This window comes from Neomonachus schauinslandi, chromosome 6 (assembly GCF_002201575.2).
Source record: "Neomonachus schauinslandi chromosome 6, ASM220157v2, whole genome shotgun sequence".
NCBI lineage: Eukaryota > Metazoa > Chordata > Mammalia > Carnivora > Phocidae > Neomonachus > Neomonachus schauinslandi.
The window spans coordinates 120,207,312-120,348,552 of NC_058408.1; the positions used below are offsets into that span (position 1 = coordinate 120,207,312).

Here is a 141,241-nt window from a genome sequence, read left to right on the forward strand (position 1 = left end):
TTCCAACATCAGTCTGTTGAAATCACTCTATAACCAGGTGATATGTCAAACTATGCATTTAGAAGCTCAGATAATGTTCTTCAAGGAAGGATCCAGGCTCCTCCTGCCTGTCCTCCTTACTTATACTGGCTTTGTCCTCATACTTGTCATCCCATGGACAGTTTGTGTCTCCAGGAAAATGGGGGCAGGAGGAAGGGGGAAGAAGGGGTAAAGAAATTTCTTGTACTAAGTCTTTGCTATTTTATTCTGGACGGGAAGCCCTCCGGGTGGTTTTTACCTACCTCTCATTGGCCATCTGCAGCTACAAGAGGACAGAGATCAAGCCTGTAGCTTTTACAGCTTCTATGATAGAGCTTAGAGATGGGAGAGATGAAAGCTGAAAACTGCCTATCAAGTATTTCAGACTTAGGAATAAATGTAAGTTACATTATTATACCTGTATATTTCCTAAAATCTTGTGAGAGTATCTTAAGCTAATTTGCTCATACTGATGTCAATTTCTAGTTGCATAGTTTTTGGAGCGATCATATTTCCAAAATGTCCCCTCTATATATTCCCATATTTTTTTATTTTCAGTCTTGATGTCAGTTTATATGGTCTATTTTATCAAAGTGAACTCGGACAGGGTAGAAAATATTTCCAGATGCTAGCTCAGGTAGTTGGGGGGAATAAGATATATTTTTAGCCACATGTTATTTATTTTTTATTTTTTATTTTTTAAAAGATTTTATATATTTATTTATTCATGAGAGACAGAGAGAGAGAGAGAGAGAGAAGCAGAGGGAGAAGCAGGCTCCCAAGGAGCAGGGAGCCCGATGCGGGACTCGATCCCAGCACCCTGGGATCATGACCTGAGCCGAACGCAGACGCTTAACCGTCTGAGCCACCCAGGCGCCCGACATGTTATTTTTTAAATTGGTTCCTGGAAATTTCCCAGTGGTGGCAGGAATATCTGTGGTTGGCAAGCAACAGTATCATGGATAATTTTACCTATCTTCCCACATGTTTGCCCTGCTTTGTACATGACATAAATTGGAGTTGGTACAGATGTAAAGTCAGAGAATGGGTTTTTTTTTTTTTTCAAGCATCTGTTTTGTGGTTGAAGATTTTATTTATTTATTTGACAGAGAGAGAGCGCGCGTGAGAGCAGGGGGAGCGGGAGAAGCAGGCTCCCCACTGAGCAGGGAGCCCGAGGCGGGACTCGATCCCAGGACCCTAAGCCGAAGGCAGACGCTTAAGGACTGAGCCACTCAGGTGCCCCAGAGAATGGATTTTGTTTGTATGGAGCCTTTTCCACAGAGAAGTGCTTTGTCTCCATCTGGCGGACAAGCTCATCTTTGCAATGTCAGCGGTGGTCCTCAGGCCTGGCTGCACCTCAGGATCACCAGTGGTGCCTGGAAACAATCTGGATACCCAGGCCCCTCCCCAGACCCTTTCAATCAGGTCTGGGAAAGGATCCAGGCAGCAGTACTTTTTAAGGATATGTAGGTGGGGTCTCTGGCTGACTCATTAGGTAGAGCATGTGACTCTTGATCTCAGGGTCATGAATTCAAGTTCCATGTTGGGTGTAGAGATTAGAAGAAAAATAAAATCTGGGGCACCTGGGTGACTCAGTCGGTTAAGTGACTGCCTTTGGCTCGGGTAATAATCTCAGGGTCCTGGAATCGAGCCCCAAGCCGGGCTCATGGCTCAGCAGGGGAGTCTGCTTCTCCCCCTCCCCCTGCTCATGCTCTCTCTCTCTTGCTCACTCTCTTTCAAATAAATAAATAAAATCTTTTTAAAAAAATCTTAAAAAATAAATAATATGTAGGTACTTTCAATGTGCAACTAAAGAGCAAGAGAAGCTCTAAATTGGTGAATTTTGGACAATCATTCCTCCTGTAAGATTTCCATAAAGGAAGAAGAGCAATCTATTCAGGTAAATTCTATAATCATCCTGAGGCTTCTCCCTACCGTCCAGAGGGGAAATTGGCAAGTGTTGCTAAGAATATAAGAAATCTAAATTACTTCCTGCGTGACTCTGTGTAAGAGGCTGGGTGTGCTGAGCAAAGATACACACACACACACACACACACACACACACAAGATCAGACTCGTTCCTGGTAGTTTCGATCTGCTTTTGATGTTATGTATTTGCTGAAAACTTTCTTACATATTTTCTCATTTCATTATCTCAAGAACTGGTTAAAATGAGTAATTTTTCTTCCCACAAGTGATAATAGCCCCTGAGAACACAGAGCCCTACAGTATCCTAGGTGCCCCCTCAGACCCTGCTTTTCCTTTCATCTTTTTGCTAGATACATTGCCAGAATCAGCTTCCTTTTCAGCTTGTGATCTTTGAAAAAGCTTCTCAAACTAATTCCCACGGACAATGGCTCAGCCTTCATCATGCTACATGCATTACTGATATAAAATTCAGTTATTAGAAAGAGGAAGTTCTGGGGCATCTGGCTGGCTCAGTCAGAAGAGCATGAGACTCTTCCCAGTGATTCTTTTTTTTTTTTTTTTAAATAAAGCTGAGGAACCCCTCCTGATTTTTTTTTTTTAAGATTTTTAAATTTATTTATTCATGACAGACAGAGAGAGAGAGAGAGAGGCAGAGGGAGAAGCAGGCTCCCAAGGAGCAGAGAGCCCGATGCGGGACTCGATCCCAGGACCCTGGGATCATGACCTGAGCTGAAGGCAGACGCTCAACCATCCGAGCCACCCAGGCGCCCTTCCCAGTGATTCTTATGAACAGACACGTTTGAGAAGCCCTGGACTAAATGAGTCCCAAGTTCTCTTCTTAAAGGTGTAATGTTTCTAATCCCTGGCTTTGCTGAATCATTGGGAGGATCTTTACAAATACCATCACCTGGACCCCATCTGTAGAGTCTGGGATGTGTGTAACTGGTCATTCTAATGTGCATCCAGAGTTGAGGGCCACTATTTGTAGCCCATCATTCAAAGTCTCAAGCCTATTTGAGGAGAGTTGCACCCTCTGAGATCAAAGGGAAAACCCTTGACCCCAAGTTACCACCAGGACGTGGATGTTGGGAGATATTGGTAGTGTTGTGGCTTCTAAGGTATACCTGATTCTTAGTCTTTATTTATTTATTTTTTTAAATTTTTAAAAAAGATTTTATTTATTATTTGACAGAGAGAGACATAGTGAGAGAGGGAACACAAGCAGGGGGAGTAGGAGAGGGAGAAGCAGGCTTCCCCGCAGTGCAGGGAGCCTGATGTGGGGCTCGATCCCAGGACCCTGGTATCATGAGCTGAGCCGAAGGCAGACGCTTAACGACTGAGCCACCCAGGCGCCCCAGTTCTTAGTCTTTATTAAGAGAAGTTTCTAGCACACTAGGAACCAACCTCTAAATGCTTTTTTAGTATCTTCCAGCCTGTAGTAATCACTTCTTGATTTTATTTGATCAAGCTATTTAATCATTTAGATTGCATCTATCTATGACATAGCAATTTCACTCCTAGGTACACCTACAGAAATGCATGCAAGTGTGTACCCAAGGCATGTTTAAAGAATGTTTGTACCCATGTTATTTATAAGTAACCCCAAACTGGAAACCTAAATGTCCTTCAATAGAATGGATAAGTAAATTATGATATCTTCATACAATGGAATACTATATTACAATAAAAGTGGGGGGAAAAACGATGGCTACACATAATAGATGCATAAACCTGACCAATGCAATATTGTACAAAGTCAGACACAGTGCATTAAATTTTTTTATTTATGTAAATAAAGCTCAAAGCAAGCAAAACTAATCCATGCTGTTAGAAGTCAAGATAGTTGTTACTTTAGGTAATAGTGACTGCAAAGGGGAAAGAAGAGATAATGATTTATTTATTAATTGCTCTGACTTGTCATTACATAGATGTGTTCACTTCGTGATAATTCATTGAACTATATACCATTTTGTGCAATTCAATAAAAAAGTTAAAAACAAAACAGGATATTTAAAAATAGTTTTGTAAAAATTAAGTCTCCCTTGTATTTTTCACCTTCGTGGGAGAGTTTTAATTGATGAGAGGTAACGGGCAGTGCTCCTCAAAATTCATTGTACATATAATTCACCTGGGCTTCTTGTTAAGAGGCAGATTTGCTCCAGTATTCTGGGGTAGGACCCAAGATCCTTGCATTTTTAGCAAATTCCCAGGTGATGCCCATATTTTGAGTAGCAAGGACCTAGGGCAGTGCTTCCCAAAACATTTTCCACAAATAGTAATATTTTGAATTGTTAATAGATGTAACCATCGGGAGGGATAGACAACTTTAGGGGATAATGCCAAACAGTTCTCCAAAGTGGTTGCACCAACTTACACTTTACCAGCCAGGTATGAGCATTGCAGCTGCTTACCGTCACTTGGTATTGTTAGTCTTTCCGTTTGGGCCGTTCTGATGGGTGTGGAAGGTGCGTGCACTGCAGCTTTAATTTTTATTGCTTCTCTTGCTCTTAACTTTAGTTGCACATTGAAAGTACCTACATATCTTATTTTTTTTTTAAGATTTTATTTTTAAGTATTCTAATCTCTCCACTGAACGTGGAACTTGAACTCACGACCCTGAGATCAAGAGTCACATGTTCTACCTACTGAGTCAGCCAGAGACCACACCTACATATAAAATAAGTTTTTTAGAACCAAACGACCAAACTGACCAAGCTTTTAACTAACTCTTAATTAGGTTAGGCTATGCTAGCTCAAGCCTTAGGTTCAGAAAGCCATAATGAGGGCTCACATTTAAGCAAGTTTAGCCTCTTTGGCCGTGAAACAATCTAAGCAAAGCCCAAATTTCTTTAATGAGTTCCATGTTTTGGGAAATTAGGGACTTTACTGTGTGTGAAACTTTGAGACAGAGTTCAGATACTGGTTCAAAACTGGTGCTAGTCACCTGTAATAAATTAAAGGCTTTGAAGAATCAGATTAGCCAGTAAAATTCATTTGTCACCATTCTGGTCACTTTTGGGGATTTGGCCAAGGGTGACATACTGACAGCCTCTATGCCTTACAAAACACACAGAGGGGCGCCTGGGGGGCTCAGCTGGTTAAGCATCTGACTCTTGGTTTTTGGCTCAGGTCATGATCTCCAGGTGTGAGAGCCCCGCATGGGGCTCCACGCTGGGCATGGAGCCTGCTTGGTATTCTCTCCCTCCATCCCTCCCTCTCTAAAAAAAAAAAAAAAAAGAGAGAAAGGAAGGGAAATGACCATCATTTGGGGGGGGGGGGGGGGGGGGAGAGGGAGGAAGAGAACTTAAGCAGGCTCCATGCCCAGCACAGAGCCCCACAGGGGCTTGATCTCACAACCCTGAGATCATGACCCGAGCAGAAATCAAGAGTCCGATGCTAAACTGACTGAGCCACCCAGGCGCCCTGGGAAATGGCCATCTTGATTAAACTGTGATTCTTATATATAAGTCCTTTGTCTAATTTAAGTGTTGCAGGTATTTTCTCCAAGTCAGCAGCTTTTTTTCTTTATGGGTATCTTTTATTTTTTAAAGATTTTATTTATTTAGACCGAGAGAGAGAGAGAACACAAGCAGGGGAAGCAGCAGAGGGAGAGGGAGAAAGAGACTCCACACTGAGTCTCTTGATTACTACAGTTTTATATAAGATTTGCTATCAGAGAGGGTTCTGGGATTGAGCCCTGTGTCAGGCTCCCTGCTCAGCTGGAAGCCTGCTTCTCCCTCTCCCACCCCCCCTGCTTGTGTTCCTGCTCTCTCTCTCTGTCAAATAAATAAAATCTTTAAAAAAAAATAAAATAAAAAATAAAAAGATTTACCCCTAATTTTTGGTGTTATGGAAAATTATATTTGAATTTCGTTGACAGTATACAGAGATGCAATTGATTTAATGTTGATTTATCTCCTGCAACCTTGTTAATTATTAGTAGTAGCATTTTTTTTTTTTTAGTTCTTAGGATATTTTTTGTATGTGCTCATGTCATTTGTGAATAGACAGTTGTACTTCACCCTTTCTAATCTACTGCACCGACTAGGACCTCAAATACAAGTCTGAATAGTGGTAAAGGCATACATTCTCATTTCAGTGATCTTGGGGGGGGGAAGTGTTCAACAGTATATCCTTAAATTTATGTTACCACTAGGTATTTTATAAATTCCCTTTATTATGTTGAAAAAGTTCCCTTCTATTCATTTGCTGAGAGCTTTTATGAACCTTGTAAAATGCTTTTAGTGAACTTTGTAAAGTGATCACGTGGTTTCTCAATTTTGTTATCATGGTAAATAATACTAATTGATTTTCAAATATTATACCAACCTTGCATTCCTGAGAAAACCCCACTTTGTCATCAAGTTTTATACATTGCTGGATTCAAATTGCTAATATTTTGTTAATAGAGTTCCCTCCTGTTTTCTAAAATATTACATAAGATGGTATAATTTCATACTTAAATGTATGATAGAATTTTACCAGTGAAGCCATCTGGGCCTAGAATTTTCTTTGTGGGAGGAACAGTAATTCAATTTCTTAAACAGATACAGGAATATTCAAACTCTATTTCTTTTCATGTCTGTTTTGGTAATTTGTGTCTTTCAATAAAGTTATCTATCTCATTTGTCAAATTTACCAGTATATCGTATCTAAACAAAGACAAAGGGGACAAAGGCTGGTCCTTCCTTTGGGTGAGGCCAAATTCCTTACCGCACATTGCCTTTGTTATTAGGAGAGCCTTCCGAGATCAGACAAGATCGGGCACGCTAAGGGTGGGATGGCCATAGACTGTTATTAGGAGAGCCTTGGTAACGAATGTCGGGGTGAGGAGTCATGATGTCTGCGACCGACTTAAAAGAGGAAGAGAGCAATATGTAGCAGACATAAAACCAGTGAAGACATATGGAAATTTATTATACTACTTCCACAACTTTTCTATAGATGTAAAATTTTTGAAAAAGGTTAAGTGATATATTCATATTCTATAACCCAGCAATTTAAAAATAGAAATAACCAGAAAATCACACACATATTCAGCACAAGGAGCTTTATCACGCATCAAAGTTTGAAAACAACCTAAACATCCTACAAAGAGGATCTGATAAACAAACGACAGTACATGACACCAAACACCCAACAACAAAAACGAAATCACATTTTTTCCTCAAGAGTATCTACGTGGAAAAATTTCAGTATAGACGATTGAAGGAAAAGGCTGCAACACTGAATCTATGACCCCATCCTGTTTGCATAGGAAAAAAACTGCAAAACAGCCCCGTGAGCTAAATGTGGTTGTCTCTGAGGGCTGGTGTCACAGGTGAACTGGACTCTTCCTCCCACTCCTTTCCTCGATTTCTTAAAGGATCCCAGAGACTCTCATCACTCCAGCAGCACCAGAAAGGAGAGCCTGCATTTACTTAAGGGTTTAGTAGGCCAGGAGGCATGGTCTGGATTAACCCGAGTACAGGGAAGTTCTAACTGGCCACTAGACAGCCCAGCAGAGCAGAAACCACCACGGACTGGACAGACGCCTCCACTGTGAGATCTGGTCTCACTCCCTCCAAGACAGGCAAAGGTTGGGAGACTAAGATGGTACATATGAAAATGGTGAAGTTTCATACAAATGCAAAAGCAAATGCTTTTGTACTTTGTTCCACGAGTACATTCATGGACTTGGTAGCTCTTATTATAGGAAATCCACATGGAACGATGAGGTCTCGAGTTTAGAGATCAGAGTGCAGATTTCATTTTTTTTTTTTTTAAAGATTTTATTTATTTATTTGAGACAGAGAGAATGAGATACAGAGAGCATGAGAGGGAGGAGGGTCAGAGGGAGAAGCAGACTCCCTGCCGAGCAGGGAGCCCGATGCAGGACTCGATCCAGGGACTCCAGGATCATGACCTGAGCCGAAGGCAGTCGCTTAACCAACTGAGCCACCCAGGCGCCCCAGAGTGGAGATTTCAATCTGTGCTTCCTGCACGGTCCTGGGCCAAAGGTTTAGCCTTTCTGAGCCTATTCCCACCCCTGAAAAACTGGCATGATGAAGATAATTTGTAATCACTGTCCTTCCGTATCAAAAGATTTTTGTGGAAGAAGTCTGTGAGGGCGGTCTGCAATCTATGAAGTACTTTGTGAGGTTAATGTTCTTTTAGGGCATGAGTGGTCCAAAATGCCATAATATCTTTGAAGAGCTGGCCTTGGGTGAGAATAGCATTTCAGGACACCAACGGGCGCTGACACAAGAAACCTCGGGGCGGACAGTGTTCAGGTTGACAAGGACAATCGACTTCATTTGACAGGCAGCATGGAGTACCTGGGATCCAGAGCCGACTGGTCAAAGGCCCTGCCAGGGAAAGATTAGGAGGGTAGGAACCACCCCTACAAAGAGGAGGTGAGTATGTGAGAATCCTTTGTTTTCACCATAGACCTAAACATTCTGCGAAGCTGTATTAGAGAATATGGTAAGGAGCTCACACGATACCCTCCATGCACCGTGCGAGGGGAACACTGCCCCACGCCCTAAAACCTGGGGCTGCCCTGGGCCTCCGGAGAGGGCTGCTGCATCATCCCTGAGCACAGTGCTGACTGTGTGGGTTGCACCATTGTCTAGGCTGCAAAGTGAGGAATGAGCGCATTTCCTCTTGAAATGCCCACGTAAGCCAGCTGGCAACCACGTTAGTAGCAAGATGATCTTGGCAGGGCGTCAGAGGCCAGTAATTGGACAAAATATCTGCCTAACCTGCTGCTGGACATGTGGCAAGAAGATGCAAAACTAGCTGTAGAGGAAATATTTTTGTTTTTCTCTACCCTTTTTTTTCTCTCCCTGGAATGCCAAGGACAAGTCTTTCTGGGTTTGGGGTCAGTGACAATACACACAGCAAGGAGCTCAGCCTCTCACACCAAGATTCCTTTGACAAAAGTGATCTACTCTTATGAGTGTGAAATCGAACCATTTATTTGACTAAATCACTGTCACCCAGATACACTAAAAAAAAAAAAAATTTTTTTTCCCCCCCAAAAAACCAATTCACTGCTTTCTGCATTAGGAATAATGAAAGCAAGAAATATTGTCAAATCGGGATGTTGAGAGGTAGGCTGGCCACTAAATCTGTAAAAATAATACAAATGCAAACGCCAGAGGTTAAATTCAGGCAATTTATTGTAAACAGGATTACCCTAGCACTCCACCATACTGGCTGTGTCACATGCTCTCCCTTCCACATCAACTAGGCGAAAAGAAGACTTTTTTAAAAAGTCGTAAGTAATAACTTAGTTTGTTTCCCACAAATCTCATTTACTAAGCACTGAGTAAACAGCAGTATCCGGGATAGTCTGTTATTGCTCATGGACTGCAGCTTGGACCCATTTCAATGAATCCACTGGTATGCCTGAGTGATCCAACAGCAGCTCGAGATCCGATGTGGCAACCGGACGATGCTGGAACACCTTGCACAACAATCCAGGTTCCTGGAAGACTACATGAGATTCCTTTCAGATTTCTTCATGTGACTTTCTCATAAAAATGACACTGTTAAATTCCACCCATTTTTTTTTTTAAAGAGCTAAAAATTACTCCATAGCACATAATTCTCCACAGAAAAGGTAGGTGGATTATTTACTCTTACAGTGGTGGATTTAAACACTCAGGGCTAATTTTAGATCCCTCTTGTATATATTTGCAGTTTGATGAAAAGCTGCATAGTCTACAAATGCTTAAAACCAGAAGGAAGTGATGGCTCACGCACCTTCTGATGGACAAAGACAGGCTTCCCACAAGGAAGCTCCTGCAGGTAGGGGTAAAAAGACGGGTACAGCACCACGTTTATCTGACAGTGGAAATGGAGCCCCGCTTTCGAAAGCAGCCTCCACAGGTGTGATTCTATCATTCTTGCCCCAAATGTAGATTATCCGGGAAATGGCAAATGTGAAAACCTAAGGTGTGAAAAGACATGACTCTACAGAAAGAAGTCCTGGCCAATCACTCCCGTAGAGGTAAGATGTCATCGCAGAATGCCATCCTGTTCTTTGCCTGAGTTAGTGGACAATGGGGCCACGTACTGTTACTAGTGCCTGGGTGTGGAAGGATATTCACAATTTCTCTTGAAGCAAGGTTGAACAACAGTAAATATTTCAAAACAGCTGTTAAATCTACAGTAACAATTTCATCTAAAATAGTATCTCATGAAAAAAATAGTTTTTAAAAGTCCACTCCAGTCTTCATCTCTGTTTGCATGTTTATATTTATATATTCAAAAAATAACTTAACACTTAAGGCAATATTAGACTGGTAGCAAAAAGGGATTTTAGAGTCTTCTGGAGATGACACTATTTAAGAATCAAGGCTTTATTTTTTTATACCTTCAAAAAGGTGGCTTTGTACTTGTTGTCTTTTAAATTCATAATGGGGCAAATATTTCGGTTCATACACCGACTGCAATATCATGGCAGTAAAAAGTTACAAGTGTTTATAATAGCTGATGTTGGAAAAGCATGTCACACACTCAGTGGGATCTGAAGTTGACCCTATTTGTACTCATTAAATAAATACAATAAATGTTTTTGATGGGAAAAGGTAAAACTGATGGAACACTGCAAACCAACTATGAATAAGAATGTCAAAATAATTCAATCAGAAAGAAACAAATCACAGTAATCCTGAGAAATTCAGTTTGGGACAAAATTGATGTAAGGTAAGTCTATATTTCTAATGTTGTAAATAAGTAGGGTGTTCTAGGGTTTTCCAGCATTTTACTAGTTTGAATAAAAAACATGTTCAAATTTTATAAAAAGATTAAAACCATGCCTTATGTAATCAGCAATTTCACTTATAATAAAAGAAAATTATTTTAGCTTTGTTCATTATTTGCCCAATGTTAATGTTCTCCATTGATTTACATGAAACCACCAAGTAGAAAGCAAATTTGAGGATCAGTTTTTAAAAAGGTATTACACCTTTCTAAAGGTTTTAAAGCCTTTTCTGTCAACCTAGGAGGCTTTTAGGGAAAAAAAAAAAACCTAACATATTGTCTTCTGACAAGTGACTATTTTACGGAATAGGGAAGGGAAGATTCTATAGGAATATCATTCATCATTTTAAGTACTGTTATAGAAGGGAAATTTCTCTTAGTAATGGAAAGAAAAATTTTAAAATATTTAAGAGGCATGTATTTAAAAAATATTCTACATCTATAAGATTTTGTAATTTAATTACTTTGGATTTTTACTATTTCTACATAATGACATTTGACAAACTCCTTTTTTTTTTTTTCTGTTTGTCTCTCGAATAGTGAACCAGAAACTATTAAAGTGGCCGAGGTTGTTTTCCTAGCCCCTGGAAGGCTCAGGGATGCATCCTTCTGCACTTTCCCACCCTTGAGGAATCTTCAGAGTTTTGCAGCCATGAAGTTAATATGTGGTTTCACAAGGGGAAACAGTGGCAAACCACGCTTGAACTCAGTCATGTTCTGAATCACTTCAGGCTGCAAAGAAAAAAAGTTCTCTTAGTGTTTATAGTCTAAAAAAGCAGACTTACTAGGACATCAACTTTTTTTTTTTTTTTTTTTTTTTTTTTTACATACACACTAGTTTCTACCCCACATACTATGATCTGATCTTCCTCGATCAGTAGGGCTGGAGGGTCTATGCAAACCTACGGTGAGCGTCCCCAGTGGGACCCAGGGCCAGAAAGAAGACGCTTGGCTTTCCTCTGGGCACACAAGGTTAGGACACAAGAGCTGGCACTCAAATCTCCAGCAGGATGCAGGGGCTGGTGTACCTACTCAGCAAGGGCCTGGTCACACTGCCAATTTCCTCCTCCTACCAGTAAATGCCAACCTTTCCAGATGATTAAAATATGATGGCACCATGGAAGGGGCTAGGTACCGACATGGCTGAAGATAACTCTCTGGAGAGCAACATAACTGTTCAAACTAGAAGCAAAGGTAAACAAGTTCAGAGGCCCAGTCTGTCTGCAGATGACAAAGGCATGACCCCTGGAAGCTGTCAGAATGGTGACCCGGCCTTTAAGGGGAATGTAGAGGCTCAAACGCCTGGTGACCGGAAACCTCTCGTCTTAGGTGTCCTGATGAAAAAGCTCCTTCTAAGTAGGAAGTCCTCTAACCATGTAATCTAACATGACATTTGCATTTCTTACTTGTGGCAAGGCTGGTGCTTGTGACAAATTTATATCATTTTGACATGGGAACTCTCCAACCACAGGACCTAGAAGAAAATGAAAGGTTTACTGCTTGCTTAATAAATACTGGCATACAAGGGCAACTTGAAAAAAAAAATTGAAACCGGACTTGGCTCATTAAGAAACTGTACCAGGCCCATGTCCTCTCAGGCTTCCTGCTCCCTAACACCTTGACTGCTTGTCCTACTTCCTACCCAGACTGTCCCCAGTGATGGTTCATGATGTTACTGTGGCTATAAAGCCTTGCCCACAGCAACTTTGGTGCCCATATCTGGCCTCACCGGACCCTGAGGCTCTGACCACCAGGAAGGATCCAGTAAAACAACTCAGAAGGCCAGGGGAGCTAATGGTTGTGGGGTAAACCTCAGCCACTCAGAGACAGAAGATGGGAAGGATGGAGCAGATAAACTGCATGCAGTGGTCCCACACAGTTTCTGCAAAGATATCCTGTGTTTTCTTGAAAAGCTGTGACCAGCTTGGCCACCTACTGCTGGCTCTCTCCTTCACTGCCTCATTTCCCTTTGCCCCTTATTTTTGCTTTGATAGGGCAGACCCTGCCTCCAGTTAGTCCCCTTCTCTACCTCTTTACTCTCTGATGCTCTATTAAGGGATGTGCCAATGGCAAGGGACAACCATCATGTACCTAAAAATATACTTTAAAAAAAGTCAACATTCAATACTTACAAGAATCCATTTCCCTGGCAAGAACATGGACGGACACCTTATGTCTCCTTGGGGCATCTACTGCCAACATTTCCTAGGGAGAAAGAACAGCAGGTGACACTTCTGCCCCACTAAGGAACTTAAAATGAAGTACTCTATTACGAATATCAAGAATCAGCTCTCTCACATAGCCAGAAACAGAAAAGATGTTTCCCCCCACTTAAGAGTATTTTCTTTAGGGGCGCCTGGGTGGCTCAGTTGTTAAGCATCTGCCTTTGGCTCAGGTCATGATCCCAGGGTCTTGGGATTGATGGCTCCCTGTTCGGCAGGAAGCCTGCTTCTCCCTCTCCCACTCCCCCTGCTTGTGTTCCTGCTCTCGCTGTCTCTCTCTGTCAAATAAGTAAAATCTTAAAAAAAAAAAAAAAAAAAAAGAGTATTTCCTTTAAACTCTACAAAGATTAGGTACAGTAGGCAAGAATTATTATTAACCCCATTTTACAAATGAGAAAATGGAGCCCACAGAGATTAAGTGATATACTCAAACTCCTGTAGTTAATAAGTACCTGGGCTGGAATTGAAAACATAGCCTAGTACTCATCGGGGTGTGCCGCAGGGCACAAAGTGATCTTTTAAAAAATTTTTTATTGTTATGTTAATCACCATACATTACATCATTAGTTTTTGATGTAGTGTTCCATGATTCATTGTTTGTGCATAACACCCAGGGCTCCATGCAGAACGTGCCCTCCTCAATACCCACCACCAGGCTAACCCATCCTCCCACCCCCCTCCCCTCTAGAACCCTCAGTTTGTTTTTCAGAGTCCATCGTCTCTCATGGTTCGTCTACCCCTCCGATTTCCCCCCTTCATTCCTCCTCTCCTGCTATCTTCTTCTTTTTTTTTCTTAACATATATTGCATTGTTTCAGAGGTACAGATCTGTGATTCAACAGTCTTGCACAATTCACAGCGCTCACCATAGCACATACCCTCCCCAGGGTCTATCACCCAGTCACCCCATCCCTCCCACCCCACCCCCCACTCCAGCAACCCTCAGTTTGTTTCCTGAGATTAAGAATTCCTCATACCAGTGAGGTCATATGATACATGTCTTTCTCTGATTGACTTATTTCACTCAGCATAACACCCTCCAGTTCCATCCACATCGTTGCAAATGTGTATCTAGTGATCTTAATGACTCCAGAGGCAATGGCCTGAGCTGTCAAGGGACAAGCACAACCTGCTCCTCTAAGAACCTTCTTAGATTCTGCACCAGGGCACTACCATGGTTCCTCATCTACCAAAAGAGAAAGGAAACTAACATTTCTCGAGTCCTACCTTGCATCAGGCCCTCTCCTGCATTAGCACACTTGATTCTCTGTAGGCTAAGTGTCACGATGGTCTGATTTTAGAGACACAGACTCTGAGACACAGGGCGGTATGATGACTTGCTTCACGTAGCTCACAGTGATGGTATGAGAGAAGCAAGCTGGTTCTCTCCACTCCACCAGGCTGCTTTGAAGGACTGCCCTAGGTCCTACCATGAACACCAGGACTAGTGAGTTGGTAGATCTTGTGGGAAAGTGTCTCTTGACCTTGTCCTTAATCTGGACCATTATCGGTTTTTTCCAAAGGGAAAAACAAGTTGTGATGAAGCTTTCCCTGATTACAGCCTCAGAGGGAGAGGTCGTGGACAAAGCCACAGCAGCTCACTCACTGTTTACGGAGCAGTTACGACAAGTCCTGTGCAGTTGCAGTGGAAACCCGGCTGCCGGTGCACAGCAAATGCGCCCGTGGCTCCCTCCCGTGGCTCCCTCCCGTGGCTCCCTCTCACGCCCACAGACCTGCCCTGACCCCTGCAGCCTCTTTTAGGAGCTTGGCCCAGGTTTGCCTCCAGTAACACACAGTACCTCACCTAAGATTGTCTCACCTACTGAGTAAAAGGTTTGCTTCCAAAGATCTAGTCACCATCCCTTTTCACCCAAACCTTCACTGCCCTCTTATCAACCTTTATCAGTGGAGCGTTAACACCCTTTTCAGTTTCAGACTAGTCTCAATTTCCCGACCAACGCTAGACTATCTCCATCTATCTTTCTATCTTCCTTCCTTCCTTCTCTCTAAGATTTTATTTATTTATTTATTTATTTATATGAGAGAGTGCGAGCCCAAGAGCAGGGTGAGGGGCAGAGGGAGGAGCAGACTCCCCATGGAGCAGGGAGCCTGACAATGTGGGGACTTGATCCCAGGACCCTGGGATCATGACCTGAGCAGAAGGCAGACGCTTAACCAACTGAGCCACCCAGGTGCCCTAATCTCCATCTTTTTAAACACAAACCAACCAATAAACAAATTGCATTTTCTTGCAAACTGTATTCTAAGGAACAGTGGAGTCCCAGGAGATACTTAGAGGTATTTTGTGGGGAGGGGAAAAAAAAAAGAAAAAAAGATGCATGATGAATCAATTTAGGAAGTTTCGTGAGTCAGGGGCGCCTGGGTGGCTCAGTCGGTGAAGAGTCTGACTCTTGGGTTTCGGCTCAGGTTATGATCTCAGAGTTGTGAGATCGAGCCCACGTTGAGCCCTGTGCTCAGTCAGCTTGGGATTTTCTCTCTCTCCCTCTGCCCCTTCCCCGGCTCACACTCTCTCTCTCTCTCCAACAAATAAATAAATAAAATCTTTAAAAAAAAAAAAAAAGTTTTGTTAGTCAAAATTAAACGCTAGGCTAAAGAAATCTTTATTGTGGGGTTTCTTAGAACTTTTAAAATGCTAACACACTCTGTGACTCTCCAAAAACAAGAATAAAGAGTATAGTCTTTCCCAAACTTACATGGTCAAGAAACCCTTTTGTGTAGGGGCCCCTACTAATATCTTGCGGAACACTAGTGTACCATGGAACACAGCTAGGGAAATGATGTTCTAGACTTAGCTTAAGCTTGGTAATTAAACTCTCATTTTTTAAGACAAAGAGTCTTATAACTGCTACTCTTACAAATTCAGTAATTAGGTACTACTTGTAATTTCAAATGAACAATAGAATTTGTGGCGGGAAAGAGAAAAATCTTCATTGCTTGTGGAAACAGTAGAGTAAGTTATATTAGGACATCACTCTTTTTAAACACCCACAACTATTAATGCCTTAAATGAATGCTTTAGAAACCAAAAAGAGCTGAACATGATCACCTCTTATAAGCCACTGGGAACAGAAACCTAACTTCACAAAGCAAACAGTCTGAAGCAATAAACACAACTAAAACTTATTTTATAATATCAACGAGGAAAACATTCTGATTTAAAGCATTCTGATTAAAACACTTAAAAAACTCAGGCTGAGAATTACTACTGAAGAGCTAACAGCAACAGAGACCATTTATTTTTTATTTTTTTTAAAGATTTTATTTATTTATTTGACAGAGAGAGAGAGAGAGAGAGAGAGACAGCGAGAGAGGGAACACAAGCAGGGGGAGTGGGAGAGGGAGAAGCAGGCTTCCCGCAGAGCAGGGAGCCCGACGTGGGGCCCGATCCCAGGACCCTGGGATCATGACCTGAGCCGAAGGCAGACGCTTAACGACTGAGCCACCCAGGGAGCCAACAGAGACCATTTATTAAATGCTAAGTGCCAATCACTTCACGCACCTCATTTCAATTAACACTCCTATTAATCTCTATTTTGTAAATAAGGAAACTGAAGCTCAGAAGCTCTAGTCCCTGGGTTTTCATTCAGAAGCCACACATGCTCCTGCCGCTGCTTCATGGGTAAAAGAGCTTCAGAGAAGGTGAGCTGACCGAAGCTGCAGCTCTAAGCAGGGCAGTAGGTTCAAAGCAGTAACATACAACACGGCACAAATAACAGTTGCTTATGAGTCAAAATCTAAACATGTAAGTTCAACTTACCTTGTAGAATTTGATGATATCTTCCTTGGTAAGTGTTTTTAAATATGCAACTTCTGTATTATCTGAAAAAGCATTCAAACAATAATTTACTAATATTTCCATCTTAAGTAGCCCAGAATACTACATTAAATGACAATATGCTTCACTCCAGTGCTCTTAGGTATCCCTATTTTTAAGCGATCACCTGCTCCTGCAAGTAGTAAGGAGATAAATATCAATGAAGAGTAAGAAGATATCCTGGCTCTCTACCTAGGAGCTACTGGATCTGTAGGCTGGTCACATCAACTTTTCTGAGCCTCAGTTTCCTCATCTGGAAATTGGGGATAATAACTACTTAAAGGGGCTGTTGTGAGAACAAAGGAAAAGGATGAATGACGGTAACACGATGCTACCCCCATGGCAAAGGCTCAAGAAACGGGAGGTACCATTACCAATGGCTAAAACAATGACAGGTAAGGAAACGGAGGCCCAAAAAAAGGTGTCTTGGCCAAGATCTTCAGCTTGCTGGTGTCAGAATGAGAACACAACCCAACCCCTGACTTCCAGGGCAGCTTAGCACCCCACACTGTTAATCTCTGCTGTAGAAGAAGGAAGCCGATGAGTGGGAGACTTCAGGGAGCACGGCGGTCCCAAATGTAAAGACACTGACACACTTTTGGAGATCCCTGCAGGCAAATGTTTAAACCCCTGTGCCCCAGGGCAGCACTTATCTTAGGAGAGTTCAATCTGCACATTTTCCTTTTTCTTTTTTTAGTGTTATGGGAAATAGATAACTATGTATCTGTGCTCAGCGCCTCAGGGCACACTAACTGAACACAACAAAGTGAAATTAGATTTATTATTACTGCATTATTATGAGATACAGGTAGATCCAGCTCTAGTTTTAGAGAAGAAAAAAAGATAGTTTCTAATAAAAACTGTTATTTACGTTAAAAAATGGTTCTTTATGAACCATGAGAGACGATGGACTCTGAAGAACAAACTGAGGGTTCTAGAGGGGAGGGGGGTGGGAGGATGGGTTAGCCTGGTGATGGGTATTGAGGAGGGCACGTTCTGCATGAAGCACTGGGTGTCATATGCAAACAATGAATCATGGAACACTACATCAAAAACTAATGATGTAATGTATGGTGATTAACGTAACAATAAAAAAATTTTAAAAAATGGTTCTTTAGAAGCGCTATGCTCCACACCCCCACCAAATTAGCACTGGAACATCACCTACAAGACGAGTACCATTTTGTAGAACGGCTTCCATGTCCTCAAACGTTACACTTATATGCCATAAATGTCGGGGCCCTAATTTTTCCTTACCTCTGTCAAAATTGTATTGCTGAGAGATGATTTCCCCCCAATATTTAGCACACTCTGCGGATAGTTTCTTTGGTTTGTCTAGTCGACGAATTGCTAATGCTTGAATGTGTTTCTGAAAAGCCTCTTCTGTCATGTCCTCTATGGACTTCTCCATGGTGATTAGGAAAGCTTCCACTCTGCTCTCTAGGTAGTGAGGCGGCTTTTCTGACTGGATGATGAATCGTAAGCCCTGAATGCCGTTGGCTCGACGTGGCCCACTGAAGACAATGTAGCCTGAAACACAAACACCAGCCAGTCAGGACCCTGGCATTTGAGCTTGGGTCACTTTTAATCCTTCAAAACTTCTATCAGAGCAGTAAAATCTTTCAGGCTTTATTTTTTCCACCTCTGAAGAAATATAAACAACTAGGATATTCTAAGTTCCTAAGGATAGAGCAAAAGAGCTCTCTGAAGAACAGTTAGAAAGTTGGGAGAGAATTCTTTCTTCCTAAAAAAAAAAAAAAGAAAGAAAAGAAAAAACCCTCCTCATTATTCAGTCTCACATCCCACAACTCCTCACTGTGTGCTAGCTAATCATCCTCAATCTATGTTAAAGCCATTCCCATTCCTAGGATAGACTAAACTCATTTTCCTCCCCTAACCATGATTCCACCTGTTTCCTTTCACATCCAAGTTCCTTATGTGAATCCATTCCTGGACCAACTCTATTTGGACTAAAAATTTCAAGAGACCAAGTAACAGAAGGTCACACTTCCGCTGTCATCTTGTGAGTTCACGCACAACCACTCTTCCATGTCTTTCTAAAACTGGGCTTGTGGCTTGTGTAACTCAGCTGCTCTGCCCTGAACCACATCTCTGACAGCTGTGGTGTCTTCAGGTCCCACTTCTGAGGAAGTCACTATCTTCAGCATGACCTTCAGACTGAAGACTCTTGGCAACATTTACCACACTGCATGGTAACTCTTCCTTTATAGTTTGTTCATGGTCTGTCTCCCCTGCCATAATGTCAGCTCAGAGAGGGCACGGACTTCACTTCTGTTCACTGCTGATCGACAGTGAGCTCCTTGAAGGGAAGGGCCATCCATAGCTTATCCATTTTCCTTGACCAGCATCTAGTGTGGTGGTTGTTTAAAAAATGAAAATACTCGGAAAGACTCACTCAAATCCTCTTTCATTGGTTCTTCCCAGTCATTACTGGGGCTTCATTCTTTTCTCATTGATTAAACCTGCCAGGATCTCCAGGATTTGTAATAGTGCCTAAAACTCTGCCTGAAATATTTTCTCAACAAACACTTAATGAGTACCTTCTATATGCCCCAGGCTTGGGATAAAAAGATGGATAAGAGGTAATACCTGCCCTCAGGGAACCCAAAGTTTCATGAATCTAAGCTTCTCTACATGGCTTGCTTTCCATAATAAATAATCTGCCGTTAGCATCCTCTCTCCCTACCCAAAATGTCCTTTATTGATATGTATGTACCCTAAACACATGGTCTTCTCCTTAAGAACTGCTTTAATGTCCATAAGATGTTAGTTGCTTATTTTTTAGAAGTAGATTCCCCATAAACAAAGTTTTCACAAGCCTTTCTCAATACAGCAAGCCTGCAGCACCATGCAAGGGGACTGTACATATGGAGAATGTTTTCTGAGGACAACGGTTGCTCAAAGTCTACGGTATCCCACTAGTCTCCGCTTCCCTCTCACCTAGCTGCTCCTTGGTGCGCAGGGTGTTGAAGCAAGGTTCAGAGATGATTTGACAGAAGAGCTCTAGAAACATATTCTCTGAGGTGCTCTGCATGTCTGTCTGGTAGTATATCTCGATGCCACAGTTATTGTGAACTTCATTCCTCTGCTGATACACAAACCATCCTCCTAGGAAGTTTCAAAAAGAGAACAGGTTCAAAAACTTATTCAGGGTTTAATAAAGCCAATGTTTTGTCTGGCTTTTTAAAGTTGTTCTATTTGGTTGGTGTTTTTCAGCAATTCCAAACTGCAATTAATTTATTAAGAATGTGAAACTCAACTAACTTACCTAAGGGAATCCTTAGGTAAATATAGCGATTTGAACTTGGTAGGCCCCTCAATAAACATTCATCGAATTTAAGGGGCAAAGAACTTACAAAAGACCCATTTTATGGCTAAGTATTAATTATTAATTAAGATCCACAGTTAATACAATGTACAAGTTAGTGTATGTACTAGATTAGAAGTAGCTAATACAGGGAGCCTGGGTGGCTCAGTTGGTTAAGCGACTGCCTTCGGCTCAGGTCATGATCCTGGAGTCCCGGGATCGAGTCCCGCATCAGGCTCCTTGCTCAGCAGGGAGTCTGCTTCTCCCTCTCCCGCTCCCCCCTCTTGTGCTCTTTCTCTCTCTCACTCTCTCTCTCAAATAAATAAACAAAATCTTAAAAAAAAAAAAAAGAAGTAGCTAATACAGATAAAAACCTCAACGGAAATACCACTTATGTTTTAAGTTTTATGTTTAACAAAACCAATTCTTTTAAAATTACTAGTTGTGCCTTTAGTATTTATTATTATTATTACTGCATTTCAATTTAGTATTTTATTCTCAATATCAACACCCACACTAAAGATCATTTCACAAATTCACACAAATGTGTACAATGCTTGGAGATAACTTAGCCTGATAGCTCCCTGTAGAGAGAGAAAACTAGGACCCCGAGAAGCGGGGGGACGTGTCTAAGGACACCACACTGGAATGGTGGAGAAGAGCAAAGACTAAAACTCAGACGTGTTGTCAAATACCTCACCAGAGTTACGAAGAGATGATCATGCTTTAGGATTTAATAACTTTACTTCATGAGCCGTCAGTGAGCATATATAGTGTTTAGTACTCAGTATAAGACTCCCAAAGAAAACTTCTCAGAGTAGTAATGATGTTTGCTCACTTACAGATGGTGATTCAGACATCAACAGTGAAGGGAGGCACACAAGCTGAAGTCGTATTTCACTGATTTCATTTTTCTGACCAGATCCAAGTTTGACCCACAGTCACACTTTCTGATCGTATACCGACGGCACAAAGTCTCCTCTCATCACAAGTCACTACTCCCAATTTCTAGCCTTTTCACATATATCCCAAACTGTCTCCTCCTTCACAACGCCTGAAAATTTTCTTTTTAAATTATAAATATTGTCTTCTGGAGCGTTAACTGAAGGGCTGTGTAAGACAGTCACACCTGGTCAACTGGCTAAATTAGAATGATTTCCTAACACCTAGCATTTGGAGAACGGGATGTGAACTGAGCTATTTCTGAGCATGAAACAACTGGCGAGTGCACCTGGAAAGCAAAAGAGATAAAGCCCTAGAAGAGGAAAGAGAAAGCAGGAGGTGTGATAAAAAGAGGTGTGAAAGACTGCTTTCAATTTGAACATCTGTTTCTGGACTGGCCTCCCTTTGCCCGACGCCCAAGTGCCATGGTTTCTGAGTGGCAGATCTTGATTCTTCTTGTCTGCCTCGCGGCGGTGAGAGAGAACAGACCAGCACAGGTTTGACACGAACCGTTACCAGGTCTGTGATGATGCAGAAGAGTAGAGCTGTGTTCAAGGTATCTCTGCGTGTTCAACAACAATATCCTGAGGTAACACCGTGTTGGAGTAGCTTTAGCAGCTTCTCAAAGGATCCAGACACAGTCCCCGACCTTAAGAATTGTATAGTCCAACAATAGAGATGGACATGCACCTCAATCCCAATGCAAGAGAAGTACTCAGTAGCTTCAACAAGGAAAACTTCAGAAAACCTGTGCTGGGAGGTCTGAAGAGGAGGACTACTTCCAGCTGGGAGTTTGGGGAAAAGTTTAGTGGAATGGGTGGTTTGTAAGATGGGGCCTGGAAGGAAGAATAGGGTACAGATGTCTATAAGGAAGAGAGAAGGAAAGGGAGCACAATTTCAGGCAGATGAAATAGTGTGAGTGTAAAGTGTGTGTTTGTGTGTGTGTGTGTGTGTAGAGGGGGCCGGCTCAGAGCACACACCACACATGCATGGGGAACAGCCAACAATCACATTTAGCTAAAAACAACAACAAAGGGAACAAAAAAAAAACAATGCTTCTCATCCTCGGTCTAATTTACTACCTATTATATAATTTTGAACAATAACTGAAAATAATGCTTAATGAGTTTTTCTATGAAAAGAAACCATTGTTAATACAAAAGTAATCCAACACTGCAAACTCCAGTACATTAATTATTACCCATTCTTTTATGCTAATTCCTTATGAAATATGCATGTAACGAATACATGGTGTTGTCTGCACCTGTGAGTTTCCTAAAACTATTTCTGCCAAAGACTCCTATGGGCTTCCAATTCAGTATGATGATTCTAGTGTCCATTTTTCATAAATAGATTTTATTTCATGCTTCACAGTCAACATTTCTTTAGCTTTGTACCTTTTTTACTTCCTAACTCTTCTACATTCAACTACCAGTCAATCCCAATGTCATTCTCTTCAAAATAATTGCCTACCTCCAATTTCATCTCTTTGGCCTTCCTACAGAGAATCTTCTGGCAGAATTACTTCTCTTTAACCATACTTCTATAAATCATAGAGGATCCCAGTAGATCTTTACCATAAAACCATACATTATCATCCAAGTGACTTCAACCCACCTGTAATCACCCACAACATTATGTCAAAGTAGTCCGTTACCAAAGTTAATAAGACATTCCAACTTACTGTCAGGGAGCTGAACTTCTCTATACCGAACCAGCTGACTTGGAAGGAGAGGTTTTGTATGAGCATGTTCAATGAGGGTGTCTTCAACCATCTGCATAATTCCTAGTGCAGCCTGTGGGAAAAGGGCATAGCACATTACAAAACTACAAATGTTATCTTGTCTGTGAAAATAAAAATAGTATACTGGGTGGTGGCCCATGCAATATGAAAACAACATGCTTGTGAAATACACTAGTTTATCATAAAAGTGGATTTTTAAGCCTTAAATATATTTGATCCTATTCAAATGGATAAACATTGAATTTGTCAACTGGCAATACAGTCAATATGGTAGAGGTGAAGAAAAACAGAGACCCAGACCAGCATCGACAATGATCTCAATGCTGCGGGAAAAGGTACCGCCAAAGCTGGAGGGGTACTGGTGATGGAAAGTTGGTCCCAAGTGAATGACCCTGACAATAGACACTTGGGGTTATAGCAAAGCAAAGGAAGTGAGTGAGCATAAGGCTTTTAAAAAACATAAAACTGGGGTGCCTAGATGGCTCAGTCGGTTGAGCGTCCGACTCTTGGTTTCAGCTCAGGTTATGATCTCAGGGTTATGAGATCGAGCCCCGCATTTGGCTCTGTGCTCAGCGGGGAGTCTGCTTGAGATTCTCTCTCCCTGCGCCCCCCATCTCCACTCACGTGCACTCTCTATCTCTCAAATTAATAAATAAAATCTTTAATAAATAAATCTGACCTTAGTAAAAAAATCCTGTCTCTGCCACTTATTAGCATCTGACCCTGGGCATACTGTTTTGGAGGCAGGATAGCAGAGTAGTAGGGAAAGTGTGGGGTCTTTTTTTTTTTTTTAAGATTTTATTTATTTGTCAGAGAAAGAGAGAGAGCGAGCACAAGCAGGGAGAGTGGCAGGCAGAGGGACAAGCAGGCTCCCCGCTGAGCAAGGAGCCTGATGCGGGACTCGATCCCAGGACCCTGGGATCACGACCTGAACCGAAGGCATACACCTAACTGACTGAGCCACCCAGGCATCCCGAGAATGTGGGGGCTTGAGAGAGGCTGCCAGAATTCCAGAATGGGAATTCCAGAAAGCCTTCCATATGCTAAACATTTGGCATGTATCATTTAATTTAATCTTTAAACTCTAATTTACAGATTAAAAAAACTGAGTACTGAGAGGTTAACACACTTCGGAAGAATAAATATCTAGTATGTGGCAGAGTCAGGATTTAAATGCAGGCTGATTCCACACCATGTGCTCTTATCCACTACACAGTCCTGCTGTCCTACACAGAGAAGGGATAATTATTTCCATTTCCTCCTGTGATTGCACAAGGCAGGCAAGAGCAGAGGAGGCAGCCATGAAAGTAGGTCCACAGTTAGCCACCATCATTCTACTCCCTCATACACTGTCCTATCTTCCTCCATAGAGCAGAGAAGTCAACACTAATGTGCTTACAATCACACTGTGGTGGTGCATAGTCTTAGGCCAGGGTAAAGAAAATCTCTTACACTGATCCATAAAAGTCTGCTAAAACCCCAACCACGCACCTGCTTTGTTATGTTTCCATGGAGAAGGGCTTCGATGTGCAGCCGTGACAGGAGCTGAGGTATGAAGGCCTTAAGGCGAGGAAGGGTGACATCTATGAAGGTGTAAAAAATAGTGAGCTCGACCTATGAGTTTTCAAAGGAAACCACCCTGAGCTAATTGAAGATTTAGAGAAGAATTACAAAAACAGTAGAGAGTTCCATATACCCTTTACCCAGTTTCCCCGAAGATTAGTATCTTTCCATAGCACAACGGTCAAAACTAAGAAATTAACACTGCTACAATACTAGTCACTAACACAGTTTTTATTTGATTTTAGTTTTTCCTAATATTCCTTTTCTGTTCCACGATTTAACCCATGATTCCACCTTGCATTTAGTTATGTGTCCTTAGTGCTGTAGGTTTCCTCTAATCCATGACAGTTTCCATCTTTCCTTGTCTTTTATGACCCTAAAATTTTTGAAGAGTACTGTTCAGTTACTTTATGGAAAGCCCTGTGAGTCTGTCCAGTGTTTTCCCATGACTAAACTGAGCTTAACTACTCAACTACTAGGAAGAATACCACAGAGGTAATGTGCCCTTATCAATGCATCACATCAGGGGAACATTATGTTGATATGCTGTCGTCCTGGTGATGTTAACACTGACCACTTGGTTACGGTGCTGTCTGCCAGAGGTCTTTACTGTAAGTGCACTGTTTTTATCTTTCAGTTATAACAGAGTAACTCATGTATGTTCTACAAGCAATTAGGTAAAGCCATCTGCCCATCAATGCTGACTTTTCCGATTGTGATTAATAAATATTTGGGGGAAAATATATTTTGAGACTATACAAATATCCTGTTTTCCCTTACTCATTAATTTTAGCATCCAATGGTGCACTGTATCAATTAGTATTATGGCACCATAATAGTGATTTTTCTGTTCCCCTCATTCCTTTTCCATGAATTGATTTGGCTCTTCAATAAGAAAAAGTTGTTCCTTCTCCATTAGGACATCATACTAGTAACTGCTGCCATGGATGCTAAAAACAGTAACTAAAATTCAAAGAGAGACATGGGAAGGGAGTTAACCTTACTTACTTACTCTGGGTCTGTCACTTTATACGTGTTATCTTATAAACCTCAAAGTATGCACTACTATCACAATTTTAAAGGTGAGAGAACAGGGCGCCTGGGTGGCTCAGTTGGTTAAGCGACTGCCTTCGGCTCGGGTCATGATCCTGGAGTCCCGGGATCGAGTCCCACATCGGGCTCCCTGCTCGGCGGGGAGTCTGCTTCTCCCTCTGACCCTCCCCACTCTCATGTGCTCTCTCTCTCTCATTCTCTCTCTCTCAAATAAATAAATAAAATCTTTAAAAAAATAAAAATAAAGGTGAGAGAACCAAAGTGAAGGAAATTTAAGTTTCTTTCCAAAGGCATCAAGCTAGTAAGTTAAGTTGCAGAGCTGGCACTTGACCCCTGGTCTGACTAATCTTGAAGTGCATGCTTGCTCTCCAGACCCCGTGAGCTCTCTCTGCAGATCTCTACCACAACACCTACTCTCTTTGCCTGTACTGAAATGATCTGTTTACATTCAGGTGTGGCCACTAGACTGGAACTCCTTGATCCAAGAAACCCCATCTATAATGGATCACTGTTTATCTCAAGCAACTGAAGTCTAGGGCCTGGTGCACAGCAGGTGGTCAGTAAATGCGGTCAGAACCAAACTGGACTCTGAGGTTCCTGCTACCCTGGCACCTGGACAGCCGACTGACTGGCAGCCACGAGGGAGCCAGCCTCTCACATTGAAGTGTTGCCACATGAAGCCACGTCGACATTACTGGATTATTCTATGTGTATATACATACACCGCAGTAGAAGGATTATTTATTTGAGCAGAGAATGTCAACCAAAAAAGCACTTTCTCTATAAAAAACACATTTTAGATTTCATATGCCTATGATATACTTTATCATTTAAGCTTATTTTGCTTAAAATTTATATACCATCTGACCCCGAATCTAACAAAGGGGGGAAAAAATGAAAAACTTTTGCTTTTTGATTATGCTGAGTACAGGTTCAAGTTTTAAAATAGTTTTTAAACCAATTATGTGATTTTTAAAAAAAGGTAAAATTCTTGCTGTTAACTAGACGTGACTCAAACATTTTGCAAAGTCTATTAACTGTCTGGATTAAAAATGCATTAGTTCTGGGGCACTTGGGTGGCTCACTCGTTAAGCGTCTGCCTTCGGTTCAGGTCATGATCCCAGGTCCTGGGATTGAGCCCCGCATCGGGCTCCCTGCCCGGCAGGAAGCCTGCTTCTCCCTTTCCCACTCCCCCTGCTTGTGCTCCCTCTCTTGCTGTGTCTCTGTCAAATAAATAAATAAAATCTTTAAAAGAAAAATTCATTAGTTCTAGCTAATGAATTTTATAATCTATATGCCTACCCAATGTCTGAGGCAACCAATAAAATGTCAATACTCTGCTCGATTTGTCACTGAAGACATCAAAAGTATTATACTTACACAGTAAGCATAAGGACTTGTCATAAAATGTCATTAAAAATTCAACAGTATTCTTTTACTGCTGAGCATGTGGGGGAAAAGATTAGTTGGTAAAGTAATGCTGAGAAGGGAGACAGATAAAACAATAAAGGGTACTATCAGTCTACATTCTTTCTAATAAAACAATCCTGAAGTAATTTCATTCCATTCAGTAGGCATTCATTAGATGCATACTGAGGACATACTTTATACTGGATAACAAATAAAGAGAATAAAAAGAAGGCATAATCACTGCCCTCAAGGAATTTAGGACTTTCAAGCAAAACTTCTGATTAGAAAAAAAGCAACAAAGAATGACTCTTGAAGCTTTACACATTTTCCAGTTTTTAACTGAACAAATCCAAAGATGCCTGAGCATGCTTCCTATATAAGACTTTCAAGCTCAGCCCTTTTATCCTCTTCTGAAAACTTCAATATTAACAAGGTAAGTGTTTTGGTCAAAACCTTTAGTCAGCCACAGAAATCTATGAACAGCAATAACTACCTGCTATGGGTCCAGGTTGAAAGCAGCAAATGTGGCTACACTGCCTGAATACCAAAGCCACTTCGAAGGCCACACTGTTTTTATATTTGAAAAAAAAAAAAAAAGTATGCACAGCTGTTTTTTTTTTTTTTTTTAAGATTTTATTTATTTATTTGACAGAGAGAGACAGCGAGAGAGGGAACACAAGCAGGGGGAGTGGGAGAGGGAGAAGCAGGCCTCCCGCCGAGCAGGGAGCCCGACGTGGGACTCGATCCCAGGACCCTGGGATCATGACCTGAGCCGAAGGCAGACGCTTAACGACTGAGCCACCCAGGTGCCCCAATGCACAGCTGGCTTTAATAAAACTACAAGTTACTAGAAAGCATAAACACTAGATACCAGGATAAATCATAATGATTTTAGAAAAAAATGAAGAGTGTTATAAGTAGAAAACGAGCCTTACCATCCAGGGCTTCTTTTAATTCATCTTTAGTCCAGGCCACTTCAGTCATCAGCAGGCGGAGGTAGTACATGGCGTGCTGGTGAGGCTGCTCAGCTCGGAAATTGTTAAGAGATCGCATATACTAGTAAAGGGAGGAACAGGTTCATTAATTTTATAAGTCCTTTTAAAATCATTTAAAAAAGATCAACTATGGGGCGCCTAGGTGGCTCAGATGGTTAAGCGTCTGCCTTGGGCTCAGGTCATGATCCTAGGGTCCTGGGATCGAGTCCTGCATCGGGCTCCCTGCTAGGCGGGGAGCCTACTTCTCCCTCTGCCTCTGCCTCTCTCTCTCTCTCTCTCTCTCTGACTCTCATGAATAAATAAATAAAACATTTAAAAAAAAAAAAAGATCAACTATAATCAAACTTCATTCTGCATAAATCCTGTGTTACTGGGATGCAGGAATATCTGTTTCTTTCTCCTTTTTGAAGTGAGGTAATTTAGAATGGGGCTTACTCTAATATTCTCTGATTCTTAAAGAGCGTGCTTTTTCTTTGTCTGGGCTGCTGCTTTATCTCCAGCGTCTGACATGTATTCTAAGTGTCCTCACTATGAGACGTCTTTCACTCCTCAGAAAGTCATCCCCAGTTTTCAGGGCCTGCCCTATTGTGACAAGGTTCTCATGGCAGGCAGACCTCAGTCACAGAATCATGTGTCCTTCTGAAGTGGAGGGTGGATGAAACTTTCAAGGAGTCCCTCACAGGTACTAGGTCTACCTCAGGCTTCTCTCTGAAAGTCAGTGCTGCAACCTGCCCAGCTCTTGAGGGTCAGGTGTCCCCAAGTCACCTAGGGTCACTTTCTGAGGAGAGCATAGGACTTAGCAAAGACAGGGTGAGAGGACTACCATAGGAGTAGTAGTGCTTCTCCTCCTCTCAAGAATGTTCACAATAGGGCGCCTGGGTGGCTCAGTTGTTAAGCGTCTGCCTTCGGCTCAGGTCATGATCCCGGGATCCCGGGATCGAGTCCCACATCGGGCTCCCTGCTCGGCGGGAAGCCTGCTTCTCCCTCTCCCACTCCCCCTGCTTGTGTTCCTGCTCTCGCTATCTCTCTCTCTGTCAAATAAATAAATAAAATCTTTAAAAAAAAAAAAAAAAAGAATGTTCACAATAAGGCAAAATTACCACCTTATGTTTATGAACAACAAGATTACAAAAATGAGTTCAGAAAACTTACTGCCTCTTTGATAATTTCAAATCTTTTTTCATCAATCTCAAAGGTAGCCATTTTCTCAATAATCTTCTTTAGCAAAATCGGCTGCTTGTCATTGTAACCTTTCACCGAGAGCTACAAAAAAGAGTTCAGGGTATTAGAAGTCCAAAAATATCACGAAAAAAACCTCCAAATAAACACCTTAAGCTTGATTTTTAAACACCTTAAGCTTGATTTTTAAACACTGAGAAAATCCCAAAGCCAGGTATATTAAAATAAAAGTGAAGAAGAAATTCAACTGATTTATCTTCTCATAAATATAATTTAGCTTAGGAAGAGAATATTAACCATCTTTATTTACTAATAACCCAAAAGCCTAATTTTGCTATTCCTAAACAAAGTCAACAACAGGAAAACTCACCTGATGCCAGATTACAGAACACACCACATCATCAAAATTCAAGCTCTCATTAAATCAAAATTAACCACAGACTGTGTTTTAAGTTTTATCTTCAAAAATAACTTCTAAGGAATGGCAGGCTTAAGGTTTTTATAGACGTGGTAAGAAGGTAAAAATTACCAGTAGTATCATCTAGCCAACTGTTAGGTATGTCTCAAAACTGTTTCTATTTAAATATTTTTTTAAATTCCTCTTTGGCGATGTCAGGCAGCTCCAATTTCGTGTGTGGGTGTGTATATTTTTGTGGCATTTTGCCATTTTTGTCATTCAATGTTGCCCAAAAAGGATCCACACATCTCACCATTGCTTGTTTAATGAGTTCTCCTGATGTATCAAAAGCCAACGGCAAAACAGATGTACTGTGAGGACACACTGTCTGTACTATCAGGATTTTTGTCTTGGGACAATTTAATAGTCTCCAAAACCGAACACTGGGGAAAGCAGGGAATGCCTATTATTATATTTCCACACAGTGGCACCCACAGCAATAGAGGACACACCGCAACTAGAATACCCAAGAAAGCCTCTACCTTATACAAAATGATAGGTAAGAACCTCAGGAGTGAAGGTCATTACTGGCCATGGACAGCACATCATGTACCATGGGAACTAGATTGACAACTAGCAGAAAGCTCATTCTGTCATAAATTAAAAACTACCTATTTTAATGGTAATATGCTACTAAAACTCAATAGCAAAAAATAAACAACAGATTATTACTTTTCTATTTGGAGTTTATTTTGATCTCTGAGCTTCAAATTTCCCTAGATGCTGAAAATGGTTAGTTATGTACACACTTACACATTAAATGAAAACTACTGGAAATTTTACTTGTGGGGAAAAAAAAAAGGCACTGCAAAATAAAATTTTAAAACCCTAAAACCTTTTGCTTAAGAATTCATAAAGAGGAGTACAGAGTACACAGCACATGCTCTCATTTTAGTTGTTACTAAAATGTACAATATTTTTTCAAGAAAAGTGAAGATGAATGTGTGCCATAGAAGGGATGTTAATTTGGAAATGAGATAAAAGCTTGGCAACACAACAGAAATAGTTTCAGGAGAAAAAAATCTAGTTATTTCTTTGGATGTTTTTAATAATGCTTATTTTAAAACACACTTAAAAGTAGTTAATGGTGCATGCTACAAAATAAATTAAATGAAAACATCAAATGTATTTGAACACAGGAGCTTTCTACTGCTGTCAGCAAAAATAAAGGAAGCTTATAGAGGAGTGAAATTCAAGCACCACAACAATAACTACAGTTATTTTTCACTTACAGATGTTAATACAGTCAAGCACATGGAAAGAACATGCTTTCAGAATTAGTGTGTTTCACATTTCAAGCAGAGGAACATGCAAATAAATGTAGCACACATACATGTTCACAAATTGCACAAAACTCTACTGAATCATTCATTAGTGGAACTACTACTAATTAGAGTTCTTCAATCATCAAAAAGGTGCAAGGAAAAAACCATCAACCTTCTTGTTTAAAAAATGCAGAAGTTAATAGTTTTCCCAGCTCAACATAATGCTTAAACGGTGTGGCACCTTTTCTTTGGTTTTCATTTTACTTACAAGTATTGCATTCATTCCTGATGCAATGCCATAGCTCAAACCTGAGAGGCGTGCTGCATATGTATACTCTTTTAAATCATCCTTCAATAACCTGATAAACAGGTATGTCATGTTGCAATGGAGAGGATCAGCATAAATGTAGCGACTAACAAAAAGAAAAACAAAAGAAATGCTTTGATACCTCAAGCAGTGGCATGGTAATGAAGAAACATGACCGAAGAGTATGGATATGCAGCCTCATGATCTGAATGTCTAGGGAAACAGAATCAGCCAACCTTGTTTTACAATGCCAGGAAGACATCATTCTGTTGTCAAAGACCAAGATTTCACATAGAGAATTGGTGAGATTTAAACCTCAATCAGGGTCCCATTTTGTTTGGGAGAAAAATATGACAATCTGATGAAAGATGTTTAAAAAAAAATAAAAACAGAAATCAAGGAAAATTTGCATAATGTGAATGTAATCACTGAATACTTAGAATAAGAGCTAACTGAAAAATTAAATGAGAAAATATGATTAGCCATAAATATTTTTTTAAAAGAAATTAAACTCATACCCTCAATAAAAAACGCTTCCATCAAATCAATATAAAAAAATGTTGATGAGTGGAAGGCTCTAAGACGTGGGTACTTACATACATCCCATAGATGGTATTTTGGAGGTCATAGCTCAAGCCTGCTAGCTCTGCTGCATATGCATACTCGTTGAGCGAGTCTTTGAGGAGCTCAAGGTACAAATAGGCCATGTTACAGTGCAAGGGGTCCACATAAGCAAATGGGCTGGAAGAAAATGTTGACAGTAAAATAGCTGATTTATTATTTCCCAATGTGATGTGGCCTTTTGAGATGGATCAAGAAACTGAACATAGGTTATTATCATTTCCTGAAGATATGGTTTGAATTCTTGAGTCTGTTCTTCTCGGGAGGCAAAAAACCACAAGATGTCTGAAAAAGAAGCCCAAAGTATGCCATGTGTGCTGGTGGTGGCGAGGAGGGAGAAACAACTGTTTGCCCCAGATGGTGTGTGGCCAAACTGACAAGTTAGAAATGCAGGGCTGGGGCGCCTGGGTGGCTCAGTCAGTTAAGCGTCTGCTTTTGGCTCAGGTCATGATCCCAGGGTCCTGGGATCGAGTCCCGTGACGGGCTCCCCGCTGAGCAGGGAGTCTGCTTCTCCCTCTGCCTCTGCCTACTTGTGCTCTCTTTGTCAAATAAATAAAATCTTTAAAAAAAAAAAAAATGCAGGGCAGGTAAGGAGTGGGAACAGGCTAAAAGGCATGCCTGCGTTGAGGCTAAAAGGAGGAGGCATGGTTGGGCGCCTGGCGGGCTCAGTTAGAAGAGTACAAGACTCCTGATGTTGGGGTCGTGAGCTCTAGTCCCACACTGGGTGCAGAGATTATTTAAAATTAAAAAATAAATTAAAAAAAAAAAGGAGGCATGACCGACAGAGCTCATCCGACATTAGCATGTCTTCCTCCCTCTAAGCAAGCCATACCCTGGGTGGACCTGAGTATGAGACTGAGAAGTTTGTGTGCTGTGATTTTTGAACTTAAACAAGAAAACGGAGACCTGTGAAATGTTAACTCATCTCTGAGTTTCCCCCCAAACCAATAAAGCTATAGCATTGTCAGTAAAATAATTGATAATTCCCACCATATAACTGCAGAGAGAGTTACGAAAAAATATTAAAATAAAAAAAAAAATACTTAAGGGACGCCTGGGTGGCTCAGTTAAGCGTCTGCCTTTGGCTCGGGTCATGATCCCGGGGTCCTGGGATCAAGTCCCGCATCGGGCTCCCTGCTCAGTGGGAAGCCTGCTTCTCCCTCTGCCTGCCGCTCCCCCTGCTTGTGCTCTCTTTCTCTGACCAATAAATCAATAAAATCTTAAAAAAAAAAAAAAAAACTTAACGAGAAAAAGAGCAACCAAAATGAGGAAACAATCAGAGAGTACAAAAACTAAATAGGACCACAGAAATCACCTAACTTAATCATTTCTTGAATAAGAAACACAGCTTTCTGCATGTAACTTGGGCGGGTAATGGCAGAATTTGGATTCAAATGCAAGTCAAATGACCTACTCATTGGATTATATGACCTCACTTACCTTTATGACAAACAAGTAAGAGTCATTCACTCAACAAATGTGTATCACACGCTTACTACTATAATACACGGAAGCAGGTATGGTTCAGAAGAGCCTAGTGCTAGGCCCTTCTCTAGGTACTGGGAATAAAATCAGGCAAAGTCACTGACCTGACAGAGTTTAATAGTCTAGTTAGAGGAGAGAATAAATTTTAATATATCAAGTGGGGATAGTGCTATGAAAAAAATTAAGCAGGGTAAGAGGAACAGGAGTGAAGGTGGTGGTAGTAAGAGAAGACTGCTAATTTACATAAGATAGATAATCAATGCCTCTCTCATAAGGTTACATCTGGGCCTAGACCTGAAGGAAGCAAAGGAGCAAGCTCTGGGGATATCTGGGTGGGACCGGTTGAGGAAACAGCCAGTGCAAAGGACCCAAGGCCAGGTGCCTGCTTGGCTTGTTTGGCAGCAAATTAAACTTTCACTATATCTGTAGCACAGTAAATATAACTACTGTACTGACAGCAAAGGCAACAATTTTATCAAAGCTGATAATGAAACAAAAATAGAGGAGGCTTAGACGCTAAGAGAATTAAAATCAAAGAGAAAATTCTATAACTACATAAACATTCTCTATCCGGAAAATCTAAATGATTGGGGCGCCTGGGTGGCTCAGTCGTTAAGCGTCTGCCTTCAGCTCAGGTCGTGATCCCAGGGTCCTGGGATCGAGCCCCGCATCGGGCTCCCTGCTCGGTGGGAAGCCTGCTTCTCCCTCTCCCACTCCCCCTGCTTGTGTTCCCTCTCTGTCAAATAAACAAATAAAATCTTTTTTTTTTTTAAAGATTTTATTTATTTATTTGAGAGAGAGAGGGAAACAGCATGAGAGGGGAGAGGGTCAGAGGGAGAAGCAGGCTCCCCGCTGAGCAGGGAGCCCGATGGGGGCCTCAATCCCAGGACCCCGGGATCATGACCTGAGCCGAAGGCAGTCGCTTAACCAACTGAGCCACCCAGGCGCCCAAACAAATAAAATCTTAAAAAAAAGAAAGAAAGAAAGAAAATCTAAATGGATGCTCGGTCACTGAATTTTTTAAGTACTGTATTATATACATGACACACTTCCTTCTTTAGGCAAACAACAGCTCAGAAACTCACAGCACAATTCACAAAAGCAAAATTATCAAATAAAAGAGAATCTAGGAAGGGCTTGGCCCCACAGGCACCTGTGTGCCAATCTCACGTGGAAGTGAAAAGCCAGAAAAAGCCAAGTCTGGGAGCTCAGAGCCATATGGCTCAAGCTTAGAATGCAATTCCAAGAAGTGTCCTAAAATGCTGCAAGCACAGCAACTGTGCTGGTGAGCTGTAGGAGAGAACATGATTCAACCACAATGCTTACATTCTGGTTCATTTGTTAAAGAAAAAAATTTTTATTTTGTATTCAGGTGCTATATGCTTAAATATGGATCAGAGTTTTTAAAACTGTAACTAAGTATGCGTAATATAATCCTATTTCTGAAGATACTAAAAGGGTATACACACTCAAAATGTCTTAAAGAATATACAAGAAACCTAACAGTGTGAGCTCTAGGAATAGCAGAACACGGAGAGAGGGACTTTTGGGAAGTAGATGTTTTTAGTTCTAAGAACTGCACTGGATAGTGTAGAGAATGCAAAAATATCAAATGGTCTCTCAAAAGGTAGAGAAATTCATAATCATAGAAGTCAAATGGGAAAGTGGTGACAAGCTGCTTGGAATGTTACAAATATCACTCTGAATATCATAAAACCAGCTTTGTAATACTTTCTACCAACAATAAGCCACAGCCAGACAGTTCATGTTTAGTGTGAAAAGTAAACAATCTCAGCACAGCTCCAGAGAACTCCACGAATCTCGTGCTATAAAATACAATGTTTACATCCCCCTACAAGCTCATCCATACATGTTGGTGAAATACTAATTTTCTACTTAGAGTTTCTTTTTCCCTATTCCAAAACATTTAAAATGCATTTAGTTTTAGTTTCATGTCAAGTCAATCAATAAAAATTAGTGAACATTATTACATGATGCTAGGTTTATTTCATAAACACACACCATTGAATTTTAAATAAAAATTATGCAGTACAAACTCACAAAGTAAAATTTGAACTGGATGATATACTTTACTACAGAAATAAATAAAAGGAAACAGAGATGAACTGCAGATTTATATTGAGAAATCATTCCAACAGTAGTATTCATAAACGTTACTAAACATGTTCTTCCTTTTTAATTAAATCATTTTTAAGTGACCACGCCAAGAACAGAGAAAACAATATCTAAGGGCTTCAGATGTTTAAAGGCTGGAAAAGACTCAAAACCATGTAGTAACTACTACCTCCCCCTCTGGGCGAGTTTCAGAATACAAAACCAAAACTACAACAGAAAACACCCTCAATTACTTAATCTTTCCTGAATGAAATTTCTGGGTGAGTCTACAGCCTCCCCAGACTCCAAAGTCCTGAAGGCTAGGAAGGGTCCTCCTAATGGCTAACATAAATCACGTCAGTTAAAGGGTGTGCTCATCAGTGCAAAGGAAGAACTGACAACCTTGACTTTTACAATATCCCTTACCAGCAGCAGCCTTCCCTGGTCCAGGCTACGTAACTCTAGTTTCTTTCAATTCTACACATGGGTCATCCCTGAAGCAAAGACAACTTTTAGGAATGGGATCATTGATTTTTAAAAGAAACTTTGTAGCCAGATTCATTTTACATACCTGAAAAATTCAAAGTTGAGACAAGCCTTTGGCAAGAAAAACTTATCATCTTGTTTGAACCAGAGTTTGCTCATAGCTGTATCCTGTGATGGAGAAACAATCTGGTTAATAAAATATGGGCACATTTGGCAAAAAGCTCAATCAAACCACTCTTCAGGAGGAGTAGGAGAGGCAATGTTGAGAGTTTCATGGCCTTGAGGCATACTCAGAGGGTCTCCAGGTGGGACGGTTGAAGAGAGAAAACTGCTGATTCTGGTAGCAGAGAGAAATCACCCTTCTGTCTCCCCTGGGTGAGGGAGATGGGGGACACAGCAGAGGAAGAGATAGACTGGAGAAGCCAATACCAACTGTCCTATCCCTGTCTTTCTGAACACTGAGAGGCAGACGCAGGAGTCCTTAGCGGAGTGCGGCAGCCAGCCTTCAAGGGGGGCTATAGCAATCCCTACCTGTTGGCATTCACATCCCTGTATAGTTGTCTCTCCCACAATGAACCAGGATTGATCTATGTGAGTAAGACTATGACAGAAGCGATGGCATGGTACCTCTGAGATTAGATTCTAAAAGACATTACGGATTCCATCTTGATCACCCTCTTTCTCTCTTGAACCACTCACTTTGGAGGAAGCCAGCTTCCATGTCAAACAACTCTATTGAGAGACCTATGTGGTGAAGAGCTAAGGCCTGCCAACAACCACACAACTGAATTTAGAAGAAAATCCTTCAGCCCTAACTGAGCCTGCAGAGATTATAGCCTTTGACTATAATCTAATAAGAGACCCTGAGCCAGAATTACCCAACTAAGCCACTTCCAGATTCCTGATCCTCAGAAACTGCATGGAGATAAATGTTTTCAGTTCCTAATTTTTGGAGGAATTTGTTATGTAGTAATAGATAACACAGCTAGAGATGAACAAATAAGCCACTACTTTAACTCTCCACTTCACTCATACTGTATTAAAAACTCTTGAAACTCTGACAAGAGATATAAATGTTCTCCTTAGTTTACTTTGAGAAGACCTATTTAAAACAAACAACAAAAAATAGGAGAGGTAAACAAGCTTTCTCTTTGAATAACCTAACCTCTAATTCATTAAAATGTCATTTTTTTCTTCTCAAACTTTTAATTTATATTCTAGTTAACATACAGTGCAATATTAGTTTCAGGAGAATTCAGAGATTCATCACTTACATACAACACCCAGTGCTCATCATAACAAGTGTCCTCCTTAATACCCATCACTCACCGAGCCCATTCCCGCCACCTCCCTCCATCAACCCTGTTTGTTCTCGATCTTTAAGAGTCTCTTATGGTTTGGGGGCACCTGGGTGGCTCAGTTGGTTAAGCGACTGCCTTCGGCTCAGGTCATGATCCTGGAGTCCCAGGATCGAGTCCCACATCGGGCTCCCTGCTCAGCAGGGAGTCTGCTTCTCCCTCTGACCCTCCCTCCTCTCATGTGTGCTCTCTCTCTCTCTCTCATTCTCACTCTCTCAAATGAATAAATAAATAAATAAAATCTTTAAAAAAAAAGTCTCTTATGGTTTGTTTCCCTCTTTTTAATTTTCATCTCCTCCCTCCCCCATATGTTCACCTGTTTTGTTTCTTAAATTCCACATGAATGAAACCATATGGTATTTGTCTTTCTCTAACTTATTTCGCTTAGCATAATACACTCTAGCTCCATCCACGGGGTTGCAAATGACAAGATTTCATTCTTTTTGATGGGTGAATAAAATTTCATTGTATATATGCGCCACATATTCTTTATCCATTCATCAGTTAATGAACATTTGGGCTCTCTCCATTGTTTGGCTAGTGTTGATAATGCTACTATAAACACTGGGGTGCATGTATCCCTTCAAACATGTATTTTTATAACCTTTGGGTAAATACCCAGTAGTGCAATTGCTGGATTATAGGGTAGTTCTACTTTTAACTTTTTGAGGAACCTCCATACTGTTTTCCAGAGCAGCTGCACCAGTTTGCATTCCCACTAACAGTATAAGAGAGTTCCCCTTTCTCCACATCCTCGCCAACACCTGTTGTTTCTTGTGTTGTTAATGTTAGCCATTCCAACAGATGTGAGGTGTTATCTCATCGTGGTTTTGATCCGTATTTCCCTGATGATGAGTGATGTTAAGCATCTTTTCATGTGCCTCTTAGCCACGTGGACGTCTTCTTTGGAAAAATGTCTATTTGTCTTCTGCCCATTTCTTAACTGGATTATTTGTTTTTTAGGTGTTGAGTTTGGTAAGTTCTTTAGATTTTGGATACTAACCTTTCATCAGATATGTCATTTGCAAATATCTTCTCCCATTCCATAGGCTGCCTTTTAGTTTTGTTGATCGTTTCCTTCACTGTGCAGAAGCTTTTTATCCTGTCCCAATAAGTCCCAATAGTTCATTTTTGCTTTTGTTTCCCTTGCCTCCTGAGACATGTCTAGCAAGAAGTTGCTGCAGCCGAGGTCAAAGAGGTTGCTGCCTGTTCTCCTTTAGGATTTTGATGGTTTCCTGTCTCACATTTAGGTCTGTCATCCATTTTGAGTTTATTTTTATGTAAGGTATAAGAAAGCAGTCCAGTTTTCCCAACACCATTTGTTGAAGAGGCTGTCTTTTTTCCACTGGATATTCTTTCCTGCTTTGTTAAAGATTAGTTGACCATAGAGTTGTAGGTCCATTCCTGGGTTTTCTATTCTATTCCATTGATCTGTGTCTGTTTTTGTGCCAGTACCACACTGTCTTGCTGATCACAGCTTTGTAATAGAGCTTGATGTCCAGAATTGTGATGCCTCCAGCTTTGCTTTCCTTTTTCAGGGTTGCTTTGGATATTTGGGGTCTTTTGTGGTTCCGTACAAATTTTAGGATTGCTTGTTATATCTGTGTGAAAAGTGCTCGTGATGTTTTGATAGGGATTGCATGAAATGTGTTGATTGTTTGGGTAGTCTAGACATTTTAACAATGTTCTTCCGATCCATGAGCATAGGATGTTTTCCCATTTCTTTGTGCCCTCTTCAATCTCTTTCATAAATGTTCTATAGTTTTCTGAATACAGAACTTTTACCTCTTTGGTTAGGTTTATTCCTAGGTATCTTACAGTTTTTGGTGCAATTGTAAATGGGATCAATTTGTTGATTTCTTTTCCTGCTGCTTCATTACTGGTGTACAGAAATGCAATAGATTTCTGTACACTGATGGTATATCCTGTGACTTTGCTGAATTCATGTATTAGTTCTAGCAATTTTTTGGTGGAGTCTTTGGGTTTTCTGCATAGAGTATCATGTCATCTGCAAATAATGCAAGTTTGACTTCTTCCCTGCCAATTTGGATGCCTTTTATTTCTTTTTGTTGTCTTGATTGCTGAGGCTAAGACTTCCAGTACTATGTTAAAGTCTTGTTCCTGACCTTAGAGGAAAAGCTCTCAGTTTTTCCCCACTGAGGAGAGCTATGGGTATCCCCACTGACATCAGCTGTGGGTTTTTCATATATGGCTTTTATGATGTTAAGGTATGTTCCATCTATACCTACTTTGTTGAGGGTTTTTATCAAGAATGGATGCTGTATTTTGTCAAATGCTTTCTATGCATCTATCGAGAGGATCATATGGTTCTTATCCTTTCTTTTATTAAGCTAATGTATCACATTGATTTATTTGTGAATATTGAACCACCCCCGCAGCCAAGGAATAAATCCCACTTGATCATGGTGAATGATTCTTTTAATGTACTGTTGGATTCAATTTGCTAGTATCTTGAGAATTTTCGCATCCATGTTCATCAGGGATATTGGTGTGTAATTCTCCTTTTTAGTGGGGTCTTTGTCTGGTTTTGGGATCAGGTAATACTAGCATCGTAGAAGGAGTTTGGAAGTTTTCCTTACATTTCTATTTTTTGGAACAGTTTAAGAACAGGTGTTAACTCTTCTTTAAATGTCTGGTAGAACTCCCCTAGAAAGCCATCTAGCCCTGGACTTTTGTTTGTTGGGAGATTTTTGATTACTGATTTAATATCTTTGCTGGTTATGGGTCTGTTCAGATGATCTATTTCTTCCTGTTTTAGTTTTGGTAGTTTGTATGTTTCTAGGAATTTATCCATTTTGTCCAGATTGTCCAGTTTGTTGGCATATTATTTTTCATAATATTCTCTTATGATTATTTGTATTTCTGTGGTGTTGGTTGTGATCTCTTCTCTTTCATTGATGGTTTTATTTATTTAGGTCCTTTCTCTTTTCTTTTTGATAAGTCTGGCTAAGGGTTTATCAATTTTATTAATTCTTTCAAAGAACCAGCTCTTGGTTTCATTGATCCATTCTGGGTTTTTTTGTTTGTTTCTGTATCATTTATTTCCACTCTAATCTTTATTTTTCCTTCTGTTGGCTTCAGGCTTTATTTGCTGCTCCTTTTCTAGCTCCTTTAGGTGTAAGGTTAGCTTGTATATTTGAGACTTTTCTTGCTTCTTGAGGAAGGCCTGTATTGCAAATATACTTCCCTCTTAGGACTGCCTTTGCTGCATCCCCAAAATTTTGGACTATTGTGTTTTCATTTTCATTTGCTTCCGAGTACTTTTTTATTTCTTCTTTAATTTCCTGGTTAACCCATTCATTCTTTTAGCAGGATGTTCTTTAACCTCCATGTATTTGTGGTCTTTCCAAATTTTTTTCTTGTGGTTGACTTCAAGTTTCATAGCGTTGTGGTCTGAAAATATGCATGGAATGATCTCAATCATTTTGTACTTGTTGAGGGCTGATTTGCGTGTGACCCAGTATGTGATCTTTTCTAGAGAATGTTCCACGTACACTCGAAAAGAATGTGTACTCTGCTGCTTTAGGATGAAATGTTCTGAATATATCTGTTAAGTCCATCAGGTCCAGTGTGTCATTCAAAGCCATTATTTCCTTGATTTTCTGCTTAGATGATCTGCCCATTGCTTTAAGTGGGGTGTTAAAAGTCCCCTACTATCACTGTATTATCAATGACTTTATGTTCGTTATTAATTGATTTATATATTTGGGTGCTAAGCTGGGGGCATAAATATTTACAATTGTTAGATCTTATTGATGGATAGATCTCTTAATTATGATATAATGCCTTTCATCTCATTGTTACAGCCTTGTTTGTCTGACATAAGTATGGATACTCTGGCTTTCTTCTGACATACATTCACATCCCCTCACTTTCAATCTGCAGGTGTCTTTAGGTCTAAAATGAGTCTCTTGTAGGCAGCATATAGATGGGTCTTTTTTTTTTTTTTATCCATTCTGATACCCTATGTCTTTTGATTGCAGCATTTAGTCCGTTTACATTCAGAGTAATTACTGAAAGCTATGAATTTAGTGCCATTATATTACCTGTAAAGTCGCTGTTCCTATAGACTGTCTCTGTTCCTTCCTAGTCTTTGTTACTTTGGGTCTCTCCTTCCCGCTCAAAGGGTCCCCTTTAATATTCCTTGCAGGGCTGGTTTAGTGGTCACGAATTCCTTTAGTTTTTGTGTTTCTGGGAAACTCTTTATCTCTTCTTCCATTCTGAATGACAGCCTTGCTGGATAAAGTATTCTCAGCTGCATAATTTTCCCATTCAGCACATTGAATATATCCTGCCATTCTCTTCTGGCCTGCCAAGTTTCTGTGGACAAATCTGCTGTGAACCTGATTCCCTTGTAGGTTAAGGACTTTTTTCCCTTGCTGCTTTCAGGATTCTTTGTGTATTTTGTGAATTTGACTATGTATGTCTAGGTGATGCCTGGCCTTTGTTGAATTTAATGGGAGTTCTCTGGGCTTCTTGGATTTCAATAACTGTGTCCTTCCCTAGATCAGGAAAGTTTTCAGTTAATTTGCTCAAGTAAACTTTCTGCTCCTTTTTCTTTCTCATCACTTTGTGGGACTCCTATGATAAGAATGTTACTATGTTTTAAGAAGCTGCTGAGTTCCCTAAGTCTACCTTCATGATCCAATACCTTTCCCTCTTCTTTTCAGCTTCATTTTTTTCCATAATTCTATCTTCTATATCACTGATTCATTTCTCTGCTTTGTTCATCCTCATTGTTATGGCATCCATTAGGGTTTGTATCTCAGTTATAGCATTTTAATTTTGGTCTGACTAGATTCCAGTTATTTTAACTCTACAGTAAGGGATTCTCTAGTGTCTTCTATGTTTTTTTCAAACCCAGGTAGTATTCTTATAATCATTGTTTTAAATTCTAGTGTAGAGGTACCTGGGTGGCTCAGTTGGTTGGGCGTCTACCTTCGGCTCAGGTCATAATCCCGGAGTCCCTCGATGGAGCCCCACGTCCAGCTCCCCGCTCAGTGGGGAGTTTGTTCTCCCTCTGCCCCCCTCCCCCGCTAATGTACTCTCTCTCTCTTTCTCAAATAAAAACATCTTTTAAAAATAAATAAAAGTTGGGGCGCCTGGGTGGCTCAGTCGTTAAGCGTCTGCCTTCGGCTCAGGTCATGATCCCAGGGTCCTGAGATCGAGCCCCGCATCGGGCTCCCTGCTCCACGGGAAGCCTGTTTCTCCCTCTCCCACTCCCCCTGCTTGTGTTCCCTCTCTCGCTGTGTCTCTCTCTGTCAAATAAATAAAATCTTAAAAATAAATAAAAATAAAAAGTAAATAAAAGTAAATAAATAAATTCTAGTTCAGACATCTTACTTATATTTGTATTGGTTAAATCCCTGGCTGTTACTTCTACTTCCTGTTCTTTCTTTTGGGATGAATTCCGTCTTGTCATTTTGTCGAGAAAAAACAAAAACAAAACAAAACAACAACAACAAAAAATTAGATCCTAGGTGTGTTTGGGTCTGCTTGTCAAAAGAAGCTAGATCCTATTTCCCCTAGAGCTAAAGCTCTGCAGCACTTTATGATCAGTAGACTTGGTACATGCAAGGGGTTTGTGCTGGTCTGGGGGAAGGGCCTGCTGCACTGATTCTCAGGCCTATTTGCCTTGTAGAGATGGGGGGTGTAAGTGGCTCCGATCTCTACTTGATGGTACTGTTTAGCTCACTGAGGTCAGTCAGTGCTGACGGGGTGGGGGTGAGGGGGAAGAATGGGGGATATAGCTCTGCTCTGCTCTCTCATCCCTGCAGTGGAAAGCTTGTGCCCACCACTATTCAGGAAGCTCTCACAGAAGAGCAAACAATTACCCCTCTTGTGCCCCAGCTTCCATCAAATCCCTGCCTTCACCCTGTCTGTGTCCAAGCTGTTTCATCTCAGGGTGCAGCTGGGTTTCTAAACTCCAAATTTTAGGGACTCCCGCAGCACCACCCCATGCTGATCCCCCGGGGGAGGATGTCTCCCCACTTTTGCTGCTTGCAGCCAGTCCCAGGAAAGTGGTCACAGGACTGTGAAGCGGTTCAGAGTTTATGGCAAAGCAGAACCAAAAGCAGGCACTAAGACTCCCTGCCCTCAGCTGGTGTCCCTGCTCCTATGCCTGGGAACAGTGCAACACATCGGTGCCACCCTTTCTTCTGTCCGTGGAGAGGTCTTGCTGCCACTCCTAAATGCGCTCCAAACAGGGGAACTGTTTCCCCCTGCGACCCAGGGGATCCTCAAGACTATACTGTCCACTCCCAGGCATCCACCCTTCCTCCCCATAGGAGCACCACTAAGCCAGGCACGACCCTGCCAGTAGGAGACTTCTAAAACTTCAGATTTTGTGTTCCGCTGCTTATAATACCTTGCGGTAGTCTCCGTAAATAGGGATCCCTCCCTTCTGCAGCCCCAGCAGTTCTTATCTCCCCCAGATCAACTCTCCACAGCTCCAACCTTCCACAATGCTACTTGTAGACTTGCAGTTTTGTTCTCTCAGTGCTCAGATTGATTTCTTGGGTGTTCAGAATGCTTTGATATTTATCTAGCTGTGTTCGAGGAATGAGGCAAGCTTAGGTCCCCTTACTCCTCCACCACCTTAATCCTCCCTTAAAATGTCATTTTTAAAGAAAAATGGTTGTCTAGTTAATAATCTAGTTGCTTGAGATAAATTTCAAGTTTCTAAACACTAATTCATCTCATTGAGTTGATCTGAATGTTAGGTCCTTTGAAGAAAAGAAAAAGAAAGATGTATGTCTACAGTGGTGAGTTTAGAAAGAGAATTTAGGAAAGAGGATGTGCAGTAATAATTTGATCCATTTTTCTACACAATTTACTCGAGGTGTGAAATAATGACACGAAAAGAATATTCTGAAAAAGGAAAAAAAAAAAAGCTCCATTTCTCAATCATCGTTCTCAATGGCTTATTAACTTCCTAACTTCCTTGTTCTCATCAACTTCCTAAAGCCACTCTAACAAATTGAGAACTTTTTTTAAGGGCAAGAAATCCAAGAGCTTCCCTTGGATATGCTTTCTTCCAAGGTTTAGAAATTCTCTTTATCTCTAACTTTCATGATGCAGCACAAATCAACTTCCTTACTTAGTCTTCAGTGAATATGGAAAGTAGGCCAATAACTTTCAGATCTGTGGTTGTACCCCAGACTTCATTTTTTTTTTTTCTGCGAAGAAAACAATACCTTAGATTCTAAATTGTTTAGTAGTTTGTTTGCTTTAACTTTTCTAGCCTTTTAATATTCCTTGCAGCTATTCTTTCTACAACTTTCTGGTAACTCTTAGGATGTGAGCCCCCAAAACCATCAGTACCAAATGAAAGAAATCATCTCTCCAGTCCCTCCCATGTAATAGGTGTATCCCCTAAATTTAAAAATCACCGATTCTAATATGTTACCTTAATAAGAGAAGGGTACGGTGTTGCTTCTTTTTCTAACGATAAAATCTCAAAATTCGTAGGAATAAATTCATTCTTCGTTGGAAGTTTAAATTTACCATTCAGGTCAGCATTTTGCCATTTCTGGATGAATAATGAAAAACACAAAAGCAATTAAAGTTGGATTCAAAAGTTTAAAATAGTCCTTTTGCTTAATATCTAGGCAAATATTAAGGGGATAAATGTCACACAGCTTTTCTTTTCCACTCCCAAGATCCACTGATGGCTTTTTGTGAAACTTGAGTTGGTCTCTCTGTTACTAATGAACATTTTGTACTTATTCATCTTTCCTCTTTACATATTTCCAAAATGACCAGCTGAGGTTAAGGGGCAATCTGCAACTACAGAAACCTGAGAGACTACTTGGTCCATATGAAGATCACATTGGCTCTAGCTCCTTAAAGAAGGAAGAATAATCTGTACAGGGATCTATTACAGAAGAATTAAACTTTCAGCTGCACTAAATTACTTCCATGTATGGCCTGAAAGCTAGACTAGAGGAGCTTCCTTCACTTCAGTACTGCTCCTTAAGGCCTGGTCCACAACTGTCCCAGATGACCACGTGAACTTCCAAGTGAACCAGTAATTCAAGGTCAAGAACAAAGAGGAGTCTTAAGCCTGCATTGTGCAACACGGTTGATACAACCTGCAGATTGGATGTGCTCGATGGGCTAGTTCCAAAAGCTAAGTGGGACAGATCACAGGTCAGTGACTGTTGGACTCTTATAAGACTTCATTATCCAAAAAAAAAAAAAAAAAAGCAGCCATGTGCCAATAATCCAGGTTCAGTAATTTGGTCTCCAGATGATCTAGCACAGCCTTGCAACTTCTGCAGTTCTATTTTGGTCCCTGAGTTTATACTTTTTGGCACTGGATGGTGGGGATGTTGGCCGTATTATTTATGAGTAGCAGCTTAGGTCTCCTGAATGGCTAAATAGTAGGGACTAGGAAATACGTAGTAAATAATTTCACCGCTAAACTCCCAGATAAATTTGGGTTGTTTTGTTTTTAATTAAGTCAGCTCTACCCCCAATATGGGGCTTGAACTCACAACCCTGAGATCAGGAGTCTTATGCTCTACCAACTGAGCCAGCCAGGTACACCCCAGATATATTTGTTTTTTTAAAAAAATCCCATTCAGGGGCGCCTGGGTGGCTCAGTCATTAAGCGTCTGCCTGAGGCTCAGGTCATGATCCCAGGGTGCTGGGATCAAGCCCCGCATCAGGCTCCCTGCTCTGCAGGAAGCCTGCTTCTCCCTCTCCCACTCCCCCTGCTTGTGTTCCCTCTCTCGTGGTGTCTCTCTCTGTCAAATAAATAAATAAAATCTTTAAAAAAAAAAAAAAATCCCATTCAGGAGGTGCCTGGGTGGCTCAGTCAGTTAAGCATCCAACTCTTGGTTTAGGCTCAGGATCGTGAGATCGAGCCCCATGTCAGGTTCTTTCCCTCCCCACCCCTCCCTCCACTTGCGCACTCTCTCTCTAAATTAAATAAATAAAATATTTTTTAAAAATTCCCATTCGGGGCAGGTTTGTTGTCATCAGAGGTTGGTGAATAGGGGTTCTCTTTTGTTTTAGGATTAATTCATGGGAGATCAGCATTCCTCACAGTTTAGCTAGATGGATATTTTCATACACAAAAGGGCTCCAGTGATCTCCTTCTGTGCTGTGAATAGGTCAGAGAAGTACCAGCAATGATTTTCTTAAACTATTTCTTCTTTTTTCTGTATTACACGGGTACACTTAAGAAATGTCCATTACTCAAGTTTAACTAGACTCTAGTCAGAGCAAGGCTTTCTGGTGTCTTCCCATGAATAAAGGACACAATCTCAAAGATATGGTGACAATGAAAATCAAAAAAGAAAAAATACTAGACAAGTAGATAAGACTCAAAAACAAAATCTGGACTACTGATGAATGGGGTAACATACTATCTAAACACACCTATTTTGAAACAAATTCTAATTCCCTTACACAGACAAAAGGAGCAATGAGACAATATGAGGCATACAATACAGCATCTCCTAAAGTGAAGACAGTGTGAATCCCAGATACTGTTCCCACCTGTATATACAGCACGACCGTGAGGCCTTTGGAGCCCTTGTATCTGTCTTTCATGCTCTCTACTTCCATCTCTTCTTGCCTGTTTTGGTGTCTTTGCTTCTCTGTGTACTTTGGACTTCAGTGATCTTTGACTGCATGAAGCTGGGAGTCTGCTTTCAGCCCTGCTGATCTAACAGACACATGAGAAGGTGGCCACAGTGCCATTTCTTCATGCAAAAACCTAAGTTCTAGCTCTCCATCTCCTTGTTCACTTTGCTCAGGACAGTACAGACAGCCATGGGCCATCACTCTCCATACTCTGGGCTGTGAGTTGGTTGATGTAGAGAGCTCATGCTCCTGTGTGTCCCTCACACATCAAATTTATTCACAGATGAGCAAACCCTACCTTAATGACTTCATCTGGTATGGCTTCTTGCTTGTACTGGGTTCCATACCACTCTTCTGTGTGGTCAGTTTTTCCTTCAAAGGACTTGGAAACTATTGCAACCCTAAAGGTAAGTGGAAAAAACAGACACCATAAACTCACGTTGGATACATGAATTTATAGAACCTTACTCATTAAAATATAAATAATATCCAAGAACATGGTGGGCCTCTAAGACCCAGTAAATCCGCTAACACTTAGTCAAAATAGGCAACCAAATATAGAGGTTTCTGACCATGGTCTCTGTTACCCTTTGGTTGGAGCCCTTCATTTTTAATGTGAAAAACTGCATGCAGGACTCTTGTGGGTAATGCTACTGACTAAAATTTTAAAAGAAGAGTAGCTAGGGAAAAAAATGGAACAAAGTCAGTTGTAAAATAGTCTTTAAAAAAGCAAAACAAAGTACTCCTTCCAGAAACAGCCGAGGACCAGGGTTAACAAAAGTAGCTAACCCCCCCACCCCAACCCTTGTTGGCTCATCCAGAGATCCAAAAAACCAAAAACACACTTTTATTATTATTCGCTAAGTTTGTGCTCTATGGTTTTTTTCCTGCCAGAGACTACCATCAAATATATCTAGTACATGTACATTGGCCTTCATGCTTCTAGAGGTAAAGGAAACAAGACCAAGAAACACCTCCCTATTTTCTGATTTGCCAGTTTGTTTGTGTGTGTGTGTGTGTGTGTGTGTGTGTGTGTGAGAGAGAGAGAAAGAGAGAGAGAGAGAGAGAGAGAGACAATGCTATTCTTTAATTCTATCTACAAAGAATTGGCTGCTGATATGGTATTCCTGATCTGGCCTAGCTGCCTCTGACCACTTAAGAATATATTCCATAGGGCGCCTGGGTGGCTCAGTTGGTTAAGCGACTGCCTTCGGCTCAGGTCATGATCCTGGAGTCCCTGGATCGAGTCCCGCATCGGGCTCCCTGCTTGGCAGGGAGTCTGCTTCTCCCTCTCCCACTCCCCCTGCTTGTGTTCCCTCTCTCGCTGTGTCTTTCTCTGTCAAATAAATAAATAAAAATCTTAAAAAAAAAAAAAAGAATATATTCCATAGAAAGAGAGGGAGGAATCATAGGGCTTAATGGATGGAAGAGTTCTGTTATCGTGTCCAGAAGAAGTGATCCATGTTGGCATTTTGAGAATTCCTTTTGCAGGTATACGTGGCGTGTGTATAGAACTCATGTGGCCACATGAAGGATATGTAATGTTTGTTAAGGACACTCATTCAATACATGACAGAGCCTCCTAAGACTCAGCCCGAGAAAGTGCTTCTACTCCTGGTGACTTCCTAAAAAACGAATGGACTGATTCTCAAGGAGAACTCCAAAAACTGTGTTAGGAAGTAAAATAACCTGGTAGACAGGTGGTATTCCTACCTTCTCTTCCATGAGGTGCCCGATTTTGGACAAGTTTGTTACATAGGTGGCTTTGGTCTCCCTGAATGATGGCCCACACATCAGAATAATGTACAAACTACTGATGACAACCTGTGAACACTGAAGCATTCATGTGGCAGTGGACACGGCCCCTGAAACAAGAGCACCTTAAACTCTGTCCTGAGAGAGAAAGTGAATAAGCTCAGGGAAGGCTGCCAGGTGCTTTGGAGGATGACTTAGGACACAGAAAGCAACAGACACTGGAGGCTGCTCAGTAATGCTCAGGTTAAAAAGGGGGAGAAGAGAGGCAATTGGTCAGGTACAATCCTAAGGGATTTAGATAGCTGTATACCAAAGTAAAGTGGATGGGTAACATTTGAAATGTTACGCTAGTAAATATGAAATAAACACAGTTCCCTCAAACAAGGCAAACATCAAATACTGTCCTGACAAAGAGGGATACCTTTGCAGAATAAGAACTAGTAGACCACTGAGGAATTTAAAACTGAAACATACAGTGAAAAACTATTTAAAAATAAATTATAAAAGGTAAGCAAGGGGAATAACAGAAGAGACAGAGTATATACACATCAGACCTACATAGAAATCTACAAACCAGAGTGTGAAAGCACAAGAGACTTAAGTTAGGAAAAAAAGAAGAGAAGGCACAATAATCTAAGTATGCCACGGAGAGCTGCAATATATTTAACTGCAGACAGCTGAGAAAAACTAGCACAGATACTGTTACATCCTTAGACTATCTGCTGGAAATCTAATTATGCTTAAAAATAGTCTTGAGTTTTTTTAAGTGTGTGTATGTGTGTGTGTGTGTGAGACAATGCTATTCTTTAATTCTATCTACAAAAAACTGACTGCTAGTATGGTACTAATATGGTCCTTAGAAAGAAGAGAGAAAAAGAACTTTTCTTTGTATACCGAAACTTGCAACAGTGAAACAGTGGGCTAGAATGAATGCCCACCACTGGCTTCAAGTCAGCCATTTAGAAATGTTCAAAGGAAATGAACAGCTGTTGAAGCTCTACAGAACTCATTCAGAAACAGTAAGCATCCTGACTATAGACGTTAAAAGGGAATACGGCTCCCCAGATATGAATTCTCATGAGATTTTTGCAAATAATCCCTGAGAGAGCAAAGGTGGAAAGACATCCAAGAATGAGGAGAGGCTTCACAGGTAATTGTGATGAATTCAAACAGAATTAATAGAGAGGGTACAGATCTGGCCATCAGAAACTTGGATTCTGGTCAATACTCTGACTTATTTTCTTTGAGATCTTGCCAAAATCACAGTTAAGATCTAAATTAGGCAAGTCTCTGGGCTTCAGTTTCACTACTTTTTAAGTAAGGATTCTAAGTAGATGAACTCTATCCTTCCACTAGAAGAATTCTACAATATCATGATATCAAATCATATTTTCAAAAGACAAGCCTCAAAGAAGAAAGAAGGTACAAAAAAAATCTATTGATGAGACCCAAAGCCAAACTTAAAGAATTGTGACAGGAAGGCCACAATGCTGAAGAAATTGAGGTTCATGAAAAATGCTAAAAAAACACCTTTTAAAAGGGTTTCTTAAAGAAAGAAGGAATCAAGAAAGATTAGGCTAAAGGCTTAGAGAAGTCAACCAACTTTTATTGAGCCCTTGGTAACTTGAATCTGAAAAAAACACAGTTCTTACCTGGAAGGACCTCATAATCCAACAGGACACAAGACCTAAAGCAAAATGTGATACACATTTTGGTCTCAGATTGGCAGATGACAGGACTATTGACCTCTTATTTATACTGTTTTTAGAAAAAACATGGGTCGGGGTGCCTGGGTGGCTCAATCCATTAAGCAGTTGCCTGCGGCTCAGGTTGTGATCCCAGGGTCCTGGGATCGAGCCCCACGTTGGGCTCTCTGCTCAGTGAGGAGCCTGCTCCTCCCTCTCTCTGCCCCTGCCCCCCCACTTGTGCTCTCTCCCTCAAATAAATAAAATCTTTTAAAAAAAGAAAAAACATGGGTCTTTAAACTGCAAAGGTGGACCAAACAACAGAAAAAAAGGGGGTTGAAACCCAGGCCAGGATTAATGAGTGAGCCAGCCAAGTAAATGAATTCACATCTCCAACGCAGATCATTCACATTCTCTGATGCTTAGGCAACTAACAAATCCCAGGTAGGATCACTGCCCATCAACTTTTAGAAACACTGGAGGACAGGAGAAGAGGCAGAAGATGGAGATGGACAAATGCTCTAATTTTCAGAAAGGGAAAGGAGTGGAGCCTAAAAAAGCGTAAGCCAGTGGTTTAGGCACTGACCTCTCACAAAAGTCTAGTCAACTGTCAGACTACCAAACATTTAGACAAGAAGACAATTATCCTAGGACCTGCACAGATTCAGCAAGAACTCCTCCTAAACAAAGATTTACTTATGACTTAGGCAGGGGATGTGGCCAAGACTCTATAGCTGTACTTGTAGATTTAATTTGGCAAAACGGAAATCCTGTCGCATGGTACAACATAGATGAACCTTAAAGACATTATGCTAAGTGAAATAAAGATACATTGTATGAGTCCACTGATATTAGATATGTAAGTAGTCAAATTCATGAAAACAAAGTAGAATGGTTGTTACCAGGAGATGGTAAGAGGGAGAAAAGAGGACTTGTTTAATGGGTACAGTTTCAATTTTACAAGGTGAATAAGTTCTGGAGATCTGCTTCACAACAATATTAATATATTTAACAATATGAATATAATACTGAACTGTACACTTAGAAATGGTTAAAACTGTAAATTTTATATTATGTGTTTGTTTTTTTTTAAAGATTTATTTATTTGAGAGAGAGAGAGCACATGAGAGGGGGGAGGGCCAGAGGGAGCAGCAGACTCCCTGCCGAGCAGGGAGCCCAATGCGGGACTCGATCCAGGGACTCCAGGATCATGACCTGAGCCGAAGGCAGTCGCTTAACCAACTGAGCCACCCAGGCGCCCCTATTATGTGTTTTTTTACCACACAAAAAAGACATCCTCTGAACATATATGTGTGGACCTATTTCTGGACTCTGTTCTATTCTAATGATTTCTTTTTGATCCTCAGGCCAATGCACAATGTCGTAATTAACATAGCTTTATAGTTAGCCTCCAAATCCAATAGTTTGAGTCCTCCAACTTTTGTTTTTATGTTCAAGAGTGTTATGGCTGAGCACTTGGGTGGCTCAGTTGGTTAAGCATCGACTATTGATTTCATCTCGGGGCATTATCTCAGGGTCCTGGGGTCGAGCCCCCTGTCAGGCTCCAGACTCAGCATGGAGTCTGCTCGAGATTCTCTCTCTCTCCCAATGCCCTTCCCCCCCCACCCCACACTTGCTCTCTCTCTATGATAAATAAATAAATCTTAAAAAAAAAGAGTGTTATGGATAATCCAGGTCCTTTGTATGCCCATAGGTATTTTGGAATCAGTTTACCAATTACTAAAAGGAAAAACGGCTACTAGGATTTTGACTGTGATTACACAGAGTCTATGAATCAGACTGGAGAGAATTTAATAGCAAATCTCCTAACAAGGTCTTTAATTTCTTTCGGCACTGTTTTGTAGTTTTATATGTTGAAGTCTTGCTTATCTTTGATTAAATTCATTCCTAGTTATTTACATTTTTGTTGCTATTGTAAATGTTTTCTCTTTCAATTTTGAAATAATTACAAATTCATAGGAAGTTACAAAAATAATAGAGGGAGGTCCCGTGTACTCTTCACCCAGTTCCCTCAATGGTTAATTAACTCTTACATTAATTATAGTAAAATACCCAAACTAGGAAAATGGCATTGATAGAATGTGTACATAGAGTTAGTTCTATGTCATTTTATCGTATTTATCACATTGTGTAACTACCAATAATATTTCTTTTCCCATCGTTTGTTGCTAGTACATGTCTGGAAAAGTGCAAACAATGGTAACTAGGAAAAAGACTTTGATGGAATAGTTCTGTCAGAAGGATTTTTCTTCTTCAAAAACTTCTACCAGATTGTTGATTTTATTCATAAAATGACTGTTCCAAAAAACATATTTACTCAATCTCCAAGTTCCCAGGAGAATTTTGGAATTATGTGCTGGACAGAGGAAAAAAATAAAAAACACAAAATATGTGCCCCTTAAGTATATTCCTAGTATTATTTCACTTTGGAAAACATGGATGAAATTCAATTTTGAGGCAGAAACATCATGGGATAGTTCCTCAGCTCTTTAGGGCTGAACCTCCTCTAATAAGAATATGTTACTGTAAGAGCTCCTCCAACTTTTGATCTCTTGGTTAATCACTGGTGAGTGAGAAGGATTCTGAGACTGTAATATGTCCACTTAAGAAAAAAGAGGGTGTCCTCACTTGTTTATGATTATGAAGCCAGATATGTAATCTGACACCTTGGGTATTTGACTTAGGATGAAGTCAGGTTAAGATGATCTATTATTACATTTTATTCATGATAATGAAATTATGATTATTATTTTTTTAAGATTGATTTATTTGTTTTAGAGAGAGACAGTGGGAGAAAAAGAGAGAGAGAGAGGGAGAATCCTCAAGCAGACTCCCTTCTGAGCATGAAGCCCAATGCAGGGCTCAATACCAGGACCCTGAGATCATGACCTGAGCCAAAATCAGGAGTCAGATGCCCAACTGACTAAGCTATCCAGGCACCTCTTGTTTTGTTTTTTAAAAAAGTCTTCATGTGGGCGCCTGGGTGGCTCAGTTGTTAAGCATCTGCCTTCGGCTCAGGTCATGGTTCCAGGGTCCTGGGATCGAGCCCCACATCGGGCTCCCTGCTTGGCAGGAAGCCTGCTTCTCTGTCTCCCACTTCCCCTGCTTGTGTTCCCTCTCTCACAATGTCTCTGTCAAATAAAATCTTTAAAAAAAATTAAAAAATAAAAAAGTGTTCATGTTTTAGAGATCCTGCCTCAAAATCATCTAGAGTGGAGGGAGGATGAGTGAGGAGAGGGGTAAAGATAAGAAAGGCTGGTCACGTACTGATTTGCTGATGTTTGGTATTGCTTCATTATACTATTCTTTCTACTTTAATCATGTTCGATAACAAGTTTAAAAGCATTTTATTCACAATTCCAAATTTTCAGCTTCTAATCATTACTGAAAATTTAGTATGTAGCAGTAAAATCTGTAGAGTGACTCACCGGACATTTTCTGGTCTGAGTTTATCGAGAACCATCTCTATTAAGTCAGGTCTAAATTCTTCCAGTAAATATTCAGCTGTGAGCACTTCTTCTAGGGGATAATACTTATTAAAAGGAAAATAGATAGATAAATAAAATATGCAAGGCTACTATAGAGTCTAACTTATTAAAGCAAACAAATCTCTAACACATTAAACCCATTATTTTACACACACACCCCACATCCTCCTTCAATTAAATTTTACTCTGCTGGAAAAATTTCTTTTTTCTTTCTTACCACACTTGAAGCAGTTTCCTGTTGTACAATGATTTTGCAGTTAATCCCCACATACATTTACATGATAGCAAAATCACATTTTTTTTTTCAGGGAAAAGTGTAATATTTCTGGCTAAAAACTGAATACTTGTTAATGAAGAAAATTTGATAGTGAAATGCTGACACCTATAGGATTCTTAACATAAAGTACATACATTTTTATAAACAGAATTTCCTCTCAAATTTCTATGAATGAAATCAGAAAAGCATTTAGAAAGTTGTTGTGGGGGGAAATGGCTTATGTTTTTGGCTAGGGAAGAAAAATAATGTCGAAGATGCTTTCTATTAGTAAAAGCAACCTCCAATACACTCAGACTGATTCATTCATTCAACAAATATTTAACGAGTATCTACTCTGTGCCAGGCAAGATAGATCACGTCCCTGCTCCCTAAGGAGCTTATATTTTTTTTAATTTTTGCATACAATAGTACATTTAGTAATAACAGTAATTCATTTGGGGATTAAGACTCAAGGCTGAACTAAAATACTAAACAACAATGAACATGTAAGTTAGGAGAGGGAGTGAACAGAGTTTTAAAGTTTTTTGTTTTTAATTCCAGTATGGTTAACATAGAGTGTTATATTAGTTTCAGATGTACAAATACAGTGATTCAACAATTCTATATTACTCAGCGTTCATCAAGATAAGTGCACTCTTAAAAAAAAAAAAAAAAAAGATAAGTGCACTCTTAATCCCCTTCACTTATTTTACCCAAGGAGCTTATATTGTAATTGGGAGGGAGGTAGACAGTAAACAAATAGTGTCATTATAGTGATAGGTGCTATGAATTAAAAAGGGGCGGGGCGTGACTGGGATGTCAGGGAAGGTCTCTGTGAGGAAGAGACACCTAAGTGGAAATCCAAATGATAAGAACCCAGTCATGCAAAGACCAGAGAGAAGAGAGTTCCAGGTAGAGAAAACAGCAAATATAAAAGGTACTAAGAGGGAGGAACAAACTTAATGCTTGAAGATCAGGCAGGCAGGCAGGCAGCCAGTATAGCTGGAGGAGAATGAGAATGGGAGGGATGAGCTGGGGAGTTATACAGAACACGGTTAGAGAGACAGGCTGGGGCCAGATCACCTTGTAGGCCAATGTGACATTTTGGATTTTATTCGAACTCTGACAGGAAACTACTGAGGACTTGACACAGAGAGGAGAAACAATCTGATTTTGGTTTTCAAAAGATTACCAAGACTGGGATAATAAACTATAGTGTGGAACAAGAGGGAAAACCGAGATCCCAGGTAAGAGATTATAATGGTAGTCAAGGCAAGAAATGATGGTAGCTCAGACTAGGGTGGTAGCAACAGAAATGGAGAAAAGTAGATGATCTATATAGCTTTCACATAATTAGCAACTGACACATTGTAGAATTGAAAAATATTTAAATCGAAGAAGCAAAATGCCTCTGTATGAAAAATCCTATAGATGATAATTTTTAGGATGATGAAAATTAAGATTTTAAGCATTGCTTGGCATCAAAGTTTGCCTGGTTGCTACAAAGTCTAAAGTTTTATACTGCAGCTTCAATTTTTATCATTCATGTAGTACTAAAGGTAATATATGCAGGATCACAAAAATACTCTACATACAAATGTACACATAAAATAACAAACTTACATGCAATATTCCTGCAATCTTAGAGGTATAGCCCCGTGGCCTCTCTTTATCTTTAAACCTAAATGCAACAGCATTCAAGTCCTAAAATGTAAAATTAATCCAATTATACATAAGTCAACTACTATTTAGAAATACTTTAAAGAAAAAAAGGTTCTTTCTGTAGTGTTTAGTTTGCACTACAGACTTTCTACTCCACATGTAACTTTATCAGAAAAAATCAGCTATGCTTGATTTAGAAATGTACAGAACATGAATGAAAATAACCAAAACAGAATATGATTCTTTAGCCTAATTATTGAAACTATTAGTCAAAGAATTAGGAAAACAGGAAGAACCTTGCAAGATCAACAGTTGCACAGATGATCATTTTGTTGATCCATTCAGAGAACTGCACCCAGATTAGAAGTTCCTGTCCTAGGTTCCACAAGCAGAGTATCCCTTTAAACTTTTACCTAAGTAAAAAGGATTTCTCTCATCCTAAAATACATTTCAGAATCTCAATAGGCCTTAAATATAAAGTACATATTTTTATAAAACATTTAAAAGAAGGCTTTAAAATTCTGGAAGGGGTTGCCTGGGTGGCACAGTCAGTTGAGCATCCAACTCTTGGTTTCGGCTCAGGTCGTGTCTCAGGGTTGTGGGATTAAGCCCTGTGTCTGCCTAAAACACTCTTTCTCCCTCTCCCTGTGTCCCTCTCCCCTGTGTGCTCTCTCTCTCTCTCTCTCTCAAATAAATAAATAAATAAATCTTTAAAAAAAAAAACACACACAATCATATATATAAAACAATTCACAATTTCTTTGAAAGTTCATTGTAGATTTTTGTCAGCAGATCTGAAAATGACAGAGGCTCATGAAGCTTCAGGCAAACAGTAAGGTACACCCTGACAGATATAAGCTCAAGAAACTGCTGGCTTTCGGGGCGCCTGGGTGGCTCAGTTGGTTAAGTGACTGCCTTCGGCTCAGGTCATGATCCTGGAGTCCCTGGATCGAGTCCCGCATCGGGCTCCCTGCTCGGCAGGGAGTCTGCTTCTCCCTCTGACCCTCCTGACCCTCCCCCCCTCTCATGTGCTCTCTCTCTCAGTCTCTGCCTCTCAAATAAATAAATAAAATCTTTAAAAAAAAAAAAAAGAAACTGCTGGCTTTCTTCTGAGGGATAGAAAAGCAATGTCTTTTTCCCTCAGAAAAAAAGGTTACTTGATGCCTTAGCCCTAATTGTGCCCCAGATAGCCAATCAAAGTAGTACAACTAAGCTTTAACTAAAGCTACTACGCATTGCAAGATTTTAGAGTTTAAATAACGACAAAAACCCCCAAAACTTTAAATTTCACCGAGCCTTAAATTTAAATTAATTCACATATATATGTTTTCTGAAAAATTTCCTTAAGAAAAATTTTGGTGAAACAAAATTACCTTGCATTCTTGGAAAACCCATTCTTGAGGTCCTTCTGCACGTAACTTCTGAATGTATTGAAACATGTGCAAAATTATATCTTCAACGTGTACTGGAAAAAAAGGGGCATACTTAAAAACCATTCAGTCCTTGAATCCATCAAAGCAGTGAGCTCACTCCTAAGGTAAAGTCAGGTGAGTAGAAACCAGAGACTGGTTTTAGGGTCCCACACACAGGGCCCTCCAGGGTCTGGGATATGTGACAGAAAGGACTTTGGGGAAGTTAATGAGCCAATGAAAAGCCAAGTACACATTTCACAAGTGCAACATAATGACAGGTCGTTAAGAAGAAAAAATCATTCATGAAATGAAGGCCAAGTTGCGCATGAAAAATAAAATGGATGAATTATAAGAATTAAAGGTTTTATGGCTTTACAAATTAAACAGATCCACAGCATGAAGAAATTTTAGAAAATGTATCATAAGAAGTCAATTTTCATTAAAAAACCAAAAAGGTCAATACTTACATAATCCTTCCTCAGTCAGGTCCACATTAATGATAAAAAACATAAAACCTCGGGCTCCTTCCTTCTGTCCACCAACAAGAGTGTTTACCCAGCCTGTAACATTCAAAGGAAATCAAAACAGGGTTGTATGTGTGGTTTCTTTTAAGACAAAGAATGTTCTTTTTAATTTATACTATATGTTCCCAAGATATGAGAATGGACCACTTGCAGAAAAGAGCAGAAAAAATGGGTTCAGAAAAACCATTTCAGACACTGTGGAAGACTGATGGGATTTTTTGGGTTGGGAGGTTCCTCAGGACTCTTCAAGTCAGTTCCCAGGCAAGAGTAGACTACCACGCTTAAGTATTACATAAAAGCAGAGCCTGAGTTGAGAGGGGCTTTGGAAATCATCTACTGACTAGATCCTAGTACACCCTCTGGTCTGAAGGATAAGAGCAAGCAAATAAATAAGGTATACTGTTATTTCAGAAATGGTGAAGAATACCCAATGTGAGCTTTTACTTTCGAACCTCTCTGTTATTTAAAACATGTAGCACAGTATCTTTTGAAAAATCTAAACTTCACTGCACAATTCTGAAGGGTAAAACAATTATGGGGGGGGGGAACCCAAAGCAAAAAGAACAAAAGCACACTAACAACTACCACCTCACTCTCCCATAGACCCCAAACCAACCTACCCACAAATGCTCCTTCACACAAAAAAATCTAGGAGAAAACGAGAGCCAGAGTAAAAGGATGGGGGGTACTACACTCAGAAACTGGTGCCCAAAAGACTTACCCTTTGACTTCAGTTCTGATAACAGACTTCCAGGACCTTCATGACCAATGAGATGACCAAGATAATGGCCAGGATTTGATTTGTAGTATTTCTGAAGGTCAGGTATGGGAAAAGTCACATACAGATTCCTAATATCCTTAATGGGTACTATTTTGTAAAGTTGCTGGAAAAAAAATAATCAAGAAAGATTAGCTATATCAACTCCTACTGAATAAAATATTTATAAACTATGAAGAATACAGATTTTCATGGAAAAATCCCAAATTCAAAAGAGAATCAATTGCCAGAGAAAACTGTACTGACCACAAAAAGTAACTGGCCTGGGCTCTCTCTAAGTGGACTTTCATTACAGTTGGTGCACAGCCTATTTCTGGTCCCCTCGACCATGCGGCTCAATATGCTTGCCTTCTGGCACTGGAGAACAGCTTCTACAGTTTATCAAGGCTCTAACTACAAAAACTACTTTTAGCATGCAAAGATCAGGTATCTGTTGAATTTTTTTGGTGAAACATTATCCCTAATAAATGTGAAACTGATTCAATTATTCAAACAAATATTAAAAATTGTATAAACAGGGGTGCCTGGGCAGCTCAGTCATTTGGGTGTCTGCCTTGGACTCGGGTCATGGTCTCTGGGTCCTGGAATCAAGCGCCGTATCAGGCTTCCTGCTCAGCGGGGAGTCTGCTTCTCTCTCTTTCCCCCTTTGTCTCTCCCCACCACTCGTTCTCTCTCAAATAAATAAAATCTTAAAAAAAAAAAAAAAAGGATGAAAAAAACCTGTATAAATAAACCTTTCAAAATTTTTCATCTACACTTTGGTAAACTAGGCATATATTATGTCCATGAATTAAAAAAGAAAAAATATCAGAAATACATGCACTTACTTTAAGATGTTCTTCTTGGAAAGGGTGTTCAGGAAATTCTGGCAGTGGGACATTTTTGTTCTCAACTTCAGAAAATAACTTTACCACCAGATTAGTCAAGTTGTCTAAAGATTCTGTAAGAAAACAGACAATGAAAACAGAACTTAAACTATCATAACATGAGAGGTAGTATTTAAAACCTTAAGATCATATATACATATATAAAATCACTACGATTTTTACCTTAAACTTACACGTTACATGTCAATTATATCTCAATAAAGCTAAACAAAACCTTAGGATCTCCTGAAAAACCTTCCGACTATTAAAATGAAAATCTACGATTTTTTTAAAGCTTCATCTGATGAAGTTGAAGCACTCCGTTCAACCCTGTCAGTGCCTGTGTAACTTCTAAAGCTAAGCAATACCAATAATGATGATAACTCACACATGTCTAGCTCTTTACAGTTTAAAAACTGTTTCACAAATGTTGTCTTGCAATAAATTTAAAACACGTATTAAAGACGGTAATAGAATAATTGGCTGCACTTGGAAAACTATTTGATCTACAATTGCCAACAGGCACATACTAAACCATCAGCTGATAGATTATAACATATACTTTATAAATAGACACAATCTAAGCCCATTGTTAAAAGTCAAATGTTAGAGTCTGTGAGTGATTCTGTGGGGAAAGAGTACAAAATGATAAAAAAGAATCTTGGGTGGGGAGACTAGAGGACCTGGATCCTAACCCTGGCTTCCCCAACCATATCAACTGACTACCTGGTTAACCACTTCAGGTTCTGTAAAATGAGAACACTGGGTGAGATAATCACAAGCTCTTCCAAGGTCTAACATTATATGATTCTGTATCATGATGTGCCAAACTCATTCAAAGACTTGTAATTGTTGTTAGAATGATATGGCCCCTAAAGCTATTCTATGTTATCGCCTACCTATATTCTTTTATAGAGTTATACTTGAAAAGCTTATAAAGATGTATAATATGTTCACTGCAGCACTGTTTATAACAAAAACTGGAAATGACCTAAACATCTATGAGCATGTGAATATTATGAAATGTCTATACATTAGAATTTTATGCAGTCATTAATAAGGGAGAAATCTCTATGTGCTGATACAAAAGTATCTGAAAGCCCTATGAAGTGAAAACTGCACGCAATCTCAATTTTTTAACAGGCACACTTACATGTGAGTATATTAACAAAATCCCACTTTTGGAAGTATAACAAGAAATGACTTAAGGTGAGATATCTGAGGAGAGGGCATTGTCATCACAGGATGGGAGGAAAGAGAAAAACTTGATTTCTACTTTATACCTTTCTTTGTGGGATAAATTTTTTTCCATGTACACATATTTCCATCATTCAAAAAATTAAAAAGTGAAAAAAGGTTCTTTTTTTTTTTTTTAAAGTAATCTCTATGTCCAACATGGGGCTCGAACTCATGGACCCTGATATCAAGAGTGGCATGCTCTACTGACTGAGCCAGCCAGGTGCTCAAAAAGTTATCTTTTTATAAACAAGATAACCCCTCACCTTGATTCTGTCTCCTCAAGAATAGGTTATTTATAAATGGTATAAACATTCATCACCTGTTACTGTCAGGAAGCATTTGGATCAAGTAAGAAATTTCCCTTGATATTCTATGACCCATTTTGAACTTTTCCATGAACTCTTTAGAGAGCACTTAATCACTATTTGAGATTTGCCTTTATATCGTATGAAATTCTTTTAGCCCTATGAATATGGGCATTTGCACTTTACTTATTAAACATACATATTTTTCCTTCAATTTTTTGATATGTATGCAGGACCTCAAAATGTCCAGAGCCAAATATGAGGTGGACCAGTGGCTGCTTGTTAAATGACAAGTAAACTCAGGGATGGAGTGGGTGTATCTGGAGAAAGAGATGGCAGAGATATCTTTACGCACAGATGGAACATATGACTTGAAACAAGGTGGGCAGTAAACAAAGGTTTATCAACCTGAGGTGCTGGCTACAGTGAAGCCCTTTAGACTAAGCAAGGTTCTACCAGGTAGGCCCTTCGAGTATTTCTACCCTAAAAGCGTAAGTTCACAGTGTAGCTTTTTAAAGGTACAGCAGCTATCTGATACTGCAGTCTGTCTTCCCCACTAAGCAGTGCGCTACTGGAGATCAGGGAACTGAGTCCCTTTCACCGTTACATCGTGAGGACTTGGCAATCCCAGTGTCTGTACTTGATAGTTACCTACTTGCCAAGTTTCCAGGTAATTAGTGCTGCCACAACTAGAGGGATGATCCCGTGGGAGAACAGAGAAAAACCTTTTTGTCCCTTTGTGACAGAGATCCTTCCACATGGTTATTCTTTCTCTCCCCTCATCCTAGAAGAAGGAGCGGATTTTCTATTAATCCTCTGAGAGATCCTGTTTCCTCCTCATACCTCTTGTGCTGCAAGGACACCTCTCCCAGGTCCCTCATCAAGTCCACTGAGCTCAGCACAGGTCAGTCACACCAGGAGAGTGATGTGTATGCAATCAGGGAACTGAAACATCTGTTTCTTTTAGACACTTACTCTGTCACTTCCAATAAACAGGGAACAAGGAAGGCAGGCCTGCTGCCTGATTCATCTGTTGTCATTATCACTCGCCCAATAAGTGCTTACTGAAATCAAGTGTTTTTCATCTCAATACAACACAGACAAAAATATTCCCAGGACTAGGCTCTAAATACCAAGTGATATTTAACACTCTAGAACTAGCTACTGTTAGCAAGCACACAGAATTATAGAGACACTTTTTATTTCATTGGCTTCACCCCTTAGACCCATTTTATATCCTGGTTCTTATTACCAACTTAAAATATATAAGTTGCTTATTTTCTACTTACAAATGTAACATTTGCCAAAAGTAGAAAACTAACAACAAATGTAAAAAGAAAGAAACAAAATCGTTCATAATCTTATGCTTATGGGATGCTTAAAAGTAGCTACCATTTATGGAGCATTTGCTATGTGCCAGGCACCATGCTAAACATTTCTGCATTATCTTGATTAAACCTCATAACAGGTTATGAGGTAACACGCCTCCATTTTAAAAATGTAAAAATTAGAGTTCAGAGATCTGAAGTAACTCTGTTAGCTCAAGGCCACACAGCTAAGTAGGTGGTATATCTGGAATTCAAACTCAAACTGTAAGAGTCTAGAGCATGAGTTCTCAAGTACTATATCACATTAAATTTCTAGTATGTTTTTCTATTTTGTCTTATGTCTACACCATATATGTCTATTATAATTTTTTATAAATCCCCAAATGGATCATATAGCACATAGTTTTTAGAGTGCTTTTGCTTTCTATTGGACACATTAAGAATATTTTCCCATGGGGGCGCCTGGGTGGCTCAGTCGTTAAGCGTCTGCCTTTGGCTCAGGTCATGATCCCAGGGTCCTGGGATTGAGCCCCACACCAGGCTCCCTGCCCCGTGGGAAGCCTGCTTCTCCCTCTCCCACTCCCCCTGCTTGTGTTCCCTCTCTCGCTGTGTCTCTCTCTGTCAAATAAATAAATAAAATCTTTAAAAAAAAAAAGAATATTTTCCCATGTTATTAAAACACTGTCATAAAATTATTTATTCATTCAATATACATTTTACCATGTGTCTATGATGTGTCAAGCACTAACTCAGGCACTGGGGACAAAGCAGTGAACAAAACAGCTTCTATTCTCAAGTAAATTACTTTCTAGTATGGTGGGCAATGATAAATATTTAATATTTCAGGTGGTAATAAATGTTGTAAAGAAAAATAAAGCAGGTAGGAGAATAGAAAGTGAGAGAAGAGATGCAATTTTCTATAAGATGCCCTATTACATAGCTATAACATCATTATTTAACCCATCTTCTATTAATGAACAATCAGATCGTTTCTAACTTTTCACTAATACTATATTGACAGAAATAATCCTACTGCATCAACTTTTTGAACAACTCTGGTTATTTCCTTAGATTGCATTTCCAGAAGTAAAAACAAACTTTTTAAGGATGATGCACCATGTTAACCTGTTCTCCAGAAAGTCTAGAACAATTGCATAAATGGTATACATCATCACCAATACAAAAGGGCACTGCTCCTCCATAATGAGTATTACTTAAAAACAAAATTATGGTAATTTAACAGGAGGAAACACTATATTGTCTTACTTAATTTGCATTTAAAAAGTCAAACCTTTATATGGAAGCAGCCCAAGTGTCCACTGATAGATGAATGAAGATGTGGTGTATATATACAATGGATTATACTACTCAGCCATAAAAAAGGATGAGATCTTACCATCTGCAACAACACCAATGGAGCTAGACAGTATAATGTTAAGTGAAATAAGTCAGTCAGAGAAAGACCAATACTGTATGATTTCACTCATATGTGGAATTTAAGAAACAAAACAAAGTGTGGGGGGGGCGGGGAGGAGAGAGACAAATCAAGAAACAGACTCGTAATGACAGAGAACAAACTGATGGTTACCATGGGGGAAGTTGAGGGGGATGCGTGAAATAGGTGATGGGGATTAAGGAGTGCACTTTTGTGGTGATGAGCACTGGGTGATGTATGGAATTGTTGAATCACTATACTGTACACCTGAAACTAACATAACACTGTATATTAACCAACTGGAATTAAAAACTTTAAAAAATAAAATTAAAAAATAATAAGAAAATAAATAAAAAGTCAAACCTTTGTTTATATTGCAAATCATTTTTCCAGTGTATCATCATCTGCCTTTTTTTCCCCCGTTATCTGTCTTTTAATCTTGTTCCTAGTTTTCTGAATTGTTACAAGGTCAAATCTGTTAATCTTTCCCTTTATACTTCCTTTCTTTGCTTTTATATGTTTATAGTACCTACTAGTAATTTATATTTTTCTCAGGTCTCCATTTTAAATCATCTATACTCCTTTTTAGAACACAGAGTTAAAAACAAAATTCCTTGTTCCTTCTCCAACAAGGAAATCATTTTCAAAAGCCTCTGAGCAGATAAAAGGCCATATATCCTTCTCCCAACACTTTCAAAGAGCCAAATGGAAAACTTAAGATTACCCAATTCTATGAAAAATTTTAAGGATTCTTACCTCGACCTAACACACAAATAGCCATTAAGTTGGATGAATAATAAGTAGAATGGAATTTCAGTAGCTCCTGTCTTACATCAATGCCTTCTTGGTTTGGTCTAGTCTCTAAAGTATATTTGTTACCTGAAAAGGAAGAAAAACATTTCTTAGAAAAAGAAAAATATGTGGACTTTAAAGTTATGGAATTATTACTGACACTGCTATAAAGTAAACCTAAAAAACAGAGTTCTAGCTAACATACATAATGATTAATATGTCTGAACATAAGCTGGATAAACAGGAAAGAAGAATACAAATCAATAACATTTTAAACTACAGAAAGTCTTCCCTCAGGAACTTAAAGAGCTTTATGAAAATTATACACCTTAAAATCCCTATGAGATAGTAGGTATTATGAGCACTTATAGGACAAAATGAGATCTACATGGCCTCCATTCACACTTAAATTTTCAATTCCCTATGTGCTCCATAATTAATTGAAGAAAGTCACTGAGGGATCTTTTTGGAACTTGCCAAGTTACTTGTGGAAAGAAATGTACTATTCTTGGCTGAAACATTAAATTTGTGATGTGAATTCTCATGGATTTGATCTAGACTGGTAAAAATAGGATGCAATGCTATTTTTATAAGTCTCAAGCAATGTGTATACATATACACACACACACACACATACATTCATACATACATACCACGGAGATCTCTTAGAAAATTCAGTAACTCAATTAGGGTAAGCTAGGCAAGTCAAAAGCAAATGGTCACAATCTCTAAGTACTACCTTGCTAATAAAAATCCTGCCATTTAGAGACTGGGAGATGGAATTCTAATGACTGGTGTCTGCCCAAGAATGGCATCTTGACTAGATATACCCTAAAATCCTCATATAACAACCTTTATTGTTGTTCCTGCTTAAACTACTAAATGGGTTGCTGTATTTCATCTGCAGAGATGAATTGTAGCAGAACACATTCTTGGGGCGCCTTGGTGGCTCAGTCGGTTAAGTGTCTGCCTTCAGCTCAGGTCATGATCCCAGGGTCCTAGGATGGAGCCCCATGTCGGGCTCCCTGATCAGCAGAGAGCCTGCTTCTCCTCCCTCTGCCTACTTGTGCTCTGTCAAATAAATAAAATCTTAAAAAAAAAAAAACAAAAAAACCCACATTCTTTATATATTTTCTTTCCTTAAGTCATTATAATGGCTGTGCTGAACTGGCATCGGAAGAGTCCCTTTCATTAAGTTGGGTAGCTACAGAGAACCACCAGATAGTGTTCTTAGATCCAGTCTTTAGCCCTGTACAGCTGCATAGTCCTGAGCGAAGATGTCATACCTCAATGCTTGAATCGACAGATCTAGTGGAGAGTGTGTGCAAGCAACAGCCTAGCAGCGCTTGTTAAACTTTTTCTAGTCACAAAGCGATCAAATGTACTCAATATTCACTAGCAATAGCCTCCTAGCCAAGTTTTCAGGTTCTTAACTAGTCCTCAGTTTCCTACTTAAGATGCAGTTCAATCCCAGATTTGCTCTACTTGGGGTCCTGAGATATGCCCTCACTCTACTTGAGGGATTCAGGTGCTCTTAAAAGTATCCAGAAGAGGGGCACCTGGGTGGCTCCGTCAGTTAAGCGTCTGCCTTTGGCTCAGGTCATGATCTCAAGGTCCTGGGACCGAATCCCGCATCAGGCTCTCTGCTCAGCGGGGAGTCTGCTTCTCTCTCTCTCTCCCTCTCTGCTTCTGCCCCCCACTTGTGCTCACTCTCTCTCTCTCAAATAAATAAATATAATCTTGAAGAAAAAGCACTTTTTGCTGGGTAATGATTTGAAGTTCACTCATATTAAGGTAAAACTTGAGTACTGATGGTGCCTTCCTTTTCTACTAATTGAAGATTCTAAAAGCCTCCATTCCAGAGGTATTAGTCCTTACAGTTTCCTTAGTTATTTAGACTGCGAAGCTCAGATTTCTATAATATGTGAACTAAATGACACACCGGGACACTCAAGTTTGGAGAAATTAAGCTTTATTTCAATAGACTATAAATGTGATAGTGTGAGATCAAAACCAGATTTTTAGTCTAAATGTCATCTGATTTGCCTACTCACAATCAGGTCAATATTCTCAGTTTAAAAAAAGCCCTCAGATCAAAGATTATGAAGACCAAGATCATGGCCTCCATCTAGAACTTAAAAGTTCCCTCAGGTTAGCCAGCTCTAGAATATTCTGCTTTAATTTTAATGCACCTGAATATCCTACCATTCTAGTCCCTGTCCTTTATCTTTAGGCCCATTTTAAAAATAAGAGATAGGGGTGCCTGGGTGGTTCAGTCGACGGAGCATCTGACTCTTGGTTTCGGTTCAGGGCATGAGGCTCAGGTCATGATCTCGTGGCTCTGTGCTCAGTGGGGAGTTTGCTTCTCTCCCTCTGCCTCTGCCCCTCCCCTGTGCCCACATGCGCCCGCTCACGTGCACGTACTCTCTTTCTAAAATAAATAAATCTTTAAAAAATAAATAAAAGTAAAAATAGAGATAAAGTAGGAACATACACCAAACACACTAAAACACAGATCATGGCAAAACACTCACAATGCTATATTAAAATGAACCAAAGAACTGTGACAGAATACTAGACGAGCAAAGAGAATGAATAATCCACTGTTTATATGCAACAATATAAATGAAGTTCACAACCTCAAGGTAGAGTGAGAGAAGTCAGACACAAAAGAATATACACTTTTTCATTTCATTTTTAATAAAGCATAAAAACAAGCAAAACTAACCTGCGTTACTAGAAGTCGGACAGAGGTTACCCTTAGTGGATGGATAGTGACTACAAAGGGGCACAAAGAGGGCTAGTGAGGTGCAGGTAATGCTCTGTTTCTTCACTGGTTCCATGGTGTGCTCAGTTTTCGAAAACTCAGTGATTCATACATAAATAATAGCAGAACATTCATCTACTTGATTCTTCAAATAGCAGCAAAAGTAAAAACAACAACAATAATCTATCAGAACCACACACACACGCTTTTCGGCATATTTGCTATACTTTACAACACAAAGTTAAAAGGAAAAAAGAGCCAAAGGAGCCACTATCAACAACAATCTAGCTCACCTGAGGTCCTAAATTTAATGATATGGGACCTCTGGCCAAACTGCTAAACGGAAGCTCAGTCCCATTTGCTCTGAAAAGTGGCTTTTAGCTATAAATAGATACTATTCTATGAATCTACATAATTCATGTCTTCGCTGCCTAGATGTTTTCATTCTTTCATATATGATGACAGAAGGAAATTACAGTCCATTTGGGAACACAACCCAGCATGGCAGTTGCATATCCTCAGAGGTACCCAATTCAGAAAGAGGAAGAGGTTCTCCACTATGACTCTCTTGGGATCAGGACAGTCAGCTCTCAATCCATTGACAGAGAAACACGGATACGAGGTATGATGAGCCAACCAAAATAGTTTTTAAAATAATAAATCTATATATATACAAAGCATTTTCCCTGGCAAGTGGCAGAGGAAGAAGTCAAAGATTCAAAGAGTAAAAAAGAACTGACCAGCACACCATCACGGCCAGAGGGGACCATGTAGCAAGGAATGCAGGTGACATTTAGGAGCTCAGAGCAGCCCCTGGTTGACAGCCAGCATGGAAATGGTGATCTCAGTCTTATGGCTAAAAGGAACTGAATTTTGCCAATGATTAAGAATGACCTTGGAAGATGTTTTTCCCAAATGGGAACTTTATGACGTCAATGTCTTGGTTTCAGCCTTGTGATACCCCGAGCAGAGAATTCCATGCCATGCCAGACTTCGGACCTATAAAACTAGGAGCTAATAAATGGGTACTGTTTTGTAAATATAATAAAAATTTTATTTTATTTTTTAGATTTTTTATTTATTTATTTGACAGGGAGAGACAGAGCAAGAGCAGGAACACAAGCAGGGCAAGTGGGAGAGGGAGAAGCAGGCTTCCCGCGGAGCAGGGAGCCCAATGCGGGGCTCGATCCCAGGACCCTGGGATCATGACCTGAGCCGAAGGCAGACGCTTAACGACTGAGCCACCCAGGTGCCCCCCAAATTTTATTTTTTTTAAAGACTTTCTATTTATTTACTTGAGAGAGAGAGAGAGCACACAGAAGCAGACTCCCCACTGAGCAGGGAGCACAACGCAGGGCTCAATCCCAGGACCCTGAGATCACGACCTGAGCTGAAGGCAGATGCTCAACCGCCTGAGCCACCCAGGCACCCCATAATAATTTTAAAAATCCAAAAAACAAATGGGCCAAACAGGCTTGCCGTTAAGTTTATTAATCCTTTTATAATAAATCCTTTAAAAGAGTTTACTAAAAACAGGAAGGCTACTAATGGAATTTCTCAAGAAACAGTGAGATGAGGAAATGAAAGGAAAAGCAGGACATAACGCACAGAACTCCGTAATTAGTCCTACATCAACTGGGCTCTGCTAGTGTTGGTGGCAGACCAACCTCAAGGTAGAGTGAGAGACCCTTACGCAGAGAGCTGCGAAGGAACAGGTACCGGCTTTGGTGTTCACAGAGCTCTCCCCTCCCTAATCCAGCCTCAGCCATCTTCTGGCTGCATGACCTTAAACAAGTTACTTTACTTCTCTTAGGCTCAATCCCGATTCTGACACTGGTAGGTTTACACCAAATTAGAAAAAAAATTCATATAAAAAAGCTTACGAGTAATATTTAACATTCAATAAACAGCAAAAATACGAAAGTCTGATGACAGCAACTGCTGTTTAGGGATGCAGAGAAATGAGAACTCAGCCACTGCAAGAGAAAGTATAAGCTGAATCAACTGCTATAAGCCACAATTTGGCAGTATCTACTGAATGTGAAGAGGTACATACTCTACTACACAGTAATTCCACTGCTGGATACATGTGCCCTAAAGAACTCTGTGCAGAAGGACACATGTACAAGACTGCTCACAGCAGCACTATTCTATAACAGGAAAACAGATAAACAGTGATATAGTCAATGAATTTTTCAAATAGCAGCAATGAAAATTTAAAAACTCACCAGAGGTACATTCACCAACTCTTACAAATATAATGGTGAATGAAAAAATACAAGTGGCAGAGATTACTCACAATAAAATACCATTTTTGTAAAACTAAAAACTATAGAACATATTCCTTATTGGTAAATATATGACTAGCGATATTTATGAGACTGACGCGCTACCTAATGCGCTAACGAGGCACCTATGACTAGCGATATTTAAAAAAAAAAAAACACGTAAGACTTGACAGTCACCAAACTTAAGGTAGTGGTTATGTCCCAGAAGCAGGGGGGAAAATGCAAGTGGAGAAGAGTACATCAGATGCTCAAGCTGTATTTGTAATGCTCTGTGTCTTTAAGTACTATGTAGAGAATGATCTGGCAAATGCTTTTGAACCTCTTTTATGACATAATAAATCTGTAAAAATGTTAACGTATTCAATAGGATACTTGATGTATTAACAAAATAAACACAATAAACAGCAGCTACTGCTGTTACGATGTGAACTGTAGGAAGGAAACCTGGCTTCTGACATTATCACAGAAACCATGGCACTGAAGTAGAGAAGAAAGCTCAGTGAATGGTCTAGAAGACTTTCCTCTACCTAAGAATCCATGCATGGAGAACAATGTGAATATGGCTGGGATACCAAATATCAACCAGTTCAGTCTCTAGACACATACTGTCCTAATTTAGTGCTAACTCAGCGAGGTCATTCCTAGCAAACTGAAATGCCGCTACCAAAACCCTGACGCCTACCTTTCTGGCTCAGCAGTGGACTGAGGACATCAGGGCTGTTGACTGGGACACTTCCACTCTGGGCCCGCTGGAGAGTACACTGGCTTGGCAGATGGGAGAGTCAGGGTTTCCTGTCCTGACTCCATCATGTATCAATTAAACAACCTTGGAAAAGCCTCTCAATATCTCCAAGGGGTCATTTATTTGATCTGCAAAATAGGGGCAATATGGATACATGCCCAGTTGTTAAGAGCTGGGGCTCAATCCCTGACTCCTCTGTCTCCCAGCTGTGAGACACAGGCAAGTTTCTTAACCTCACTAGGCCCCAGCTTCCTTATATGTAACTAAGAATAATAAGAGAACCAACCTCACGGATTGCTAGGATTAAATGAATAGTCCGTGTAAAGGCTTAGCATAGCCCCTGTCAGACCATAATTATTTAATATTAACCTGGGTTGTTGTGAAGCTGGTGAAAAGTGATAATGGAGATGAAAAAGGTTTTGTAAACTATAAAACTCAGTAAATACGATCTTACACTTTCACTGTAACAACTACTTTAAATTCTATTAAAAAGAGAAAAGCTTACAAACTCGTACTGATACAAATACTGATTTTCCTGGAAATTTCTGAAGCCAGGAATATATTCCTTACATTGTAGGAAAGACTGAGTTTGAAGTTTTAGAAATCTGTTTTAGAATCTAAAGCTGTCTCCGACCGTATGTCTGATAAGGTTTTCAAGGAAAGGTCAACTTGACAGTTATAACCATGAAAATCTTAAACGTTCTCTGAAAACCCAAGATTCTAAAAGTTAGTATTATCTAAAGCTAGTTACTTGAAATTACAGTTGACCCTTGAACAACATGGGTTTGAACTTCACAGATCCACTCTTACGCGGACTTTTTTTCAATAAATACAGTACGTGTGTAAATAAATACAATTAAATACTATAAATGTACTTTCTCTTATGATTTTAACATTTTTTTTCTAGCTTACTTTAAGAATACAGTATACAATACATACAACATACAAAATCTGTGTTAACTGATTGTTTATGTTATCGGTAAGGCTTCTGGTCCACATAGGCTATTAGTAGTTAAGTTTTTAGGGAGTCAAAAGTTACACAAGAGGGGCAACCTGGCTGGCTCCGATAGGGGACTGTGCAACTCCCACACTGTTCAAGGACTGACTGTATTATAAATCTTTTTTTCTAAAAAAGTTCTTTCGTCCTGCTGTAAAATCTTCTAAAAATTCTGGAAGAGACTAAAGCCTTTTGAGACACATATGATTTTTCCTACAGAATTAAAAAGGGCAGTTCTCCTGCCCCTGGGTTAGTACATTCAAGTACAAGATGCAAGTTATGACACAGGACTGTAAGTGAAAACCTCACAAAGGCCCTAATAAAGCACCTGTCCACTTGATTAATCCAGTTCTGGATTTCCGTAAATTTCTAGTTTTCCAGAGACACATATCCTAGCAAGGAAAAAAACAAGACAGTAACAACATAAAACTCAGGAAATATTAAATGACTAAGTGGGCTGAAACATATCAAATATTTGTAATGTCCAAACAAATGAGTCATCATTCAAGGATGCTAGGCAACCAACTCATTATCCTGAAAACTGTAAATGAAGGGACTGAATCAAGCATTTGTCCTGCCTTTCCTATAACAACTACTATTCAAATAGGAGGAGAAATAACCAAATTAGAATTAGGGAGGCGATGCATTGAGGATCAATGGTTGCAACACTACAAATAGAGAGACAACTAGACCTTATATGCCCCTGATGGAAGAACACATCACCACCTATGAAGTCTTGTCCAAAAAACCCCAACTGCCAATTTGTGGAAATTGTGACAGAGGTCAGAGGAATATGTTAAACTACATTGTTGGGATGCATGAAGGAAAATCTGGGCTATGAAAAGTGCTATACAGCAACCAACCTAATCCTTCAATAAATAAATTCTAGGGGGGTAAGGGGAAGGAGATGAAGGATGAAACTATACCTACAGACCAAAAAATATTTAAAAACCTATCAATTGCTAACATTTCAACATTATGTGGACCCTAATCCAAATAAACTTAAAAATTATATATTTTTTATGAGACAACTAGAAATTTGAAAACTAGATATTGGAGATTAGTGATAATGTTATTTTTGTTGTTTTTTAAAAGAGTCATTATCTACTGTTATCAGGGTCTGATTTTGTGTCATTATCATCATCCCAAGATCAGGAGTCATTCAAATACCTTCTGGTTTATATTTCATATTTTTCAGTTCTAATCCATTTTCCTACTCTGTTCCTTCCTCTTCCTATGGAAAAGTGTCCTTTGTTATAACTAAATGATTCTAAGTCATGTGCTCTAAAAGACACTGGGCTCATTCCTTAGTTTTTTCTTCTTGTCACAGTTTTGGGGGCCAAGTTAACATTATGGCAAAGAACACAGGCTCTGAGTCAAGACCACTTGATATCAAATCTTCTAACCTACACAGAAACTTCTATTATCCCCCTACTTCCCTCTCCCTTCATGCCCTCTCTCAGTTCGTTTCGGCATCTGTCAAAGGGCGTGATGAAATTTCAGTATTGGTGGTGAAGGTTAAGTGAAATCTTATTAGGTAGAATACCCACCCAGTGTGTGGTGTTTAATATTCATACAATAAATAATAGTTTTCCTCTTGAATGGTTCTCCTTCTGCTTAAGACAATCCTACCTACCCTTCAGGAGAATTCAGTTTGAATTTAGAGAGACATAGCAAGAGAGGCAATACAAGCAGGGGGGAGTGGGAGAGGGAGAAGCAGGCTTCCTGTGGAGCAGGGAGCCTGATGTGGGGCTCAATCCCAGATCGCTTAACGACTGAGCCACCCAGGAGCCCTAGTTCACTCATTCTAACTTTTATAGAATATTCCACTGTATTAACAGACCAAAATATATTAATTTATTCAACTGTTGACAGTCATTTTAAGTCATTTCCTACTTTTCACTAGCTCAAAAAATGCTTCTTGAGCATTCTTGTATATGTTCCCTTGTGCACAATGACTAAAGTTGTTTCTCTCTTGTTCCCTCTCGCTGTGTCTCTCTGTCAAATAAATAAATAAAATCTTTAAAAAAAAAATTTAGGGGCGCCTGGGTGGCTCAGTCGTTAAGCATCTGCCTTCGGCTCAGGTCATGTTCCCAGGGTCCTGGGATCGAGCCCCGCATCAGGCTCCCTGCTCCACGGGAAGCCTGCTTCTCCCTCTGCCTCTGCCCCTGCTTGTGTTTCCTCTCTCGCTGTGTCTCTCTCTGTCAAATAAATAAAAAAATCGTTAAAAAAAAAAAATTTAAATTTCTGTTCAGTAGACCTAAAAGCAAAAGATAATCCACACACCCAGTGAAGAGATTTGCAAAGCATATAACATAAAAACTTCTGTAAGTAAATAAGTAAAAGATAAAACAGCTCATTAGAGAAACAGGCAAAGGATATGGAGTTTACAGAAGAGGGCATTCGAGTAAGCATTAAAAAGATGTTCAAATCATTAAAATCAGGGAAAAATAGGGGCGCCTGGGTGGCTCAGTTGGTTAAGCGACTGCCTTCGGCTCAGGTCATGATCCTGGAGTCCCTGGATCGAGTCCCGCATCGGGCTCCCTGCTCGGCAGGGAGTCTGCTTCTCCCTCTGACCCTCCTCCCTCTCGCTCTCTGTCTCTCATTCTCTCTCTCTCAAATAAATAAATAAAATCTTTAAAAAAAAAAAATCAGGGAAAAATAAAATTAAAAATTAAAAAATAAAATAACAAGGGGCACCTGGGTGGCTCAGTCGGTTGAGTGTCCCACTCTTGATGTCAGCTCAGGTCTTGATCTCAGGGTTGGGAGTTCAAGCCCTAAGTTGGAGCCTGCTTCTCCTTCTCCCTCTGCCCCTCCCCCCTGCTAGTGCACGTGTTCTCTCTCTCTCTCTCAAATAAATAAAATCTTTAAAAAAATAATAAAACTGGGCGCCTGGGTGGCTCAGTCGTTAAGCGTCTGCCTTCGGCTCAGGTCATGATCCCAGAGTCCTGGGATCGAGTCCCACATCGGGCTCCCTGCTTGGCGGGAAGCCTGCTTCTCCCTCTCCCACTCCCCCTGCTTGTGTTCCTGCTCTTTCTATCTCTCTGTCAAATAAATAAATAAAATCTTTAAAAATAATAATAATAATAAAAAAACTATCGGGACTTTTTCTTTCTTTTTTTTTTTAAGATTTTATTTATTTATTTGACAGAGAGAGACACAGCGAGAGGGAACATAAGCAGGGGGATTGGGTGAGGGAGAAGCAGGCTTCCCGCCGAGCAGGGAGCCCGATGTGGGGCTCAATCCCAGGACCCTGGGACCATGACCTGAGTGAGCTGAAGGCAGACGCTTAACGAATGAGCCACCCAGGCGCCCCCAGAAATTTAACATTTTAATGAAGTCAAATTTATCTTTAAACCTATGACTTATCTTTATCTCTAAAAGATATGATTTGTGCTTTGTGTGCTTAATAACACTTTAAAAAAATTTTAATTCCAATATAGTTAACATAAAGGGTTATATTAGGGCACCTGGGTGGCTCAGATGGTTAAGCGTCTGCCTTCGGCTCAGGTCATGATCCCAGGGTTCTGGGATCAAGTCCCGCATCGGGCTCCCTGCTCCTTGGGAGCCTGCTTCTCCCTCTGCCTCTCTCTCTCTCTCTCTCATGAATAAATAAATAAAATCTTTAAAAATAAATAAATAAAATAAAGGGTTATATTAGTTTCAGGTGTACAGTATAGTGATTCAACAATTCTGTACATTACTCGGTGTTCTTTTTTTTTTTTTTTTTTAAAGATTTTATTTATTTATTTGACAGAGACAGAGACAGCGAGAGCAGGAACACAAGCAGGGGGAGTGGGGAGGGAGAAGCAGGCTTCCCGCTGAGCCGGGAGCCCGATGTGGGGCTCGATCCCAGGACCCTGGGATCATGACCTGAGCCGAAGGCAGTTGCTTAACCAACTGAGCCACCCAGGCGCCCCTACTCAGTGTTCTTCATGGTAAGTGTATACTTAATCCCCTTCACCTATTTCACCCATCCCCACCCAACCCCCCTCTGGTAACCATCAATTCCAGTTTGTTCTCTATAGTTAAGAATCTGTTTTTTGGTTTGTCTCTTTTTTTTTCCCCCTTTTAAGAACACTTTTCTTAAGATGAAAAAAAATCTGTATTTTCTTCTACAAGTTGTGAAGTTTTCTTTCCATAATTAGGTCTAATTGACCTGGAATTTATCTTTGTGTATGGTATGAGATGAGCATCTAATTTTACTTATTTCTACACGGGTAATTCCCCTTTCTTCACCTCTTGTAACATACCTCTGTCTTAGGTCAAATTTCCATATATGTGTAGGTGTATTTCTAGGGTCTATAATCTGTTATCTTCCTGTATTCTTACACCAGTTCCACTACTGTAACAATAAGACCTTAATAGTAAGTGTTGGTATCTGGTAGAATTAGTCCTTTCTTTGTTGTTCTTCAAAAGCATCTTTGCTATTCTTGGCCCTTTACTTTTTCTAATTTTTTTTTTAAGATTTATTTATTTTAGAGAGACAGCATGAGCACGCACAAGCGGGGGAGATGGGGGGGGGCAGAGAGAGAGGGAGAGAAAGAATCTCAAGCAGATTCCCCATTGAGCAGGGAGCCTGCCACTGGGCTCAATCTCACAACCCCGAGATGATGATCTGACCTGAAACCAAGAGTCAGATGCTCAACCAACTGAGTCACCCAGGCACCCCTCTTTCTTACTAATTTTATAATCAGATTATCAGGTTCCTCAAACAAACAAAACAAAACTAGGGCTTTCAACTGGCACTGCAGTGGATTAAGATAAATTTGTGAACTTACGTCTGTGTGATGCTGAGTTTATCCATTCATGAACATGGTTTATCTTCCCACTTACTCAGGTATTCTTTCATATGCACTATGTATTTCTTGCACCTCTTGTTAGATTTATTTCTAAATACCTTATAGATATTTTTATACTGTAAGTGAAATCACTTTTCCTGTAACGTTTTTCTAATTGATTACTATTGATAAAAGAATGCAATTTTAGTGTTTCTTGTCTTTTGGCAATCTTGACGAATTATCTTATTTTTAATGATTGATCTAAAGATTTGCTTGAATATTTTTATGCAGACAATCATGGAGTAAGTCTTCTTTTGCTTCCTTTATACCTCTTACATATCACATTGCCTTCCCTTATTGCAATGATTAGTAACTATAATATGGTAGCTGAACGAAAAAGTGATTACACAGTATTCCTGTTTTGTTTTTGCCTTTCAATGGAAATCCTTTTGAAACCCCATCATTAATTATGTTTGGTGCAGGGTTTTATTGGCTCAAGAGTTTGTTGTTGTTTGTTTTTGGAGAGAGAACACGTGCATGCACATGTGCACGCACACAAGCTGGGATGGGGAGGGAGGGCAGAGGGAGAGGAAGAGAGAGAGAATCTTAAGCAGGCTCCACGCCCAGTGGGGCTTGATCTCAGGACCCTGAGATCATGACCTGAGTCGAAATCAAGAACCGGGACACTTGATCAACTGAGCCACCCAGGCACCCCTCCTGCTGTTTTTGTTCATGAACAAGTGCTAAGCTTTAACAGATGCTTTTTCTAAGCCCACCAAAATGACTGCCTAACACTTGGGTTGGGACCTATTGATTATAATGAAATAAATTTCATGTATTGGCAGACCAGAATTTTTTTTTTTTTAAGAAAGAATATAACAGAGGGACCAAGATATTAGATATTGTTTAGTAAAACTTTCATTTTAGCTGCTTACACAAACACACATATATGTGCTCTGAGTTGCTAAGTAAAACATGCTTCTTACAGTGTATTGTATACAAAAAAGTTTGAAAGCAACTGATCTATACTATTTTGAAGCATGAAAAACCACTATAAAGGCCAAACATCTTACTGTAAGGTTTTCTTAAAAATAAATAGCACAATGCTTTTGTTCATTTAAAAATACTCAGCTTTTCCTGTTATCTTTATCTAAGTAATAATGTTTTAGAGGCACCTGGGTGGCTCAGTCGTTAAGAGTCTGCCTTCCGCTCAGGTCATGATCCCAGGGTCCTGGTATTGAGCCCCGCATTGGGCTCCCTGCTCAGCGGGAAGCCTGCTTCTCCCTCTCCCTACTCCCCCTGCTTGTGTTCCCTTTCTCGCTGTCTCTCTGTCAAATAAATAAAATCTTTTTAAAAAAATAAAAAATGTTTTAAATTTATTTTAATATTTTAAGTATTATTATTATTATTATTAACATAATAAGTCCTAATCCCTTGATGGAGAAAATGACCCACATTCACAGAAACATCTGAAGTCACTAAAAGTAAAAAAGTAAACTATAAATTTCTGACAAGGATTCTTTTTCAAGGATCACTTCTATAAAATGTTATATGTGTATTTCTAGGGTGAGGGTATATAGCTTCCATCATGTTTCCAAACATATCTGTGACCTTAAAAATGGACAGAACCTCTACTCCAAAAAGTTCAATGTTAGTTTATACTTCTTTTAAAAATCATTTTTTTAAAAAGATTACTTTAGAGAGAGCGAGCGTGCATGTGAGTGCGTGTGCCTGCACGAGTAGGGGGAGGGTCAGCGGGAGAGAATCTCAAATAAACTGAGTTCCCTGCTGAACACGGAGCCTGATGCGGGGTTCAATCTCATGACCCTGAGATCATGACCTGAGCCCAAACCAAGAGTTGGACACTTAACTGAACCACCCAGGCGCCCCTAGAAACTATACTATCTAAAATCAGAAGGTAACTTGGCATTTGCATTACTTCTATCACATTTTCTGTACTTTAGTACTGAGTCTGGCTTAGTCATCTCTTAACTGTTTATATTACCTCATACTTCACTAACTGCCCAGCCTTGTCGGTGGTTTATTAAAAACAAGCATGCCCTCAGAATCCATCCACACATATATGACCATTCAATGTTTCTCTTCACCCATCACTCCTAAAACCTTCCTCTAGAACATTTTAAGATTGTTCCTTGCTTGTGACCAGAAGTAATATCACCCGTCTTATTCACCGGATTTATTTCTGGAAGATCTGTGGCTGCTTCCTGATTATGCTGATTATGATCTGTCACCAGTGAGGCTATTTAAAAGAAAGCAACTCTCAAAGAGGAGCTCCAACATGTTCTGCACAATAGCGGCATTGTTGGCGTAAGTAATCTACCCTACCAGAGAGACTACTTAAAGGACAACAACCATTTGGATGTAATTATTTTGAAATCTGGTTTTTTTTACAACTCACAGCCCCTTCTCGATACACCACGCATGCCGACGTTCTCTACAAAAGCCACCTTTCTTTCTTTTTTGGGGGGTGCGGGGAGGAGCAGAGGGACAGGGAGAGAGAGAATCTTAAGTAGGCTCTACACCAGCACAGAGCCTGACATGGGACTCAATCTCTCCCAACCCTGAGATCATGACCTGAGCCCCCAAATCAAGAGTCGGATACTTAACCAACTAAGCCACCTAGGTGCACCCAAAAGCTACCTTCAAACAACTCAGCATTACATAGACATTTTAGGGACCACAGTATTCATCTTAGCAATGATGTTGGCATTGAGTGCCAAGTACGGTAAGTCTAAAGAATATAATATTACTGCTTCTAGTCACAATGTTTAAAAACTCCTATAATTCTCTCTTCCTCTCCCTCTGCCCCTCCCCCTGCTTGTTCCCTCTTTCTCTCTCTAAAATAATAAATCCTTTTTAAAAAATAAATAAATAAATAAATAAAAACGCCTAATTCAGGGCACCTGGATGGCTCAGTCAGAAGAGCATGTGACTCTTACTCTTGGGGTCATGGAGTTTGTGCCCGTTGGGTGTAGCAATTACTAAAAAATAAATAAATAAACTTAAAAAAAAAACAAAACTCCTTCTAATTCTGCAAAGCTATGCTAATTCCCTGGCTGCTGTTGGGATATACTGGAATGGTATCCAAACTGAAAGAAAGCTGTCTTTATAGTCTTAAAAAACGTTCCCAAATTAAGTTATATAAGATGCATAAATTTGTAAGTGCACTGAACAATCTATTATTTTTATGCCATTTTATAATCCCTAAAGCAGTATTTTAATCATAGCAACCTGTTAACAACGATTACATCTGGTGAGTGGGACTGGCAGGAGTAGATGAGGAAAAGAGAGTTTTTGTTTTTGCTTTTTTTTTTAAAAGGACTTTTGCACTGTTTAAATATTTAAATTAAACATGTACTTTTTAATGAAAAATTGAATAAAGAAAAAGGGTACAATTATGAAATCAGAATCCCCACACTGATGTTATTCTACTCCCTGTCATCCCCACCTCTAATCTCTTTCCAGGAGATTGCAGCACTCTGAGAGCAGGGACCTAGTGTCTTCTACATCGTTCAAGCTCCCACAGAGGCATCCCCATGAGGGATGCTAAGCATGTGTAGGGAGTAGAGGTGGAGGTGATGGGAGCAAGACAATTCAACAAGCCTTGAAGTGAGCATTAAAAAAAGCACTTCTAGGGCGCCTGGGTGGCTCAGTTGGTTAAGCGACTGCCTTCGGCTCAGGTCATGATCCCAGGGTCCTGGGATCGAGTCCCACATCGGGCTCCCTGCTCCACGGGAAGCCTGCTTCTCCCTCTCCCACTCCCTCTGCTTGTGTTCCCTCTCTTGCTGTGTCTCTCTCTGTCAAATAAATAAATAAAATCTTTAAAAAAAAAAAAAAAGCACTTGTATTTGGAAAGTAGACTTCAGAATACAAGGATCTATTCTCTCTTTGAAATGCTACTTAACCTCTATTCACACCTCTAACTGCTGTGCTCCTTAAACATTCAGACCCCTGTTTGAATGATGGCCAGAGTAGTCCTCTAGAGGGTTAAATAATTGCTTAGGTCATTATTACCATAATTTTGAGAATATCATCCCAAATTTTATGTATGAAGTCCATTGCCAAGAGCCCATTTGACATCTTTTTGAACTACCAGCCAAAATGCTAGTCACCTGTTAGAGTGACTTCACTCTTACTGCTTCTAAACTCTGAATTCCATTTTATATCTTCTTATCCAACAAACTTGCTTCATAGTGGATCACTCTTCTTAATAACCCATCACTTTCTCCATGAAGCTCATACACCTAAGCTTAAGCCTCATTTCAGGTCACAAGCCACAAATATAAATGCCTACACAGGGACCAGACAGATAACATTAAGTGTAGGGGTACGGTAAGCAATAATAGGGAGTACCAACAATAGAACAACTTTTTCTCAGGACTGTGAGTTTATAAAGAACAGGGTACTAGGAATGGGGAGTTCTAAAATCCTCTAATCTGAACTGTAAAATACAATACTGTGAAAAGAGGCCATGGGTTTAAATGAGGTCAGAGAAAACTAATGCATGAAAGCCGCTGTTGACAAACCTGTCCCAAATTTGCTGAAGGGATGTTTGGGATTCCCCGTAGCTTTTTCCAACTGAAAGAGTCTCCAGGCATCGTTCATCACATTCTTCTCATGTTCTGAATCAACTGCATTCACCTCTCTGTCTTTGCAACTCTCATCAAATAAGGGGCACAGGAAAAACTGTGCAAACCTAAGGGTGTGAAACATAATTAACAATTCAAAAGCTGTTATTTTAAAAGAGTGGCCTTTAAAAAAATATGTTTGAAATTTAACAGATAAGAAATATGAATTCTACAGAACCAAAAAAACTACCATTGCTACCAAGAGAAAAGAAATGCGAAATAAGTTCCAAGTAACAGAAGAAAAATACTGGACATGTGTAAATTCAGAGAAATCAATCTACCCCAGGGATATTAGTGAAAATACACTCAGTCGACACACTTAAGATGCCAATCCCAAGTCCACGTTGTACCTGGGTCTAACTAACTGGTTACAGATCAGAGGTTGCCACCACCCCCTCTGGTTCAATTATTTTGCTACAGCAGCTCACAGGACTCAGAGAAATGTTTTACTTACTAGATTACCAGTTTATTATAAAAGGATGTAATTCAGGAATAGCCAGATGGAAAGGATGCACAGGGCAAGGTACACAGGAAGAGGCATGGAGGCCACTCTCCCTAACCTCCATGTTTTCACCAACCTAGAAGTTCTGCAAACCCTGTCCTCTTGGGTTTTTATGGAGGCTTCATTACGTGAGCATGACTGATTAAATCACAAGCCATTGGTGACTGAACTCCAGCCCCTCCTCCCACTCCTGGAAGGTCTAGGGACAGGAGTGAAAGTTCCAACCTTCCAATCACAGGGCTAGTTGCCCTGGAAACCAGCCCCCCTCAGGTTACCTAAGGGCTTCCCCAAAGTCACCTTATTAACATACCAAAAGACACCTTTAATACTCTCATCATTTAGGAAATTCCAAGGGTTTTATGAGGTATGGGCCAGGAATAGACAGAAAAACCAAATATATATTTCTTAATATAAGTAAAAATATCACAACAGCAAAAAGTCAAGGCAGACTTACAAAGACTGTAGCAATCTATTTAAGATATGCAATTTGGCAAGTCATGAAACTCCTTCTTATGTACAGCTAATTCTCCAAAAAAGGAAAAGGCAGGTGACAGTTCTTGGGCAAATCAATCTTAAATTTACAGTTTTAGGTGCAACTGCAATAAGATTCAGACATTTTAGGACAAACTAAGTGACCTACATTTTTAAAAATTTCTTTTTAAGTAGGTGCCACGCTGGGCATGGAGTCCAACGTGGGGCTCAAACTCACGACCATGAGATCAAGACCTGAGCTGAGATCAAGAGTCGGACACTTAACCAACTGAGTCACCCAGGCACTCCAAGTGACCCACTTTTTAAAGGCTCTATTTGAATATCTTTTCTTCTTATGGAGAAAAACAAACTTTAACTAGTGGGGAAAAAATAATGGAATGAAAATCCTATGACACAGTAGTTTGACTAAGACACAATTATGGGGGCGCCTGGGTGGCTCAGTTGGTTAAGCGACTGCCTTCGGCTCAGGTCATGATCCTGGAGTCCCTGGATCGAGTCCCGCATCGGGCTCCCTGCTCGGCAGGGAGTCTGCTTCTCCCTCTGACCCTCCCCCCTCTCATGTGCTTGCTCTCTCTCATTCTTTCTCAAATAAATAAATAAAAATCTTTATTAAAAAAAAAAGACACAATTATGGGCTTTTATAAAATATTAAGAGAATTTAAAAATTTTAATAACCAGTGATTCAACAAATAACATGGCATGTAACTCTAACATAAGTAATCAAATGCTTCTCTTGAGGCTATCCTTTAGTAGTAGTACCAAAGTTTAAACTAAAATAACTTTAGGGGGACACCTGGCTGGCCCAGTTGATTAAGCGTCTGCCTTCAGCTCAGAACATGATCCCAGGGTCCTGGGATCAAGCCTGCATCAGGATCCCTGATCAGCAGGGAGTCTGCTTCTCCCTCTGCCTCCCCCACCCTGCCCCCACTCATGTTTTCTCTCAAATAAATAAATAAATAAAATCTTTTTTAAAAAATAAAGTAACTTTAGTTATAAGTTAACTCTCCTGCATCAGGTTGCAATTTAAAGCATGATTTCATATAGTGAATCTTAAGAAACTTTAGACCTCATCTTATAAAAACAAGATCCAGAATTCAGATGAAGCCACAAGCAGAGGCTGTCTGAATAGGGCCTAACAGGCTCCTGGCTCCTAACATCTCAGCAACTGTACCTCACAGTTCAGCTGCCAGACAGACTGTAATCACTACTTGATACTTATTTTATGCACATAGTAAATACGATACTGCGCTAAGCACTTTACACATACCAATCCAAAGGAAAACTCCATCTATCTAGAGTCTATAATCAAAGATACATAGATACAGATATTTCTGGACATGTAAGCTCTTTTACCTATCTCAATATGCTTAAGCTGGGAAAAGTGCCTAAAAGCTACATATCATAGCTGGATAGGTCCAAGTAAAAGGGTCATGATAACGACACAGTATAATCAATATTTTAAAAAGATGCTCTTATGAGGTGCCTGGGTGGCACAATCCATTGAGTGTCAGACTCTTGGTTTTGGCTCAGGTCATGATCTCAGGGTCGTGAGATGGAGCCCCATGACCATCTCTGCGCTGAGTGCAGTGTCTGCTTAAGATTCTCTCTCCCTTTCCCTCTGCCCTCCCTCCACGCACATGTTCTCTCTCTAAAATAAATCTTAAAAAAAAGATGCTCTTATACAAGTATTTTTTTTTTTAATCCTCTGAGTCAAGTAAGAGACATCCTCCATCATACAGAGATTATAATGAACATCTGCTGTAGCATTTGTAAAGCAGGAAATTAAATTCAGTGTATGATCCCAGGGAACTCATTAATGGAAGTCTTCTGGGAATACATACAAAAGATGATTACACCTCAAAGCTGCTGCCTAAAGACTGAAACATAACTAGAATAAGTAAGAAACAGGCTACTATGACCCAGCTATGTATCCCAAACCCATGTCTCTTCCCTGTTAATGTTCTTTCCACTAAGGAATAAAGTCAAACTACTAGGTTTTTTAAAAAATGTGATGACTATTATTAATATAAGTAAGCAAATAAAGCTATTACTAAATCTGCTAAGTCAAAATTCATTACAGACCCATCAAAAAGTTGCAGAATTACACCTTCTTGGCAATAGAGAAAACTATAAAAAGTTATCAAGGAAAAATTACACTTTGGATAATGAGTCAAATCACTAATATGACAAAAAATTACAAATTGTTAGCTGTGTAGAAAATTGACCAAGAAATTAAATTGGCCTAATGGAGCTTGCCTCAGAAAATACTTTCACAAAACGTCCCCAGGGTTGAAACAGCTGGTCAAAACATTCTGTGTCACACAATGAGATATCACCTCACACCAGCCAGAATGGCTATTATCAAAAAGACAAGAAATAACAAGTGTCGGCAAGAATGTGGAGATAAAGGAAGCCCTGTGTTGGTGGGAATGTAAATTGGTGCTGCCACTGTGGACGACAACCCTCAAAAAATTAAAACTAAAACAACCATATGATCCAGCAATTCCACTTCTGGGTGTATATCCAAAGGGAAAAAAAACACTAATTTGAAAAGATATAAGCCCTCCTATGTTCACTGCAGCATTATTTACAATAGCCAAGATATGAAAACAACCAAAATGTCCATGGATGGACGAATGGATAAAGAAAATGCAGTGTATATACACAACGGAGTATTACTCAGCTGTAAAAAAAAAAAAAAAAAAAAGAATGCAATCTTACCATTTGCAACAACATGGATGGACCTAGGGGTATTATGCTAAATGAAATAGGTCAGACAGAGAAAGACAAATATGATCTCACGTATAGGTGGAATGTAAAAAAACAAAACAAAACTCATAAATACAGAGAACAGACTGGCAGTTGTCAAAAGAAAGGGGATGTAGGAGGTGAGTGAAAGGAGTCAAGAGATACAAACTTCCAGTTAGAAAAGTCACTGGGGATATAATGTATGGCATGGTAACTATAGTCCATAATAAGGCATTGCAAACTTGAAAGTTGCAAAAGAGTAAATCTTAAAAGTTCTCATAAGAAAAAAATTTTTTGTAATTTTGTATGATGACAGATGGTATCTAGACTTATAATGGTGATCATTTTCTAATGTATACAAATATTGAATCATTATGTTATATACCTGAAACTAATACAATGTCTATTATACTTCAATTAAAAAAAAAAATTCTATATCCACTAAGTATCCGAGACTAGAGTAACTATAGCATTCTGGAATAGGAGCATGTTTGAAAAGAAATCCATGACACTACTAGTTTATTCTTCATGACATGCTTTATATGGAATACCAGTTAGAATGGGGAGAGCTGATGAGAATTTTATAAGTCAATAAAATATGTAGGGCTAAAGACTGGTTTAAAGTCACGCCATTATTTTTCCTCTACCACAAAATATATAATATCACCCATTATTTTTTTCTTTTTTATAAAACACAGGGGGAAATACCGGTTAAAATACTTTTTGTTAAGCTATAAAGCTGTGAAGACATCTTTGTAAAAATAGTAACTGTTACTACTATTAATGTAATAAAGTGCACAAAGTTGGAAAATTCATACGGTATTCAGCATTACCTGTCTAGGGCACCTTCTAGGTGTTCGTGGGAAACATCAAAATAGTAATTGGTATGTTCTCCGCTAGTAAAGGCATTTGAACTTCCTGCGTGCTCACTGAGAAACTGGCTGTATTCATTTTCTTTAGGGTATTTCTTTGTTCCCAAAAATAGCATATGTTCACAAAAATGACTTAAGCCAGCAATATTTGGCGGATCTGACAATGAACCTGAAAGAAAAGAAAAAAATACATACCACAAATCTTTTTTTTATGTTGAAAGTTATAAAATACAGATGGATTGCAGATGATGTGGAACTTCCATTAACATGACAACTCCAACCACACAGTCAAGAGAAAGTTAGGCACAGGCTGCTCTAAAAGGGTACTGCTTCGATTCTAGCCTTAGCTTTTGATATTAATTAGTTGGTGACTTTGGGCAGATTACTTAAACTCTCTGGACATTAGTTTCCTCACACATCACACTGGAGGAAAAGAAAGGGTTGAATTCACTGTTTTATAAGAGCTAGAACGTTCTAGCTCTGACATTTTATTGCAGGAGATAATACAGTGTGTAGTGCTAAGAGTGTAGGTTTAGGGTTACCAGCTCTGCTGACTGTGAAACTGTGAGCACAATACCTTATCTTGCCGCAGTCACTTTTTCTATATATACCTACTCTAGAGAGCTGTGCGAACTCAAATCAAATGATATTTGCAAAATGCACTATGCTGTACTTGGCAATAATTATTTGTTCAATACATGATGGTTATTACCTTATTTCCTCAATTTTAAAATGCCACTGAGTTAAATAAAAGCTTTTCAGAGAGGAAAAAAAGTAACACACCGATGTACATACAGGTAAGAATCAACTGATTAAAGCCACATTAAATTTAAAAGGAAATGTGCACACAAGAATCTAGAAAATATGATTATTTCCTAGTGTACCAAAAGTGTACAAAAGCGAAAGCATTACCACTGCTAACTGAAGGACTGGAATTAATTTCGTTGCTGCTAGGTCACCTTAGCTGAGAAACTAACAAAATGTCTTGGTAAATAAATGTAAGATTATTTGATTTTGACAAATGTAGATTGCCAATAGCTGTACAGGGCTATTGTACAAAGTAAGGTAGATCAAACTGTAACTGGGAAGTCTATTTGCACACACATGGAGTTCTAATAAATCTCAACATTAGATCAAGAAAACAGAACCAAGCTCAATTCACAATTTAAATTGTACCTATGTGCACATCAAGTGCTGCTGATGACTTATCCGTGGTCGGATCACTGATGAGAAGTACTTTGATACCATTGGCCAGCTCTAGCCCACGGTATTCTCGCTTGTCTTCGGGAGATTTGATAATGTGATTTCCTAGTCTCTTGATAGCTGGATTATTCATCTTGCTGTAAGTCTTCTCTTGGAAACTAAAAAGAAAAAAAAGTATTAATTCTTGCATTGTGGCTTAATTTTTTTTAAAGAATAAAGAACAATATCAAGCAAACCCATATAATACAACATCAGATAAAAAAATATCTGGAGAAAACTTTTTTTATAACTCATCTACAGGGTATTAATTCCTCTCTTCCCTCTTACCCCTCATTCTTGTTAGAGAAATGCTAACAATATTGTTTCTGTGGAGTCCTATTTGATCTAGGAGAGCACCTGGGATGGATGGGTATTTGAGACAGGATAGGGTGGGTGATGAGCTGGTCAGTGGGCTGACCTAGAATGGGTTTTTAATTACCAATAACCACTTCCCCACATATTTCAGAAATATTTACTAAAGTAAGATGTGAGGTTGTGTAAAGGTTATTATAGGACCAAGCCAAACATTGCTCAACCTGATGATATTCAAAGATAGGACAGAGCTAGAACTCATGGGTCTGATATGCACATGCTCAGAACATAGGGGACGACAATTACCAATGAGAAAAAAAACCTGTGAAGTCCTGATACAAATAAGACACCTGGGCTAAACTATGAAGGCAGAAAAAAAAGAAAGAAAGAAAAAGTATATACAAACAAAAAGTGGGAAGGATCCCAAGTAATTTTTATAATCTGGTGAAGTAGTCCTCTCCTTTCCTCTCTAGGAAAGCTGAGTTACCAAGATGGGAAGAGACTGTTAGCACACAGAATTCTGTAGGAGTACTGTCTGGTATTAGTGCAAGGAAGAGATGTTCCAGAGTCTGGGATTATGTATATTTTTGAGACTAAGAGTATATGCTATTTTTGTCTATGTTGGGGATCATACAAGAGACAAAAATAAGCCTCTTATCATCAATAGGCCAATAGACTAATCGGGTAAAGCCCCAAACATCTGAGACTACAGAGGAAAAATGACCCTATGCTAGCATATTTTCTTCTTACCTGGAAGATAAAAGAAATAGATCTGTCTGCTCCTTAAAGACTGATAGACGTCCAAGATTTAAAGGTATATCAGAAGGGGCATAAATAGGCATATTATTATCTTCAATAAAACCTTTACTTTTCGTGTTAAAATATATGGAAAATAAGGGAAGGAAAAATTCAGTTTGCTTTTACCAGAATACCTTCCTCTCGAGGAATTCAGCTGTATAGGGATCAAACCATTCTGAACACCTACAAACTCAACAGGAGATCGAAGAAAAGAAAAGCAACAACTCTCTGAACAGAAAAGCGACCACTTTCTGGAAGGTAGGACATGCGGAGAAGTGAATCTGAGGCGATATTCGGGAGGATAAACGGTGGGGGAGGGGGCCTCCATCTGCCGCTTCTGGCAAGTGATAGAGCCGCGGAGCACAAAATCGGAACTTTAGAAGTCTGCTCCGCTGAGGGACATCGCTCCGGTGGCTAAGCAGGGGGTGGAACCCTCATGGGACAATGTGGTCTCAGGACCCTCGGGTCACAGAAAGACCGGGGGTGCCTGAGTGCAGCAGAGCTCCCAGGTATGGGAGCGGGGAAGCCGGCTGCTGAGACGGAGCCCAGGCGCGGGTTCTCAGCTCAGGGTTGCCATAAACCCTGATCCGCGGCACAGTCGGGCCATTGCTCCTCCAGCAGGGACCCAACAAGCGGCAGATCCGGGGAGACTCACCTTCCTCCCCCCGGAGGAGCAGCGCGGAAGCGCACTGCAGGGATCTGCTGGGTTTGGAGACTCCACACCTAGTCAGGTGCCAGAAATAGAAACGCTCGGTCACAGGCGGGTGAGCATGCAGTGCAGCCGGAGACCAGGGAGACGGGAGTGATTGACTGCTTTTCTCTGGGGGCTCACAGAGGAGCAGGGTCCTGAGTTCTCCGCTCCTCCAGGGCAGACACTGGGAGGCCACCATTTTCACTCTCCTCCCCCAAAGCTGTAGGGAAAGCTTGCGGGAGAACAAAAGCTCCCTAGAGCAAACCCCAGCAGATTACTTAGCCTGGACCAGGCAAGGGGGGGCAATTCCGCCTCCGGCAAAGACACTGGGAACCACGGCAACAGGCCCCTCCCCCAGAATATCAGCAAGAACAGCCAGCCAAGACCAAGTTTACCGATCAATGAGAACTGCAGAACTCCAGCGCTAGGAGAATACTGCACATAGAATCCATGGCTTTTTTTTACCATGATTCCTTAGTCTTTCAAAGTTGATTTTTTTTTTTTATTTTAACTGTCTTTTTTTTTTTTTTGCATTTTTCTTTTTCCCTTTTTCAACCAACATCTTATCAATCCCTTTTTTAAAAAATTTTTTATTTTTCATTTTGAGTCATATTCTATCCCTTCATAGTAGTTACCCTTATTTTTTTTTTTTAAAGATTTTATTTATTTATTTGAGAGAGAGAGAATGAGAGAGAGCACATGAGAGGGGGGAGGGTCAGAGGGAGAAGCAGACTCCCTGCCGAGCAGGGAGCCCGATGCGGGACTCGATCCCGGGACTCCAGGATCATGACCTGAGCCGAAGGCAGTCGCTTAACCAACTGAGCCACCCAGGCGCCCAGTTACCCTTATTTTTGGCATATATATATAAATTGTTCTCTCTTTAAAATTTTGAGATACAGTTTCTTCTAACAGATCAAAATATACCCTAAATCTCTAGTGTATGGCTTTGTTCTAGTCTCCTGCCTGATCACATTCCTTCTTTTTTTAATCCTCTTCTTTCTTTTTTCCAAACAACTTATCAATTCCTTTTATAAAATTTTTTATAATTTTCATCTTTAAAGTCATATTCCATCCCTTCATCATATCAACCCTTATTTTTGTACATATGTAAGTTTTTCCTTCTTTAAAATTTTGGGAGGCACTTTCTTCTAAAAGACCAAAATACACCCAAAATCTAGTGTGTGGCACTGATCTATGCACCAGCCTGATCATATTTGATCATATTCTGGTTTTGTTTTGTTCTGTTTTTGTTTCTTTTTATCTTTTTCTTTTTTCTTTCTTTCCCTTTCTTTTCCTCCGGCTTCAGGTCTTTTCTGATTTGTTTAGAGTATATTTTCTGGGAACGTTGCTACCCTGTTAGCATTTTGTTCTCTCATTCATCTTCTCTCCTCTGGACAAAATGACAAGACAGAAAAAATCACCTCAACAAAAAGAACAAGAGGTAGTACCGACTGCCAGGGACCTACTCAATATGGACATTAGTATGATGTCGGATCTAGAGTTCAGAATCATCACTTTAAAGATACTAGCTGGGCTTGAAAAAAGCTTGGAAGTTATTAGAGAAACCCCTTCTGGAGAAATAAAAGAACTAAAATCTAACCAAGTCGAAATCAAAAAGGCTATTAATGAGGTGCAATCAAAAATGGGGGTGCTAACTGCTAGGATAAATGAGGCAGAAGAGAGAATCAGTGATATAGAAGACCAAATGATGGAAAATAAAGAAGCAGAGAAAAACTACTACTGGATCACGAGGGCAGAATTCGAGAGATAAGCAATACCATAAGACGAAACAACATTAGAATAATTGGGATCTTAGAAGAAGAAGAGAGAGAGGGGCAGAAGGTATACTGGAGCTAATTATAGCAGAGAACCTCCCTAATTTGGGGAAAGAAACAGTCATCAAAATCCAGAAGGCACAGAGAACCCCTCTCAAAATCAATAAAAATTGGTCAACACCCCGACATCTAATAGTAAAACTTACGAGTCTCAGAGACAAAGAGAAAATCCTGAAAGCAGCTTGGGACAAGAGATCTGTAACCTACAAGGGTAGAAACATTACACTGGCAACAGACCTATCCACAGAGACCTGTCAGGCCAGAAAGGACTGGCATGATATATTCAGAGCACTAAATGAGAAAAATATGCAGCCAAGAATACTATATCCAGATAGGCTGTCACTGAAAATAGAAGGAGAGATAAAAAGCTTCCAGGACCAACAAAAACTAAAGGAATTTGCAAACACGAAACCAGCCCTACAAGAAATATTGAAAGGGGTCCTCTAAGCAAAGAGAGAGCCTAAAAGGAACATAGACCAGAAAGAAACACAGACAATATACAGTTAACAGTCACCTTACAGGCAATACAATGGCACTAAATTCATACCTTTCAATAGTTATCCTGAATGTAAATGGGCTAAATGCCCCAATCAAGAGACACAGGCTATCAGATTGGATTAAAAAACAAGACCCATCGATATGCTGTCTGCAAGAGACTCATTTTAGACCCAAAGATACCCCCAGATTGAAAGTGAGGGGGTGGAAAACCATTTACCATGCTAATGGACACTGAAAGAAAGCTCGGGTGGCAATCCTTATATCAGACAAACTAGATTTTAAGCCAAAGACTGTAATAAGAGATGAGGAAGGACACTATATCCTACTTAAAGGGTCTATCCAACAAGAAGATCTAACAATTGTAAATATCTATGCCCCTAACATGGGAGCAGCCAATTATATAAGCCAGTTAATAACAAAAGCAAAGAAACACATTGACAACAATACAATAATAGTGGGGGACTTTAACACCGCCCTCACTGAAATGGATAGATGATCTAAGCAAAAGATCAACAAGGAAATAAAGACTTTAAATGACACACTGGACCAAATGGACTTCACAGATATATTCAGAACATTCCATCCCAAAGCAACAGAATACACATTCTTCTCTAGTGCACATGCAACATTCTCCAGAATAGATCACATCCTAGGTCACAAATCAGGTCTCAACCGGTACCAAAAGATTCGGATCATTCCCTGCCTATTTTCAGACCACAATGCTTTGAAACTAGAACTCAATCACAAGAGGAGAGTCGGAAAGAACTCCAATACACGGAGGCTAAAGAGCACCCTACTGAAGAATGAATGGGTCAACCAGGAAATTAAAGAATTTTAAAAATTCATGGAAACCAATGAAAATGAAAACACAACTGTTCAAAATCTTTGGGATGCAGCAAAGGCAGTCCTAAGAGGAAAGTATATAGCAATACAAGCCTTTCTCAAGAAACAAGACAGGTCTCAAGTACACAACCTAACCCTACACCTAAAAGAGCTGGAGAAAGAACAGCAAATAAAGCCTAAACCCAGCAGGAGAAGAGAAATAATAAAGATCAGAGCAGAAATCAATGAAATAGAAACCAAAAGAACAGTAGAACAGATCAACGAAACTAGGAGCTTGTTCTTTGAAAGAATTAACAAGATTGATAAACCCCTGGCCAGACTTATCAAAAAGAAAAGAGAAATGACCCAAATCAACAAAACCATGAATGAAAGAGGAGAGATCACAACCAACACCAAAGAAATACAAATAATTATAAGAACATATTATGAGCAACTCTATGCCAGCAAATTAGATAACCTGGAAGAAAAGGATACATTGCTAGAGATGTATCAACTACCAAAATTGAACCAGGAAGAAATAGAAAACCTGAACAGAACTATAAACACTAAGGAAGTTGAAGCAGTCATCAAAAATCTCCCAACAAACAAAAGCCCAGGGCCAGATGGCTTCCCAGGGGAATTCTACCAAACATTTCAAGAAGAATTAATACCTATTCTTCTGAAACTGTTCCAAAAAATAGAAATGGAAGGAAAACTTCCAAACTCATTTTATGAGGCCACCATTACCTTGATCCCCAAACCAAAGACCCCATCAAAAAGGAGAATTACAGACCAATATCCTTGATGAACATGGATACAAAAATCCTCACCAAAATACTAGCCAATAGGATCCAACAGTACATTAAAAGGATTATTCACCACAACCAAGTGGGATTTATCCCTGGGCTGCAAGGTTGGTTCAACATCTGCAGATCAATCAACATGATACAATACATTAAAAAAAGAAAGAACAAGAATCATATGAGTCTCTCAATAGATGCAGAAAAAGCATCTGACAAAGTACAGCATCCTTTCTTGATCAAAACTCTTCAGAGTATAGGGATAGAGGGTACATACCTCAATATCATAAAAGCCATCTATGAAAAACCTACAGTGAATATCATTCTCAATGGAGAAAAACTGAGAGCTTTCCCCCTAAGGTCAGGAACATGGCAGGGATGTCCACTATCACCACTGCTATTCAACATAGTATTAGAAGTCCTAGCCACAGCAATCAGACAACAAAAAGAAATCAAAGGCATCCAAATCGGCAAAGAAGTCAAACTCTCACTCTTTGCAGATGATATGATACTTTATGTGGAAAACCCAAAAGACTCCACCCCAAAACTGCTAGAACTCATACAGGAATTCAGTAAAGTGGCAGGATATAAAATCAATGCACAGAAGTCAGTGGCATTCCTATACACCAACACAAGACAGAAGAAAGAGAAATGAAGGAGTTGGTCCCATTTACAATTGCACCCAAAACCGTAAGATACCTAGGAATAAATCTAACCAAAGAGACAAAGGATCTGTACTCAGAAAACTATAAAATACTCATGAAAGAAATTGAGGAAGACACACAGAAATGGAAAAATGTTCCATGCTCATGGATTGGAAGAACAAATATTGTGAAGATGTCAATGCTACCTAGAGCAATCTACACATTCAATGCAATCCCCATCAAAATACCATCCACTTTTTTCAAAGAAATGGAACAAATAATCCTAAAATTTGTATGGAACCAGAAAAGACCCCGAATAGCCAAAGGAATGTTGAAAAAGAAAAGCAAAGCTGGCAGCATCACAATTCCAGACTTCCAGCTCTATTACGAAGCTGTCATCATCAAGACAGTACGGTACTGGCACAAAAACAGACACATACATCAATGGAACAGAACAGAGAGCCCAGAAACGGACCCTCAACTCCTCAACTTCGACAAAGCAGGAGAGAATGTCCAATGGAAAAAAGACAGTCTCTTCAACAAATGGTGTTGGGAAAATTGGACAACCACATGCAGAAGAATGAAACTGGACCATTTCCTTATACCACGCACAAAAATAGACTCCAAATGGTTGAAAGACCTCAATGTGAGACAGCAGTCCATCAAAATCCTAAAGAAGAACACAAGCAGCAACCTCTTCGACCTCAGCCGCAGCAACTTCTTCCTAGAAACATCGCCAAAGACAAGGGAAGCAAGGGCAAAAATGAACTATTGGGACTTCATCAAGATAAAAAGCTTTTGCACAGCAAAAGAAACAGTCCACAAAACCAAAAGACAACCGACAGAATGGGAGAAGATATTTGCAAATGACATATCAGATAAAGGGCTAGTATCCAAAATCTATAAAGAACTTATGAAACTCAACACCCAAAGAACAAAGAATCCAATCAAGAAATGGGCAGAAGACATGAACAGACATTTCTGCAAAGATGACATCCAAATGGCCAACAGACACATGAAAAAGTGCTCAACATTGCTCGGCATCAGGGAAATCCAAATCAAAACCTCAATGAGATACCACCTCACACCAGTCAGAATGGCTAAAATTAACAAGTCAGGAAACGACAGATGTTGGCGGGGATGTGGAGAAAAGGGAACCCTCCTACACTGTTGGTGGGAATGCAAGCTGGTGCAACCACTCTGGAAAACAGTATGGAGGTTCCTCAAAAAGTTGAAAATAGAGCTACCATATGATCCAGCAATTGCACTACTGGGTATTTACCCCAAAGATACAAATGTAGGGATCCGAAGGGGTACGTGCACCCTGATGTTTATAGCAGCAATGTCCACAATAGCCAAACTGTGGAAAGAGCCAAGATGTCCATCGACAGATGAATGGATAAAGAAGATGTGGTATATATATACAATGGAATATCATGCAGCCATCAAAAGGAATGAGATCTTGCCATTTGCAATGATGTGGATGGAACTGGAGGGTGTTATGCTGAGCAAAATAAGTCAGAGAAAGACATGTGTCATATGACCTCACTGATATGAGGAATTCTTAATCTCAGGAAACAAACTGAGGGTTGCTGGAGTGGGGGGTGGGGTGGGAGGGATGGGGTGACTGGGTGATAGACACTGGGGAGGGTATGTGCTATGGTGAGTGCTGTGAATTGTGCAAGACTGTTGAATCACAGATGTGTACCTCTGAAACAAATAATGTAATATATGTTAAGAAAAAAAAAGACAGGAGGGGAAGAATGAAGGGGGGGAATCGGAGGGAGAGACGATGGACTTTGAAAAACAAACTGAGGGTTCTAGAGGGGAGGGGGATGGGAGGATGGGTTGGCCTGGTGATGGGTATTAACTGGGGCATGTTCTGCATGGAGCACTGGGTGTTATGCACAAACAATGAATCATGGAACACTGCATCAAAAACTAATGATGTAATGTATGGTGATTAACATAACAAAAAATTAAAGAAGAAAAAAAGAATACCTTCTGCTCTGAAATTATCTAACTATTCTTCTGAGTCACAATTGATAAAAAAAAAAAAAAAAAGAGGTTTGCTCCTATTAAGATTGTTGTCTAGATCTCCTTTTGAGAAGACTCTTTGGAATTTTAAGATACTGTAAGTCATACTAAATATATAATACTGGTTTTTTAAAATCACATAGTGCTAATAGTCATGCCCTATTTATAGTAAAAATTATTTCTTGAAAAACAAAGCATAAAATATAATGCTAACATTTTTGGGATATAAGATCACCATTGGAAAAATCAAACGCAATTTAGAAGTTATAAGGTATTAACAACTCCTTTCTATTTCATTAGTCACAAGCCACTGAAGTTCGATGTTCAAGACAGATGAAAATATCTAAGTACAAAGTCTTAAAAAAGGTGTTCTGTGGTTAAAAAAAAAAATCTCAGGGTAACAGAAAATTATCTACCTGAGCCTCCAAAGAGGGGCACAAGGATAATAATCCTGGCTAAGGTACTTCCCAAAGGACAATCTGTTTGGACTACGACAAATGCCTTCAGTACGTATCTGATTTCAAGGACTTTAATCTGGGTTAAGATTAAATAAACCACGAGACAGCCTCCATTAAGACCCTCAAGAAGAAGGGCAGCATTAAAAGAAAATAGGAAAGCTCAGTGTGTACCACAGAGAATAACCTACGCTCCTTCCTGTAATGCTCTACTAGAGAGAGGGGTTGGGATTCTTGTAATGGATTTCACCAAGTGGGAGCAAAAACCAAAGGCTATTTATTTTTATCCCATTGCCATTGTTTCCACCTAACTCCCTCTACGGTGCTTGGCCCAGTTAGTCTGGCCTAGGAGAACCAAGGACTACAAATGACTAAAATGTAATGACGATGATGACGGAGCTCTAAAAAGTCTGTCCAACCCACAGCTGTGGTGGGGAGATGAAATACACCTCACTTTTGTAGGACGGATGGTCTTATTCTGTGGGAGGTGAAAAACTCATCAGATGTAAGATAACCACCCTCCACTACAGGCTACATTCCCCTTGTCCAAATTTTCATTTTTTTCAGAGGAAAAAAATATGTACCATCGGAGCTCATCACAGGTATGCACAGAACTCATTCAGATATTGAAGGCATGCCTGATTGATATCCCTGGTGTGACTGACCACAGAGAGATGGATTTATTCTCTAAGTCAAATATAAAAATTAATCCAACTACTTTTAGACTTCTGTACCAGAAATCAAGGACAACTATAAATTTCTATGCTGGCAATGCTACCAAATCAAACATCATGACTTCTTGAGGAAGTAAAAGCCAAAAGAAACAGTACCAACATCTTCAAACAAGATCCATCCCCAGCAATCTATATTCAGTAGGCACAGTCTGGATCCCTACAGCCTATCTATCAGCACATCCTACAACAATTTGATTCTCACCTTCTGGAGAACTGAAGGAAATGATCGGGAACTCCTCTGACGATGAATTCATAAACAGCTTGCCTGTCTCTGTATTTATACTCATTAGATCACATCCCAGCTCCCTCATTAGCATAAAGCCTTCAGGAGTAATTCTGACTTTCAGATGACAGGCTGGTGCTAACTCAAATGCTTTCCCAGACACTTATTTGATATTTTTAACCTAAGTCAAAATCTTAGGAGCAATAAAACTGCTTTCCATTTTAGTGACATTATCATACACTGGAAACTTCATAAGGTACAACATTGTCAGTGTTAGCATTCTGATAAACTGGAGAGAGATTTAGTAATTACAGCATACTTTGTAGTTCTGTTCAGAATTTAAAACAATGACTAAAATCACAATAGGTAAAAGCTGGAAGAGTCATTACTTGTTATCCAGTCCTTTGCAGTACGTGGACTGGCAGCACTGGCCCTTCCTGAGAGCTGGTTAACAATGCAAGATATCAGAACCCACCAGAGACCCACTGAGCCAGAATCTGCATTTGAACAAGATCCCCAAGTGGGCTAGTCCCCTCATCTTACTTATAGGGACACTGAAGGTCAGGGAACTTAAATTGCTTGTCCAAGATCATACAGCAAGTTACAATTAGAATTCAACTCTTAACTTCCAGTCCTGTGTCCACTCCAGCTCCCTCACAGCTAAAGGAATATTTAAGGAGGCCTCTTAAGGTGTAGACACTACATCATGTATGTTAGCTATAAAGATGAGTGCCCCAGAGCCCTTGCTCTGAAGGAACCCAGGCTAGTGAGGAGAAAACAGGTCATTATCTTTTAAGTAGTGACAAAGTTGTTCCCGGGGCACTATGGGAATAATGAAAAGGGGACACCTAACTCTGTCTAAGAGGGGAGAGAGGGGAGAGAGGAAGTAAGTGGAAGCATGCCAAATAAAAGGAAGGACATACCTGAGCAAAGGGCTGGCGGTGAGAAAAAAACAGGAGGCATAAAGCAGAAAAACAAGAGCTTGGTGTTAACAGAACTACGACCAGAACTTCCCCTGAAAGATCACGGATTTTTTATCTAGACCAGTAAAGACCTAAACTGCAGGTGTGCAAAATCAAATTCCCAAACAGGTCATTTCCAAATTCCCATACCAAGAGGAAATTTTTTATGCAAATAATCTTTTATTCAGATGACCTTTTAGTCTTTTTTTTCTCACATCTCTTTGTTTCACAGACTATTTAACAGGAGATTGAGAAATTTTACTTTGCGTTTTGCTCCCTACCCACCCCCATAGCTTCAGACATATTTAAAGGTAGACCTCATTTATTTCTAATTTCTAAATGCATGACCTATAAACTCGAACAGGTGAATGAGCATGCTAATAGCAAAATTGTAAATCAAAACCTCCCTTCTGTGGAATCCATCCACCCACTCCTAAAACCATAGGCAGAAGGCTGAGCTTGCCTACGGCGCTCCTGAATAGGGAGGAGAAAAATGCCTGAAATCAGAACCACACCATAAACATCCTTTCTTCCCTGAGGAAGACAGAAGTAAGAGAGAGAATATCAAGGTAGTGATGGTATAAGCCCTAGGATGCTTCAATATAAGATCACGTATTCTCAAATGCTTGGCCTAAAAAAATCACAACATCTCTCAGGGAAGCATATACTCATGGCTCTTCAGTTATACGTACTACTATACCTCACTTTATATACCAGCTCGATTATAAAGGTGGGTATAAACTAAAATCCTGTCAATTAAATCTTGTTTTCCTGTGATGAGATGCTTTTTCTTTGTTCAAAGGCAGAATGTCAGCTGTTCTAACTCTGCATTCTCTGGAAAGAAGTTTACCATGAAAAAATGAACCTTGAATGAGTAAGGGTGGTTATAATTAAAGGACTCCTACAGGGGCACCTGGATGGCTCAGTCGGTTAAGGGTCTGACTGTTGATTTCAGCTCAGGTCATAATCTCAGAGTTGTGAGATCAAGCCCTGCAGTAGCTCCCCACTCAGTGTGAAGTCGGCTTGAGATTCTCCCTCTACCTCTGGCCCTCCCCCTGCATGCGTTCATGCACTCTCTCTGAAATAAATAAAATTTTGAAAAATAAATAAAGGAATCCTATAGCAGCATCATTTTAGAGATAAGCGCTTTTGCAAATTTTTAGTTTTGGTGCATACATATCAATGGCTGTACATTTCAAAAGTGACAAGCTTAACATGGAACACTTTATAGGGGCTTTATGGAGGTTGAAGCAAATGAACAAAACCTCCATTTTATACCTCTTGCCACACAGTTACTTAACTACAGGTTTCTAAGAGTTGTAGTTTGAGGACTGAGGGTGTTTCACACCTTCTTCCTTCTCCCACAGGTAGCCTTCAGGCTGTTAGAAAATTTAAGATGCCACAGTACAAACCAATACTAACAATTACTCTCATTTTTAAAGTGTCATATGCTTTATAAACTGCTCATTTAATTTTCCCATTCTCCCTAAGTGACAGGTCACAGCAGCTGTTGGACATTCTCCTCAACCCCAGAAGAGGAAATAAAAGCTCAGTGATTAAGTGACTTGCCCAAGGGCATTTACACAATTGATTTGTGGCAGAGCTGGAACTCTCAACAAAGAGGAAGCGTGGGAAGGGAGGAGCAGAAGGCGGTACTTAAGGAAATCATATATGGCTTTCTTCCTCAGCTCCCAGTTACCACCCCCACAGCCCTTCCCTGATCTCATTCCCCTCCCTCACAATCCCAAGTAACAAAAACAAGGAAACAAAAATTAATATAGGTCAAAATAAATGCTCCAGTTCTTTTACTCCTTTCTCTCCATAGGAAACAGAGATAGGTAGTAAAAAGGAGCCTGGAAGAATGCTTCTAATCTGCCAGAGTCCCTGGGCTGAGAACTATATTGTCTCATGATACTTCGGTAATAAAAAATAAGAAGGAAACCAATGGCAGGATTAAATGTATAGCAAGTTTAAAGAGAGAGAAGTGTATGTACAATTGTCTCATGCATGAAAGGGAATACAATAATTACTACAATATATATGGTAGGGCTGAGGCTATTTTTCAGAAGCATACAGTGAGCCATGTGAACAGATAAAAAGGTGAAAAAAAATCAATTATCTGAGTAGATGCAGAAGAAGTAACTAAATTCAACAATTTTTAAGTCTGCAAACTAGAAATTGAAGGAAGAAAATTCCTTCATCTGAAAAATATCCACAAAAACTACAGCAATCATCATACTCAATGGTAAAATAATGCAGACACCCTCAACCCCCTTCCCCACAAACAGGATGTCACTATCCTCTCTTCTATTCAACAATGGACTGATGATTCTGACCAGTCCAATAATGCAAGAAAAATAAAACACATAAACATGAGAAAGAAGGGGAAGAGCAACTAACATTATTCATAGGTGACATGACTGTGTATGAAGGGGTTCAGAGCAAGTCTCCCCAAAATATGTCACTTTGGCATGTGGACTATTTTGAGCTGAAGGGAATCAAGACCCTGCAGGCTCAAGAGAAGTTTTGGCGCCTCCCATAACTACCTAAAAGAATCTAAATTGGGGGTCTTCCCCAGAAGTAGAGTTATTACCAGAAATAAATTTTATCTAAGTGACTCATGTGTATGGGGGGCAAACACCTAGTTATCAAATATCTGTTCTTCTTACTGCCTGTGAACGGCCCTCTTCCCCTTTGAGGCCCCAGGACTCATCCCACTCCTTAGCTCGGGTTGTCATATATACCTCATTTTACCTTTCTGTCTTTGAACCTCTCCTCTGTGTATGGTTCCTATACATACAAAATTAAATTTGATTTTATCCTGTTAATCTGTCAATTTAATTCTTAGACCAGCCAGAAGAACCTTTGAAGGATGGAGGAAAACCCCAAGAATCTCTGACAACTTCCATTTCTGGATGGGATAATAATAGGTTATGGCAACCAGATTCAGCTTCAATAAATAGAAAAGGCCATGATAAATTAGAAAGTCACATTTTCAAAGATGTTGGAGAGTTGTGGAAGAAATGAGGATTGGATGAACTGCAAATCCCAGAGATGGGAGAACTCTCTGGGTGAGCTGATGATCATCATCTGTCTTCTTCTCTGAGGGTATTTGCTAATTTTGAATGCAGACTGAAGATGACACTTGGCCTAAGAAGAAAGACTCTACTCAACAAAGATAATCAAGGCTTTGGTGGGTGCATGAGTTTGGTGTGACAGATTAAAGGCTCAAGATGCCCCAAATCCATAGGTGATTTTTGTCACAGCTTTTCTGAGCTATCACTACATACCCACCAGAATGGCTAAAATAAAAAGGATGGAAAATACCAAGTGATACAGAACTTATAGGGTAACCCAAACTCTCATACACTGCTGGTGGAAATGCAAGTTGGTACAACCATTTTTTAAAAACTGGCAGTCTAGAGGCACCTGGGTGGCGCAGTCAGTTAAGCATCCGACTCTTGGTTTTGGCTCAGATCTGATCTCAGGGTCATGAGATCAAACCCAGCATCAGGCTCCACACTCGTTGGGCTCCACATTCAGCACAGAGTCCACTTGGGTTTCTCCCTCCCTCTCCCTTTGCTCTTCCCCCCCCCCCACGGGAGCGCTCTAAAATAAACAACATCTTTAGAAAAATGGCAGTCTACACTAAAGCTGACAATATGACATAACAATTCATAAATTAGATATATACCTGAAATAAATGCATTTATATGTTCATAGCAATATGATTCACAATAGCCAAAACTAGAAACAATCAAATGTCCATTAACAGTGAAAAGATAAGTCCATTGTGTGATATACTCACACAATGAAATAGTATACAACAATGAAAATGAAAAGCTAGAACAAGGCACAATAAGGATGAATCTCACTAACATAAGGTTGAGTGAAAGAAGCTTTATGCAAAGACTAAATACTGTATCCTCCCATTTATATAAAGTGCAAGAACAAGTAAAATCAAGCCAAGCCTTTTGTCAAGATAGTGGTTTCCCTTGGGGGCATGGAGCAGTGATTAGAAGGAAATATGAGGGAGGTTTCTGGGACACTGGTCACATGTCGGTTGTACAGATATGTTTGGTTTGTGAAAATTCATCAACCTGAACACTTTTTTTTCAATTAAATAGAGTTTTTTTAAATAGAGTTTTTAAAAATAGCAAACATAATAAAATAAAAGAGGAAGGAGATACATGAATTACTCAAGGCTAATATTATCATGCACAAAAAGTCATCTTGGAAATGGTGCCACATGGAAACTGAGAAGTAGCTGTCCAAAATCAAACAAGTGCTAAACTAAGAAGGCTCACTAAGAAACAATAGTCCAATTAACATGATAATTATCTAACCCTTCTCAGGTGTGTCTTGAGACAACTATTTCTGTTGATGTCATCTTGGCCAGAAGAAACAGGAGGCCCATATAAGTACAACATGAGTCAATTTAACTAAGTCAATAATAAAGTAAGATGTTAAATATTTTAACTCAAGTCTTTAGTCACTAAGTATGATACGAAAACTAGCTTTGGAGTAATTACTTACTTTAGACCTCAGTTAAGATTTAAAAATAAAACTTGATACTCCCGGCAACCAACCAAGAGTGACAAGCAACAAATATAATCCAAATAAAAGCAAAATGGTGAAACTTTAAATTCTCCCCTCAACAATTTTCAACGTTTACATCAAACAACTTCTAACCCATGATATGAGACAGGTTCTTTATTTTAAAACAAAACAAAAAGAATACTATATGAAGTTAAAATTTCTTGGGGCCCCTGGGTGGTTCAGTGGGTTAAATGTTGGACTCTTGGTTTCAGCTCAGGTCATGATCTCATGGATAGTGGGATTGAGCCCCACCTCGGGCTCCGAGCTCAGCAGGGAGTCTGCTTGAAGATTCTCTCCCTCTGCCCTTCCCCTCACTCATGTGCACATGCACATGTGCTCTCTCTCTCTCAAACCTTTTATTTTTTAAGATTTTATTTATTTATTTGAGACAGTGTGCAAGCAGGGGGAGCAGCACACAGAGGGAGAGGGAGAAGCAGGATCCCCGCCGAGCAGGGAGCCCCATGTGGGGCTCAATCCCAGGACCCTGAGATCATGACCTGAGCCGAAGGGAGACACTTAATGACTGAGCCACCCAGGCGCCCCTCAAACAAATAAATCTTAAAAAAAAAAAAAGTTAAAATTTCTTCAAACTCAGAATTATTTTTACACATGGGTCATCATCCTCATAGATGCTCCATGATCCCAGAACAAACAGCAAGGACAGCTCAAAGATCATTGTCATGGTCTCTAAAGATTAATTCAAATCACAAGCTAAGAAGTTATCAACCTGTAATTAATTCTCTCACGACAGTCCTCCAAGAAAAGCAAACCATAAACACTCAATTCTACACAGAGGGATATACTTCCACTTGAGGGCTCAGTTCTAACCATATGTACCCTGTGGTTCTGACAGAATTCTGCCCTCTTCAGATAATGCTGGATCAGAAAGCTAGACCTGGACTTTGCCTTGAAATGATTTTCCATGCCAGCACTGACCCACTGACCACTTCCAGCAAGTGTTCAGTAATTATATACCTTCACCTTTACCAAATGACCCCTTTACTGCTCAGATTTTAGATACTATTAGACTCTTCTGGTCAAACTGGGCTTTTGGGCCTCATCTAGTTTTGCCAATCAAGAGTCATGTGAAGGGGTGCCTGGGTGGCTCAGTCAGTTAAGCATCCGACTCATCGTTTTGGCTCGGGTCATGATCTCATGGGTCATGAGATCAAGCCCCACGTCAGGCTCCATGCTCAGAGGGGAGTCTGCTTGGATTCTCTCCCTCTGCCCCTCCCCCCACTCACTCACACTCTAAAATGAATATTTAAAAAAAAAAGTTATGTGAGGTGGGGGTGCCTGGGTGGCTCAGTGACTTGGGTGTACAACTCTTGGTTTCAGCTTGGGTCATGAAATTAAGCCCCACATTGGGCTCTGTGCTCAACAGGGAGTCCGCTTGATATTCTCTCTCTCCCTCTCCCTCTATCCCTCCCACCTATGCCCTCCCTCTCTCTCTCTCTAATAATAAATGAACAAATCTTTAAAAAAAAAAAAGTCATGTGAAGTGTTCATATGAGTCTGTTAAACTTGACAGAGGTAACTACAAGTCCATCAGACTTGAGCAGCGTTTATAGCATTTCTCTTGTAAGACAGGTATAAAACGAAACAAAACTTCATCAAGGCACAGTGTCTGGTACACAGTAGGCACTCACAAATGGTAACCTTATATTATAATCATCATTATTATGGTCCCACGGGGTGATATGCAAACAGACCCACCTCAGTAACCACCATGTTATTACCAGCGTTATTATATACTCATGCAAATTCCAGTTGTATGTTGTCATCTCTAGAGGTCAAGAACATTCACCGGACAGGCTGGTAATAGCACGGTACTTTATAAGACTATCAGAAAAACAGGTAAATAATTATCCCTTTATAATTGCCATACGCAGGCCACTGTTTATGTCAGTGGTTCTCAACAGGTGACAATTTTGTGGGACATTTGGCTATGTGTCATAAATGAATTGTCACAACTAAAGGGTGAAACTGGTAAATAGTGAGTAGAGGCCAGGGATGCTGCTAAGCCATGCTGCAATGCACAGGACAGTCCCCACAACTAAGAATTATCCAGCCCAAAGTGTCAACAGGGTCAAGGGTGGAAGACACTATTTTATAGTTCTGACTTCATTATCCAAAAATAATGGATGTGGGGCCCCTGGGTGGCTCAGTCAGTTAAGCGTCTGCCTTCTGCTCAGGTCATGATCCTAGGGTCCTGGGATCGAGCCCTGCATTGGGCTCCCTGCTCTCCGGGGAGCCTGCTTCTCCCTCTCCCTCTGCTGGTGCTCTCTCTCTCTCTGTCAAATAAATAAATAAAATCTTAAAAAAAAAAAAAAATGGATGAGAACCACTGCAACCAATTCAATCCACTTAAAATAAAAGCAGGAGATGGCCTCATCAAAACAAAGAAAGCTGGGGGGCCTGGCTGCCTCAGTCGGTTAAGCATCCAACTCTTGATTCTGGCTCAGGTCATGATCTCAGGGTCCTGGGATCAAGCCCGCCTCAGGCTCTGTGCTCAGCCAGGAGTCTGCTTGAGGATTCTCTCACCCTCTCCCTCTGTCCCCATCCCCGCTGCTCATACTCACATGTGCTCTCTCCCTCTCAAATAAAATCTTTAAAACAACAACACAAAGTGAGAAGGTATTGACATTTTAGCACAAGGAAAGAAAAGGAACCACACACCAGAAGCCCATGTTGCTCAGAAATCAAAACTTATTAGCACTCATAGGGATTTTGAAGCTACTTAGTTTGATGTCTAGTAAAAGGAGGCCCATGCAAAGTGACCCATTCAAGATAACAAAGCCAATCTGTGCCAAAGAGGGCTTTACCTCAGACCTTCTGACCACTAGACAAAGTGACTTTTCCACTACATCACACTAGTTCCCGAGAGAACAGAATTATAGAGCAAATAAGACATTCTGTCACCAATGTCAGTCTGGAGTACAAAGTCAGAACCAGGAGTCAAGCTCCCTGATCTCTTCCCAGGACAGATTCTGAGCTCAAGAATGTTACCCTGCGGTGCCTGGATGGCTCAGTTGGTTAAACATCCAACTCTGGATATTCCTTCTTGCTTTGTGGAAAATTAGCTGACCACTGAGTTGAGGGTCCATTTCTGGATTTTCTATTCTGTTCCATTGATCTGTGTGTCTGTTTTTGTGCCAGCACCATACTGTCTTGATGATTACAGCTTTGTAATAGAGCTGGAAGTCCAGAATCATGATGCCTCTAGATTTGCTTTTCTTTTCCAGGGTTGCTTTAGCCATTCAGGGTCTTTACAAATTTTAGGATAGTTCAATATTTGCAAATCAATCAACATGATATATCACATCAACAAAACAAAGAATAAAAACCATATGATCATCTCAATCAATGGATGCAGAAAAAGTACTAGACAAAAATCCAGCATCTGTTTGTGATAAACACTCTCAACAAAGTGGACTTAGCAGGAACATACCTCAACATAATAAAGGCCATATATGAAAAACCCACAGCTAACATCATATACAATGGTGAAAAACTGAGAGTTTTTCCTCTAAGATCAGGAACAAGACTAGAATGTCCACCTTTTTTTTTTTTTTAAGATTTTATTATTTATTTATTTGACAGAGAGAGACACAGTGAGAGGGAACACAAGCAGGAGGAGTGGGAAAGGGAGAAGCAGGCTCCCCGCGGAGCAGGAAGCCCAATGCGGGGCTTGATCCCAGGAGCCTGGGATCATGACCTGAGCCTAAGGCTTAACAACTGAGCCACCCAGGCGCCCCTAGAATGTCCACTCTTGCCTCTTTTATTCAAATAGTACTGGAAGTCCTAGCCACAGCAACACTAATAATGAAATAACAGAAAGAGAAGCAGTCCACAAATTTAACGTAAACCCCATGAAAATATCAATAGTATTTTTCACAGAACCAGAACAAATAATACTAAAATTTGTATGGAACCACAAAAGACCCAAAACAGCCAAAGCAATCTTGAGAAAGAAAAACAAAGCTGGAGGTATCACAATTCCAGATCTCAAGATATACTACAAAGTTGTAGTAATCAAAACAGTACGGTACTGGCAAAAAACAGACACACAGATCAACGGAGCAGAACAGAGAGCCCAGAAACAAACCCATGCTTATTTATAATGGTCAATTAATCTACAACAAAGGAGGCAAGAATATACAATGGGGAAAAGACAGTCTCTTCAACAAATGGTGTTGGGAAAACTGGACAGCTACATGCAAAAGAATCTTTCTCACACCATACACAAAAATAAACTCATAATGAGTTAAAAACCTACTTGTGTGACCTGAAACCATAAAACTCCTAGGAGAAAAAACTTAGAGGAGAGCACGAGCCAGGGGACAGAGGGAGAGGGAGAAGCAGGCTCCCCACTGAGCAGGGAGCCCGATGTGGGGCTCGATCCCAGGACCCTGGGATCATGACCTGAGCTGAAGGCAGCCGCTCAACTGACTGAGCCACCCAGGCGCCCCAATACCAACATTTTTTTCAAAGTCACTCTATAGGGCTCAATGAAACTTGGCGTCTATTCCTTCCCCTTTATTTGCAGGTTACCAATGAAATGGTCTTTGGTCTTTTCCCAAGGCCCCAGTCTGCTTAAAACCTCTCTGGCTGGGGGCACCTAGGTGGCTCAGTTAGTTGGGCATCTGCCTTCGGCTAGGGTCATGATCTCCAGGTTCTGGAATCGAGTCCCGAGATGGGCTCCCTGCCCAGTGGGGAGTCTGCTTCTCCCTCTCCCTCCCATCCCTCTCCTGCTCTCTCTCACTATCTCTCTCTTTTAAGATTTTACTTATTTATGAGAGAGAGAGCACAAGCAGGGGGAGAGGCAGGCAGAGGGAGAAGCAGGCTCCCTGCTGAGCAAGGAGCCCGATGCAGGACTCGATCCCTGGACCCTGGGATCATGACCTGAGCCGAAGGCAGATGCTTAACTGACTGAGCCACCCAGGCGTCCATAAATAAATAAAATCTTCAAAAACAAAGAACAAACCAAACCTCTTTGGCTGGCACTTCTAACCATTCTGCGTCTGATTATCATCTTCTGCCTCTCTAACCCCCAACCTCTCCAACTCTGTTTCCTCATCCCTAAATGTCAGCATTCCTCAGGGTGTAACTTGGGCCCTCTATCTCTACACAAATATTTCCCATATACCCATCCATCTCAGTGTCTTCAACCATCACCTCTATACACAACTATCTGATGTAGGAAATCTGCTCAGACCTTATCAAGGTCCATCCATATTTCCAATGCTTCAAACCTCCCATTCACTATTCAGCAATAGCTCCAGACTCAATATCACCAACTCACCATATACCATGCTGATCCCTTCCAAAACCTCCTTGTTCTGACTTCCCCATCTCTACTACAGATGCCGAGCTACCTCTAAGGTAGTAAATAATATAATGACCAACCCCTGAGGTTCTTGAGTGAGCCCATCTGGATTCACTTCTGGCTAAACCACTCACTAGTATATCCTTGAGCAAGTTAACCTCTTTGAGCCTCAATCTCCTTATCTGAAAAAAAAAGAACCACAGTCTCTCTCTCACAGAACTATTGTGGCCGTTAAACAACACATGGGAAGCTCAAAATACAAGGCAAAACACATAATAGGCATTCAATAAATATGAGCTACTAAATCTTTTATGGTTCACTTTAACAGCAACGTCAAGAGCCTCACAGCTGAGTCTACTTAGCCTTCACTGCAGCTTAGTCTTGTTCTAGGTTCCTCAAACAGTGGAAATTTTAGACACTCCTGTTCAGGAATCATCAACCAGGTTGTGATCTTTAAACTGAACTCTTTCCTTAACTACAATCTGCAAGCTGGATCACCATTTTGGTTTTGGGTATTTAAGGACTGCTCAATCTTGTCCACTACCCTGAGGGACCCTGAGTCACCCATCTTCCTGATGGTTAAAGGCTAGCTATGAGACGGTTAACAGTGCCTACGAGACTGCCCCACCCCTGCACCTGACCAACCTGTTCTCTTGGCATGTCTTTAGAACACCAGCCCCCCACCAGCCAGGACCAACATCTCACCTAACTGGACTTCTTCCCACTGCCTGGAGGTGAATCTCCCCACAAGAGCCTTCCCTACCCTGGTGGCCCCCCTAGTCAAGGCTCATCTCAGCACTAATCTGAAAGTCACTCAGGACCAAGACCTTAGGCCTCTGGGATTCCTCCATCTCCCCCCATACTCAATCAAAGCTGCTGAAATCTTCTTTCACACACACCCTCTGCAGGCACTCTCCTTTCCTTATTATATGTACTTCTTCTTTAACCTTTGTCTCTGCCTGCACTTCAACTGTGCTTCCAAAAAACAGCAAGATTTATCAACAAAAAATAGTTTTCATATGTGACTGTACTGCTCAAAAGGCATCACAGACTCTCTACTTCCTACAGGATAAAATCTACTGTCCCTTGATTATATTGCGATTTTTCCTACTTCTGAGCTTTTGCTAACACTATTCCTTCTAAAATATCCTCTCTTCCCCTTCTCTGTTCATCCAAATTTTTTATTTCTTTCAAAGATGTTTGCTCAAACCCTATGCTCTCTGTGAAGCCCTCCCTGATATCAATGGTAGAAGAGCATTCTGAGCAGAGGGAAAGCAGTGCAAATAATCTAAGACTGAGTCAAGTAAATAGACCAGTGTGACTAGAATGGGGTGAGAGTGATCATTTTGGAAACAAGATTAGATAGGTGATGAGAGGCCAGCTCCCACAGGGCCTTCCTGGCTATTATAAGGATTTTGTCTTTACGAGCAAAATGGGGATCAACCTAAGCATTCACTAGCGAAGATATAGGACTTGGATTTCAAAAAGATCATGCTACCTGTGGTGACAAGAACAAGCTATACAGAGAGAGGCAAGGGCAGAAGAAAGGAAACTGATTAAGAGGCTATTACAGTATCTGGGTAAAAGAGTGTGATTAGAACCAGGGTGGTGGCAGGCAGAAGTGGTCTGAATCTGGATGTATTTGCTGACTGATGAGGGATATGAAAACAAGAAAGGAGTTAAGGATGACTCCAAGTTTTTAGCCTAAACAAGTGGAAGAATAGAGATGTTATTCACTGAGATGAGGGAGAAAATCATGGGAGGAGCAGGTTTTGAACATGGTAAGTTTAAGATATATAGGTCATCCAAGGGAAATGGTGAGGAGGAAGTTTATTACCTAAATCTGAAATTCAGGGGAGGGATACATTTGGGAACTATTGGAACACAGATCAGGTGGGTTTCACAAAACATTAGTGATGATAATAGCTCTGTAATTGCTCTGCCTCATATGGCAGCCATGAGCCACATGTGACTTGAAATGCAGCTAAGGTGACTGAAAAACTGAATTGTTAATTTTCATTAATTTACATTTGAATAAGTACATGTGCCTCATGGCTACACAGTGGACAAAGCATATATAAATAATATTTAAAGCAATGTGATTGAATGAGAACCCTAATTGAGTGTAGGGAGAGAAGATGTCCAAAGACTGGGTATTGGGGCATGCCAACAACATGGATTATTCGTGATAGGAGGGAAAAAAAAAAAGAAACAACCCAAATCTCCATCAACAACAGAATAGAAAAATAATCAGTGGCATATTCACATAAGACCGCCATTCAGCAGTGAACGGATATATCTATGTGAATCTCAAAACAAGGTTAAATGAAAAAAAGTTAACTTAGAGGAGAAAATTTTCTACGAAGATCAAAAGCAGAAAAAACTAAAAAGTATACTGTTTAAGAATATATTCACTTCCGCTTTTTCTCCTTTTCGCCGCCATCCTGGTGTGTGTGGATGACTGTTCCTCACCATGTCTTCTCCCAAGACTTTCAGAATCAAGCCATTCCTGGCCAAGAAACAAAAGTAGAATCCTCCCATTCTCCAGTGGATTCAGATGAAAACTGGTAATAAAATCAGGTACAGGGTGCCTGAGTGGCTCAGTCGTTAAGTGTCTGCCTTTGGCTCAGGTCATGATCCCAGGGTCCTGGGATCGAGCCCCACATCGGGCTCCCTGCTCCATGAGAGGCCTGCTTCTCCCTCTCCCACTCCCCCCACTTGTGTTCCCTCTCTCGCTGTGTCTCTCTCTGTCAAATAAATAAATAAAATTTAAAAAAAAAATCAGGTACAACTCCAAGAGGAGGCACTGGAGAAGAACCAAGCTGGGTCTATAAGGCATCACACATCATGATATGACACACCTAACTGGCACACATATTTAAGCTGCATGAAGATTATGTGTTCCTATCCTACCACTCTTGTAAACATCCCTCCTACCTGGCCAATAGACATGTTTTATCAGGGAAACAACTTTTCTGTTACTATGCCTCTACACCAGTAGGTTGGTTCAGTAATAAATGTGAGACCGAAAAAAATATATATATATATTCACTTGCTCAAGAAACAAGAAAAGTCTCAAACACACAACCTAACCTTACACCTAAAGGAGCTAGAAAAAGAACAGCAAATAAAGCCTAAATCCAGTAGGAGAAGAGAAACAATAAAGACTAGAGCAGAAATCAACGACACAGAAATCATAAAAACAGTAAAACAGATCAATGAAACTAGGAACTGGTTCTTCGAAAGAATTAATAAGATTGATAAAGCCCTAGCCAGACTTAGCAAAAAGAGAAAAGACCCAAATAAATAAAATCATGAATGAAAGAGGAGACATCACAACACCAAAGAAATACAATTTTATGAGAATATTATGAGCAATTATATGCCAACAAACTTGGCAATCTGGAAGAAATGGATTAATTCCTAGAAACATATCAATGACCAAAACTGAACCAGGAAGAAATGGAAAACCTGAACAGACCCATAACCAGCAAAGAAATTGAATCAGTAATCAAAAATCTCCCAACAAACAGGAGTCCAGGGCCTGATGGCTTCCCAGGGGAATTCTACTAAACATTTAAAGAAGAATTAATACCTATTCTTCTGAAACTGTTCCAAAAAATAGAAATGGAAGGAAAACTTCCAAGCTCATTCTCTGAAGCCTGCATTACCTTGATCCCAAAACCAGACAAAGACCCCCTAAAAAGGAGAATTACACACCAATATTCCTGATGAACATGGATGCACAAATTCTCACCAAAATACCAGCTAATAGGATCCAACAGTACATTGAAGGATTATTCACCACAACCAAGTGGGATTTATTCCTGGGCCGCAGGGGTAGTTCAACATCCGCAAATCAATGTGATACACCACATTAACAAAAGAAAGGACAAGAACCATATGATCCTCTCAACAGATGCAGAAAACGCATTTGACAAAATACAGCATCCTTTCTTGATAAAAACTCTCCACCATGCAGGGATAGAGGGAACAGAACTCGATATAAAAGCCATATATTTAAGACTCACAGCAAATATCATCCTCAACGAGGAAAAACAGAGCTTTTCCCTGAAGGTCAGGAACACGACAAGGATGTCCACTCCCACTACTGTTGTTCAACAGAGTACTGGAAGTCCTACCCTCGGCAACCAGACAACAAAAAGAAATAAAAGGCATCCAAATCGGCAAAGAAGAAGTCAAACTTTCACTATCTGCAAACAATATGATACTCTACATGGGCGCCTGGGTGGCTCAGATGGTTGAGCGTCTGCCTTCGGCTCAGGTCATGATCCCAGAGTCCTGGGATCGAGTCCCGCATCGGGCTCTCTGCTCCTTGGGAGCCTGCTTCTCCCTCTGCCTCTCTCTCTCTCTGTCTCTCATGAATAAATAAATAAAAATCTTTAATAAAAAAAAAATGATACTCTACATAGAAAACCTGAAAGACTCCACCAAAAAAATTGCTAGAAGTGATACAGGAAATTCAGCAAGGTCTCAGGATATAAAATCAATGCACAGAAGTCAGTTTCATGTCTATACACTAACACTGAAGCAGAAGAAAGAGAAATCAAGGAATTAATCCCATTTACAATTGCACCAAAAACCGTAAGATACCTAGGAATAAACCTAACCAAAGAGGTAAAGGATCTGTACCCTGAAAACTATAGAACACTTATGAAAGAAATGGAGGAAGACACAAAGAAATGGAAGAACGTTCCATGCTCGTGGATTGGAAGAACAAATATTGTTAAAATGTCTATGCTACCCAAAGCAATCAACACATTCAATGCAATCCCTATCAAAATACTATCAGCATTTTTCACAGAACTGGAACAAATAATCCTAAAATTTGTATGGAACCACAAAAGATCCCGAATAGCCAAAGTAATGTTGAAACAAAAAACAAAAACAAAAAACAAAGCTGGAGGCATCACGATTCCAGGCTTCAAGCTGTATTACAAAGCTGTAATCATCAAGACAGTAGGGTACTGCCAAAGACACAGATGTAGTGAAAAGAAGGGCCATATGCACCCCAATGTTCATATCAGCAATGTCCGCAATAGCCAAACTGTGGAAAGAGCCGAGATGCCCTTCAACAGATGAATGGATAAAGAAGATGTGGTCCATATATACAATGGAATATTACTCAGCCATCAGAAAAGATGAATACCTAACTTTTACATCAACATGGATGGGACTGGAGGAGATTATGCTAAGTGAAATAAGTCAAGCAGAGAAAGTCAATTATCATATAGTTTCACTTATTTGTGGAACATAAAGAATAACATGGAGGACATTAGGAGAAGGAAGGGAATATGGGGAGGGGGAATTGGAGGGAGAGATGAACCATGAGAGACTACGGACTCTGAGAAACAAACAGGGTTTTAGAGGGGAGGGGGGATTGGTTAGCCCGGTGATGGGTATTAAGGAGGGCACGTACTGCACGGAGCACTGGGTGTTATACGAAAACAATGGATCGTGGATCGCCACATCAAAAACCAATGATGTGTTGTATGGTGACTAACATAACAATAAAAAAAAAAAAAAAACAGAAGGGTACTGGCACAAAAACAGACACAAAGATCAATGGAACAGAAGAGAAAACCAGAAATGGACCCTCAATTCTATGGTCAACTAATCTTTGACAAAGCAGGAAAGGAAAAGAGTGTCTTCAATAAATGGTGTTGGGAAAACTGGACAGCCACATGAAGAATGAAACTGGACCACTTTCTTACACCATACACAAAAATAAATTCAAAATGGATGGAAGAGGGGGGAGCGTGAGGGACGCCACGAATTCCACTTGGAGGCATCTTTGAGCTCGCCGAGTAGACACCATGAGCAAAGCTCACCCTCCTGAGTTGAAAAAATTTATGGACAAGAAATTGTCAATGAAATTAAATGGTGGCAGACATGTCCAAGGAATACTGCGGGGGTTCGATCCGTTTATGAATCTTGTGATAGATGAATGTGTGGAGATGGCAACTAGTGGGCAACAGAACAATATTGGAATGGTGGTAATACGAGGAAGTAGTATCATCATGTTAGAAGCCTTGCAGCGAGTATAAACAATGGGTGTGTTCATCAAAAGAAATCAACTGCTTCCACACGTCCCCTCCATGGTACCTGTTTTACTACAATATCAAAATCAGGTCGTGTGCATTTTCATATTGAACTTTTTTGTTAAATAAACTTCTATAATAGTAAAAAAAAAAAAAAATGGATGAAAGACCTAAATGTGAGACAGGAAATCATCAAAATCCTAGAGAACACAGACAGCAACCTCTTTGACCTTGGATGCAGCAACTTCTTGCTAGACACATCAAAGGGAAATTACTGGGACTTCATCAGGGTAAAAAGCTTCTGCACAGCAAAGGAAACAGTCAACAAAACTAAAAGGCAACCTATGGAATGGGAGAAGATATTTGCAAATGACTTATCAGATAAAGAGCCAATATCTAGAATCTATAAAGAACTTAACAAACTCAATACCCCAAAAACAAAAAATCCAGTCAAGAAATGGGCAGAAGACATGAGCAGACATTTCTCCAAAGACAACATACAAATGGCCAACAGATACATGAAAAAATGCTTAACATCACTTGGCATCAGGGAAATACAAATCAAAACCACAATGAGATACCACCTCACACCAGTCAGAATGGCTAAAATGAACAATTCAGGAAACAACAGATGTTGGCGAGGATGTGGAGAAAGGGGAACCTTCTCGCACTGTTGGTGGGAATGCAAACTGGTGCAGCCACTGTGGAAAACAGTATGGAGGTTCCTCAAAAAGCTAAAAATAGAACTACCCTACAATCCAACAATTGCACTACTAGGTATTCATCCAAAGGATACAAACATACTGATTCCAAGGAGCACGTGCACCCCAACGTTTATAGCAGCAATGTCCAAAATAGCCAAAATATGGAAAGAGCCCAGAAGTCCATTGACAGAATAGATAAAGAAGATATGGCATATATATACAATGGAATATTACTCAGCCATCAAAAAGAATGAAATCTTGCCATTTGCAATGACATGGATAGAACTAGAGGGTATTATGCTAAACAAAATAAGTCAGAGAAAGACAAATACCATATAAGTTCACTTGTATGTGCAATTTAAGAAACAGATGAACATAGGGGAAGGGAAGGAAAAATAAGATGAAAACAGAGAGGGAGGCAAACCATAAGAGACTCTTAACTCTAGGAAACAAACTGAGGGTTACTAGAGGGGAGGTGGGTGGGGGGATGGGGTAACTGGGTGATGGGCATTAAGGAGTGCACTTGATGTAATGAGCACTGGGTATTATATGCAACTGATGAATCACTACATTCTACCCCTGATACTAATAATACAGCATATGTTAGGGCGCCTGGGTGGCTCAGTCGTTAAAGTGTCTGCCTTCGGCTCAGGTCATGATCCCAGGGTCCTGGGATCGAGCCCCGCATCCGGCTCCCTGCTCCGCGGGAAGCCTGCTTCTCCCTCTCCCACTCCCCCTGCTTGTGTTCCCTCTCTCTCTGTGTCTCTCTCTGTCAAATAAATAAATAAAATCTTAAAAAATATATATATATATATTATATGTTAACTAAATTGAATTTAAATTAAAAATTTAAAAATAAATAAACATACTTCTATCTTCATGACAGAAAAAAAAAGAATATATTCAGATTGATAAAGTATAAAGAAAATCAAGGGAATTATTATCCAAATACAGGATACACCACCTCTCCAGAAGAGGGAGAAGGTTGCAACTGGGGAGGTAAACACAGAGAGCTTCAAAGTTACTGGAAATGTTCTATATCTGGGGCACCTGGCTGGCTCAGTTGGGTAAGTGTCTGAATCTTGATCCCAGCTCAGGTCTTAATCTCAGGGTTGTGAGTTCAAGCCCCCTACTTAAAAATAAAAAATAAAAAAAGGGAAATGTTCTATTTCCTAAACTGTTTATTTTTTATCCTATATACTCTGCCATGTATGATATTAAGAGTAAAAAAAAATATGAAGTAGTATATGCTTAAATGTCAATGGATGTTTCAAAATCTCGAATAAATCTTTAAGCTTAGAAAAAGGAAACACAACTGTGTGACCTAAATAACGTCTAAAAAAGAATGACAGATTTAGTCATATAAAAGAAAAGACAGAGGGCACTGAGAGTTGGGAATGAACAGCTTGTGTACATGAGACAGGAAATTGGTGGATCTGACTAGAGAAGAGGAAAGTTAGGTTGAAAAGTTAGGCTAGGGCCAGCTTATGAGATGCTTAAATGCTGGGTCAAGAAATTTGGACTTGATCTTTATTTTTTCTTAAAGATTTTATTTATTTGAGAGAGAGAATGAGATAGAGAGAGCATGAGAGGGGGGAGGGTCAGAGGGAGAAGCAGACTCCCTGCTGAGCAGGGAGCCCGATGCGGGACTCGATCCAGGGACTCCAGGATCATGACCTGAGCCAAAGGCAGTCGCTTAACCAACTGAGCCAGCCAGGTGCCCAGGACCTGACCTTTAAATAGCGCAGAACCATTGGTGGTTTCTAAGCAAGACAATGGCATGGGGAAAGTGGTATATTAGAATTAATTGGATGATAAAGATCAAGTAGTAGGGAGACAGGAGTCTGGAAAAATCAGTTACAGAGATATACGTACCACTATGTTTACTGCAGCATTGTTTCCAATAGCCAAGATATGGAAGCAACCCAAGTGTCCATCCATACATGAATGGATAAAGAAGATACACGTATATACATACAATGGACTATTACTCAGCCATAAAAAAGAATGAAATCTTGCCATAAGTAATAATAGATGGATCTAGAGAGTATAATGCTAAGTGAAATAAGTCAGAGAAAGACAAATAGCATATGATTTCACTCACATGTGGAATTTAAGAAAAACGAAGAAAAAGACCCTTAGGGGCGCCTGGGTGGTTTAGATGGTTAAGCATCTGCCTTCGGCTCAGGTCATGATCCAAGGGTCCTGAGATCGAGCCCCACGTTGGGCTCCTGGCTTAGTGGGGAGCCTGCTTCTCCTTCTCCCTCTTCCTCTGCCTCTCCCCCTGCTCATGCTCTCTCTCTATATCTCAAATGAATAAAATCTTGGAAAAAAAAAAAACCAAAAAAACAAAACCAGACTCTTAAATATAGAGAACTGGTGGTTGCCAGAGGGGAAGAGGGAGGAGAGTGGGTGAAATAGGTGAAAGGGATTAAGAGTACATTTATTAACGATGAGCACTGAGTAATGTATAGAATTGTTAAATCACTATATCGTACACTTGAAACTAATAAAACATATGTTAATTATACTGGAGTTAAAATATATATATTTTAGCTGTGAGATGTGAGATGTGAGATGTGAGATGTCAGGGAAGATAATCATAGCCTAAACTAGGAGGATAATGGAAGATTAAGTTTTACTCCAAGAAACTTTAGGATGAAAGACTCAAGAGTTTGGTCTTCAGAACAGACAGTGAGAGAAAAAGAGATGCAAAGATTACTCCAATTCTGAAGCTAAACCGAGAAAATGATTAATACCAATATTTGCAAAACTAGGGAAGTCAACAGAAAAATGGTTTTGAAAAGAGACCATTCATTAATTCATTCAATAAATATGTCAGGCAGAATGTGATACCTTCCCCTCAGAGAGCAGCTTGTGGGTCCCACCTTTTTTTTTTAAGTTACACTTTTTTTTTAAGATTTTATTCATTTATTTGAGAGAGAGAGAGAGAGAGAGCACAAGGGGGGGAGGGTCAGAGGGAGAAGCAGAATCCCCACTGAGCAGGAAGCCAGATGTGGGGCTTGATCCCGGGACTCCAGGATCATGACCTGAGCTGAAAGCAACTGCTTAACCGACTGAGCCACCCAGGCACCCCCAGTTACACATTTTTAATAGGCAAAGAGAAACTATACAGTTCTCTGAGGGGAATAAAAGTTTTTATAGCTTTTAATGCTACAACAATTTCTAAGTCCCACTTTTAAAAGAAAGAGTACTATACAGCGCCTGGGTGGCTCAGTTGGTTGGGCTACTGCCTTCGGCTCAGGTCATGATCCTGGAATCCCAGGATCGAGTCCCACATTGGGCTCCCTGCTCCGCGGGGAGTCTGCTTCTCCCTCACCCTCCCCACCTCATGCTCTGTCTCTCTCATTCTCATTCTCTCTCAAATAAATAAATAAAACCGTAAAAAAAAAAAAAAGGGAAGAGAGTACTATAATAAAAATATTGAGCTGCTTTTCAAAATAAATGGAAAGAGGCAACAATGCAAAAGTGGAGCTGTTTAGTAAAAGATCTTAAGGAGTGGAATTACTATTTGATGGAAAGCTTCTTGAGGACGAATTTATCACGGACTCTTTGCATCCCTCACAGTGCTGAGCACACTGCAGTGAGTGATCACTACAAAACAGATATTCAAATGATGGCTAAAGGAAGAGAGAAGAGTGAGAGCGGACTCAAGAAAAAACAAGTAGGAATGCCCTACCCAAGCCTCTACCCAGCATGCCTAGAGGATCTACCCCTGTGAAAGTGTGTTAGCCCTGTCACCCTGGCTGAAGGTAGGCTGATTATCTGGGTACCTCTTTAGGAGATCTAAAATACCAATAGAAAAACAGAAAGGAAATCAATTCTTATGAAAATATATATTGAAATTCTGGTCCCCACACTACTCCCTGGTAAGATTATCCCCAACCCTAACCTTAAAGGCAGAAAGAATGTAATTTTTTACTGTGTAGGGTTTGGGCTAATGCTAATTAAAGATACTCAAGGGCGGGCGCCTGGGTGGCTCAGGTCATGATCCCAGGGTCCTGGGATCGAGTCCCCAATCGGGCTCTCTGCTCCTTGGGAGCCTGCTTCTCCCTCTGCCTCTCTCTCTCTCTGTCTCTCATGAATAAATAAATAAAAATCTTTAAAAAAAAAAAAAAAAGATACTCAAGGGCATCCTCTCCTTTTAGACCATTAAAAGATATTTTTCTGGTTAAAAGTAATTTAAAAGCTTGGGGGCACATGGCTGGCTCAGTCAGTAGTAGAGCATGTCTCTCTTGATCTCAGGGTCAGTAGTCAAGCCCTATGGTGGGTGTAGAGCTTGCTTACATACATACATGCATACATACATACATATATACACACATACATAGTGCTTATACCATTAAAAAAAAAAAAAGTAATTTAAAAGCCTAGATCTTAATAGTTAGTCCATTTGGCATACCACTGTTACCTACACCCATAGAACAGAGAAATGCAAAGTAGAGCTGCCTGCAAAGTGAGAGGCCGGATGCACAGGTGTTCCAAGTAGTTGCCAGGGACTGGGCTATTACTTCTAGGTTCCCCCAGCAGTTCAGATAATTACACACAGCCCCAACTTATCCAATATGGCTAAAAAGAGGAAAATGACTCGGCTTTTTAAATGAATAAATCTTATACAAATGCTTTAAGACCATCTATTTCCCAAAAAGTTAGAACAGGAATGAATGCCTCAACACTGGCAAAGGCAGTATTCCAGTTAAGAGCTCAGGCTCTGGCTCCAGACGGACACGGGTTAAATCCCAGCTCTCCCAGTAAATCGCCCTGTAACCATCTCTGTTACTGTATCTCCCTACTTTGGGGCACCTGGGTGGCTCAGTCGGTTAAGCGTCTGCCTGAGGCTCAGGTCATGATCCCCGGGTCCTGGGATCAAGTCCCACATCAGGCTCCCTACTCAGTGGGAAGCCTGCTTTTCCTGCTGCAGCTCCCCCTGCTCGCTCTTGCTCTCTCTGATAAATAAATAAAATCTAAAAAAAAAAAAATACATCTCCCTACTTTGCACAGAATTACCTTCCTTAAGATTTGAATATGGGGTAGATTCAGATGGTAGCTTTCCTTCCTATAACTATACCCTGATCCCTTTGACTGAACCTGTATTTTCCTTAATAGCCTCAACCACTAATTTTTAATGTAGAGCTTTCTAGATGGTTAAACTCATTCATTATCTTTGAATCTCCTGAATTTCCTTATTCAAGAACAACCTTATCTTGAAGCTCTGGCAGTTCAACAACCCATGCCCTGAAAGTGAGGAGCAATGGGAGAAAAGCACAGAGAAAACTGGATTGTAGGTAGAACATACAAACCTCTTTGTTGTATAAAACTGGTGCTTTCTTTAAATCCTAAATTTTGGGACAGCTGGCTGGCTCAGTTGGTAGAGCATTTGACTCTTGATATCAAGGCTGTGAGTTTGAGCCCCACAATGGGTGTAGAGATTAATTAAAAATAAAATCTTTAACAAAAAGTAAATAAAAAATAAAATCCCAAATGCTGTACACTGGAGACAATATGGAGCTAAGCACAGCCTATTAGCAACAAATTAAGTACAAAAAAAATTTTGACCTGAAGGAGGCCCACAAAGGTACCCTGCCTATACTCACCACTCCCACTTCTTTATCTAAACTCAGGGATCTTTATCCATGTTGTAGTGGATTTTGCATAGAGTGGGAAAGAGGGAAAACAAGTTCCACAGATTTTTTCATTTGCACTTGGCCTTTTTAGCACCATTATTACTACCACCCTAGTTCAGTCAGGAAAGACTAAGTCCCAACCAATTTCTCTGCTTCAGGTCTCTCCACTCCCTTATAACCTGTGCATAGCACCAAACTAATTTCCTAAATTACCAGTTTCATTAGAGCACTCCCCACCTCAAAAACTCTTAACAGCTCCTAATACTACACACTGGAAAAGCCCAACTAACATTCAAAGCCCAGGCTAGCATTATCCTACTTTTATAATACACAATTGGTTTCCTCCTACTTCCCACACTGAAGTTCTCTAAGGCTCCAACTAGACTAATCTGCTAACTGTCCGTCCCCGACCCCAAACCCGGCATGCCTAGGCTGGATTACGTAAACACCACTGCTCACCCTCCCACCCACTTTCTGCTTTTCCTTCAAAGGCCAGCCCAGACCCCCCTCCTCTATCTCTGCCCTAAATTGTGCTCCCAAAGCACGCACTGACCAGACTGCCCATCTTCTGACCCTAGTCAAACACATCCTTTTTAGCTGGCTATACTCTCTTGGCATCTTAATCCGCTCAAACGAAGTCAAAGTTCCTTGGAAGGCAGACCACATACTTACACAGAGGGTCTATCACAGTGCCCTGCACTTTTTAGGTCCTAGATATTATTAAAACCAGAGGAGGGGTTCAAATGATACATCTAAGTAAGGCAAGACCATACTGCGCATCTTTTCCAATTCCTCTCTATTCACAGTAAAGGGCATTCAGCGTTCGCTACAAAGCTATGTATTTCTAGTATACACTGAGCGACAAAGTGGAGTGAGCACGCCACCGGATGGCAAAAAAAAAAACACAAAAAAACCCGCGTCCCCATCCTGGTTTTTGCCACAAGCCCTGCGATTGGGAAATCACACAATATCTCTGGGCCTCGGTTATCTCAGGTGTAAAACAAGGGAGCTGCTTTGACGGATCCCAAGGTATCCTTCGGCTCCCGAATCCCCCCGGACAGGAAACCCAACACTCGTCTACTCACTCAGGCGCAGGCACGCAAACTTTTACGGTTCCCAACGCAGGCATTTGCATATAGTAGTGGAAACTCCGTCCCCATGGAAAAAAGCAGGGCTGAGAGGAGGGTGAGAAGCGGTCTCCCTAGACTCGGATTCCTTTACCCCATGACCAGGGGCAGTCGGACTGAGGTTCCCGGCCCCTCAGGAGCAGACTCCCAGGAGAGTGGCACGGCAAGGCTCCCGGGAGCCGGCCGGGGTCACTCCGTCCGCGCCCGCGCCCCCCGCACTTGTGACACACGCCCCGTGACCCCGGGTCACAGTCCCCGTCCGCCCTCCCCGGCCCGAGGGGCGCCCTCCTCTCCCGGCAAGGCCCCGCGCTCCCGCCCGGCTGGCTGCCCTTCCGGGCCCCGGGGCGGCCTCTGCGCGGGCGTCCGGGCCCCAGGCCGGCGGGACTGGCGGCGTGAGGGGCGGCGGCGGCGGCTTTAAGTGCTGAATCACCACTTTGCAACCCGAGCTCCAAACCACCGTGACCCGCGGGCCCCGAGGGCCCAGGCGCTTCGCTCCGCTTACCCACAGAGGCGCTCCGGGGACAGCAGGCGGGCGCCGAGGACGGAGCGGAAGGTGCTGGGCCGCGCGGAGTGCAGCAGCCACGCTAGCCGGTACCGCATACCCCAGCACAGCCGCCGGGAGCACCGCGAACGCTTCCTTCTTGCGCCGGGAGCCGGCCCTGCCCACTGCGCATGCTCAGTCCGCCGCGCCGCGCCGCCTCCCGGGAGCCTCTGAGTGGCGGGCGCTCCGGGTTTTGCCTGGAACCCGACAGGATCGGGGAGGCGGGCGTCCCAGGCCCGAGCCAGCGAGCGGGACGGAGTCTGGCCGGGGAGCGGCGGGAGCCCAGCAACCAGGCTTTCCCAGGCTGGGGGTTACCAGCAGGGTCACACGGGGCGCACGTGGGAGGGCGGCGAGGTGTACCTGGCTAAGTGTATGTAGGGGACAGAGTCTCACGAATACTGTGAGAGCACAAGGGGCCATGTTTGCGGAGGCGCCCCCATTGGCTGTCGCTCTGGGCGGTGCAGGTGTAGGAACGAAGTCCGAGGATTAGGCGGCCTCACGGCGAAAGATTCTGCGGGGGGCGCGCGGCCCGCGGGCTTCCTCTAGAGCGCGGTGGGCCCCGGGGGGAGTTAGATCAGGGGGGCCACGAGAGGGAGGCGAGGACCTGGGGGAAGTTAGCAGCCCCTCACGGAGCAAGGGGGAGATGGGACTGGCCACGGCGAAAAAAAGCTTCCGTGGACTTTCAAATCCAGAGTAGAAACTCCTACTCTCTACTACTGCCGTATTAAAACAACACCACACACACATATATATAGTACTTCTATTGTCGGTTTACTTTAGTCACTATTTATAACTTTTTCCCCTGATGGCTTTATGGTGTTGTGCATCCAAGAACAACCTAATAGTTGTTAGGGATCTGACTTTCGATTACATTTCCATTTTACGGGGGTCTTTAGGACAAAGTGCAATTAGGGATAGTGACTCCCTAGCTTGAGTACCTTTAAGTCTCCGTCGTGGCGGGCCTAGGGCTGCAGTCATAATGCTTTGAATCCCATTATTGCTTCAAATTAAGAATTCAGGAGGAGGTTCCCTTAATCAAATGGATGATTCATTAAAGAGCTACAGGGATAAAAAAAAAAAATACAGTTTCGGCTAAAGGCAACCGTTGGATGGATGGAAACTGAGGTACCAGAGATGAGGAAGCACTCCTAGTGCAATGTAGGGTAAAATTCCACAGTATTACATTCTAGCCTCAATCCACCTCTACTAGTGTCCTGTAGCTGCCCTAACAAATTATCACAAATTTAGTGGCTTAAAACAATAGAAATTTATTCTCTCACAGTCTGGAGGCCAGAAGTCCAAAATCAAGGTATTGTCAGCACTGTACTCCCTGCAGAGGCCGTTCTTTGCTACTTCCAGCTTCTTGTGGATGCTGGTTTCCTTGGCTTATGGCCACATCACTCCAATCTCTGCCTCCATCTTCACATTGCTTTCTCCTCTGTGTGTCTTTCTTCTCTTTTGCAAGGACATTCGTCATTGGATTTAGGGCACAATCACATAATCCAGGATTATCTCATCTCATCCTTAACTTGATTGCATCTGCAAAGATACTTTTTCCAAATAATGTAACACAGCTTCCTGGGGTTCTGACATGGACACATATTTTGGGGACCACCACTCAACTCGGTACCCCACCTTTCCAGCTTCTACCCCCACCCTCTACTAATTGCAATTCACACAGCTGTCACAGCAAATTAATGCTTATAACAATACTAACTTGTGGGATCTCTAGCAACTTTCAAGCCCAGCTGAAATAGTGTTGCCTTTACAAAACTTTCCCTCACTTCCATTCCTCACATACCTTATTGGAAGTAACCACTCTCTGATCTGAGCTACCAGAGTAGTTGGCCTCTCTCCAAAGGCACTTACTTATTTGAATTTTAACCTTCCATGCTTGCAAGAAGCAGTAGATTAGGAATGATGTCTTAGACATTTTTGTATCTCACCTGGCAGCAAGCCCAGTGCTTAGTTAATTAACACTTATCAACTGCATGTTTGCTGAATCTGATTAAGCCTCTAGATGTAACTACCATTCATAGGAAATTCAGGATGTAGGCATGCTGAATCACACCGTAAGGATACAACCAACAAAATTTAGAATGTTTGGAACACTACAGGAAAAGTGACCTGAATTGCATAATAAGAGAGGAAGGAGAAACCTATGCATTAAAGGGGACTTAGAATTGACAAGTTATGACAAGCTGTTCATAAACTTTCATATGAAAATGCAAAGAGCAGGAAGACCCAAGCCAGTCTGGAAGAAGAATCTGGAACAGTTATAGTACCAAGTATTAAAAGTTACTATTAAGCTATAGTAATTGAGATAATATGATAATGGCATGAGGGCAGACAAATAGGCCATGGAAAACTATTTGGCAATATCTATTAAAGCTGCATATATGCATATGCTATGACCTAGCAATTCAACTTCTAGCTATATAGCCAACAGAAATGTAAATATGCATCCACAAAAATACATATACTAGAATGTTCACAGCAGCACAATCAATAATAGTCCCAAACTGGAAACAATCCAAAGCCCATCAACAGTAAAGTGCACAGGAAAAATAAATTGGGGAATATTCACACAATGGAATACTGTACAGCAATGAAAATGAACAAAAACTACACTTAAAAATATGGATGATTCTCACAAACATGATGAAAAAAGCCAGACCCAAAAGAGTATTTACTATATAAGTCCCATTTATATAAAGTTGAAAATCAGGCAAAACTAATCTGCAGCATAGTATTAAAAGTCAGATTAGTGGTTAGGGAGAATAAAGGGGGCTTCTGGTTATGTTTTAAGTGGTTATATTGAGTTTTTGAAAATAAATTGAGCTGTACACTTATGATTTATTTACTTTTCTGTTTGGAGCACTTCAGTAACACCTTCAAAAGATAATATTTAAAAATGCAAAACGGGCATCTGGCTGGCGCAGTCGGTAGAGCACGTGACTCGGGATCTCAGGGGTCGCAAGTTCAAGCCCTACATTGGGCGTGGAGCCTACTTAAAATAAAATTTAAAAAATTTAAAAAATGGAAAACAAAAAATACATTAATCAAAATGATATGTTTGGTTTTTATTTGAATCTTAATTTGAGTAGACCTATTATGAAAAAGAAGCATTTATGAGATAATCAGAAAAGTAAGAATAGTGAGTAGATACTTGATGATATTAAATAATCATGTTACTTCTGATGGTGTGTTAATGGCTATGGATTTTTCTTTTTAGGGTTCTTTGAGATATATACTGAAATAATTCAATGCCTGGGATTCAATTCAGAAAATTCAGTGGCGGATGAGGGAGAAGGGGAAAATACAGATAAAACAATATTATTGGCCATGAACTGATGATTTTTTTTTAAGATTTTATTTATTTATTTGACAGAGAGAGACATAGCGAGAGAGGGAACACAATCAGGGGGAGTGGGAGAGGTTTTTTGTCCCGCCTGGCAGAGAGCCCCGATCCCAGGACCCTGGGATCATGACCTGAGCCGAAGGCAGACACTTAACGGCGAGCCACCCAGGCGCCCCTGAACTGATGATTATTGAAGCTGGATAATGAATGCTGGGGTGGGGAGGGTATTGTACCATTCTCTTTGATTTTGTGTATGTTTGAAATTTTCTATGATAAAAAGCTTTGTGGGGTGGCTGGCTGGCTCAGTCGGTTGAGCATGTGGCTCTTAATCTCAGGGTCATGAGTTCAAGCCCCACATTGGGCATGGAGTCTACTTAAGAAAAAAGATTTATGGGGTGCCTGGGTGGCTCAGTCGTTAAGCGTCTGCCTTCGGCTCAGCTCATGATCCCAGCGTCCTGGGATCGAGTCCCACATTGGGCTCCCTGCTCAGCGGGAAGCCTGCTTCCCCCTTGCCCATTCCCCCTGCTTGTGTTCCTGCTCTTGCTATCTCTGTCTCTGTCAAATAAATAAATAAAATCTAAAAAAAAAAAAGAAAGGGTGCCTGGGTGGCTCAGTTGGTTAAGCGACTGCCTTCGGCTCAGGTCATGATCCTGGAGTCCCAGGATTGAGTCCCGCATCGGGCTCCTTGCTCAGCAGGGAGTCTGCTTCTCCCTCTGACCCTCCCCCCTCTCATGCTCTCTCTCTCTCTCTATCTCATTCTCTCAAATAAATAAATAAAATCTTAAAAAAAAAAAAGAAAAAAGTTTTATAATGTATGGTAGTTTTAAATATAGTACTATGGTAATAAAACACCTAAAAGCAACATGAATTTTTAAAGATGTTTATATGTGATTTATTAATTATAAATTTGTTCTTTAAGACTTTTTCTAAATGACTTACTTGCTAGTCCTTGAAGGTAAGTTTGAGTTACTTTATGTACAGTTCTTGAAATATTAATGTAAAAATCTATAACTCATATTTTCTACAGTTACAACTACTCTTGATTTATCCACTCAACAAATATGGGCCCACCCCTTGCTTTATATGTTGAGGATACACCAGAGAAAAGAAAAACCAGGTTTCTATTCTTGTGGGGTTTACATTATAGCGAGAGAAAGAAGTAAACTAATAATTATATAAAACAATTACATAATATAATTAAAATAGTATTAGGGTGGCGCACCTAGGTGGCAAAATAGGTTAAGCATCTGACTCTTGGTTTTGGCTCAGGTCATGATATCGGGGTCCTGGGATCAAGTCTGTGACAGGCTCCCCGCTCAGCATGGAGTCCGCTTGAGGTTCCCTCTCCCTCTTCCCCTCCCGCTCATGCACTCCCTCTCTCTCTCTCTCAAATAATTAAATAAATAAATCTTTAAAATGATGATATGGGGCACCTGGGTGGCTCAGTTGGTTAAGCGACTGCCTTCGGCTCAGGTCATGATCCTGGAGTCCCGGGATCGAGTCCCGCATCGGGCTCCCTGCTCGGCAGGGAGTCTGCTTCTCCCTCTTCCAGTCCCCGTTTGTGTTCCCTCTCTTGCTGTGTCTTTCTCTGTCAAATAAATAAATAAAATCTTTAAAAAAAATGATGATATGGGGGCACCTGGGTGGCTCAGTTCGTTAGTCTGCCTTCGGCTCAGGTCATGATCCCAGGGTCCTGGGATTGAGACCCACATCGGGCTTCCTGCTCATCGGGAGGCCTGCTTCTCCCTCTCCCTCTGCTGCTCCCCCTGCTTGTGCTCTCTAACTCACTCTCACTCTCAAATAAATAAAATGGTTTTAAAAAAATTTTTTTTAAATAAATAAAAATAAAATGATGATATGATGATGTAACCAGGGTGGGTTTTTCTGCTGTCTAGCTTCACCCAAGTAACAATTCTGGGACTTTCCCTCCATCATCACTATTGCCCACTGGTGGGGGGAAGTGGCAAGTTCTCACCAGCTGTATTAAAGGGGCTTATTCATGTCCTGGGCTGTTGACAGCAGGAGTGTATACATGGGACCGTTTAGGTGGGAGATCAGCAAAAACTTAGAGCATAGGGTTCAGTGTTCGGGCTGCATAGGCAGCTGTCAATGGAGAGCCAGCTTCTGTGGCCCTTCTCATGGGTTAAGCCCCCACCAGAACCTCACCTAGGATTTCCTCTCTCTCTTCCTCTCTCTCTCTCTCCAGTCCTATTCTCCCCATCAGTTTCTTCCTAAATCCCTTTTGTCCCATCTAATGTTCCAGCCAGGAGTTTCTCAACTCGAGTTTGGAAGTTGCATAGGGGCAGTCATCTGGTTCCCCTTATGTCACCGTCTTACTTAGGGCTCTTCTCAGGGCTTTCCCTTAAAAGCCTAGTTTGAAAGTTGCAAACACTGAATATCCCCTTTTCTCTTTGCTTTCCTGCTGAAAGAATCCTAATTCTCCTGGACATCTTTGGTCTCTAGAAAGGGTTTTGAGGTATGGCAAAGAAAGAAAAACCTGTAAGAGTAAAATTTCAGCATCTTCTTTCACTATGTGGTGAGAGAAAGAAATTGAGTTTCATGAAAGAGTTCTGGGGGCTACTTCAGATAGAGTGGTTGGAGAAGGGGGTGTTTCCTCTGAGGAAGTGACCTTGAAGTCCTTGAAAGGGAGCCAGTTATAGGAACAGGTGAGGGAAAGACTCCAGACAGTGGAGAAATATCAATTGCAATAGTTTGGGAGAGGAGAGAGTCTGGCATAATCCGGAATCTGCCAGAAGCCCAGAGAACTGGAAACCTCTCCTGTTCTCTCACAGCTAACCTTTGCTACTGAGATTTTACTATTAGGACACTACAGCAACCCAAATTTGGATTTGGGGAACTCTATACTTAAGCATTTTAGGATTTTTTTTATAGGCTTATGAACAGTTCATGAACTGTGTTTTTTCCCTCCGTTTATAAGGACATGCAGACATACTGTTTGTTCTCTTTGGCATGCATACCCACAGAACCTAACACGATTTTGGCAACTATGGAAAAAGATAGCTAAAGTCAAGTGCTCCTCAACTGTTCACTAAAGATTTGCATAGATGTTGCTCAAGAGCCTTAAAAGATCATACAAATAGGGGCGCCTGGGTGGCTCAGTTGGTTAAGCAACTGCCTTCGGCTCAGGTCATGATCCCAGAGTCCCGGGATCGAGTCCCGCATCAGGCTCCCTGCTCAGCAGGGAGTCTGCTTCTCCCTCTGACCCTCCTCCCTCTCATGCTCTCTGTCTCTCATTCTCTCTCGCAAATAAATAAAATCTAAAAAAAAAATTAAAAAAATATATATTTATGGAGGGGCGCCTAGGTGGCTCAGTCGTTAAGCGTCTGCCTTCGGCTCAGGTCATGATCTCAGGGTCCTGGGATTGAGCCCTGCATCAGGCTCCTTGCTCAGTGGGAAGCCTGCTTCTCCTTCTCCCACTCCCCCTGCTTGTGTTCCCACTCTCACTATGTCTCTCTCTGTCAAATAAATAAAATCTTAAAAAATATATATTTATGGAGAATTTTCAAGGGCTTGGAAGAATGCTTATGTTAAATAAAAATCCAGGTTGCAAAACTACATATTTATGATCTCAATTATTAAAAATATACATATAGATAATTGGAAAGAAGTACATCAAAACATTAACAGTGGTAATCACTACATGGTGGAAATCTATTACCCACACGTAGGAATTCCAGAAAGGAAGAACAGAGAAAACAAGTAGAATAATTTATTTTTTTTAAGATTTTATTTATTTGTGAGAGAGAGAGAGAGAGCATGAGATGGGAGAGGGATGGAGAGACAAGCAGACTCCCTGCTGAGCAGGGAGCTCGACTTGGGGCTGGATTCCCAGACCCAGAGATCATAACCTGAGCCAAAGACACTTAACCGGCTGAGTCATCCAGGTGCCCTCAATGAATAATTTAAAAACATTTCCCACAACTGAAGGAAATGAGTTGCCAGACTGAAAGAATTCACCAAATGCCCAGCCCAATAGGTGAAAGTAGACACACACCAAGGCATTTCATTACAGAATTTCAGCACACTGAAGGGAAAGAGCAGGTTGCTTAAGGTTCCAAAGAGGGGGGAAAAAGGCCACATATAAATGATCAGGAATTGGAATGGCTTTGGACTTCTCAGCAGTAGCAGAAACTAGAAAACACTGTCTTCAAATTTCTGGGGCAAAAATGCCCAGCCCTAATGGTGGCACAGAGGCCACAGAGTTCCCAGTCTTCAGGAATTACTTGCAGTTGTACAAATAGGCATCTCAGAAGTAACCTGTATAAATCAAAACCTGGAAGGTTCTCCACACGTTTTCTCTGTGTGAAAAACCCCTGGACCTCTTCATATCCCAGAGTGTGAATGTGGGAGGGATTTGCAATAGTAATCAAGACTGATGTTTCCAGGTGGAAGAACTCAGGGTCATATTTTTTTTTTCAGGATCATATTTAATATGTGATATTTCTTATACAAACCACCCATGTTTGTCATTATAAAATCATATCTACTATAATAATTATTAGGGTAAATTTTAAAGACATAAAGTTGTAGTAATAATCATGGGTATAAACTAATATTTTTGGAAAATATGCTAATGAGTTCGTGGGTTATATAAAACACTCATTTCTCCAGATTACTAGTAATTTCCAAAAGGTTGCAAATAGAAAGTCCAAGACAGTAGCAAACATTTGTCATCCTTCAATTATTCAGAAAGGCCTACCTACTTGCTTGGAAGGAAATACAGGGAGAACAAAACACAAATTTATATTTCAATAAAATGCAATTCTGTACTAAGATAGTAGAATGCCTATTAAAAATGCTTTTCTTTGGGGTGCCTGGGTGGCTTAGTCATTAAGCGTCTGCTTTCGGCTCAGGTCATGATGCCAGGATCCTGGGATTGAGCCCTACATCGGGCTCCCTGCTTGGCGGGAGGCCTGCTTCTACCCCTTCCACTCCCCCTGCTTGTGTTCCTGCTCTCGCTATCTCTCTCTGTCAAATAAATAAATACAAAATCTTAAAAAAAATAAAAAATAATAAAAATGCTTTTCTTTGTTGTCAAGGTAAGAATAAAGCTCTGTGAAATGATTAGAATCTTTTTTTCCAAGGGATTAAAGGCTTTATTTTTATTTTTAAAAATATAAAGATTTTATTTTTAAGTAATCTCTACACCCAACATGGGGCTCAGACTCATAATCCCAAGACCAAGAGTCACATACTCCATAGGCTGAGCCAGCCAAGCACCATAGCTTTATTTATTTATTTATTTATTTATGTTTCTTTGTTTGTTTGTTTTTGAGCAGTTTTAGATTAACCGAAAAGATGAGTGGAAGGTATATAGATATCCCATATATTCCTGATCCCACATATGCATAGCCTCTCCCATATCAATATTCACCCACCATCAATTTATTACAATGGAAACCTACATTGACACATCATTATCACCCAAAGTCCTTAGTTTACATTAGGGCTCACTCTTGGTATTGTATGTTCTTTTTTTTTTTTTAAGATTTATTTATTTATTTGAGAGAGAGTGGGGGGGGAGGGGCAGAGGACAAGGGAGAGAGAGAATCTCAAGCAGACTCCCTGCTGAGTGAAGAGCCTGACGTGGGGCTCCAGTATTGTACATTCTATGGGTTTGGACAAACGTTTAATGACATACATCCACCATTATAGTACAGTACATAGCATTTTCACTGCCCTAAAAATCCTCTATGCTCGGAGTGTGTGGGCGGCTCAGTCAGTTAAGCAGCCGGCTGACTTTTGATTTGAGCTCAGAGTTGTGAGATCGAGCCCCACATCGGGCTCTGTGCTGGGCACGGAGCCCGCTTAAGATTCTCTTTCCCTCTCCCTCTGCCCCTCTTCCCCAACTTGCTCTTGCTCTCTCTCTCTAAAAAAAATCCTCTGTGCTCTGCCTATTATTCCTCCTTTCCCCAACCCCTAGCAACCACTGATCTTTTCACTGTATCCATAATTCTGCCTTTTCCAGAATGTCAAATAGTTGGAGTAATATAGTATATAGCCTTTTCAGATTGGCTTCTTTCATTTAATAATATGCATTTCAGTTTCTTCCATGTCTTTTTATGGCTTAATTGTTCAACACTTTTTTCGTGCTGATAAATATTCTATTGTCTGGAGGTACCACAGATTGTTTATGCCCTCACCTACTGCAGAACATATTGGTAGCTTCCGTTATTTTGGCAATTATGAGTAAAGCTGCTAAACATCTGTGTGCAGTTTTTTATGTAAACATAAAACTCCTTTGGGTAAATACTAGGGAGCATGGGGCGCCTGGGTGGCTCAGTTGGTTGAGCGACTGCCTTCGGCTCGGGTCATGATCCCGGAGTCCTGGGATCGAGTCCCGCGTCGGGCTCCCGGCTCAGCAGGGAGCCTGCTTCTTCCTCTGACCCTCTCTCCTCTCATGCTGTTTCTCTCTCCCTCTCTCAAATAAATAAATAAATAAACTCTTAAAAAAAAATACTAGGGAGCATGATTGCTGGACTGTATAATAAGAATATGTTCAGTTTGGGGCGCCTGGGTGGCTCAGTTGGTTGAGCCACTGCCTTCGGCTCAGGTCATGATCCTGGAGTCCCAGGATCGAGTCCCGCATCGGGCTCCCTGCTCGGCGGGGAGCCTGCTTCTCCCTCTGACCCTCCCCCCTCTCATGTGCTCTCTCTCTCTCTCATTCTCTCTGTCTCAAATAAATAAATAAAATCTTTAAAAAAAAAAAAAAGAATATGTTTAGTTTTGTAGGAAACGACCAAAGTGGTCATACTATTTTGTATTCCCACCCACAATGAATGAAAGTTCTTATTGCTCCACATTCTTACCAGCATTTGGTGTTGTCAGTGTTTTGGATTTTGGCCATTCTAATACGTATGTAGGGTATCTTGTTGTTGTTTCAATTTACATATCCCTGATGACATGATGTGGAGCATCTTTTCACATGTTTATTTGCCATCTGTATTCTTCTTTGCTCAGGTCTCTGTTAAGGTCTTTGGCCTGTTTGCCAGCCCCCTCCCAGCTTTATTGACATATAAGTGACAGACAAAATTATATTTAAAGTGTGCAATGTGGCGGCACCTGGCTGGCTCGCTAGGTGGAGCATGCAACACTTGATCCCAGGGTTGTGAGTTCAAGCCCCATGCTGGATGTAGAGATTACTTAAAAATAAAATCTTAAAATTGGGGTGCCTGGGTGGCTCCAGTTGGTTAGGCATCTGACTTCAGCTCAGGTCATGATCTTGGGGCCCTGGGATGGAGCCTCGTGTCAGGCTTTGCGCTCAGTGAAGAGTCTGCTTCTCTCCCTCTCCCTCTGCCCCTCCCCCACTCGTGCTTGTACTCTCTCTCAAATAAATAAAACCTTTTAAAAAAATCTAAAAAAAATGTGCAATGTGGTGATGTATGTATGTATACATTGTGAAAGGAGTCCTCCCGTTAACGCGGGCCCATTTTATAATTGCGTTGTTTTCTTATTTTTTAGTTTGAAGTGTTCTTTGCATCTTGTGCATAATTGTCCAAACACATCATTTGCTAAAATTTTCTCCCAGTATGTGGCTTGTCTTTTCATTCTCTTGATAGTATCTTTCACAGAGCAGAAAATTTTAATTTTAATGAAATCCAACTTACTGATTATTTCTTTCATGGATTGTACTTTTGGTGTTGTATCTAAAAAGTCATCACGAAATCCAAGGTCATCTAGATTGTTTCCTGTGTTGCCTTCGAGGAGTTTTACAGTTTTATATTTTATGTTTATGTGGTCCATTTTGAGTTAATTTTTATAAAGGGTGTAAGGTTTGTGTCTAAATTAATTTTTTTTTGCCAAAAGCACTTTTTATATTTATTTTTTAATAAGATTTATTTATTTTAGAGAGAGAGCGAGAGAGCACAAGTGGGAGGGGCAGAGGGAGAGGGCAAGAGAATCTCAAGCAGACTCCACACTGAGCATGAAGCCGGAGGCAGGGCTCAGTCCCACCACCCCAAAATCGTGACCTGAGCTGAAACCAAGAGATGGACGCCTAACCGAATGCACTACCAAGCCACCCCAGCACTTTTTTTTAATTATTATTATATGGTATCACATATGCCCTTGTTTTTTTTAAAGATTTTTAAAATTTATTTGACAGAGAGAGCACAAGCAGAGGGAGAGAGAGGGAGAAGCAGGCTCCCTGCTGAGCAAGGAGCCCAATGTGGGACTCGATCCCAGGACCCTGGGATCACGACCTGGGCCGAAGGCAGCTGCTTAACCGACTAAGCCACTCAGGCCTCCCTCACATATGCTTTTGATACTCTTTTCCTTTTTTAAAGATTTATTTATTTATTCCAGAGAGAGAGGGAGTGCACGAGTGGGAGGGGTAGAGGGGGAGGGAGAATCTCAATTGGACTCCATGCTGAGTTCAGAGCCTGACATGGGGCTTGATCTCACCACCCCAAGATCAAAATCTGAGCTGAAACCAAGAGTCAGACACTCAATCGACTGGGCCACCCAGGAGCCCCAGACCCAGCACTTTTTATATTTAAAAATGAATCACTACAGAGAGAAGATAGCAGTATTTCCATTACAAATAACAAAAATCACGTTGAACTTTTTTATTATTGAGATATAATTCATATACCACAAAATTTGCCGTTTTAAGATTTTTTTTTGAGACGGAGAGAGAAGGAAAGAGAGGGAGAGAGAGGGAGAGAGAGAGAAAGAGACAGAGAGCATGCACGCACATGAGCGAGGGCGGAGGGGCAGAAGGAAAGGGAGAGAGAGAATCTTAAGCAGGCTCCACGCCCAGCCCAGAGCCCAGCATAGAGCCAAATGGGGCTCAATCTCACAACCCTGAGATCATGATCTGAGCCAAAATCAAGAATCGGACGCTTAGGGCGCCTGGGTGGCTCAGTCGGTTAAGCGTCTGCCTTCGGCTCAGGTCATGATCCCAGGGTCCTGGGATCGAGTCCCACATCGGGCTCCCTGCTCTGCGTGGAGCCTGCTTCTCCCTCTCCCACTCTCCCTGCTTGTGTTCCCTCTCTCGCTGTGTCTCTCTCTGTCAAATAAATAAATAAAATCTTAAAAAAAAAAAAAAAAGAATCGGACGCTTAACTGACTGAGCCACCCAGGCACCCCTGCATACAAATTTTTATGTGGATATTTGTTTTAATTTCTACTGACTGAATACCTAGGAGTGGAAATGTTAGGGCATGTGGTAAATCTAGGAACTGCCAGACTGTTTTGCAAAGTGGCTGCACCATTTTGCATTCCTACCAGCAACATGTGAGGATTCCAATTTCTCTACATCCTTACAACACTTGTTATTATCTGTTGTTTTTTTTGTTTTTGCTTTTAATATACTAGTGAATGTGAGATAGTATCTCCACATTGAGATTTTAAAAGTATTTTTGGAACAATTATTTATTATAGATTGTAGAATAAATATTAATTGGGGAACAATTATTTTATTTATTTATTTATTTTTTAAGATTTTATTTATTTGACAGAGAGCGAGAGAGCGAACACAAGCAGGGAGAGTGGGAGAGGGAGAAGCAGGCTTCCCGCTGAGCAGGGAGTCCAATGTGGGACTTGATCCCAGGACCCGGGGATCATGAGCTGAGCCAAAGGCAGACGCTTAACAACTGAGCCACCCAGGCGCCCCAGAACAATTATTTTAATTAGTAAAAGAGCTTTTCAAAGTTCAAGATTCAGTTATTTCTGAAGTGATTAATGAGTGCAATTAATGAATCATCACTATCTCCTACTCTAGCCTTGTTTTATGACTTCCCACAAGTATCTAAATCAATTATATAACCCTGGGGTTATATAGCTCAGTTGGTTAAGCGTCTGCCTTCAGCTCAGGTCATGATCCCAGGGTCCTGGGCTCCCTGCTCAATGGGGAGCCTGCTTCTCCCTCTCCCTCTGCCTGCTGCTCCCCATTTGTGCGTACGCGCTCTCTCTCGGTCAAATAAGTAAATAAAATCTTTTAAAAAAATTATATACCCCTGGGGGCGCCTGGGTGGCTCAGTTGGTTAAGCGACTGCCTTCGGCTCAGGTCATGATCCTGGAGTCCCTGGATCGAGTCCCGCATCGGGCTCCCTGCTCGGCAGGGAGTCTGCTTCTCCCTCTGACCCTCCCCCCTCTCATGTGCTCTCTCTCATTCTCTCTCTCTCAAATAAATAAATAAAATCTTTAAAAAAAAATAATATACCCCTGAAAATTATACAAATATTGGAGGATTATATTTCTGATGGATAAAAACTGGATTTACAATAAAACCATTGACAGCTAGACATTCAAAATGACAGCACACAGAAAAATTTTCACTTTTGATAAGAGAACAGAATATAACTACATTTAATCTTACTTGGGGTCTTTGCTTTAGCTTTTTTCATTGCTAATGAAAGCTCTATTTTTAATCCACTAGATATAAATCCAGGATCCTTATCAGCACAGACTAAGACATTTAACAGCACAGCAGCTGAATAAATATTTTCATGACCTCTTTCCTATGGTAGGTTGAATGGCTCCCCAAAAGACATCAACTTCCTAATCCTTGTGAATGTTACCTTATACAGCAGAAAAGGACGTTGAAGATATGCTTAAGAATCTTGATATGGGGGCGCCTGGGTGGCTCAGTCGTTAAGCGTCTGCCTTCGGCTCAGGTCATGATCCCAGGGTCCTGGGAATGAGCCCCATGTCGGGCTCCCTGCTCAGTGGGAAGCTTGCTTCTCCCTCTCCCACTCCCTCTGCTTGTGTTCCCTCTCTCGCTGTGTCTCTCTCTGTCAAATAAATAAATAAAATCTTTAAAAAAAAAAAGAATCTTGATATGGGGAGATTATCCCTGATTACTCAGGTAAACCCTAAATGTAATCACATGTATCCTTATAAGAGAGAGTCAGAGAGAGATTTGACACAGAATGGAAAAAGGCATTGAGGCAGAGATTGCAGTGATGTGCCATAAGCCAATGAATGCTAGCAGTCACCAGAAGCTGGAAGGCACAAGGAACAGATTTTCCCCCTAGAATTTCCAGAGGAGCCCAGCTCTGCTGATATCTTGATTTTGACCTTGGGAATTTGACTTCAGACTTCTGGCCTCCAGAACTGTGAAAGAATGGACATTTGTGTTTTATCTATTTTTTGGCTATTATGAATAATTTGCATACTGATTTTTATGTGACATTTGTTTTCATTTCTACTGTGTATATACCTAAGAGTGGAATTGCTGGGTCAGGTGGTAAGTCTAGGAATGGCCAGACAGTTTTGCAGTTGATTTTAGACTTCTGGCCTCTAGAACTGTGAAAGAAAAAATAAATTTGTTGTTTTAAACCACCAAGTTTGTGGAGATTTATTATAGCAGCCATAATAAATTTAAATAAGGAACCAATACACACACACCCTGAAAAAAATCTGAAGTAAAAATACTTAGATTCTGGAATTCTCCATATAATCTGCCTAGCAATCAAATGTCAGGGTAGAATAAAAACAAGCAAGTTCTCAAGCAATTTATCTCCTCTACACTCTTTTTCAGGATGTGATCCACTTAATAATGGAGAAAACCAAGAAAAAATACACAGACGAAATCCAGAAAACATATCCAACCCAGGAAAAAGGCAAAAGGAACTCCTGGGATAAGAAAGAAGGATAAGAAAGAAAGAAGGGGATGGCAGCTGGGCTGCAGGTCTAGAGAGTAAGCAATCCAGTAAGAAACAACTTGAAACTAATAGATTTCTGATGCACTGAATTGGTGGAAAATTTTAGTGAGAGACTATTGGGAGCTGTAGGAAGAATTTGGAAATGCACAAGGAAAAATAAGCAAACAAAACTAGGCAGTTATTAACTTTAGGATAGACAAAAAGAAAGAAAACATAATCTCACTAGTCTGAAATGCTCAGCTATGAATAGGCATAATAACCTAAATATAGATTTTTGATTTAACAAACACTGTAATATTGGATGTATGAGGGAGGGAAAGTAGAGGGGATCATAACATTTGATAACTAAATCCTTATCTTCCATAATAAGTAGTCAATAAATAAAGTCTAAAGTTGAGTAATCAAAAGATAACAGTAAATACAAATTCCTTACAAAAATGGAAATGTGTAAATACTAGAAAAAAATAGCTAAAACAAATTGAAAGTTGTTGCTTCTGGAGTAGAGACCTGGAGGGATTGGAGTGGGATAAGGTAAGGAAATACCTTTTTGTTATAAGCCAATTACTACTACTTTTTAAAAAAGATTTTATTTATTTATTTGACAGAGAGAGAGCGCACACAAGCAGAAGGAGCTGCAGGCAGAGGGAGAGCAAGAGGGAGAAGCAGACTCCCAGCTGAGCAGAGAGCCCGCTGTGGGGCTTGATCCCAGACCCTGGGATCATGACCTGAGCCGAAGGCAGATGCTCAACTGACTGAGCCACCCAGGCTATTTAAATCTATTTAATCTATTATACTATTTAAATCTCAGAACAATGTCCATGTTTTATTTTTAAAAAATCAATTAACTTATATAAGAAGTATACACACTATTGAAAGGAAAATGCCAGACCAAACACATGGGCAGTGATGTTGCTTTGGTGAAATCCAGGTTAACTATACTTAGAATATTAAAATTATTTTCTAACCATAGATAGACTTTCAAGAGAGAAGTGTTGATTAGGTTGAGTAGTTTGGGCTCTACTGGGGCAGTACAAAATGCCGTATCAGAGACAGCCACCTGTGTGGTGTAACAAACCTCTTACAAATGTCCATTAGACCCTGGCTATCTCCATCAGACTTAGTCTTGAGGGCAGGAACTATAATACAGCCTATCTTTTCACTGCCTGGACCATAGTCAAGCACCCAACAAGGGTGTGATGAAAGTGAATGCATGTGCACTGAGAACAAGAAAAGATAGGTGGGGGAGATAGCAGTTAATGAATGACCGGTGATTTGGAATCAGAAAGAATTCTGAGTTCCTTCTCTGTCACTTATTACCTGTGTGAGTACAGACAATAAACTTACTTGACCTATGTATTGATAAAATAGTGAGAAATAATAGTTCCTACTTCAGAGAATTGTTCTGAAGATTAAATGAGATCATGCATACAAAACCTTTCATAGAGTCTGACACATTGTAGCTCTAGATAAATGGAAGCTATAACTATTACCAAATGGAGACCCTGGAATTTCTTGCATTGACCCAAATGACTGTTAATATAAACATTGTTCAGGTATTTCCTGAGAAAAAAAGAAGAAATTAGCTTTTTTTTTTTTTTTTTGGTCTACCATGTACTAGCCACTTTATACATACTATTATTTTAATTTTCACAATAATAGTAATCATTATTATGTCCATTATACAGATAAGGAAACCAAGGTAGAAAAAGGTTAAGTAATTTCCTTCCAGCCCTCATATATTTATTGAGTGACTACTATGTGTAAGGCTGTGTTAAAGAACACCAAGAAAACAACACTGAATAAGACAATCCACAGTCCCTGATGAAATTTACATTCTAGCAGAGTAGAGAGACAATACATTGACAATATAATCACAGACTGTAATATGTGTTATGAAGGAAATAAACAGAGTCTTGAAACAGGAGTAAAATACTTTAGATAGGGTGGCCAGGAAAAGCCTTTTAAAAGAGAAAGAGGAGCTGAGATCTGAAGGATAAGAATGAGTAAGTCATGCAAAGAACCAAACTAAAAGAGATACAGGCAGAGGGTACAGCAAATGCAAACTACAAGAGAGCACTTAGAAGCTCTGGAGCATGGTAGTGAGCTATGTGGTTAGTAGCAGGAGTTGATGTTGGGATAGGCAAATGCGGTATAATGAAAGCCTCACAGGACATGGTCAGGAGTTTGGATTTTATTCAAAGTTCAAGGAGAAGCTACTGTGAGGTTAAAAAGTAAATGAAGGGCATGGTCTGATTCTTTTAAAGGATCCTTCCCTTTGCTGAGTGAATGCAGTGGGGAGAGGAGAAAAGAGCCCATGTAGGAATACTTAAGGACAGTGTTTCAGAGAAGGGATAGAGACTTGGCCTACAATTGACAGAATGGGAGAGGATATTTGCAAATGTCTTATCAGATAAAGGGCTAGTATCCAAAATCTTTTTTTTTTTTTAAAGATTTTATTTATTTATTTGACAGAGAGACACAGCGAGAGAGGGAACACAAGCAGGGAGAGTGGGAGAGGAAGAAGCAGGCCTCCCGCAGAGCAGGGAGCCCGATGCGGGGCTCGATCCCAGGACCCTGGGATCATGACCTGAGCCGAAGGCAGACGCTTAACGACTGAGCCACCCAGGCGCCCCTAGTATCCAAAATCTATAAAGAACTTACCAAACTGAATACCCAAAGAACAAAAAATCCAATCAAGAAATGGGCAGAAGACATAAACAGACATTTTTCCAAAGAAGACATACAGATGGCCAACAGACACATAAAATAATGCTCAACATCACTCAGCATCAGGGAAATATGAATCAAATCCACAATGAGATACACCCTCCCACGGGTCAGAATGGCTAAAATCAACAACACAGGAAATGACAGATGTTGTGAGGGTTCGGAGAAAAGGGAACACTCTTACACTGTTGGTGGGAGTGCAAACTGGTGCAGCCACTCTGGAAAACAGAATGAAGGCTCCTCAAAAAGTTGAAAAGAGGGGCGCCTGGGTGGCTCAGTCGTTAAGAATCTGCCTTCGGCTCTGGTCATGATCCCAGGGTCCTGGGATCGAGCCCTGCGTCGGGCTCCCTGCTCAGCAGGAAGCCTGCTTCTCCCTCTCCCACTCCCCCTGCTTGTGTTCCTGCTCTCGCTATCACTCTCTCTGTCAAATAAATAAATAAAATCTTAAAAAAAAAAAAAAGTTGAAAAGAGACCTACCCTACAATCCAGCAATTGCACTACTGGGTACTCATCCCAAAGATACAAATGTAGTGCTCCGAAGGGGCACCTGTACCCCAATGTTTATTATAGCAGCCACGTCCACAATAGCCAAACTATGGAAAGAGCTCAGATGTCCATCAACAGATGAATGGATAAAGAAGATGTGGTACACACACACACACACACACACACACACAGTAGAATACTACTCAGCCATCAAAAAAAAAAATACGAAATCTTGCCATTTGCAACAACATAGATGAACTACAGGGTATTATGCTAAGCCAAATAAGTCCATCAGAGAAAGACAAATACCATATGATCTCACTCATGCGGAATTTAAGAAACAAAACAGAGGATTATTGGGAAAGGGAGGGAAAAATAAAACGAGGAAATCACAGAGGGAGACAAACCATTAAGAGACTCTTTATCATAGGAAACAAATTGGAGGTTTGCTGAAGGGGAGGGTGGTGGGGGGAATGGGGTAACTGGGTGATGGACCGGAGGGCATGTGATGTAATGAGCACTGGGTATTATTTAAGACTGATGGATCACTGAACTCTACCTCTGAAATTAATTGAATTTAAATTAAAAAAAAGAGAGAGAGAGAGAGACTTGGCCTAGAGTGATGGCGGAGGCAGTAAAACCAACAGGAGTGCACTGGCCGTGGTGGAGGACGAAGGAATCAAAGGTCTGGTTAGTGCCATGGGTCCAGATGAGGATTAGGGTGGTGGTAACGGGGATAAAGAGTTTCGTTTTGTACAGGTCCACTTTGAGATGCTGGTGAGCCATCACAGATAACAGTAGACACCTAGCTATGCATAATGAAGGTGACCAGCGATCCGAGCTGTATACTGAGATGACTCCTTGGGGGAATGCAGGAAATTAATAAGTAGAGGAACACAAAAGGCGCCTGAGAGTTTTCCATTCCATCTGGCCCTTACTTAAAAAAATTAAATGATAGGGCGCCTGGGTGGCTCAGTTGGTTAAGCGACTGCCTTCGGCTCAGGTCATGATCCTGGAGTCCCGGGATCGAGTCCCGCATCGGGCTCCTTGCTCAGCGAGGAGTCTGCTTCTCCCTCTGACCCTCCCCACCTCATGCTTTCTCTCTCTCTCTCAAATAAATAAATAAAATCTTTAAAAAAAAAAATTTAAATGATACCTAGGTTCCTGTGGGCTAAGTGTGACCCAGAAGCTCAGCTCCTTGAGCTGACTACGGCATAGGCCCATGATTCAGTATTTCCTGGGCCCAGGTCCTACACCTGAAGCTGCCCAGTCACCCCAAACAGCGCCAGGTCGCTCGCAATACGTCTACGGAAAGCCGGAAGTTACCCAGCGGGGGCGGGGCCCAGGGAGCGGAGCCTGCTGGGATTTGCAGGCTGACGGCTGCGGGCGCTAGCTCAAACTCCTTGAGACGCCCCGGGGGAGGGGAGGGGGATGCGGCGCCACGTAGAGGGAGCGAAGCGCGCCCTGAGCCTGCGTCAGTCGTTCCGGAATGGTAGTCCGAAAAGGCAAGTGCGGTACTGCCTTTTGCTTGGAATCATTTAACGGTGACATCTTCTCATCAGTTAAAGGATAAATTCAGAGTCCTAAAAGTGACATTTAACATCCATTTCATCGCGATTTGGTACTCGTGGTAACCTTATTTCTTACTTCCTAGTTACTCAAGGCTATTCTGGACGCTGCCTCCGAGAAAGGGGCTCGCTTTGGACCTCTCTCCTATGTGCTTCCATAACACTGTCGTACAATTCGCTAATAATTATAATCATGGCCAGCTTTCCTGACACTACATGTTCTAGTCTAAGCTATTTGCCCGCGCTAGCTCAATTCTCACCGAACCCTCTGAAATGGTTGCTATTATTTCCATTTTGAAGATGAGGAAATCTTGGTTTACAGACGTTATGTAACTTGGACAAGGTCAC

General features: G+C 40.6%; 2 protein-coding genes and 1 pseudogene across 5 annotated transcripts; 2 read left to right on the forward strand and 1 right to left on the reverse strand.

The window, feature by feature from the left end:
- Positions 1-10,173: 10,173 nt before the first annotated feature.
- Positions 10,174-121,229, reverse strand: IDE (insulin degrading enzyme). 4 transcript variants are annotated; one of them, XM_044916107.1, is made up of 25 exons: positions 121,083-121,229; positions 86,238-86,422; positions 85,023-85,230; positions 80,346-80,515; positions 64,188-64,193; positions 59,086-59,198; positions 58,202-58,364; positions 57,424-57,516; positions 56,918-57,009; positions 55,506-55,586; positions 53,567-53,670; positions 46,976-47,078; positions 44,492-44,614; positions 35,790-35,872; positions 31,594-31,738; positions 28,942-29,052; positions 27,730-27,850; positions 24,260-24,351; positions 22,709-22,820; positions 19,716-19,883; positions 18,012-18,284; positions 16,698-16,759; positions 12,831-12,903; positions 12,105-12,172; positions 10,174-11,430 (listed from the first exon to the last, which is right to left on the reverse strand). In XM_044916107.1, exons 1-25 carry the CDS (start codon positions 121,178-121,180, stop codon positions 11,335-11,337), a joined length of 2,943 nt encoding a protein of 980 aa, XP_044772042.1. In that variant the 5' UTR covers positions 121,181-121,229; the 3' UTR covers positions 10,174-11,334. The 4 variants fall into 4 exon arrangements, with proteins under 4 accessions (XP_044772042.1, XP_021555802.1, XP_021555801.1 ...); XM_021700127.1 differs by lacking the exon at positions 31,594-31,738 and adding an exon at positions 30,959-31,103 and having other exon boundaries at positions 64,188-64,310; XM_021700126.1 differs by having other exon boundaries at positions 64,188-64,310.
- Positions 109,516-109,876, forward strand: LOC110589593 (annotated as a pseudogene).
- Positions 112,880-113,110, forward strand: LOC110589592 (small nuclear ribonucleoprotein G-like). The gene has a single exon (XM_044916108.1). It carries the CDS (start codon positions 112,880-112,882, stop codon positions 113,108-113,110), a length of 231 nt encoding a protein of 76 aa, XP_044772043.1.
- Positions 121,230-141,241: the final 20,012 nt, after the last annotated feature.

Bases quoted from the DNA above. Each gene is read 5' to 3' on its own strand.
- LOC110589592 (XM_044916108.1), top strand. From the start codon at position 112,880: ATGAGCAAAGCTCACCCTCCTGAGTTGAAAAAATTTATGGACAAGAAA.
- IDE (XM_021700127.1), bottom strand. From the start codon at position 121,180: ATGCGGTACCGGCTAGCGTGGCTGCTGCACTCCGCGCGGCCCAGCACC. The intron at 55,587-56,917 runs GTAATTTTGTTT...TTTACATTTTAG, and splicing joins GGGTTTTCCAAGAATGCAAG to GACTTGAATGCTGTTGCATT. The intron at 16,760-18,011 runs GTAAGGAAAAAT...ATGCTTTTTCAG, and splicing joins GCAATACAATTTTGACAGAG to ATAATACAGAAGTTGCATAT.